We start from the raw sequence: 144,179 nt of genomic DNA, 5'->3' as shown, positions 1-144,179 counted from the left end.
CTTGCTGCCAACTTCTGGTTGGAACTGCCGCCGCCTCCCTGCGCTCCTGTTCCGGCTGCCCCGCCTTGGCCGCCCATCTACTGGCCACCACGTGTGGCACTTCCTCCACCACTTCTCCCGGTTGCCACTCAACAAGCCAATCCCAAGGAACTCCACATCACCGCCGTATACCTTCGCTCAAGGCTCGAGAGGAATCACGTTTGGACGCTTCCCTCTCCTGCCCGCCTTTGGTACCGGTCATAGCCTCTACCCCCCGCCGCAATGCTTTCCATCAGACACTAGGCCCAGGCTGCTCGGCGTTTCCCTCTTGCAAGGCTTCCGACGCACCTCTCATGCCTGCTCTGGCCTCGAGCGGCGCCTCACGTGGCTTCGACAGCATCCGCCAGTCTTTCTGCACCCTTTCATGGGCGCCGATCCTGTCCTTGACAGACATCGTAGTCCGGCAGATTATATGAATGCCACGACCGTTATATTGAACACGGAGGCCTCCGAATCCTGCAGCGACTTTTCAACGCCCGCAACGATCTTCACTGCCCGCCGCGCCCCACATTCAAGTGCTCTTGCACCTGCCGCCTCTTGAGTTGTCAGTGCGCCATGGCGAGGAAGGTGCTGCATTTCCCCGGCGGCGAACCAATTTTCCCACGCCGACTCCTTCGCCAACGAAGATTTCGCTTTCCACCCGGCTTTACCTTCAAGTCCGGCCCCCAAGCTGTCCCACACGTGGCACCGTAGTACGTACTCCAGCGACTGTTCCGTTGAGACGGCGTGCTCTGTAGCCGGTGGTATCCAAGCGAGAATCTGGGGCTCTGCGCCACTGCTCACCCGCCCACATGGTGGCTAACTTGCCAAGGTGTAGTCGGTGGGCAGGTGAGCAAGGGCGCAGTGGCACAAGGCAGGTGTTCTCGCAGGTGCTGCTATCTCCTCCTTTCACTTTTGCATGAAAGAACGCACACACCAGCAACCGCCTTAAGCTAGCAGAGCAGCGCAGCACCGAAACACATCTTGCCAGCGCACTTCTCAGCATTTGGCCTAATTACCCAAATCAACTGACATTTTTTTTTCAATCTGCCCGCCTTATATCCTTTAACTTTCCGGAGCACCGAAGACAATGCAGCCACCGTATATCCGATCTTTTTGTGCGATAGCGTTAAAACAGCAAAACCTCACGTTCTCCATGCCTCCTTGCTATCTCTGTGGTAGATGGCTTTCTCCTTATCGCGCAAATTTGCCTTTTGGAATAAGAAAAAGGGAAAAGGTACAAGCCGGTTTCAGTAATGAATGTTACCAGGGCTCGATGCTCTGGCCCATGTGTCAGCGTGTGAATATTTGGTGGGCGGCTTCTGAGCCTAACAGGTATATTTCGAGCGCGAGCAGTTTTGTGCATTTTTGTCACTGTAATGGCAGGTCTTATTACCACATGACTTTCCGGCGATGCGGTGATTTTTGGTCTATGAGGGGGATCATGTGATTCCGTCTTCATTCCCCACACCATTTGCATAGAAATTGCAGGGGCAATACCGAAAGCTGTTCAGAGCCCCAACTGCGGTCAGAAAAGAAACGGTAAGCAATTGCATTGAGCCAAGTATGAAATGAGAAGACAGCAAGAGAGGGTTGATGTACGAAGAAGGGGAAAATGTGAGCTACTTCGGGCCAACCCGAACACTAAGCCGGAATTGCAGAAAAAAAATGCCGCACTGGATGTTTATTTCCCTCTTCCAGCTGCCACGCAGCAATAAAAACGATACGGACAATAGCAAGAAATACGCACCAATATATCAAACCCCACCCACCACCACTTTCCACGAAATGCACCACCTCCCCAGGTACATACATGTCGGGAACTTAACACGAGAACATATTCACATATCAACACGCCTAACTCTGTAGCGCTTGAAGCCACACGCCACACTTAACTATAGAATGAACATTATTGTTTTACTTGAGTATTATTTTGCAGTTACAGTGTTATTACTTTTATTTTTAATTGCTTTTATTTTATAGTTACAGTATTATTTCTTTTTATTTTACACTAGTTCTTTTTTTTCTACTTAGAGCATTACTATATGCTGTTACTTGTATTTTATAGCACTATTATTGAATGCTCTACTTCCGCAGTGGAGTTCTACGGAAAGTGTCCCTTTACGTGTACCCGTTTAGTACACGGGCGTTTTCGTACCCATTCTCCAACCTGGGTATCAGCCTCCGAGGCCGGGTATCTAACCCGTGCATCCTGCCAACACAGTCGCGGAACGCCATAGCCACTGCGCTACCTCGAAGGGTAAGTACCATGTGCTGAAGGGTGCCTTATATATTTGCAATGTCCAGCGATAACCGCTCTGATGCTCGTCGTATGTCGATGGGAAGCATGGAGCCAAAAAAGAGGATGAGAGGGGAGGTGCGGCATGAGTGGACCCCTCCCCCTCCCCTTCATAAAATAGTCTCTGGGTCCTTTAGCGAGTTCTCTACTTTTGGGGATTAGGTTTCTCTTTACGAGCAACCTCTCGCTACCAGTCTTTAATCACCACCTGCCACGGTTGGCAGGTTATGGTGACGTCACCAGGTCAGGTGACCAACACGGCCCCCTAGGTTGCTTCTCTGGGGATTTTTCACCTACGACGACGCGTGGTTATCCGCTCGACCGGACCTTAACGCTATGGCTTTAAAAAAAAAGGAAAAACCGCGACGCACTCAAAGTTTAGTTCCTGCTTCTCGCCACCACGTAACAATGAAAATCTAGTGCAATGTAACAAACAATGCACACTAACACCGGGTGATTTTTATTAACCTTCACAGATTTTCATGTTCGAAAACTGAGAAATACGTCTCTGCAAGTGCACTATACAGCAAGGCGGTCGTTACGTGCAGTCTTTGTGAAAAATATGCAGTCCAAGGGGATTTTAATCCAAGACGTCTTAAGCACATTTGACAGTCCTAAGCTTGGGAGGGTTGAAGACTTGAGTTCCCCCGGCCTTCGTGAGATTAGGGCCCCTGAGTATGCAAGGGGAGCCGCACTGCGGGGCTCAGAAGCAGACATTTTACAAAGACTGTACATGATGCAGCTCAACTAAAAGAGGATGAATTAAGTACAAATTAAGTAGTAGACTTTTATTTCGCTTCAGGGGGGAAGATTTACTTCCGAAATTAAAGGCCCTCAACATCGAAGGTTAGCCCAGTTTCTAAATTTTCTTTTATAGGCTATGCGGCTTGTTCAGTTTGCTTTCCCATGTTACCTATTTATAGATTGGTGTCCCTAGCATTTCTAATGCAACAAATACGGAGGATATTCTCGTGTTCATGACGCAGAACCAGTTGCCGCGATTTCGTCTACAGTGCTATGCGTAGCAACACCACTTTTTAATATGCAATGCGGAAAAGCCAATTCAAACAACCTTCAAACCTGTAATTTTGGTAAATTGGTAAATTCGTTTTTCAGAAAAGAAAATGGCGCACTATCTGTCTCACATATCTCGGTGGACACCTGAACCGCGAAGTCAGGGAATGGAGGAAGGTGGGAGTGAAAGAAGACAGAGAGAAAGAGGTGCCGTAGTGGAGGTTGGTTGGTAACAACTTTATTTATAGTCCTGCAGAGCTTTCGCCGACGGGGCCTTAGGTCTCCCACGTGGGGAAGTCGAGGCGCTGCCTCGCCGTCGCCTCGCGGGTCTGCTGGACGGCCCATAGTTGGGCCCCGAGGCTGGGGCTGCGCAAGGCAGCGGCCAACCGCGGCGGGAGGGTTCCGGAATTAGCACCGTGAATGTTTTTGTTACAGTCCCAGAGCATGTGAGTTAAAGAGGCTGCACTAGCGTAGCAGACCTTGCATATATTTGTCGGGTATGTACCGGGGTAAAGCCTGTGGTATAGTTACGGGTTGGGGTAGGAGGTCTCTGGAATAATTTCGACCACCTGGGGATCTTTAACGTGCACTGTCATCGCACAGCACACGGGCGTCTTTTTGCGTTCCGCCTCCAACGAAACGCGGCCGCCGCGGTCGGATTCGAGCCCGGGTACCCCACCTCGGTAGACGAGCGCCTTAACAACTAAGCCACCGCGGTAATTTTGACGTTCGATATTTCGAACCACATGGCCGCGAAGGAAAATATAAAAACTCGACTCACCTACTATGTTGACAGCCTTCCAGATCGAAATATAATTTTGTCTCGTAAAATAAGAAAAAAATCTTGATTAGTTCATTTTATTTCTTTAATCATTTGATTACATAGTTCTATACACCTATATACACCTTTCAGTGCAACCCAGCTGCAAAGACCGCACCGAGGTATTCCTTGCAGTAGTAATGTTTAACGTGAAAAGTACACATTTTGAGCTCGTAAAGCTGGCTTCCCGTAGTGCACATTTTTTTTTAAAAATCGCGTCGCTAGGCGTACTTTACATTTTTTTTTTTTTGCAAGAGGAGCAGCAATCCGGTTAACTTCTTATGCGCCATAAAACAGACAGACGGCTTTCGTATTGGCTGTATTACAAGTGCGAGCGACGTCATTTTAAAGATATGCATTGGGGGAAGCCCACATTACGAGCTAGAAAACGCGTTTTTTTGAGGTTGAATATTTTGAACTGGATTGCAGATGAAGAAAAGTTAAAAATTGGACTCAGCTTTCTTTATTGACAGCCTTCGAATTCTCGATATTTTCCCCTAAAAAAAGTAGAAAGTTGATTAGTTATTTTTAGTTGATTAATCGTTTAATCACTAAGCTGTATCACGTACAAACTGTCCGCCTTGCTGTACAACCCACCTGCACAGAACGCACCGGCGAATATATTGCAGCGTTTAAAATAACGATCTGTAAACTGTTAGAAAGACACCTGGTATATAATTATAATGAAAACTTTACAAGAGAACTTATTCATATAGTAGAGGTCGTCTGACGGGGCGCTCTTTCGAAATCTTCTGCCGGAACGGCTAGTATCAGCAGAGTTCCCAAAAGCAACCACGAGCGCCGGAGCCTTATGCTAGTTCTCGAATTCTTCTTTGAGCGCCAGCCGCTGGAGGTTCCGGGGCCGAAGATCTGTCTTGCAAAAACCCCCGGGTGCAAGGCGCCGTCCTGGCGGCCTATGGGTACGTGATGAAGGCGAAGTCGCTGTAAGGTTTGAAGCGGTCGGGGTCGACAGTTTCAAGGCATCGGCGACGGTGATCAATGGACGGCGGAAGGTGTTCGATGAGGCAATTTTCAGGGTATGTTTGCTTTATAATGCGCTAGGGGCCCTGGAGTGGCGTGCGCGGAAATATTTATCAGGGGGCGCTATACGTCGCCGGTTAAAAAAAAACTAAGAAAGAACCTGTGCCCAAACAATGTCTCAGTAGTTTTTCTGCTGTAATAAAGCCGACGGGTTACCTGTTTCGTTCAGTGTAAGATCTACATGAAAATACGAGCGCACGCAGGACTCCGAGGATTTGATTCGTGAAGAACATTTCCTCACGCACAGAAAAAAAACACTCGTACGAAAAATCCCGGCCATTAACAATATTTTCGCATAATATACAACACAAAAGCTTCTGCTCTACAAGAAAGTTAGCAACTGCGAACGAATGGCATCTGTCAAAACTTCTATCGCTTTTAAAAAAAGCCGTTTTTTATTTTGGCTATAGTATATGCTCATTTGAGGACAATGCAAAGGATGAAAAGGTCGGCTGACGTGAAAAAGCGTGTTTAATTGAGTGCGCTGTGCCTACAATTAAAGGGAGCGACACACTTCGTGCACTGGCGAAGAAGAGTGACTGTTTTCTTCAGTAACTGGCGCTTCCTATTATACAGCCGCGACAACGTACATCGAATGATTTCGGGAATAAACAAATACTCTTCTTATTTTTGTGCTGACATTATAACGTATCGATGCCGCGTGCAAATAGCAGGGGAGAAAAAATTACCGACGATTACGTTACTTCCTAATGCGAAATTTGAGCGCAGCAAATAAGCTGTTTCACCTTTTCGATAGTGAGTCAACCCCAGCTGCGGAGTTGGTTTCAGGGACAACGCCGCCGATGCCGACACAAACAATATGATACCCTCGCTTCCGCAGCGCTAAGAACCAGGTCTAGCCGTGGGAAGGTGGTCACGTATTCGTCGACGTGCCGGGGCCTACGTGAAATAACCGGCGCGTCGGCAACTGAAGAGCACCCTATCCGCCACACAAGAACAGGGGGGGGGGGGACCCTTTCCTCCTCTTTCTGCATGGCGGCGACGGTGTTCTATGCAGTCACGTTATCTTGACTCTCTAGCGGCGTCAGCGGCATCCAGCGGTATCAGTCGGTCGCTGCTAGCACTGGGGGGATGAAAGGGGGGCGGAGCTGGTTACGAGGCCGACGCCGACGACGACGCGAAACCCAGGAACGGACGCCAAAGAGCTGCGCTCTAAAAAGAAAAGTTCGAAAGGAGGGGCGAGGGGAATGCAGCGCTCAGAAAATTTTGGGGGGTGTTCCCACACCGAACCCTCCCGCCCACACCCCTCCACCCCCCTCCTGGCTACGCCCCGCTAAGTACGCCATTTGCCGTCATTGAAAAGATAGCCTCTCAAAATGCATGCGCATGAAAGGGCGCCCTGTCAACTGTGTTTCACCTGCATTTATTCCGCGCACTGTCTGTGCGTGCGTGCATGCGTGCATGCGTGCGCGCGCGTGCGTGCGCGTGTGTGTGCGTGCGCGCATGTATAATATCATCGTCAGCGAAATCGGCGCGTCCTTTAAAGCTATTCACAAGCTGAGGTCGTCATTAAAATCTCTTTTTTAAACATACGCACTTCATAAGTGACTAATGCACAATATCGCGGCACGTACGGTCTATTCAATTCGCGTTTGCTTTAGTATTCTTTTTACTCTTCTATTCATATTGGCTTCTCCAGCAAAGCCACTCTAAACCGCTCCAGCTTTGTAAACGTGCTGTCGAAACAGCGTTAGCCACGTGTGCAACCGAGCCGAGCCGAGCCAAAAAGTACAGCGCCGCACGTGGCGTCCTTGGGCGCCAGCTGTGATCGTAGGCCTAGCCAAAGACAAAAACCAGAGTGCCGCTCCTTGCGAAGCCGGCCTAAAGCGAACAGCTGACGCCCCAAGCAAACGCGCAGCGAAAAAAACGACCGAGTTTCAAAGGCAAAAGCAGACTCCTCGACGCCCTGCACCGACCGTCCTTGATCGAAGTGCTCCAGTTTGATATCCACCGCTTTTTACGTTTTTGCTTTGAATGTGTACCCTTCTATAAGCAGTTTCTTTCTCCAATAAGCGTCGGAGTGAATCGAATTCGTTACGCTCCAGCGCGTTTCAGGCTAAAAATTTTGTAGAGTAACCAGACCGCCACTTCATCTGCGATTCTTTTGTTCTTGGGGTATTGGTTTATACGTTTTTTTTTCCTTCTTGTACTGATCATTTGGATTTTGCTTTGGTTTCTTGCTGTGATCGCACTTCCACTGTCCTTATGTTGCTATCTGCTCAGGCCAGAAAACTGAGCTGCAGTAAGTATAAACAAACAAAAAATCAAGAAATAAGAGCAGTCTCCAGGACAGAAAAAAACGCGCAGCTTCCAATGGGGTTCATTTCCACCGCTCACATAACTGCGCCCTCCTCTGCTTATTTTCTGCACGTCGACCCACCGCTCTTCTAAAGTCCTGTGTGATGCCGCGTCACATGCATTAGCGCAAAGTTGAACTTCGCCTCACCTCAAATGTTTTGTCTGCCTAACTTCCGCACAATGTTTATATATGTATATATTTATATATATATATTGAAAGGGGGTTCGTGCACTAGTGAACTCGGCGATAGAGTTCACGAAACAGCTGAGCGGCCGGCAGCAGAATGGCAGTTAGCCTAGACAGCCAGAGAGCTGGAGCCACGCGCCGGCACTTCGTCTTCAACTTCTTCACCTGCCATGCAGGCAACATATAATATTGTTACGCGGCGGCCAGCCGAAGAATGAGACGTGGTGAACGATGGCTATGAGATGATTTAATGGCCGCTGGCCTAGCGCGGGCGCTCCGTCCCGCGCCACTGCCAGCTTCGTCTTTGTCACACTACCCGGGGCCTCCGAGCGATCGTCCCGATCGGTGACGAACAGACGGCGAAATGACGATGGTCTTGAGTGAAGGATCGAACAATATGTAGAAGATGGTGCAGTGCTGGCCGCCACGATGAGAAAGATGAGAGAATGAGTCCCGGTCCACGAAGCATCCGCGCCGTAGGGTGCCAGGAGCTGACGGCCGAGGTCTCTGGACGCACCGAACGGTGGGGGCAGGGGGGCGGTGTCTTCAAGTTTGGGTCTTGGGTCAGTGGGGTCTTTGGTCGGTGGGGTCTTGGGTCCGTCGGGTCTTGGGTCGTCGTGTCGTGTGGTCCGGGCGGGGAACGGGGCTGGGGTGAGCGGCGAGGTCGGTTCAGGTCGGGCGGGCTGGGGCGCGGCCGTGCGGCGCTGACCAGGTACTCACGGCCGACGTCCACGGCAGGCCCAGGACGCCGAAGCTCCGTGACCAGGCTGGCGATGAAGGGACCCCCGCACCTCCACCAAATGTTACGCGGCGGCCAGCCGAAGAATGAGACGTGGTGAACCATGGCTATGAGATGATTTAATGGCCGCTGGCCTAGCGCGGGCGCTCCGTCCCGCGCCACTGCCAGCTTCGTCTTTGTCACAATATAATAAATAAACATATAATAAACACAACGCCGCAAACGCTGCTATCCCACCATACGGCAGCCTCCTAAGAAAGACGCCACGCGTGGGCCGCGCAAAGCGTGCGATACGGGAAGACGAAGAAGCCCGTGGTAACAGAGACGATACGGCCGTCACCGTCTGTATATGGCATCAAGCTGTCTCCCCCGGCACGACCGCATTTTGGTGTCTCGGAACCTTCCGCCCATTCGGGCTCGAGCGATCTCGGACGCTCCTAACCGCACGAGACACATCAAGTGACAAAGATGATGAGCGAGGATGCCTCAAAGTTTTTCCCGCTCGCTACTATTAAAAAGGGGCATCCCACGCAAACGGCTCGGGGTACTTTGAGAATCATCTAATCCTATAAAACCTCGCTTAATGGGAGTATGTTTTTGCAGGCTAGTTGGTGCCTAAGCATTCTGGGTTTTTTGCGCTGTTGTTGTTAGTAAGCGCTTGTGCTGTCTACCTCGTTTCTTTTGTGTCGCGTCTTTTGCGCAAAAAACCCAGAATGCTCGCTTAATGGGCGATACGTGAAGCAATAGTAATAATAAGAGACCAGCCACTGAATAGGAGCATAAATTAGATACATAAACTGCAAAGGAGGGGGGGAGAAAGCGAGGGCACACATTTATTAACAAAACAGCGGCGATGGAAGCGACAACGACAGAGACAGAAGGCAGTTTTCGGGGCCCCATACTCCCGCGGTTAACTTTCAATTGCCGCTACGCGCTCCGTGCAGTATGCGCCCAAGCGACGTTAGAGAAAGGACCTTAAAGCATTCAGGAACTGCGTTGCCACTTTCATTGCAGGTGGCGCAATGTACTCCCTCCGTGTAACTTGCTTGTCGGTTGCCTCATCCCGTGTGTGCAGTAATTTCATGCCCGCATGCAGTTGATTATGCGAGGGGGGTCTCATGACACTAATGGTATTAAAATGCCGAGACGCCATAGCAGTTTTCCTCGGCAGCAGCCACAGTGATAGGAATGCACCTCTGAATGTATAACGAGCAGAGTGCGTTCCAGGAAAACTGACATCATTTACGGTTGTTGCGTAACTAGCGAACTGAGCGATAGCCTAAACTTTGTCATTTTTCTTTTAAATCCCTATCCGTGTCGCCCTATGCTTAATCGCTTCCGCCACGCTGCGATCCTATAGCCTCCATACCCCTGCAACACGGGCGAAGTCAATGCTCAGTGAGTGAATGCCAATCGAAATTTTCGATGGCCATCCAGATGCGCCGTTCCATCACAGCGGATTTCGATCGGCCGCGGTGGATCAGTGATTATGGCGCCCGGCTCCTGACCCGAAGCACATGGGTTCGATCTCGGCCGCGGCGGTCGAATTGTTTTGGACGCGAAATTCTAGAGGCCCGTGTACTGTGCGATGTCAGTGCAAGTTAAAGAACCCAGGCGGCCGAAATTTCCGGAGCCCTTCACTATGGCATCCCTCATAGCCTGAGTCGCTTTAGGACCTTAAACCCCCGTAAACCATAAACCAACCGAATTTCAACGACATTGGGTAGTGGCCATGCGATCCGACAGATGCCACAAGAAATAGCAATGCTGAATGAAAGCGCGCAGGGAAGCATTAATACACCGGTCTGTTTTGGTTTATAGGGTTTAACGTCCAAAAGCGACTCAGGCTATGAGGGACGCCGTAGTGAAGAGCTCGGGAAATTTCGACCGCCTGGGGTTCTTTAACTTGCACTGACACCGCACAGCACACGGGCCTCTATGGCACTTCGCCTCAGTCGAAGTGTGACCACCGCGGCAGTGATCGAACCCGCGTCTTTCGGGTCAGTAGCCATGAACCAAAAGAACTGAGCCACCGCTGCGGCCTGTAATCAAACGAGCTAAATATTAAAGTAGGGCTGTCTGTAATTGTAAAGTTTGTTCGAAAAAAGTTATTCAAATACTTCACTGCTTGGCAGAATCCTCAGACAGTGATGGTGTGGTGACGAGCAGCCTTAGTGTTAAATATAGAGCTGAGGAATCCGTCAAATTCGAAAATACGCGTGTTGTACGTGGGTGCCTGATAGTTTCCCAAAATATAATTTCTTTTTTTTTATTATTCCCTTCCTAGAAGCGACGTAAACCCCGATTAAAAATGTGTTGTCGCATCGCATCACGCCGCGCGCGAAGCCAGCGAAGCGTGCAAGCGGCTGAAAGCAACGAGCAGGAGCCGGTTAGGTGACATTATCACTGGGGTCAACCACTTCCGTTCTTTTCCATGGTTCTACCAGCAGCCACGCTCGCTTCTGTGCTTCTGCCGTTAAACCGAGCCCGTAATCGACTGCGATCGTCTGTTTGGCCTGCACGATGCCCACGCTGTTCTGAACTACTCCTGGAATTATAGCATTGGCGGCACTGCACAGAAATTTGCACCGCACAGGGAAGCTGTCTGTGCGTGCGGACAGCGTTAAGCGTGTTTAAACTGAGTATAGTGAGTCCGCCAAACTCACTTCGCCTTGAATACGTTCTGCAGCGAATATCATTGAAGTTCTTAGTGTGACGCTGCACGAATGACACTAAATGCCCGTGTGACTCGTGGAAAGCGACAGTAAGTTTTGCCGCTTTTACAAGGATTACAATACCACTAGGTTCCGCTCACAAAACTCGCTCGTAGCCGCCTCTTTTAGTCACTTTCGTTAAAGAAGTGCATGAAAGAGAGTAGAACACGCGGGCTCAATTAAAGGGCGTTTTACATTTCGCCTCCCTGAAAATGCCGTCGCGCGGCTGGTGTAGAGCCCATACTCATCAAGCTGGATTCACACGACGGATGCGTGCACAGACGAATCAGTGACGCCACGTAAAGCCCGGGGCCATCCACGTGCTCAGAGCATTCACATGACGGATGAAAAGAGCAGGGGTCGTATTCCGTAAGCTGTCCATTTTGCGTTGTCCATTCTGCATCAATTTGGTCCTCCGTCATTGGTCACTCAGATGTACCCGCGGCTTTCTAGCGTCTGTGGGAAGCAATCCGACCATTGGATGGTTGGCGTTTGGACCTCACCGCTTCTCTGCGATATCATAGAGTTAACATAACCAACTCTAGAGGGAAAGCTGCCCACTGAGCCCTTAGTAGAACGTTAAGTTGGGCTCGTTGGTAACGGTTCATGGTTGAAAAGCAGCGCACAAAAGACTAGAGACAAGAGTAAAGGCGACGACAGGACAAGCGCTGAACTCACAACTAAGGCTCTATTGCGAAATGGGTATATAAGGAAGGCATAATACATGAAAACAAAATTGAATAAACCTATGACAATGATAAAACCAGCGTGGCCGTTGCTTGAACAAGCGTTTGCAAGAACACAACAACAATTTAGATAAAAGCAATGACCAATCTTATTTTGTTACTCATTGTAAGGGGTGCGCCGTGATGAAAAACAAGAAGAAAAAGTGCGCTGCTTTGTTAAGTCAAGCAAAGGTGTTGTATTCTCACAGAGATCAAACCACGCGGGAAGTAGCAGAAGCATACTTCATCGCAACGGAGCAACGGGGCTGCGTTAACAAACCTTCGGTTGCTTTAAGTGATAACGAGATCATGCTTCTTGGCAGATTTTGGGCTTCGGGCGCACGCTAGTTTTATCATTGTCATAGGTTTGTTTGTTCAATTTTGTTTTCATGTATTATGCCTTCCTTATGCCTTCGGAATAAAGCCTTAGTTGTGAGTTCAGCGCTTGTCCTGTCGTCGCCTTTACTCTTGTCTCTAGTCTTTTGTGCGCTGTTTTTCAACCATGAGCCACTGAGCCCGTACGTACCAGTGGGCAACGCATGAAGGCCGCCAAGATCCAACGGTTTGTGTGTTGCCAATTGTTTAGACACTTGCTAAATACGGACAAAGACGGGAGTTGTAACCTGGCAACGTAGACCGTGGGAAGATGGCTATATGCAGAGTAGGTCTCGACTGCGGTGAACATGCTGTAAACAACGTGAAAAGCGTCGCGTTTGGAGAATTTCTGATGATATGCAACGTCGCATACGGACTATTACATCATATGGGAGCCTTGTTTCTTCTGATTTGTTGTTTGAAGGCAAATACCGCGGTTTTGACGCGCTTGGAGTGTAGTTCGTCCGTAGAGTGCGCGGGATTTTGTCTGTCCTTTGTTGCCGAGCACAAATGAATGTGGGAAATTTGCTTTCTCCCTAAAAAGACGAACACAGTTCCCAAAGAAAACGAATGCCCAAGGTAAATGGAGCTGGAACAACTGCTCTGCCTGGTTTATTTTGAATGGTGAGCGTTTTGTTGCAGTAAATGTGGAAGGCTTGTTAACTCCGGAGGAAAACAGCGCAAAAAAAAACGTGGACAAAATAAAGACAAACACGAGAGGACCAGCGCCAGTGTTTGTCTCTTTTTTCCACGTTTTTTTGCGCCATTTTCCTCCTGAATCATGAACCAACTAGCCAAAACTAGAGTTCTGTTTGCTAACTACCGCGGGCCTCCGGCATTTTCTAATATCTTTCCTTCAACGAGGAATCCCGTTCCGTGTCTTTTCTGGCACGGGAGAAGCTCACAATGGAATTTTTCGCGCGCAGAAACGCTCAGAGCCTCATCACGAACGATTGAAACAAGGTGGAGGCAGAAATGCACGAAACAGCATGTACCGCTCACTTTCATCTCTAGCAATCTGCGCACTAAATGTGGGTGCTTGATTGTTTGTTGTGGTGGGTTTTCTGTTCTTATTTGTTGTTTTTTTTTACGCTTCTGACTGCTTTCGATTCGAATGTATGACACTGCTTTTTCTATGAATGTTTGACAGTGCTCTTGCTAAGAATTTCTATATTCCTCTATTTAGTTTCAAAAACCATTTATCAGAAGCTAGCACCGCTAGTACTTATACGCACGGAATGGAAAGTGTTCTGCGATTACGCATTAGTACGCCTTATAGAAAATTCACCTTACAGGACTCATTCCGCCCCGCTTTTCAAGAAGAACAATGTGGTAACAATCGAAAACCTGGGAAACAGAAAAACTGCAATCGCCATATTCCGCGCAGTCAAACGTAATGAAACTGCATTTTTCCCAAAATATCTGCTGAAGGAACACAACTACAACACAACGTGCACAGCTTACAACATATGTAAAATACGCACAAATTATGGCAAGCAAAAGCAATCCTTTGTTATACCAAATTTGTTAAATCGTCACCCAGCCATCATAACAATTGTAAATCAATCATCGTCCATAAGGGTTTTCAAAAAAAAAGTTGAATGCCTACTTAATGTTATAGTGGAAAGGACTTGACTTGGTAGATTTCTTGCTTTTTGAGTGCCAGTATCTCACCTTTGCATCACGTTTTGTATCGCTGCATGTTTTTCGTTTTTTTACCTATCCTTCAATGCCTGCAACCGTTTTCATGTCCACATTTTACTTTTTTTTCTTCACCGTATGCTGAGGTGTTGTGTGTATTGAGAGGCTGACACTCGTCAGGCATCCGTGCCTTTTTTTTCAGCCTCTTAGACAGACATGTACATTTGTATCTCGTCTGCCTGAAATAAACTTCAACTTCAACATATATGCTGTCTTGTTGTCAAGCCTATTTCGTGTCACTGGCAGTGTTCGGAGCGATAATGCGTTGTGTCACATGCTTGAGCTGAGGATTATAAGCGTGCCTGTTTTCCGTCTAACAAACAGCTGGTTGTGTGCACATGTGTGGTTTTTTTCTTGTACCGTTGTCGTTGCGCGGCCGTTAATTTCAACAGCGTCACCTTTACTTACCACATGCATTAATGCTGCAGAACATGATGAGAACACCCGCAAGAACATCAATGTGTACTCTGTCAAGCAGATTGAGTCAATGGCGTTGAGAAAGCCGAATACCGTGAAAAAGTAAACGGCAGCAAGGTTGATCTGCTTGGTCTCATCCGCCTTTAAAGAGAGTTCCGAGAGTGGGAGATTTTCGTTTACACGCTTTGCAGTACGTAGTTGTCGCCAAATATGTAGATGTATCACTTCCCGCGTTTACTCAGAGATGATGCGACATGCCCGATCCTTTTGGAGCTTTTGCCTTGCATACAGCCCACGAAGGTGGCTTCACGGCGCATGACAGCGCGAGTGACTCCGTCGTATGCAGCTCCTTGCATTAAGTTCCTTGATGCCATAGCTTAATCCCCTTAAGCAACCTGAAATCAGGTTCGAAAACAGAAGTTTCAAACCGAAAATCCCAGTGCGTTTACCCAGTTTACTCGTTAACATCGTTTACAATCGTCCGATATTAAAAGAAAGGACTACAATCAGCATTCTACACATTACAAAGTGTGTTTAAAATACTATAAATATGCTTAAGGGCACCATACAATAATTTTCTCTGGCACAGTTTTCGGGATTCGAGTTCAAATTTTAACCATCCTTGATTTAGCGAGAAAAAACTGTGCTGGTCACATTAATGTATTTTAAGATAGCGTCCAAGATGACATCTCACTGTCGTGGACCGCTCTGCTAGCTCAGCTGTATCCCCTTTTTAGAATACGGCTGAGATCCCGAAACGAAAAAGCGTCCTCTCCGCAGACAGTACTTCGTCGGCCTGACTCAGTGACGTCAAGACACGTTATGCGCGGTTCGTCCTCGGGATCTTCGATTCGGTCCTTCGCGTGCATCCATGATCAGCAGAACGCTGTGGCCCCTGATCAACGGCGACGGGTCATGTATTCCACGTAATATGGCCTTAAATATTACATTTCCGTCTCCAAAACGTCAAAGGATAAAAAATAATTGGAAAGACGAGTGGAATGCGGCCACAATCGCTTCCCTCCTGCCGAAAGGTGAAACACATTCTGGCCCAATAATTTACGTCCATAAGTTTTTTTTTCTTTTCAGGCAGGCTTTTTTCCAGCCCTTAATCCTGCACGAAAGCTATCAAAGCGCGCACACGTGCTGACGTCCTACTAACGCGAAAAGTATTTCACGAGCTTTTCGTTTCGGCGGTGTGCATGTGTCCACTGCCGCTGACAGCATCTATAGCTGCCCCTGGAATGCTGAGGGCCCAAGAGCATACGGTACATTCTTAGCGCCTCGGCGAATCGGAAGCTCTCCTTAAGCACAGAGTTTGTTGTCAGGATGACACGACTGCAACGCAGCAGAGCGGGTGCCGTCTGCTAGTCGCAGCAGCGCCGGAGCATACCCCTGTGACGTCACAGCTGTCGTGACCAATCGCAGGCGACAGCCGGAGCGGCTGTGCGGCGGGGCTGCGGCCGCTCATTTTTTGGGATTTAAAGGTTCTTGGGCGTATTTTTTTTTGCCTATTTGCGCATGATATTCGTGTTGTAGGACAAAAATGCATCGAATGACAGTTTTAACTCTTTTTTTAAGACCACTTCAGCAGCCCTGTCTTACGGTAGGCAGAGAGCATGAGTGGCATTCATTTACCGCCTACCTGTTTGCCAGACATCAATTATTGACTCTTACGAGTTTACAGCTACTATCTTTGCAGCACTTCTGGAGTACTTATTTGCTTCTGTTATGGCAAAGCACGCGAAGGGGCCAGAATGAGCTAAAGTGAACCAAATTCGGCAAAATGAGAAGAACAACTGTTTGTTTACGTATGACCGGAGAGTTTCTCAACATTACCTGTACATCTGACGCGGCTGATCGAAGGAAGCGGCCGTGCATCTGACCACTGGACAGTGTGCGAAGCGCTCACTTTGAGCACTGAATAAAAATTAGTTAATTAACTGGTTAATGCAGTTTCAAAGTTCCTCATCCCATTAATCGTTGAGTCGATCCCCATTGAGTTCAGTTGGTAACGGGAAACCACCGTCCGGCACCGGCCGATCCACACTGAGTCCGATGACCATTCACTCATCTGCCATTCAAATGCGACCGTGGTGCAGGACTGCTGCTACACTACTAGCACACCTTGTAACGTGATAGCGTTAGAGCGGACCCGGGAGTCACAACGAAATCCCTCATGGGTCGACGACGTTGTGATGTCACCACCACATGACCTAGCGCGGGTACTCAAAAGGCACCACAACGATCACAAAGCACAGCAGTGATGACAACACTACCAATTCCTCGTTGGTCTACATGCTGGTTGGTCACCATTTCATCACTTAGTGCTTCTCAAGAAAGAAAAGCAACTGCGCTGAAAAGAAACATGGTTGAGGCGGGACTCGAACCGCTGTTACTTGGGTCGTGAGGCGGGCGCACCACTGAGAAATGCTCGTTTAGTGCGAAAGTTTCAGGGCTTTATGCGACCACCTCACACCGCATTAGACTCTTAAGACTACTTAAGCGTCCGCAAAAATTTTTCTTGTAACCACTTCTGACCCCTACGCAAACGCGAGCTTTCTTTAGCTTCAGCAAAGCAAAGACGCTCTTCTCTCGAGCTGTGCTACGAGTGACGCGTGATACAGTATACCAATGCCAACCATTCAGGGTAATAACAACAGCAGTCACTAAGAAAAAAGAACTAGTTACCTGTTTTTAATTAAACGTTCTTGACGTACTCGGCCCACTTTTAGGTGAGAAACTGCTCAAGACTTTACAAGTTGCTCTCAGCGTTATGGCGTCAGAATGATAGTCGTACAATTTCGTGAGAACCACCCCACTTAAGCTTTCGCAATAATTATATTTAGACTTCTGCGAGACAATAGGAAGGCCAGAATATTTTGAAAAAGAAATGACTAAGCCCACGCCCAGCGCACCCTCACACTCCGCGATTACACTGCTCTCAACCTTTATCTAAAAAAAAACGACTGTTCGTAGTGCTCTGCAGATTCCCATTAAATGGCTTCGCATTCGCATTGGTTCCTACATAAGGGGAAGCTTTGTGGTGACGACGCGCGACCTGGTCGATTCTCTATGCAGCTGCTGGTGTCCCTCTCTCCCCTCTCGAAGCGGAGGCTGTTTGTCGAATCCTCCTTGAAGGAGCTACAGTAGCGGTACTCAAAAGTCCGATCTCACGAAGAACCCCTTGGAAGCCTGCCTCATACTTGTCATCAAAGGCGAAAAACTTTGTAGCCTCCCGACGTCGACGACCTAGACCTCACTATCCAAAATGAAGTCGAGTTCAGGTCGGCGAATGGTTGAGACCACGAAAGTGGGGTCAACAATTTCCATCTCGACCTCATTCCTCCAGTTCCAGTGAAGTTGGAACAGCGGCGAGGTCGAGTAGTTAGGTCAAAGCTCTTCGTAACACCCTGACCTCCATCTGCGCACATGTCGTGGCTTCAAGTATCGTTTTGAGCTTACACTTATATTCACTGACCACCAATATTGCATGAACCGTCTTTTTTTTACATCCACGCGAACGGTTTAAGATAAAAATGGCTGCATAGATACGTAAACAGGCCCACTGGCTGCCAAATTCCGCATATGTCTATTTGAGTGATTCCATCCTACCAGGCGTTTTCAGTTCAACCTATCTTTGCGACGTTCATCGGCACCCGAGCGAAAACATGCCGATCGCGAATAGAGACAAATTACTTCCGGTTCGGGTAGGAGAAGGTGATAGTCGGCGCCTTGCTTTCGCCTGAGCAGGTTAAACAGCTTCTCTGTGAATCGCATATCTTTCTTGACCATTGCGCGCATCTGGACGGTAGGTTCGCCGCAGAAAAACCAAAAACGAACTTTTTTCTTTTGCATAATTTTTTGCGCGTATAATCTCATTGCATACATGGTCTCATTAATCGAATTCTCGCGCCTATGGGCGCAAGTGATAGCTTGCTGGGGCGGAATAAACTAACAGGCAATAAAAATGAAATAATGCAGTGTTTGCCAAAGGTAAGGAGCCCGTGGGGTTAGCCTAAGGTGTCCAGCAGGTCTCCTGTGGCATCTGTGAAAGTATTAACTTTCGGACGGGTGAGGACGAGGGTTTTTCTCACCTTCAGGAGACTTTGAACGCTGACGATACAAACCAAGCCCCATGGCGTAAATGTCAGAGATATAGCCATTATTTGTTGATGTTGATAACTTGCATAGCTCTGTGTATTACTTCCCTTCACGCTGGCATGCCTCGTGTAAAACATTCCTTTAGCTACTCTGTTCTATTGCAAAATTTTCTTAGGTGCCTGAAGTGTGAAGCTGGTGTGAAACACCATTTTTTAAGCATTTTCTCTGAACGCCTTTCCTATAAACGAAAAAAGGAGCCGTTAAAACTAACGTCATATTTTCTTAGGAGTTTGTAAAACGCCATTACAACAAAGAATCCATATAGTTACACGCCTATTATATTCGTGATATGGCATGTACTTCCCTGATTTATAAGACCATATCTTATACCTTACGTAAGAGCGCAGCCGATTCTTTATTAGCAATAGCAGCGATTAGCGATTAGCAGCTTATTAGCGATGTTAGCGATTAGCAACTTATTATTAGCGATGACTGCGCCATTTATCGCACAATTACTGACCACACTGACTCTATTAAGCTTCAAGAAGATTTTACAAAGAATCTAACTGGAGCGATAAATAGTTCATGCAACTAAATGCTAGCAAATGTAAAACAAATCATGTATCGCGTCGCACTAACATCAATGACAACATGCGCACTTACTTTCTTCGCGACACTTCCCTTGAATACGTCAAGTCATACAGATACCTAGGTGTTCATATTTCACGTAACCTATTATGGCATATTCACGTCGAGCACGTCACTAATAACGCTAACCGGGTTATTGGATACCTACGTCAAAATTTCTCTGCTGCGCCTCTGTCAATAAAACTAACACTTTACAAAACATTAGTGCGGCCAAAGCTAGAATATGCTTGCGCAATATGGGATCCCTGTCAGGTCACATTAATAAACTCACTTGAATCCATTCAAAATCGCGCAGCATGTTTCATCTTATCTAACCATTCCCGTCACGCCAGCATTTCTTCTATGAAAAACACCCTTATCGTGCCAGACCTCTCTTCACGCCGTAAATGTTTTCGACTCTGTCTTTTCCACAGAATGTATCATCACCACCCTGTATTAAAGGATCATCTTTTTGCTCGCCCATCATACATATCATCCCGTTCTGATTACATGTTTAAAGTTGCTGTTCCATTTTACAGAACCAAAGTGTTTCATAATTCATTTATTCCCAAAACCAGCGCAGACTGGAAGGACCATCCTCCCTCCATCGCTGCCATCTCGGACATCTACAATTTGAAGACTACTGTATCTTCTGCCGTTTTGTAAATAATATTGCTTAACATGCACTGTTTAATTTATGTACCTTACCACTCCTTTCTGTAATGCCTTCCAGCCTGAAAAGTATCCGAAATAAATAAATAAACTTCTGTTTTCTTAATAGGCACCGGCCCCCATAGATTACTGAGAAGTCGGCGAACTAACAACCTCATCGGGACCAGGGAAGTTGAAGGTCAGGCTGAAATAAGATCAATTGCGGCCGCTGAAGACTAAGAAAAGGTCGGGTGAAGAAGCATCCACCTCAAGTTCAGGTTAACCTTGAGGGAGGTCACCGAAATGATATGGAGTTCAGCTGGGACTTATCTTCCCGAGGGCATACCCCCTAGGCCTAATTGTTGAAGGAAAGCGATCACTCCGAAGCTGTTAATCGTAAGCAAACAAAAATGCATCACATCCCGATTGCTATATGAAATTTCCATAATGGGAAAGGCGCTAAGCTTCTATTCGCTGTAGGAAAATATTCCACGTCGTTCCCAATTAAGAGCTACACAATGAATAAACGCTACGTTTTTAAACGTGTAGGACATCAGTTCGAACTCCTTTACTAGAAGTGCAACTTTTTGTCGTCTTTCTATTTAAATACCAAGAATTAACAGCACACAAGTCATCTATCCTTCACCATGGGCATGTGCCGGTTTTTAGGTTCAACTCTCAGATTATTTGGGGCCAAATTTCCGATTTATACTCCCGTTCGAAATCAGTATTGTTTCTATCTTTTGTAATCCAACCATTACGAGCAAGTATATGATCTAAGGTTTCTTCTGAGTGTGTGCTACCTTTTATGTAGCGCTCTGTGAAAATCTGCAGCAAAAAAAAAATGCCACATGATCGCACATCGGGCGCCGTCTGCTCCCGCCTGCGCGGTTCATGATCTGGAAATAAGTGGCCACCATAGAGATCGCTTAGTAGAGAGGCGAATAAGGGTTGCACATCACATTACAGGATGAAGTACACGACAACATGGAGACAGCACAAGCGCTGACTCTAAACGTTCATTTCGCATGCAGAAGCCGAGCGTCATAACTTCCGAGCCTCCATGGCAATCACTAAGATAAACTTAAAAGCCTCAAAATTGAAACTTAAAAACTTGAGCTTAAAAGCTCAACTCACCTATGTTTGTTAGTCCTCGCTTCTATAGAGCACAGGTCCTGGCAAACAGTTTCAGTATCATGATGTTGCAGCGACAATTCATGTGTTCTCTGTCTTCACATAATTAAAATGAGCTAGGATGCAGTGTGGACAGTGCTATGGAAACTACTGATAACTAGAGACCGGATTTTAGGCAAATGCCTATTTTTTTCAACGCTTCGTAGGCGCACCATTTTTACATATGAGCACGAAATAGGTGTTGACAATATGTTTAACACTCTTTTTATAGTGTCTATAAATGCCTATTTTGGGTGTCAGTGCCTATAAATGCCTATTTTCGACGTCGGTGCCTAAAAATGCCTTATTTTACAGAAAAGGGGCCTGAAATACGCTGTGGTTCTGCTTTCAGATTCTGTTTGTTTTCGAATCCATTTCGGTTTTGAGTAGAACACACACGTGGCAACATTAGATGACCTCGTCAGTTGGCTGTGGTGAACACGGCACCTACGTCGGCTGTGTACACAATACCAACCACGTCAGCCGAAAATATCGAAGCAACCTTTTTCCTAATTTCTACCATTTTATCGTGGCAGCTTGTTGGTGACTTTGGCTGTTAAAGTGGTAGTTTACCAGATGGCACCACATTTCAGAAAGTATACGGAGTAAGTTATAGGTTCGTCCGAATAATTCCCAGTTGGTTCCAATTGAAACCAACTGTAAAATGTTTCATAAACCTTCTGGAAACAGTTTAACTGAATAAAATTTCCACCTGAGTAACCTGCCTTATTTTTTGCAGTCAGTCTTGTACAAAAACGAGAGGTTCTCAGTCCTCAAGCAAATTACAGTATTTAGCGGTGAACATTCTATGACACCGAACAGTGTAAAGCCATCAAATGTTGTACAAGCACGCTCCTGTAACATCCGTTGATGTTTCATTTCATTTCATTTATTTCACGTTCTGAAAGGACATGCGTTCCTTTCCAGCATACAAGCTTGTTCTTACTGATACGAGGCATAAATTTGAGTCTATCAACCTGGAGATGGTGCTTGTCTGCTACTGCTTCCATAGCTTTAACGGTGATTTCTACAACATGAACTGATGGGCGAGTTGGTCTGACATATTTTCTAGTGAAGCAGCGCAACGGCACAAGGCCAACGGAAGAAGAGGACAAACACAGCGCTGAACTGACAACAAATGTTTATTCCGGATGCAATCAGCATATATATACTTCAGCACCTTCGAAAAAACAACAAAAGAAAGAGATAGGAGCGGAAGGTTTCATCCCAGTAACTATGCGCATGCAGCTGTATCGCGTGTACATCGGTCATATGACATCAGATAGTTGTGCTCTTTCAACGAAATGGCTACGGAAGGTGTGCTGATGCAATTCTCACCCAGCTTCATGATTTCAGATGCCTCGATTATCTCTCTAGTAAGTTTATCTTTGTGTTTGGTAACTACATGGCTGTTTTTGAATTTCGGAAAACAGGAACAATCCCGACAGTGAACACCTATGTGGCGGGCCGCATTCTTAACGTTGTTTCCACGCTCTCTAAATCTTTCATTTAGACAACGGCCCGTTTGGCCGATGTATGAAGCACCACACGTCAACGGGACTGAATACACCACGTTATCTTGGCATGGCACGTACTTCGTCCTGTGGTTTTTCTTGCAGTCAAGACCAGAGTCTGATCTTTTATCCTGGCCGTTCACCCTCGCACACAAGCCACTGAGTCTCACAGGCGCTGAAAAAACAACATCAACTCCAGCCTTTTTACCTATTCTTTTGAGATTGTGGGACAAGACATGGACATAGGGTATAATTGCCAGATTTCTTTGTTTAGAAAGAGGAGCAGCGTTGCCCCCCTTTAGCTTTTTCAAAATCCCTTCTGCTACTGACGCCAGAATATGAAGGGGGTATTTTGCATCGGTTATTCTTTCAACCTGATTGAAGAAACTATGTTTTATCTTGTGTGGACAGGATTTTTTCATGGCATTTTGAAAGCATGACACCACAATGCCTCTTTTCACGAGCTTCGAATGGGCTGAGCTATAAGGAAGTAAGGGCTTTTTGCTTCTAGGTTCAAAAGCCCAGCATACATGGAAATCATTGAAATATAAGGTCAAATCAAGGAACTTAATGCGATCGTTCACAGCCACTTCATGTGTAATTTCCAGCGGAGAAAGCACTTCCGAGAACATCGCGCACAGGTCATTCACTTCCGAAGCGAACCTAGCCGGGTCACAATCTAGCAAAATAAGGTAATCATCTACATATCTGAACACTCTGGAAACTGTAGAGTTCATCAGCGATTGTTCGAGTGCCCTGTCAAGCTTAGCTAGAAAGATGTCACTAAGCAAAGGAGCGATACAAGATCCTATGCAGATCCCATTCTTTTGAATAAAAACAGTGCCTTCCCATTCTGCATAGGTTGACTGAAGGTACACTTGCAGCAGGTCTAAAAAGCTTTCTGCAGAAATGCCACAGGCATTCTGAAATGCTACCGCTCCGTAGTCGTCAATTGCTTCATTAACGCACTTTAACAGCTTGTCATGAGGGATGGAATAATACAGGTCTTTTACGTCAATGGAAAATGCGCGTAATGACTTGGTCTGGTTAGTTTTTAAAAATTCAATCACTTCGTCCGACTTCTTTACCTGATAAGGGTCGTCAATAGTTAGGTGAGCTAGGTTACTTTGTAAAAACTTGCCCAGGCTCTTCTGCCACGTGTCCTTCTCAGAAACTATCACCCGTAAAGGCACGTCTACTTTGTGCGTTTTCGCGCTAAAAAACATGTCGAGGCTCCATCTTTTACATTTGTCAATAGAGGTTAAAAGCGCCTCTAAATTTAACTGTTTGCACAACTGTTTTGCCTTTAATTTGGCTTTTGCCAGGCAAGATCTTCTGCATTCTTTGAAGAGTGAGCGGACCGCATCACCGGCTTTTTGCTGGAAGCTATGCTTGGAAAATACAGCAAAACCCCCTTCCTTGTCTGCAATCAACAAAACTAGAGAGTTTTCACGCAAGTACCGGGCGGTCTTATCTACTGGAAAATCTATTCCACGTACTCTCGGGCGCAGCACAACATCAACTCCATCCGAAATGCACCTGCTGGCATCTGGTTCATCAGCTCGTCGGGACACGCGCCTTACCATTGCCAGTAGTTCCGGTGGCCTCAACTTAGGCTCAACAGCAAACTTTGGGCCAAGGCGTAGAACTCGTTGAACATCCTCCGGAATGTAAACTCCATCCACATTGTGCAGTTGGTTCGCCTTCCCTCCAGGTTTTCTTGGGTTTTCTTTTAACCTCTATTGACCAATGTAAAAGATGGAGCCTCGACATGTTTTTTAGCGCGAAAACGCACAAAGTAGACGTGCCTTTACGGGTGATCGTTTCTGAGAAGGACACGTGGCAGAAGAGCCTGGGCAAGTTTTTACAAAGTAACCTAGCTCACCTAACTATTGACGACCCTTATCAGGTAAAGAAGTCGGACGAAGTGATTGAATTTTTAAAAACTAACCAGACCAAGTCATTACGCGCATTTTCCATTGACGTAAAAGACCTGTATTATTCCATCCCTCATGACAAGCTGTTAAAGTGCGTTAATGAAGCAATTGACGACTACGGAGCGGTAGCATTTCAGAATGCCTGTGGCATTTCTGCAGAAAGCTTTTTAGACCTGCTGCAAGTGTACCTTCAGTCAACCTATGCAGAATGGGAAGGCACTGTTTTTATTCAAAAGAATGGGATCTGCATAGGATCTTGTATCGCTCCTTTGCTTAGTGACATCTTTCTAGCTAAGCTTGACAGGGCACTCGAACAATCGCTGATGAACTCTACAGTTTCCAGAGTGTTCAGATATGTAGATGATTACCTTATTTTGCTAGATTGTGACCCGGCTAGGTTCGCTTCGGAAGTGAATGACCTGTGCGCGATGTTCTCGGAAGTGCTTTCTCCGCTGGAAATTACACATGAAGTGGCTGTGAACGATCGCATTAAGTTCCTTGATTTGACCTTATATTTCAATGATTTCCATGTATGCTGGGCTTTTGAACCTAGAAGCAAAAAGCCCTTACTTCCTTATAGCTCAGCCCATTCGAAGCTCGTGAAAAGAGGCATTGTGGTGTCATGCTTTCAAAATGCCATGTAAAAATCCTGTCCACACAAGATAAAACATAGTTTCTTCAATCAGGTTGAAAGACTAACCGATGCAAAATACCCCCTTCATATTCTGGCCTCAGTAGCAGAAGGGATTTTGAAAAAGCTAAAGGGGGGCAACGCTGCCCCTCTTTCTAAACAAAGAAATCTGGCAATTATACCCTATGTCCATGTCTTGTCCCACAATCTCAAAAGAATAGGTAAAAAGGCTGGAGTTGATGTTGTTTTTTCAGCGCCTGTGAGACTCAGTGGCTTGTGTGCGAGGGTGAACGGCCAGGATAAAAGATCAGACTCTGGTCGTGACTGCAAGAAAAACCACAGGACGAAGTACGTGCCATGCCAAGATAACGTGGTGTATTCAGTCCCGTTGACGTGTGGTGCTTCATACATCGGCCAAACGGGCCGTTGTCTAAATGAAAGATTTAGAGAGCATGGAAACAACGTTAAGAATGCGGCCCGCCACATAGGTGTTCACTGTCGGGATTGTTCCTGTTTTCCGAAATTCAAAAACAGCCATGTAGTTACCAAACACAAAGATAAACTTACTAGAGAGATAATCGAGGCATCTGAAATCAGGAAGCTGGGTGAGAATTGCATCAGCACACCTTCCGTAGCCATTTCGTTGAAAGAGCACAACTATCTGATGTCATGTGACCGATTTACACGCGATACAGCTGCATGCGCATAGTGACTGGGATGAAACCTTCCGCTCCTATCTCTTTCTTTTGTTGTTTTTTCGAAGGTGCTGAAGTATATATATGCTGATTGCATCCGGAATAAACATTTGTTGTCAGTTCAGCGCTGTGTTTGTCCTCTTCTTCCGTTGGCCTTGTGCCGTTGCGCTGCTTCACTAGAAAAAAAGTGATTTCTAGATGGATGATGTTTATTTTACCATGGATCCTCGTGGACGTACGTAGGTCCGTGCAGAACTATGATCTTTTCGGCATATTCCGCATCAAGCAGCACTGTGTGCAACATTTTCTAGCATCTCGTATTTATGGTTTCCAGACCCTTCTAATGGCAAGCACCATTTGATAGCCGCGTGGCTCCAGAAACGTGAAGCCACAAACTATAAAACACTGTTTACACAAATGGCAACATATTTATTAATGTTGAAGCATTGTGCATGCCTGCAATAAATAAGTTCAATTCCTGTGTGAGCGAAGACTGAATTCATTTGTCAGATGCTTTGAATTGACAATGTTTCTATCAATTTCTAAATACATGGCTTCCTGTTAAGGTGTTCATTTTTACACTTTTGTACACAACAAGCGAATTGTTTGTTTCGAGGTATACCAAAGTGCTTTAAAAGTGTTGGTAACCGTCCCTTTTGCTCTGCTGAGGCATGTGTATTGTACGAAAAGTTGCGCGACAGTCTTAAAAAAAACGGCTTCTTATGTTCGTACCTTGCTTAAGGACCCAAATCATTCCTGCTGTGTTTTTGTTTTATTTTACGGCAGATATTGCGCACTGAAGTTCGGAACTCAGTGCATTTTTGATAAAGTTTATAGTGCCTATATTTCTCCGTTAGGTGCCTAAAATGCAATTTTTAGCCGCCTATTTATGGCGCCTAAAACATGCTTTTTAATGCCTAAAAATCCGGCCTCTACTGATAGCTAACGTACCTGCCATTCAACTTTCGAATACAGAACATTTTTTTTTTTTGTCGAAACAAATACTGCCCCTCGTCCCATAGTGTCTAACCTTTTGGTGGCCCGCAGAATGTAAATCGTGGATCCTAACTGAGCTTACACCGTCGCACAAAGAATGCGAAAATACTTTTATTATGATGTAAAAAATGGATTTGGATGACGAGCTTTATTATACACTTTGGTTCGGAAGGAACCACTGGCAAGAAACATTCGTTCTCAAAAAATAAAAACACCTTAATACTTGAACAGATCATGCTTGTCAAAAATGGTCCGGTCGACGACGCCGAAAATAAAATCTGAAAGAGACGGAGCCAAAATATGAATGCGGAGAAACGAGTCACCGAGTATTCAGCTACGCATGGTTTACTGCATCCCTTTCGCAATACCCGTGGAAGACAGCTACGGCATCGCATAGCGAAACCCGCGTGACAGATGAAGCGAAGCGCAGTGTATCGAAAACATGCTAAGCGTTTTGCAATACTCTTTTTCATGAGACAGGTGCAAGGCGTGTGAACACCCGCATTGCCGTCGCAGGCCCGAACAAGAAGGGCTTCTATAGGACTGCCCACGTTGCGTTACGTTATAAAGGAAACGCATACGCTAGGTTCACTTTTATTCGCCAAGAACCAACGCGGTTTTGTGGCTTATGGGTTGGCTGCTCGCTTCGCACTCTGCAGGTCCTTTATTCAATTCCCCGCACATTTGGAATAGGTTTTATTTTTTTCTGGTGACGTCACGATGAGCTTGGTTTGGTTTAGTTTACTGGGGTTTAACGTCCCAATGTCACTCAGGCTATGAGGGACGCCGTAGTGAAGGGCTCCGGAAATTTCGACCGTGTGGGGATCTTTAACGTGCACTGACATCGCACAGTACACGGGCCTCTAGAATTTCGCCTTCATTGAAATTCGACCCCCACGGCCGGGATCGAACCCGCGCCTTTCGGGTCAGCAGCCGAGCGCCGTAACCACTTAGCCACCACGGCGGGGCACGAGGTCACTTGGGTTTTGGTACAACATCATCTGGACAAACGCCGGGCTCCGTTGCTGATGAGCCATATAGGGCTTCCGCCTTAAAACCAGCGCACATCAGTGACGGTTTTGTCGCAACGGCAGAAAGATCCTTAAGCCAGTCCACGGCTGACCCCAACAATATTTGAGATAGCAGTGGGTTGCTTTGGGACCTTAAACCCCAATAAACCAATAAAAAAGCGCACCTATTACTGAAACTTGAGGGACACCTGACTTAACGAGGGTTGGGCTAGAAATATAATAAATGAGTTCAAGCAACTGAAAACTATTGGCTAGAAATACTTCAAATCATCATGTTGTTTCATTATCTAGTTCAAGATTATGAATTTTCAGCGTTATCGTTTGTGAGATACACGGCCAAAGGCTTTCCAAAAATCTATAAAAACGCCATGCACATAATCAGACAAATGCAGGGAAGTATGAAGGTCTGTTACCAACTCGTAAAACAGCGTTTGGCATGAAAACTTGGGACGCAGACCATGCTGGATGTTTACAAGTAAATCATTTTAATCCATATAGGCTATAATGTGGGCGTATAAAATGCACTCAGGTAGTTTACACTTAACTGACGTCAGCGAAATAGGCCTGCAGTTTCTGAAGACCGTGTTATCACCAGGTTTAAGTACTGGCAGAATATAAGTTGCTTTTCAGTCTTCTGTTACACATTCAGATTCAAGTAACTGTTGGAATATTAAAGAAATTATAACTGCTGAGAAATTACTATTAGTTTTAAAACTTTAGCAAGGCCACCATCGATTCCTGGGCCGGTCTTGAATGGCAAGCGGTAAACAGCACGTCAATATGGAATATTCGCATTAATATACAATATTAACTGGAGAGCGGAGACAAAAGCACGGTATACCGTATTTACTCGCATACTGGTTCATTTATCCTGCAGGCCGGCCTGCAAATACGTTAAAAACAAAAAAAATCTAAGAATGGCGTACTGGTCGACCAATGGAGGCTGCGAGCCAATAAAATCGGCAGTGATTTAGCTCTTAAACCTGGAGGATTTCGAAAACCAGGAAAGAGAGAGAAAGGCGATGGAGAACGTGCGGTAGTGGCGGCAGCGGCGGCACGCTAGCTATGCGCCGCTACTGCGCATGCGCAACTGGCGAGCGCGGCGGCCGCACCTCTGAAGCCTGGCCCGCATGGAGCGTTTTTTACCCGCGAAATCGCGTCGCGCGCCCAACGCCCGCGCCGGCGTCGACGAATTTACTCCCGCATGGTCAGCAGCCGAGCGGCGCGCGCTACGGGCGACGTTGACAAGATGGCTGCGCCCTGCTCGCCCACTTCGGAATAAATACATGTCACCGCTAGATTCTTCGACGTGATAGCTCGCTCAGATGGTAGCGGTTCGCTTTTACTTCGCACAGCTCGCCCACGCGTAGAGGTATAAGCGATAACTAGCCTTTGTTTTTCAGATAATTTCGCGATTTTCAAGCTCTTAGGCCTAACTGTGTTTACCTCGCAAGAACGACACCTGGTGAAGCAGTTGTCTAGCTTTTAGTCACTTGCTACATTTTCATCTATTAGCAGTTTTTCTACTTGGAACGAAAAAAGGCTCGCAATGCACCCATCGTAGTTATCAGCAATTACGGATAAAAAAATTCTTCAACACAGCGTTTATGTGCTTTGGCGTCTTGTCACTAGATGGCGCTACCGTTTACGCGTGCCCCTGATGGACGGCGCGGCCAGCTAAAAGCGACTCCTCCGAGAGACAACACGCTGCTCGGCCGTTTCGGCCGAGAAACCCGAAGCCCAAGCCTCGGTATTATAGTGAACTAGAACTCGGTACCCTCGGTGTGTCAAATGCCCGTGTTTCCGGATAATAACTATGCTTTCCGGGAAGCACGACGCAGTTTTGGTGGTCAAGCTACAGTGCCAGAGAGAGCTCGCAAGCGCGTCTCTCTCGACCGGCGTGGCTCCGCCCAGAGTCACGTGACGCCCGTTCCGGCTCTCATTGGCCCTCTGTCGCTGCCCTCTCCCGGCGTCGGCGCGGCGTCGACGTTTTTATCTGTTTCGACAGAACCCGACGATTTGGCAAAAACGTCCTCTCCGGCGGCAAAAAAACGCTCCGGTGCCGTCGACGCCGACGAATCGCCCGGAAAAACGCTCCATGCGGGCCACGCTTGAGTCACCCGCGCAGCGACGGCGGCGGGGCGCCAGCTGTGCGCCGTGTGACGTCACTGCTCCACGCGTATGCGCAGTATGGCCTTTTGTCAGCTCCACGAAATGGCTGGGCGACTCGCGTTGTGTTGCTTTCGCAACAAAATACCGATCCGCACAGACCGTAGAAGCGGGCGCGCTATGAAACTCCTCGCCGGAGACGGCGCATTCGGGTAACCAGCGCGGATTCGAGGCATCGTCCCAAGGGAAATGCGATAGAACACGCGTGACTCGGCATAGTAAAGGACTTGTTTCGTTCGCTGAAAGTTCGCCAGACTCGCTCAAAGTTTACAGCGCCGCCGATGCCGCGCTCTATATGGTAGTAATCCGCTTCGGGTGCACGTAAGCTTGGCGTTGTTGTTTCACGCGAATAGGCGCTCTCGCGACACCTTCCTAACGTGTTGCTGTCTGACGCGCTGTCTGACGCACTTTTCGGCCACGTCGAACCCGCGCAGTTATTCCACGGCTCCGCGCAAGACGACGACTCATTCAAATGCCTCCGAGAACGGCCACCGACCTTCGGGATGCAATGACTCGTCCTCCGGTTGAGCGACTGGGACAAGTTTCATTAATATATCGAGGCACGTCGAGGCGGTGATGGCGCAGCGCGACTCCACGCTTATCGGTCTTATCTGATAAGCTTTTGCGTGGCTCTCTTAAAAAATTCGAGGGGGCACTTTGGTGATCTGAAGTCCGATGAGCCGAAAGCCTTTCCCGCAACGCTCTCCAGCGTCCTTACGCTGGGCAAGGAGAACTGCATGTCGTAACATAACGGTTGGCACGCTCGGCTATGGAACGGAAGGATGGTCGTCCGGTTCTCACCGTGCCCAAGATTTTTGGATTTTTTGCTTATGGAGTGACCCATCAGCGCACAGATGCGGCGCGCAGATCCCGCGCACACATTTTCGCTCCATGGGCAAAGAAAGGCTATCACCTTTCTGGTTAATGACTAGTTAGTCATGACTTGTGACTAGTTATGACTTTCACTTCAAATGTAACAGACGGAGTCATGGCCGTGAGCATGAGCCATTAAAGGCTTTCGCCTTAAAAGGACTCGTGAAAGCCATTTCTTGAGGTGTCTTTGTTCGTAAATTGGTTTTTGGGGAAAGGAAATGGCGCAGTATCTGTCTCGCATATCTCGGCGGACACCTGAACCGCGCTGTAAGGGAAGGTGGGAGTGAAATAAGAAAAAGATGCCGTAGTGGAGGTCTCCGGAATAATTTCGGCCACCTGAGGATCTTTAACGTGCACCGACATCGCACAGCAAACGGGCGCCTTTTTGCGTTCCGCCTCCATCGAAACGCCGCCGTCGCGGTCGGGTTCGAACCCGGGTACTCTGGCTCGGTAGGCGAGCGCCTTAACCACTGAGGAACCGCGGCAGGCCGTTAACTTTTACTCTTTCCGTATACGGCGGCATCATCAATCGAGGTACATTCCTTTCTTTTTTTCTTTTACGCGCCCACAAATTAGGCTTTCATGATACAATCATGTTTTTATTTCGTTCGGCGCCCGCAAAGTCGACCCGCACTTACAATCCTTGTCGCGTTACATTCGGGTAAACACGGCATAGATCAAATCACATTTCATTGCGCTTTTATAATTTTAATGACTTTTGGTGCACACAATAAGTAGCAACTGGTGTTTCTGTCCCATGGGCTACTCGAGTATACGACATAAGAACGGACAGTACGTTTCATTGTTTAAAGTGGCAGCCTAAATATAATTTGTAATAGATGAGAAATCAGAAATTAATCTCCGTACTGTGCATGTGCTCTATTAGCCGAAGATTGTATAGGTGCCGCCATTTGGAACACAGGTTCCGGTTTTTCAGAAACTGTTCCAGTGCACCGTAAACTCTGCGTGTTCCACGGCATAATCCAAATAAAACTCGTGCCACTGATGAAGCAACGCTGCTGAAGGGACACTGACGTCGGGCGTGTCACCTTATAACGTTGAACAGGCCTGGAGTAACTGTCACTCCGGAGCAGACCAGGCAGCCGTAGGGTTACGCAGCGACTTACCCGCTGTTCACCTTTTATGCAGGTACAGTCGCGGGTAAAAAAGATTAGCACACACGACGGAACACCGGAGCGCCGGAATGACAACGCGTGGCGCTGCGGGTGGCGAAGAGGCTGATAACGAGAGTGCCGGACCGTTCCCATTCTACAGTATTAGGGGGGTTCAGCGGACTGCCACGGACAGCAAAATTACTGGCTAAAAGCAGCGCTATCATCTATTGTTCCCGCGAGTTCCTTTTGACAAACCATCGCGGACATAAAAAAAAAGGTAATAAAAAAAGGCCATCTTTGCTTATGATAACCGAGCCAAAATAAATGCCTCAAGCACAGTCACGTAGGGTCGGCACTTCAACGCTCGGGCGGTGCACGCTTTATAAAGCTTACTTCATGCCGTACCCCCCTACGCTGCAAACATGGAAACGGCCCGTTAGGCAGGCCTGCGTACCGCAGCGCCGCGTGGTGAGATATACAAATTCTGATCCCCAATGATCTGTGCTAATATTTTTTGCTCGCGACTGTACGTTGTGTTTTAGCTACCGAATTTCTAGCTCCTGGTCTGCTCCAAGTACATTCGGTTTTCAGTGTGTTTTGTGTGTTTCGTGCGTACTTTGCTAACAAAATGGGCGAAAAACCACCTTCCACCATAGCAGAGTTGGCAAAGGCTTTTGCGCACTTTCAGGCTTGCTTTGATGACAAAGAAGAAAGGCAGAAACAAAAACGATTGATTGGTTTATAGTTTATGGAGGTTTAACGTTCCAAAGCGACTAAAGCTATGAGGGACGCCGTAGTGGAGGACTCCGGAAATTTCGACCATCTGGGGTTCCTTAACGTGCACTGACATCGCAGAGCACACGGGCCTCTAGAAATTCGCCTCCATCGAAATTCGCCCGCCGAGCCCGGGATTGAACCCACGTCTTTCGGGTCGGCAGCCGAGCACCATAACCACATGTGCCACCGCAGCGGCACACAAGAACGATTGAGAAAGAGTTGGAAAGTGTGATGAAAGAGTGTATGGAACTCGTGAACAAAAAGTATGGAGAATTCAAGACTGGGATGTTTACGTTTATAAAAGACCTTGCTTCTGCGAAAGATGAAAACCACAACCTTAAACAGGAAACCAACCGCCTTGTAAAAGAACTGAACGAAGTAAGGAGCAAGGTCATCGACCTCCTACAGTACCGTCGGAAGACAAACTTGGAAAGCAACTCAGGCTATGCGGAACGCCGTAGGGGAGGGAGGGGATTCCGGGGGGATGGTGGGGGGGGGGGGGGGGGGGGGGATGTCGACCACCTGGAGTTCTTCGTGCACTGACATCCCACAGCACACGAGTCTGGCATTTCACCGCTATCGAAATGCGACTGTCGCGGCCGGGATCAAATCCGCTTCTTTCGGGACAGCAGCCGAATTCTTAGCACACGAACGTTGACCTATCATCAGACGACTCCAGTTACTATTTTCTTCTGTCATTCAGTCTAAAAAATGTAAACTCTCCAACCCTGATATTTAGTCAATCTGCATCTCTCATGGACCATTTTTTGTGTAAACTTGACATAAATTAGCGAGCCGGTGTGTGCAACGTTGTCGTTGCCGATTATTGTGCAACGGTTTGTCCTTGCCACGAGTCTTTATCTCATTATCTAGACAAGATTGCCACAGTGATCTTCTTGTATTGGTTTCGTGGGAGTTGGGTATTACTTGAGTGCATGAAATTCGATACAATACATAGTAGGAACATAAGCATTTAATTGGAAAATAATTTTTTGTACATTTTAAATGCAGCTGCCCAGTCATCACGTAAATACCTCAAACAATAATGAAGATCCTCTATGTCCCAGGATACATCAAGATATGCTTGTACTTCTGAAGAGAAAGAATTTATATTGCAATAAATGAAGAAACAAATAAATGAGGATTACCCCAAGCAGTTTAAGTGTTACAGGAAGTCAGTAGCAATTATTAGAAAACCGAGAAAATTCTATTATACATAACTGGTTGCACAAAACAAAAGGGACACAAAGCGACTATGCAAGTTAGAAATGTAACTGGATCAAATTGACAAAATTCAGTCACATTCAATAGTATCTCCCCACAGTTGAGTTTCTCATGATATCAAGAATTACTTCATTAATGTTGGTCCTAGCCGTGCTAGTTTCCATTGCCGTCCTCTAGCTCATCTGTACCTAAACCTGTGAGAAGTAACTTCTACTTTCATGATTTCACCACTGATAACATAATGTATGTTGTTAGTCAAATGACAGTAAGCAAGGCAGTTGGTATTGTTGTCATTCAGACAAAGGTAGTCAAGATAACTACTATATCATCTGTCCTTACCTATGCCACTAGTTCAATAACTCCCTAGATAATAACTTACATATAGATGCAATAGAAGTTGCCAGAGTAGTTCCCATTAATAAAGCACGAGATACAAACCAACTAGGCAGTTACAGGACAATGTATGCACCGAGTGTGCTCAACACATTCTTCAAAAACCTCATCGTGCAACTGGCTAAAAAATTTCTTGAAGAGAACAATATCATCACACCTCCACAACAAGGCTTTCTTGCAAATAAAGTAACTTCTATAGCTGTATTCACTTCATCACAAGCTGTTAACTCCGCCATGCATCAAGATAGCATAGCTGTCGTTTTCTTAGATATTTAATAAATATTTGATATTAAAAGGCATTTGACACTGTTTTTCATACTATCTCATTGCAAAAATTAGAAAGTTACGCTCTCGCTGAGAGTACACTTAAATCCTTTCATAGTTATTTATCCCGTAGGAAGCAAACAGTACTTGTCAATGATTTCTTATCAAATGTCAAAAATATAACCCCTGGTGAAGCACGAGGTTCTGTTATGGGCCCCAAATAGTTTTCACTTTATGTACATAAACGATCTTCCCATAGGTACTTTACTCTTCTCAAGTACTACTATACGCAGACAACGCCTCTGATATAGTTACTGGTTAATCTTTTGCGCTAATTTTAACCACAAAAATGAGTGAACTGAAAAATTCTGTCTTCCTGGTTCTTAGAAAAAAACAACGCTGAACGTAGCCAAAATTAAACATTTACGCCATTTTTTACTTAGCCACAAGATAATTAACAATTTAATTAGTCACTTATTTGTAGCTCACTCATACACCAGTTTCTTCATTTAAATACTTAGGGAATATATTTTATTCCCATTTACATTAAAAACAACCAATTACCACCGTATGCAGTTATTAGTTTTCGGATTCCACCCGCTCCTTAGGGCGAGTTGTTACTTTAATTTCGATGTATTACGCGGTGTTAGATGTATTAAGCTGGCGTTAGATTCGACACAGACTGTTTGTTTGAACGAACTCCTTGTGACCACAGCGGAAAAAAAAAGTGACTCGGGAGCGGCGATAACTACGCGCATACTTAAGGTAGCCGCCGTCGCAATGGCGGAGACTGTCCGTATAGCGCTGCGTTTACCATGACTTAGAACATCATACCGAACAAACAGTGCCTAACACAGCGTGACAGCGATACTTCACGAACGACCACGCAGTGCCCGAGGAGGACACACACGACAACTGGGCACAGCGTTATGAACCAAAACGATAATATCGCACGCTGGACGCTTGAACAAACACTGACAGAAAATGTAAAGCTTTTTTGGGAAAACAGCATCGCTTTGCAGTCGAGCTGCGACAGTGTGTAACCTCGGCGCCTCTTAGATGCACTAAGCTGGCAAAAAAAAACGCAGTCATTAAAAACCTACGAAAAAGGAATGAAACCAGTTAAGTGTGCCCTTAAGACCTTTCGCCTCACTAACCCTAATTCTGGGCTCTCATTGTAGGTTAGAGGCCGACAACATGTTCTGTCGGTTACCCTTTTATTCATTTTCAAACTATTTCGTTTGTGATATGTAGCTGCGAAGCGATAAATATCACGCTGTGGCAGAGGCGCGGCACGACACTTGAAGAAAAAGCCATGAAGACACGCCACCAGGTAAAGCCGAATGGCAGAAAACTGCAAGACTCAACCGCACTTCTTTCAGATTTTTCTTTTGTTGTGCGTTGCTTTCTCTTCGATTCCCAATGCGACGCTAATCATTGTTTCAAAGCCGGCTATGCCAGACAGAACCTGCGACTGCAATGTCGAGCGAAAGGCGGCGGCAAACTCATCAATCATATAAGCCATCTCCACCCAAGAGTCGATGGTAGCTCATTTAGCGGTCTCTGAATGACAGCACAGTAATAAGGCTTTCAAAATTAACACCGCAGGAACAAAGAGGCTGGCAGAAATTTACGGAGCGGCGCTAAAATGTTGCAGAGTCATTGAAGACACAAAGCTGGCACCATCAGATCTCAAGACGAATCTTCAAAGCTAGCCGGACAGGACACCGGTTCCGGAATGGCTCGGGCAACCGATATTGGCAACAGTCGACATGATTTAGCAATGCTTAGCAAAAACAAAACAAAAAGTTATGTACACACAGTTACAGGTGGCCTTTTTTCACGCAAGCATTGCGATCATGAGAGTACGAAGTATAAGAGTGAGCTGACAATCAGGGAGTTTTTTAACTTCACTTTTTTTTTGTTCATCTTGAGGACTGTTCAAGTTCACAAACGCCGCAAGAACTAGTGGATTCCCGATTTGCTGGTGCCACCTGTATGCCTTCTTCATCGTTTCCAGATTTTAATGAGGAATTGTGTACATAGTTGTTTGCTGCACTCACCTCGTAATCAAAAATATACATAAAATGCGTCAGTCCAAGCGGCCTCAGGTGTCGGTGAGGCTTCCTGATCCCGAAAGGAAAAAACAATCACCTTAGATGCCTGATCCACAATATCTCGTGCTGCTATAGCTCTCGCGTTGGCACTGCGGCCATGTAACGTTAGGCATTTTCCCTCGCTACATGCTGGTGTTTTGACATATCCCTCTCAAATGGCTCTTCTATGTCCCCGGAGGATGCGCACGAAACACGTGCGCTCGAACGACTTTGGTGAGCATTAAAAAAAATAGCTTTAAACGAGAATTAAAGGGGTGGTAGCTTTCTTTTATGCGAAGCCATGGAAGTGGGTGTCTAAGCAGGATGGCTGGCGCATCAAAAGAACCGGCCAAGGCTGGGACATATAGCTGTAAGACTGTGTGACGGCATGAACACGCTCTCTGCGGCTCCCATTAAAAGACCGACATGCCCTCTACATCTGCATGCTTATAGTTGTTGAAAACCTCTATCCTGTATACAGAGGTTTCGGTGCATATTCCAAGAAACATTTGTGGTTGAAATTGTTCTCCACTACGGCTTGTGAAGGTAACAGTCAGTGAAACTGAGAAAACCATACCGGAACGTCCTTTTTCCAATCGGAGTGTTGATCACAATAGGAAAGTAAGTGTGCATCATACTAGGTATTCAACATGATTGCACATTTCCTCATCCTGATCCCCAATCCCTAAGAAGTATGCTCTGGCTCCAATGTTTTTCTTGGTTTCAGTGACTGTAGGCTTTAGGGGCTTATATCAACGAGCCTCTAATTCCCTTACCTTCGTCTCTGCACTGACATGCCATAGGTAGCACAAGAGGGCTCTCACAGCTGCCACAGTTTTCATTAATCGCTTTCTACGTGGCTTTAATACACGAAATAAAGCTCTCTGAATCATTGTTTATCTTGCGTGTGCCCCTTTCCGTTGTTTTGCGTTTCGTTGAAATGCGCTGACAAAATGCATTCAGTCTACAGCGACCAACTAGTCGGTCCGTTTACGTTCTTTCTTTCTACAGGACGTTCCATGTCGGCCGCTATGGTTGCCGGATGGTGCTGGTTAACTATCTTAAGGTTAGGCTGCACGTAACGTAAGAGCACTCGAAAGTAGAAGGTCAGAGAGCCGGTGTGGTGGTGTGTGGCGTGGTATGTGGCATAGTATAACTTGAGACAACTCAGTTGAAAGCTATATTGGACAGCGGAATCGCAAGCGTAGAAGAAGGAGGTTTACTACCGTAATAAGCTTTTCCTCACCTACTTTTAGGACCTATGCTGCCATCTGGCGAGCATGGCCGAAGTCACAATCTTTCACTCCTGTTCTCAGGTTTTCAAAAAGGTGGAAGTTGATCTGCCAGCAAACCACTTGGCACACACAGGACAGCTTAGCAAGACGTAATCAAGTGCTAAGGAGGACATCGTAAGAGGTTCGGCGATGTGGAGAGGGCACTGACCTGCGACGCAGGCGCTCAGGATGCTGGCGGAGCATCCGGCCAGGAGGGCGCGGAAGGCCACCTCGGAGGCGTCGGCCAGCCGCCGGGGGCAGAGGGCGGCCAGGCTGCCCAGCATCACGCCCACCGAGCACAGGTTGCCGAAGCCCGACAGCGCGTACGTCGCCAGCATCGTCGAACGGGCCTGGAGGGGGGGGGGGGGGGGGGGGGGGGGGGGGATTGAACACGCGATCTGGCCGCGCACCCACACTCATGGCTCTCAACGTATGCACACAGAGTGGAAGCTACAAGCGCTAGGTGACGCCTTCCACTAGCATGCCACTCCAACGGACTTGCGAGCCAACGACGCACGTTCGGGAAGCTGCCGCCTCGTTTCGTACCACCGCAAGTTGAGAGTAGTATACAAGCCCTGTCTGAACTTGTTCGCGGAAAATGCAAGCGCGAGCCAACTCCATTCTTATGCGGCAGTTTTCACTTTGTGCTGCTGCTTCCACATGTGTTTCGTAGATAACGACACAGATCTAGGAGCAGTTCATTTGTCCTTGTAGTTGCCGTTTAGCTGTCATGGTACAAGAGATATTGCCGCGAAGCTTTGCCCTGTTTGTACTGTACATGCTTCAAGCTGCCGGCAAGCAGCGCTATAACTTGTTTGTGCTTCGAAAGGCTACTTTTTTATCTGGCAGAATTGTAGCCGCGTGACACTGTTTCCACTAAGTTCGATATTGCAGTAGGTGGTTTCGCGACTTATATCGAAACTACTTCATAGCCGTTAAATTGCGTTAATCTGCTGCTTTCGTCACCGTCGCGTTGTTCAGTTCTTTGTGGGTGCAAATCAGCCCCATGAATAGTTCATTCACCCCCCCCCCCCCCCACGACAATCATGTTCAATGTACCGTTGTGTAGTCAGCCGATTTCACCTTGTAGACAACGACAACCTTTATTCGCGTACAACTACGACAACCCTCGTCCCGACAGCCTTCGTTATAAAAAATGTGTGACCTGCATGCCCCAAGCAAGGGTTCTAAAGAACTGCTTTACGACGGACTTGCAGCGCACTGGGAAGCGAAGGATGAGGAAGGCGCAGGGAAATAAACGTTTTGTTCAGTCGCCTTCCTCGTGTTTATCGCCGTTTCCTGCTGCAGCCAGTAGTTTACGATGTTCCTTCAGCTCGCCTTCAAGCACTCTTTAGTGCACGATTTTCTTTAATAAATCATAGCCCGAGTTTGAACACTGCGTACTTACAAGGGTACAAACATGCTGCACTCGTAATGCACTCCTAATTTATTTCCTGTCATATATTGTCACGGCTTGACGTACAGGCCGGCGGCGAGAACGGGTGAAGACAGAGAGCACAGAACAAAAACAGGCAGGTCCACCAGCAGCAACGTCGTCGTCGGCGCGCCGCAATCGCTGCTCGTCTTTTTCTTCCACTCGCGACACTACCTCCCCCTATAAAGAAGCATCGTCCCGATGCTAGCACGGAAGCAAGAGCACAGGAAGGAAAACCACACACGCGCCCAGCAACTCCTGCTGGCCAGTGTAAAAGGGAGTGGTAAAATCAGTTCGGGTCCAGGCGATCATCGCGCGTAATACGGTTTAAGCCGCACTACGTGCACTATTTCAGGGCGGGGTGAACGACGTGATGACGGTCGGGTTCCTTCGGGCAGCACCTCGTAATTAAGTTCACCGAGGCGGCGAACAACTGTATACGGGCCGAAGTAGCGCTTCATGAGTTTTTCGGAGAGACCTCGACGGCGCACCGGTGTCCACACCCAGACCTTGTCTCCAGGGTAATAATGGACGTCGCGTCGACGGAGATTGTACCGACGAGCGTCGGCATGTTGTTGATGTAGGGTACGGAGTCTGGCGAGTTGCCGAGCTTCTTCTGCGCGCTCGCAGACTAGTCGGGCATCATCGGCGACGTCGACAGGTGGCTCGTGCGGTAGCATAGCGTCAAGCATCGTGGTGACCTGTCTTCCATGTACCAGCTGGAAAGGGGACATACCTGTCGTCTCCTGGACAGCGGTATTATAAGCGAATGTAACGTAGGGCAGTACCGCGTCCCAACTGCGGTGGGCGACATCCACGTACATGGCGATCATGTCGGCCATGGTCTTGTTCAGCCGCTCCGTCAGCCCATTCGTTTGCGGATGGTACGCAGTAGTTCGGCGGTGGCTGGTGCAGCTGAGACGGAGGATCTCCTGTGTGAGCTTGGCCAGAAACGCGGCACCCCGGTCAGTGATCAAAACGGCAGGGGCACCGTGACGGAGCACAATGCACTCAATAAAAAATTGGGCTGCCTCAACAGCTGTCGCCGACGGAAGTGCTCGGGACTCCGCGTATCGTGTTAGGTAGTCCGTCGCTATGATAACGTACTTGTTGCCCGACCGCGACGTTGGAAATGGACCAAGAAAATCCATTCCGACAGTGTGGAACGGAACAGGCGGTGGTTCGAGTGGTTGGAGAAGGCCAGCCGGTCGTATGGGCGGTGTTTTGCGCCTTTGACACTCTCGACAAGTTCTTATGTAGTGACGGACGTACTTAGGAAGTGTCGGCCAGTAGTACCGTTCTCGAATACGTGAAAGTGTTCGGCTGTAGCCAAGGTGACCAGCTGTAGGATCGTCATGGCAAGCTTGGGCGACCTCGGCGCGCAGGTCTTCCGGCACAACAAGGAGCCACGACCTCGGGCTGCTGTCGAAGTTCTGCTTGTACAATACACCATGCATTATCTTGAATGTCGGCAGTATGCGCTGGAAAATGCGAGGCACCGCAGCTTCGTGGCCTTCCAAGTGCGCCATCAGCTGATCAAGCTGAGGATCACTGCGTTGCCGAGCAGCCATATCTGCCATGTCCAATGCCCCAAGGAAGCCGTCCTCTTCGTCATTTTCGCCTCCCGGTGCCGGCTCCACGGGGGCTCGAGACAAGCAGTCAGCATCATGGTGTTTGCGGCCGGACTTGTAGGTGATGGTGACGTCGTACTCCTGTAGCCGAAGGCTCCACCGAGCAAGGCGGCCTGCTGGATCCTTAATATTGGCGAGCCAGCACAGCGAATGGTGATCGGTGACGACACGAAAAGGACGACCGTACAGATAGGGCCGGAATTTGGTGATGGCCCAGATGACAGCGAGGCACTCTTTCTCAGTTGTCGAGTAATTGCCCTCCGCCTGCGAAAGAGCTCGGCTGGCATACGCAATAACCCTCTCAGCGCCGTCCTGGAATTGCACCAGCACTGCTCCTAGTCCTTTGTTGCTGGCGTCCGTGTGGAGTTCAGTGTCGGCGTCTTGATCAAAATGGCCTAGTATGGGGGATGTTGCAAGGGCGTGTTTTAATTGGCGGAATGCTGATTGTTGCTCCTCGGTCCACTCAAAGACAACGTTATCCTTCGTCAGGCGGTAAAGTGGCGCCGCGATCTGGGCAAAGTTCCGTACGAAACGTCGGAAGTATGCGCAGAGACCAAGAAAGCTTCTGACGGTCTTCTTGTCCGACGGTGGAGGGAAGGATGCGACGGCGGCCGTTTTCTCGGGGTCTGGCTTCACACCCACTTGGCTGACGATGTGACCAAGGAACTTTAGTTCACTGTATGCGAACCGGCACTTCGAAGGCTTGAGCGTGAGTCCGGCGTTCAGAAGAGCTTGAAGAACCGCTTCAAGACGCACCAGATGGTCTGCGAAAGTGCTTGAGAAGATGACAACGTCATCCAGATACACGAGACATGTCTGCCACTTTAGACCGGCGAGCACAGTATCCATGACTCGTTGAAATGTCGCGGGCGCTGTACACAGGCCAAACGGCATCACCTTAAACTCGTAGAGGCCATCCGGGGTTATAAATGCAGTCTTTTCGCGGTCGCGCTCATCCACTTCAATTTGCCAGTATCCACTCTTCAAGTCGATGGACGAAAAATAGCGGGCATGACGAAGACGGTCTAGGGTGTCGTCGATGCGTGGTAGTGGATACACGTCCTTCTTGTTCACCTTGTTGAGTCGCCGGTAGTCGACGCAAAATCGTAGGGTCCCGTCTTTTTTCTTCACTAGTACTACAGGTGCGGACCACGGACTGTTGGATGATTGGATGACGTCGTCCTTTATCATTTCGCGCACTTGCTCCTGTATGGTTTCCCTTTCCTTCAAGGAAACGCGGTACGGCGGCTGACGAATCGGGTGCGTTGCGGTGTCGACAATAATTCGATGCTTGGCGACGGGTGTCTGGCGAACTCGGGATGTCGTCGCGAAACAGTTATTGTACCGATGCAAAAGATAGAGCAGTTCACGTGTTTGGGAAGGCTCAAGTTTGGGGTCGATATCCAGGGGCAACGTTGCAGGGTCTCGAGACTCGGGCGGGGCCGCCTCTGTAGGCAGCGCAACAGCTTCACGAACGCCGCTAAGTTCTTCCATTTGGGCTATAACTGACCCTTTTGTCAGGTGCTGCGGCTCGTTCCTGAAGTTGGTCACGAAGATGTTGGCACACCCTCGTCGAACATTTGCGACCCCTCGCGCAACACCAATGCCACGCGTAAGTAACAGCTGGACACTGCCTTCCAGAACGCCTTCTCCACATGCTGTTGTATCGGCTCGGACCGGCAGGAAAACTGTCGACAACGGCGGCAAGTGGACATGGTCGGCATCAACTTTCATCGCAAAGCCTGTGGCCCGAGGCGGTACTGGCGATGAAGAACGTGCGCGGAGGGTCAACCTGTTCTGCCCTATGTCGATTACGGCGCCATATTCACGGAGAAAATCCATGCCCAGAATAACATCTTTAGAGCAATTCTCCAATATCACGAATGTGGCGGGGCACGTCTCACCGTGGATCTCGACGCGGGCAGTGCACTTGCCAACAGGGTTTACGATGTGGCCTCCCGCGGTACGTATGGGCGGTCCGTCCCACTGGGTGGTAACCTTGCGAAGACGCCGAGAGAAACTTCCGCTGAAGACCGAGTAATCGGCGCCGGTGTCCACAAGCGCCGTTACGTCGCGTCCGTCGATCAGAATGTGCACATTGCTAGAGGTTACAAAACGATTCGCGCTTCCAAGGATGCCATCGGTCGAGCTGGGACATTCCAACGTAGGCGGAGGTTCTTTACTTCGTGCGACTCCGGCAACGCCACCTCCAGGCGTCGCCGTACTCAGTTTTCCCGAAGTGGCGAAAGGCTCTCACGGCGAGACCCGCGAGAAGGGGATGGTGGGCGGCGAGGTGGCGGCGACCGGGAGGTGCGAGGAGAAGCTATAACCGGTGATGGAGAACGTCGAAGGTAGTCTTGTATGTCGCGGGGCTGTTCACCGTAGCGGGGGCACGGATCAGCCCGGTTAAAACCCCTTAGGCCAAGCTCGCGGTATGGACAGGAGCGATACATGTGGTCAGGCTCACCGCAGTGAAAACACAATGGTCGCCGGTCCGCAGTCCTCCAGATGTCGGTCTTCCTGCGTCTCGGCGGTCCCAGGCGGGCATCAGACGGGTGCAGGAACTCGCGACGTTGAAGGCCAGAATCGGGAGCGCTCTGGACTTGGCGATGGGCGGGAGGCGGACGACGAACTGCGGCGGCGTAGCTCAGAGTTGGTGGGTCGGCTGCAGCTACAATTGGGACGTCTTCTGGCGCCAGCGTGTGTCGCAGTTCCTCGCGAACGGCCGACGCGATGGAGACAGAGGCGGGCTGCTCAGGAGAAGGGAAGAGCTTTTTCAGCTCCTCGCGGATGACGTCGCGAATTATTTCTCGAGCATCGGCTAGACCAACTCCGCCCAGGCCAGACGAGGCAAGACTTGAGACGGCAGGAAGGGCGCTCAGTCTCTGAAAGTGACTGGTTCTTGTCGCCAATGCGTGCTCGATATTTGTAGCTTCGGCGACAAATCCGGCTACTGTGGTCGGAGGATTGCGTATGAGGCCTCCAAAGATGTCATTCCGGACACCCCTCATCAACGCCCGTACCTTTTTCTCCTCAGTAGCCCGCGGGTCGGCGCGGGCACTCAGACGCAGCACGTCTTCGACGAAGCTCCTGACGCTTTCGGTGGGTCCCTGGATGCGAGCGTGGAGCAGATCTGCTTGCTGTCGCCGGTGTTGGTTCGCGAACGTGCGCACCAGTTCGCTCTTGCATGTCTCCCATGATGTTAAAGAAGCCTCATGGTTCTCAAACCAATACTTTGCTGTGGCTTCCAGGGAGAAGTACAGATTCTGCAGGCATTGGTCGGGAGTCCACCCGTTATGTCGAGCTACTCTTTCATAGTGCTGGACCCAGTCTTCAACATCGTCGAGGCCATCGCCACGGAACGGGACGACAGATCTTGGAGTGACAGGCACGTAGACGATCCTCGACGCAATCGCGGGGTCGGTTTGTTGTGACTGGGACGCCATGGTGACGTTGGCTGTCCTAGATGTCCGCGATCCCTCGGGCAAGAGTCCGAATTCCGGCGCTTGGCCTTGCTGACGTCGGCTAGCGCGAGTCTCAGTTTCTGCCGAGGGCTCCTCCAAGAAAACTCGACGGCCAGGACTTAGGACGGGGCTCGAACTACGAGGCGGGGTGCGCTGCATGAGATGCGTTACCCCGCACCTCCACCAAATGTCACGGCTTGACGTACAGGCCGGCGGCGAGAACGGGTGAAGACAGAGAGCACAGAACAAAAACAGGCAGGTCCACCAGCAGCAACGTCGTCGTCGGCGCGCCGCAATCGCTACTCGTCTTTTTCTTCCACTCGCGACAATATAAATCATGCGACCAAAGGCGTAGCCCGAAACATAAATAAAAGTTCGTACTGGGTCTTTTTTTAGGTACAATTTTTTTAAAACACCATCGCTGAGGTAAGGCGAAGCTTTTTGTGGCATAGTAATTCCAGTTTAACGGCCGTCAATTAAGAGGCGAATCATGTTAACTAGTAAAGTGTTGAACTAAATTCAGATAGTCGACTTTTTAACTATTACCGATAGGACCCGGTTCCAATTATATATTTCTAGCCGGTCGTTATCAGCAGCAATACCAGTTCTTAGAATTTCGAAAACGCGGTTACCCTCGGCGCTGTGACAAAATTTGGCTATTTAGACTAGTTACGTGCATTGGAGGGGTTTATTTCCCTGCCTGGTTTCCGAAAGTCCATCTATTTTGGCACGATGTAGACGAAATTAGTTGAGCCAGAGCGGCGAAGGTAATATCGTTTTCGAAATTTTAATAACTTATATGGCTATTACTAACGGCCGGCTACCAATCTCTAATTGCAATCAGATAGCTACTAATAATGCTTAAAAAGTTAACTTTTGAATTTAATACTGCCAGCCTTCCAGGAAGGCAGTAAGTAGGCAGGTGGCTTTCTCCGGTGTTAAGTTCAACTCCTTATTTGCATTGCCATTTTCTTTTTTTTCTTTTGCCTGCGTTTCTGCCGTACCATCATTTTCAGCATTGCACAGCGTGCCGACGCCCCTAGCCTATCATAAACTTTTCTGCACGTCTCTTGTTGCTACTTGAGCTGTTAAGCTTGTTTTGTGTAGTTTGTTATGGACATGTGACCCTTCCCGCTAGTGAGTGCCCTCAGCCGCCGGCAGGGCGCGTTACCAGATCAATGCTACGTCCTCATCATGACAGCAGACAAACGGATAGTTCGAAAGAAATTTCGAAACAGTAAGAAATAAGCTCAACATGAGCGACACACCTTCATTCACCTCTTATCTGCTTGGTTTTTGGTTTTATGGGGTTTAACGTCCCAAAGCGACTAAGGCTATGAGAGACGCCGTAGTGAAGGGCTCCGGAAATTTCGACCACCTGGGGTTCTTTAACGTGCACTGACATCGCACAGTACACGGGCCTCTAGAATTTCTCCTCCAAAGAAATTCCAGCCGCCGCGGCCGGGATCGAACCCGCGTCTTTCGGGTCAGCAGCCGAGCACCATAACCGCTGAGCCACCGCGGCGGCCACCTCTTATCTGCGCTCTAGAAATCGTTCTATTGTATTTTGTTTTATTCTACCCATGAATGAACACCAGACTGGTCACGAACAAATGAGATTAACATGGCAACAACAACAACAAGCATGTCTACTTGCACGAGTAAACCAAACCATCGGAAGCTCGCTCTAGTCGCCCATATTCATTAAAAGGTTTACTTCCACAAATCCTACTTTGTTTAGAAAGTTATTTAACCAGTCTCTTTTAGCAAGAGCTTGGCATCCTTTGTTGCATGCTCGAATACGAAACACGAAGTCTGACCGCACACTAGTGACGTCGCACTACAGGATGGAGAGGGTACTAAATGTGTGCTTACAGTTTTTTGCAAAAAGCATACATCTCAAGGGGTCTACTTCTGAGCCCTACAGCGTGGCTGCTCTTGCATACTTAGGGACCCTAATATCACGATGGCGGGAGGAACTCAAGTCCTCAACCCTCCCAAGCTTAGGACTGTCAAATCTGCTTAAGAGTCCGCAACACGGCTTGGAAGGAAACCCCTTGGGCTGTATATCTTTGAGAAAGAAATAATGTACATATTCTTATGTGTAGAATTACGCAATTCATAGGGCTGGTCATTAAGTTCACTGACCAGAGGGCCCGTTGTTGAGCCCCGTAGAAGGACATTAACGAAACCCTGGGAGGTCAATTTCTAAAGGGTAAAAGGAATACTGACCCGTGATGACTTTAGTAGTTTCATAGGCGCCGTAACTATGTGCATATACAGCGCGAAGTATGTGCGTGAAGCGTGAAGGGCATGTGCATATATATGCCCTGTGTCATGGAGACTCTTCAGCAACCCTGTACCTAACTGTGCACTATGCTACGTTCCGTTACGTGTGCTACATAGATGCATAGCGATGCAGCCTGATTTACGAAACAAAAAATACATGATGTGGTTTGCTAGCATCACTCATGAAAATCTACATAAGCCCCATGCACGTTCATATCTGAACGAGAAAATTTCTGGCGTAAAATACGTCGCGACAAATTTCGGCTTTCTTTTGGCTACGCGAAAAAAGCTTTTCAGGGCATGCCTTAGGCATAGTCTCGGGAACGAAAAAGAACCGCAACAGAGGTGGCTGACTTTCGCAATTGCCATAAACCATGAAGAGATCAGCTTTCAAAGTCTGTAGTTCTACAGCCACGAGTGACAGATCGAGCTCGAACTGAAGGCAGTGCAGGCGTAGCGCCAAAAACTCCATACAATGTGCAGAGCCAGTAAATGAGCAACGTTTGCAGTACACAACGCATAATTAATGGCTGACTGGAGGGCACATTTCGCAGCTTTTTATAGCTTTTTAGCATTACGGTCCCGTACAGCTATATAGTACAGTTAAAATCTCGCTCTGTACGTGAACCAGCGCATGTGAAACCAGATCTTACAGAAATCTCTCTCTATCTTACACGTGTCAACTGAATGAGCACCAAACTTTCACGTACGTTTCCTACGGAAAGTGCAATGCATCTTTTTACTAATGCCTCGGCTGTCAAGGCATCCTCCTGCGAGCTTTCAGCAATTTTTTATTTCAGCTTTCCAATCCTCTCTAGTGACGGAGAACGCACTGAGACAAGACATTCCCCTGAGAGCTGATATGTGCCTTGCGTCAGAGTGGAGTCGCCAACGGATGCTCTGCGTCTAACGTCGCTGCATAAAGCCTCTTTGAATCTAGAATGAGGACCTCTCAACGTCGAACGTATTTGCATAATATACTCGGAAGACATTTTATGGAGAGCTCCGCCACGTTTCATCTTATTATTTTACATAAATATCGCTTTTGAGACAGTTTTAAACATAGTAGTGGACATAGCCAGGTGAGTTTACACAGTCAACCCTGCCCGTTCCCGTTATCCGTCCCACCCTGTATAAGGAAAGTCTAATAAAACAAAACTCGATCACGCGCTATATATAGAGTGTTTCACCAAAGCCTTTGCACAATTTTTAAAAATGTTTTTCTTTTTAGTTTGAAGAGTGCTTTTTGCGACACAGCATTGTCAGCTAGTACAGGTGCACCAAAAGTAAAACGGAGCCCTCGAGCGGCGGCCAAACTGGTCAAAACTGCATGCCAGTGCGCTCTATCAGCAGGTGCCCAGCTGAGAGCGGAAAGGCGTCGGCACATCCGGCTGACCCATCTCGATGATCTGATACTCGCCTTATCGCCGGCACCATCGTTGCCACGCTGCTGCCATCGCTGCTCGCCAGAAGCGCTTGTAGTGCTTCAAGCAAGGGTTTAATGTTTGCCCGCATCGTGCAGGAAAGCTGAACTTCGGCTGCGTGCGATTTCTTCCCCGTCAGGAACGGCATCATTTTCAGTCTGCGTGACCGCCGTGGTTTGCGCTTCACTTGATGACGAGCTTGTTGAGCTATGGAGTATAAAAGCTAGTGCATCAGTTTGGCAGGTTCGGTCCAAAATTTGCTTCCAACTAGGGAACAAATGAAAAACAGAATAGTATGCATGTATTTGCTGTGTTCTCTTTATGATATATATAGATGCTCAAAATACCCAAATACTCAAAATATTCAAAATACTCAAAGTGGGCAAGGGACCAACCAAAGTATGCAGACGCGGCTAACCTGGATCGTCTTTTTTGCGCAGGTTCTTGCTGCGTGCAATGAGCCGGTGACATTTCAAGAATTCCACATTGGCAATCCATCACCAATCTTCAAGCTTCATCAAGTACAAGTTGTCTCGCTCGACGGCAGTGATAGCTTGCGGGCTGGAAGAAGTGCCTCGAGTTTCGGACATTTTCCTGTTCTGCAAAGGTACATCGGAGCAACATCGTCATCACCCGAGCCGTCCGGCACCGCCCCTCAAGCTTTTTTCACCAGTGGGCAAGGAACCAACCAAAGAATACAGACGCTGCTAACCTGGGTCGTCTTTTTTGCGCAGGTTAGTAGAAAATCAAGTAGTCACGACTTTAAGAGCGATTCCTTGTGTCTGGTTGTAGTCCCTTGCCCAAGGGTGTTGTGTGAATGTGTCGCGAGTTGTTTTGACTCTTTGTGCTTTATTGTTCTTCTGTTAAGTGGGGATGTAGAAATGAACGCTGGCCCTGGCCCTGCGGTTTCTGAACAGCTGGCAGCTATTCTTGCCAATCAACAGGAGGCCTCAAATGAGCTTAAGACTATACGGGAAAGCTTGGAAAGTCATGTTGCTGAAACTAACAGAAGGCTCGCTTCTATTGAGCAGAAGCTGCTGTCGTTTTCAGAGACCGTAGAAAGGGTGGAAGAATGTGAGCGTCGGGTTTCGAAGTTCAGTGAGCAGACTGAATTTCTACTAAAAAAAATCGATGATCTTGAGAACAGAAATCGGCGCAATAACTTAATCGTTTACGGAATCGCTGAATCTGCATCCGAAACTGTGGTATCGCTCAGGGATGTTGTTTTGACAGAAATATTTGAAACGAAACTGGGAATAAAAGTAAACAGTCTTGAGCGCATACACAGATTGGGAAGAAGGGGGCCAGACAAAACGCGCCCAGTGATAATGCGGTTTTTTGATTTCAATGAAAAAATGGAGCTCCTGAGAAATGCAAAGAAACTAAAGGGCACTGATTATTCGTTGTCGGAGGATTATTCATTCAGAATCCAAAAAATAAGAAAGCAGCTATGGTCGTCCGTTAAAGACACTCTCACGCCTGAAGATAAAGCGTATCTGAAGTACGATAAGCTAGTTCTCAACAAGGTGACGTACGTGTGGGATGAGGAAAAAAAACGGAAGACAGGAGCTTGTTGGGGCCCGGTGCAGATTCAGACGACCGCATTGCACAAGATAACGAAAACCAGGCTTTGCGTCAAAATAATCGAGTGAGAACCCGGCGAATGGCCGCAAACGGGGCACCCAAATGACCAGGAAATAACACTTGTCAACTAAGGTTACTTTCTTTAAATGTGCAGAGTATCGTGAATAAAAGCGTCGGATTTGAAGCGCTGCTCTATGACCTTGACCCGCATGTCACGCTGCTGACGGAGACCTGGTTGCACGCCGGTGTGCTCGATAATGAAATCATCCCCCCATCGTATAAAATATTTAGATGTGACAGACAATCCCGAGGGGGTGGAGTTGCTATTGTAGTTAAGGAAAACATTAATGTGACAATTTTGCCAGCTATTCCTAAACATGAAAGCATCTTTTGTAAAATTAATTTTTACGGTAACTCTATAGCTCTCGGTGTTGTATACCGCCCTCCTACGGCAGAGCTTGCATTTCTCGAGCAACTCTACGATTATGTACAGCGTTTCCGGGGTGAGCACGTAAAGTTTTTCTTAGCTCGGGATTTCAATTTGCGAACTTCGATTGGTCAACCATGAATACCATGGGCATGAATGTTAGGCACTCAGAGATTCTTTTGAACACTGCATTTTCTTGTGGTCTAGCTCAAATTGTTACTGACCCTACCAGAATAACTGCAACCACTAGGCATATTCTTGATTTATTGTTTATAAGTTCCGCTGTCAAATGTGACACTGTTGATGTCATGAACGGGCTCTCTGATCACAACTTAGTATTTGGCACCTTTTCCTTTGAAAGGTTTTGTGGCAAAAGCAAGCCTGTGATTGTTGTGAAAGATTTCAACAGGGCAGACGATGAGAGCATCCTGGACTGTTTAGAAATGAATTTGGACGGTTTTAATGTTGACGTAGATGTGAATGTTTTGTGGTGTAAATTCAAGCAAATTTGTCTTCATTGTATTGCCATGTTTGTTCTTGACAGGATTAAGAAAAAGAAACAAAACCCCTGGGTTACGAGACAGACCATACACATGAAAAGAAAGCTTAAGAGAATGAGACGATCAGGTCGGTCTCGAGACCCTGCTATTAACACTCTAAGCGCAGCGCTGAAAACTGAGGTCATAAAGGCTAAGGACACTTTCTTAACTACAACTTCAGGCAATTTCATGAATGAAGCACCAGGGAAATTTTGGAGGTATATAGGTGGCACCAAATCCAATAGTATTTCGTTGATGGTTGACGGCTGCCCAGTCTCAGAGGCAAAACCAGTTGCCGATGAATTTAACAGGTACTTTCAATCCGTATACGCCCAGAAGGATAGTCATCTTGTTACCGAGCCTGCTGGGTATTTTTCTTCTATGCCTGATGTCATTGTGAGTCGGGAAGGTATTTTAAACTTGCTCCTTAACCTTGACGCTAAAATATCGGGTGGCCCCGATAACATTCCTACAGTTTTCCTGCACCGTTACGCGGAATGGATTTCGCATTACTTGTTCCTCATTTTTAAGGCGTCACTAGCACAGTGTTCTCTTCAGGCAGACTAGAGGGGTGCTCGTATCATTCCCATATTCAGTCAACTGATCGCCTGAGTGTATCCAATTACCGTCCAATTTCCTTGACCTCAACTAGTTGCAAAATATTGGAACATATAATCTGCCGACACTTGACCGTATTTCTCGAAGAAAACAAACTGTTATCAGACGCACAGCACGGGTTTCGGCGTGGTTTGTCGACTGTAACGCAGCTCCTTAGTGCATGCCATGATTTTTCACTCGCGATTAATAACAAAGAACATATTGATGCTATATTTTTAGACTATGCGAAAGCATTTGATAAAGTGCCACATAATAAATTATTACAGAAACTTTACGACATGGGAATAAATATCAAACTTATCGAGTTCATTAGGGCTTACCTAGAAAACAGGTATCAGTACGTCCAAGTTGACAAGTACAGATACGCGAAAGAGTGCGTGTGGTGTGGGGGCTACGCCACAACGTACCACGCCACCTGGGGCTGCGAAAAAAGCCCTTTACTACCAAAGGTAAATAGCCCTAGTCTAGAGCAGTGGGAGGCCCTCCTGGCTGACTCCGACCCGAGCACACAGCTTATGCTGGTGACGAGGGCCAAGGCAGCGGCGGAGGCCAACGGGATCCTGGACTAGGGAAGACCGACCACTGAAGCTCCACATCTATCTATCCCCATCCCCCTACTCCCTAACTCTTCCTTTTGAAAAAAAAAATAATAAATGTTTTCACTACTACTACTACTGCTCGGAGGCACTGCAGGTGACATCAGGGGTACCACAAGGCTCGGTTCTGGGACCGATTTTATTCCTTATTTATGTTAATGATATCGTAAAAGTCATACACAGAGAAGCTTTTCGCAGATGACTGCGTTCTTTACACCTCTGTTAAATGTGCAACTGACCAAATTAAACTTCACAAAGCCCTTGCTGACGTTTCAGGTTGGTGCGCAAATTGGAACATGTTTTTACATGCTGATAAGTGCTTAGTCCTCCGCATATCCAGGAACAAAACCGTTTTACAACATTCTTATTCTGTAAATGGCACTGCACTTAAGGAAACGCCGTCTGTTAAATACCTCGGAGTTACTATTACACACAATCTGAGTTGGGATTTTCATATTAATACAGTCTGCACCAAAGCCTTTAAATCTCTCTGGTTTATTAGACGCAAGCTTTCAAAAGCCCCCATGCACGTGAAACTAGCAGCCTATAAAGCGTTGGTTCGGCCATATCTGGAGTATGCCTCGTGTCTATGGGACCCTTATACAAAGAAAAATATTTCCAAATTAGAAAGGGTTCAAAGAACCGCGGCTAGATTCATTTGCAATAAATATAAACGCACTGACAGCGTGACAGAAATGATTGATTATCTTGGTCTCGAGACACTACGAGAGAGGCGTTCCGAATGCAGATTAAAATACTTGTATTTAATATATAACAATATAATAGACATCAACAATCATAATTTCATTACCCCTCACACACTACGCACAAGCTCGCGTTTTGATAACGGGAAAATGATTCGTGAATATAGCCCCCTAAACGATACCTTTAAGTATTCATTTTTTCCGAGAACCATACGCGCTTGGAATAAATTACCTAGGAATATTGTTGACAGTCCCAGTGCGCAAGAGTTCGTTAAAAACCTGAAAATGCTGGGGTGAAGTTGTACTTGTATTCTTGTATTGTTTCTTGTATTCTTGTATTCGTGTATTCTTGTATTCTTGTACGCGTGTATTCTTGTATTCTTGATTCTTGTATTTGTTTTTTTTTGTGTCCACTCCCGCTTGGAGTCAGCCGACTCTGCAGTATTCCCAAATAAAATAATAACCGATCGAGGATGAATGAAGCAGAGACAACATTATTTTCGAAGAAAATTTGTTTAACTGCTTTCTCCAGTGTAAAAGAGAGAATTTCTGTTGAAGCATGTCGTCTTGTATTGCCTCGTTTGCTATGGCGTTGATCATATATTTGAAGCATAAAGACAACGGGGCCAGTATATGCATGCTATTCTTTTCTTCATGCGTTCCCTTTAGGCAACAATTTTTAGCGCACTCGTGAAACCGATGCAGAAGCGTCTATGCTCCATATCCAACAAACTCGCTGCCAAGTGAAGCGCGCACCACGGCGGGCACGCTGATTGAAAATGGTGCCATTCCTGACAAAGCTCTGAAAGCGCCCCTGGCGAGCAGAGACGGTACCGGAGCGGCTTCGTTCGACCCGACGATGAGGCGGGCATGAGATCGTCGAGGTGGGTCAGCCGGATGTGCCGACGCACCCTCGCTCTTTGCTGGGCATCTGCGGATAGGGCGCACTGGCATGCATTTTTGGCAAGTTTGGCCACCGATCGCGTGCTCCGCTTTACTTTTGGTGCACCTGTACATAAGAATACAGCTAAGATGTGCTAACTGGCAGGCTGGTGAACTAATATCGAATAGTCAGCTTATTGACTTATTACCTTTAGGCTCGTCAATTATTGAGAGGCTTGTAGCGCACAGTAAGAAATATCCATATCAGTTTAGAATTTTGAAAACGCGGTTACGCTCGGCGCTGTGGCCCAACAAATTTCGGCTATTTTGACAACTTGCATTCACTGGAGAGGTTGCTTTGCCTGCAAACTTCTCGAAAGCGCATGTATTTTGGCGCGATGTAGCCAAAATTTGTTGGGCTGCAGCGCCGAGGCTAGCCGCGTTTTCGATATTTTAAAAACTGATAGGGATATTACTTACGGTGGGCTACACGCCTCTCATAATTAACAAGCCTAAAAGTAATAGCTAAAAGCTAACTATCCGATATTGGTTAACCGGCCTGCTAGTTAACATGCCTTGACTTTATTCTGTTGTACTACACCGCCGTCAATGCTATGCCGAAAAAGCGCTCTTTTAACTCGAAAAGCCCATTTTTAAAAATTGTATAGTCTTTGGTGAAACACCCTGTATGACCACTCGCGAGCGCACACACACACACGCACGCACACGCACACACGTACACACGCACGCACACACGTACACACACACGTGCACTGCCCCGTTTATTCACAGATTATAGTTCTCTTCTTTGTATGTTTGTGCAAGTGCACTCAAAGGCCGAAGCAGTGTGCACAGAAACGTGTGCTCTAGTATACGCCCGTGCGTACACCAGCGAGAACAGCATGCACACTGCTCAAACACCTGCCGCACCACAATATAAGCCGAAGTGAGAAGTGGGACTGTTTGGTCATTCCCTGAGGCTCCCAACAATAATCGGCAGTTTTCTGGCCATTTCCCGTATAACACCTCAAGTGCCTGTTGGGCGTTAATAAAAACGAGGCAGTGCTGCAAGGCATTGAACGTTGAAGTCCTACTGGAGGCAATGCGCAAGCCCACATCGGTGTCTTGCCTCTGTCTCGGTATCTTTCCAGCATGCAGTGAAGAATGTGCACCAAAAATGAACACATATATGGAAGTCTTATATATTACTTTTATCGGCAGAGCCAACTTCCAGAACTGCAATGTTGTTCTCTTAGATCTTAAGGAAAGCATTTGGATGTCGTAGACAGCCATTAACGGGGAGAAAGGAAGGGGGCCGTTGCAGGTGGGGGAGAGAAATACTAGAGGAGGGAGAGTGAGTTTGTTGGCAGTAGTTATTCCGGAAGCACAGCGCGACTGATGCGTGGCCACTGAAGCGAAAGGAAACGAAAGCAAGCGTGAACAGTTAACACTGCGATGCACAAAGGCAGAACAGAATAAGCAGATTCCTTCGCACACGCATTGCAAACGTCCTGTCTGCGGAGGAATCGGCTCACTATGCGCTGCCTTTGTTCATCTCAAGCTCGGCGCAAACGCTTTCTCTCAGCGCCCTGTCTTTCTTTTTAGACCCACGAAGCGGTGTATTTTGCTAAGAGATGCCGATACAACGCTATGGACGCCTCGACGGGGAAATCGTGTACGACACGTTGGCATGTACCACAAAGTGTTCGAGCGCGACAACGCCAGGCCATATTAAGAGGGCGGCGGGGAGAGCAGAAAATGTTGTACGTGAAGTGCAATCTGCGTCATCCTTGTGTAGAGCGCATGGGCGACCAACTTCGCTGCAAGCAATGGCACATACCATCGCAGCTACTGGGTTACAGAGGCCACACACTGGCGATGAATTAGAGCTGCGCATACTTGCAAGCAAGCTATGCTCGAGCACTTTTCCAAGGAGCTCTAATGTCACCTTTTCTTGGCCGGTGCGCTGTGCTGGATCACTCTACACAAGGGTGGCGCTGTACTCTCTCAATGGACACTTGATTTTCTGCGTACACCTTAGATATTCTCCGAGGTAGTGGGTTTGACCCCTCTTTCCCCCCACGCGCGACACATGGCACTCACGTCGAGCTTCTTGGCGAGGAGCGAGTGGTAGGCGATGAACTCGTTGGCCACCACCTTGATGCCGATGACCTCGCCCACGTCCGCACAGTCCTGCCACGGCACGCCCATGCTCAGCGCCAGCGGGGTGAACGCCTTGCCCAGAAGGCTCTGCGTGCACGCGCCATTTGCACACTCTTCCCACTTGCGGTGCGGGAGTTTGTATGGCCTTTGTTGTATGTTACTGTGAGCACCGATTGCCAAGACATTTTATTCACTCATTGGATACAGGCACCATGCTTGCAATTCAGTTCTCAGCAAAACTAAGTGGCATCCGACATGCGATGTTTAGGCATGAACGTGACCTAATCTGGTAACAAGGCAGAGTGGTAGACGTCTAGAACGTTATTTCTTTAATATGTGCACACTTATTCAGGTATGGACCCTAAGAGAGATGATTCCTCGCATTTTTTTATCCTCAAAAAATTCTCCTCTGTCCTCAAAAGTGTTAGTGTCCCTAGTGCAGCATGCGCAGTACTGTCCATATTAGCAAACAACGGGCTCCCTTCAGAAAGGATCCATGCTTTTCGCAGCTTCGGAGAAGAGCAAGTGATATTCAGCTGCATTGCTTCAAGCGATGTAGCTGTCTGCGTTCTACTCTCAACAAGGTTGTAAAATACCCCAGTCGGCCAGTTTCACTGGGACTAGTAAATCGACTGAGAGTACAATTTCCATATACTTAACAAAAATTGAAGGAGACACTTGAGCTCCGCCTTAAGAGTATGACGCCATAGTGTAAAGAGTTAAATCTCATACATGCAGGTCATTCGCTACTTTACAATCATTCACAAGACCCCTGGGAGTCCTTTTTAACGCTGCTGGCGCAGTGGTGCAGTGGTTAAGCGATGCGCCACTGCCCTGCGATGGCAGGTGCTTCCAGCGGTGGGCCTTGTGCGGCCCAGGTTGCTCTTCCTAAGTGACCAATCAATTTAACTGCCACCTGCCACCGTGGGCAGTTTGCTCACTATCCGGTGGACACGTTGTAATGACGCCGCAAGGTCACATGACATGGTCGCTCAGAGCACCGAAGCCGACAACGCCGACACCGGCCTTAAGGAGTACAGAAAACTCATTCATTCATTCATTATTTAATTAATTAATTAATTCATTCATTTATTCATTCATTCATTCATTCATTCATTCATTTATACTGTCAGCCCTGATCACGGTCTATAAAAGGAGTGGATAATGAGGTATAAAAAATAGCAATGACGCAAACAAAACTGGGCGGTTTGGTGTGGATTCATGCTAAAGCTGCGCGAGAAACAGGTCTGCGCTCGTGTTGTCACCGGATTTTCCTTGTGAACGGGGCCTTTAACGCCACCGCGTTAAAATGCGACCTTGCATAACCCTTAATCTGCCACTCCCGAGATAACTCGGGCTACCAGATATACACACCCCCTGCCTCTCCCGAGTTAACTCGTTTTGGCTTTTTAACTCACCCCCTGCCGCTCCCGATAATACTCGTGTAAAAATAAACGATGCAAACATGTAGCGTCATCTATGGAGAAACGCTATAAACTCATAGATCTTGTAGGGCAAATTTTACACAACAGATAGCGCGCATGTTTCGACATCCGTCGCATCCCAGTCGCTTCGTTTTGGTTTCCGCACAGGAGCCGTGTGAGGCAATGTGCCCCACTCGTCCGCACTTCGACGGACGAAGAACTTCAAAATTGCTTGTGAATTCGGAGTCCAATGGTAATGAGAACGAGGAACGAGCCCACCTAAGTGCCTTGTCGAGTGATGACAGCGATGAAGTCCCGCTGCCACCGAAAAATCCGCGTAAGAAGAGGAAATCCGACAGGCCAGATTGGTGCTGTAAGATTTCATTCATTACAACTAATATCTATAAGATTATCCTGAATAAACATGTCTACATGTCCTGCAGAGCATTTTAGTGCGTTACTAGCAAAAAATTTCCAGGAAACTAACATGCGAAAAAAACCCGGCAGGGTGTGTGCAGGTGTGAGTAAAAAAACCTGGCAGTGAAAGGGATAACAGCTGCCATCAAGAATGCTACGTGTTTAGAATAAATACGCGAAAAGGCCGACACCCAGCCCAGTTCAGATCTGCCATCGGTCCCTAGTAGATCGTTTTCACAGCCATACCTCGAAGGTGACGTCCCGTTGTCCGAGTATGTCGGCGGCCCACCGGAACACGGCGTTGAGGAAGTGGATGAAGGCCATGAAGGCCACGATGTTGGCCACGATGCCCCCGACGAGCGCGAGGCACGCCATGGCCCCCTTGGCGCCGGCCTCCAGCACGCTCGTGTCCGTGCTGCGGTTGAGGGGGACAAGCAAAAGTGACTGCCCTGCTGCTACTTGGGCAACGTGAGGTCCTTCGAATGAGCACATGTACTTATTTAACCCGCAGTGAAAGGCGCTTCGCACCGCTGGCGCGTACCTCCAATCAAAGCAGAGGAAAGGGATAAGAGCACGAAATTGGGAACTACCTGCATTCAAGAAACATTAAGCACTGTCTGCAGCGTGTGTACTACGTGTATACGGGGACATGGTGTTTACGCAACGAGTTTGGACTCCAGTGCATTGCAGTGCGAGCTTTTTCGATAAGCAGGAGAGAGATGGATTCAAGCCCGCAAACTAAAATCCCTGCAAAATGATGATGAAAACGTTTATTAAAGCCTTAGTTGAAGGGAAGGCTGATCGGGTCCCTAGTCCGGGAAGCCGTTGGTGAAAGCCGCTGCCCGTGCTCTGGCGACGAGGGCTCGTTGTTCCTCGAGGTCCGAGCTAGACAGGGCCGCCTCCCAGCCCTCCCGCGTTGGCTGATTTATGATCTCAATGCTGTCATTTTTCTGACAAGCCCATACCATGTGGTACAAGTTTGCCTTCTGGCCACAAAATTTGCACTGTGCCGAAAAGCATTCGGGCTCAATGGCGTGAAGCGTAGCTGGGTTATTGAAAGACATAGTTTGTAGCCTGCGAAGGTGACATTCCTCTGATTTACTGAGACCCTTAGCGGGCCTCGGGAGTGTCTGCCTTTCAAGGCGCAAATGTTGCAATATTTCTGAATATGTCGTTAGCGGAGAGTGGGAGCCAGAATCAGGAAGGGAGGACGTAGAAGGATGCCGGGGAAGAAAAGCTCGGGCCGAAGCGTGTGCGCGCTCGTTTCCTTCAACTCCCTGGTGACCTGGCACCCATATTAATTCCTTCCGTTCAGCTGAAGTCCTACATTGACTAAGAATTTTGCAGGCTAGCGGCGTGATTCTGCCACGCATATAGTTTCTATAAGCCGCCTGGGAATCTGTAACTATGTATTTAGATTCGGAGTGCGTTGCGGCTAGGGCTATCGCTACTTCCTCCATAGCCTGTGTATCCCCGTTACGAACTGAAAGCCCGTCCACGACTTGCACTTGGTGCACCACTGAGATTGTTGATATTCCTTGTACAGGACCCGCAGCGTCCACGAAGAAGGCTCCTTCTTTTGTTGAATAGCACTCGTTCATCTTCTTGCTCCTCGCCACTCGTCTAGCATGATGATGCTCCGGGTGCATGTTTTTGGGAAGCGGAAGCGTAAGGAATTTGCTCTTCCACTCTTAAGGTATATCTTGTCTCCCAGCCACTTGCTGCGGAAAGCTAATGTTTAAATCTTCTAAGACCCTGCGGCCGGTCGTAGTTGTGGCCAGTCGCACTACCTGGCTTGTAAGATGGGCGCTAATCAATTCATCAGCCGTGTTGTGTACCCCTAGTTTTAGTAGACGCTCCGTAGATGCTTTCATGGGTAGGCCGAGTGCCTTCTTATAAGCCGTTCGAATGATAACGTCCAGGTGGTTTAGATCGGTCTTCCTCAAACGAAGGTACGGGGCCACGTACACTATCCTGCAGATGACAAAGGCCTGTATTAGTCTAAGGGTATCCTGTTCTTGCATGCCGTTTTTCTTGCTTGTGATGCGAGATATCATACGGATGACTTGTTCGCACACCGTTCGGAGCTTGGTGATCGCTGCTGCGTTCACACCCTTGTTGTTAATGAGCAGCCCCAAAATCCGTATTGTTTCCACCTCGGGAATAGGTGTATCATGGACCGAGATTTCCAGCGATGCAGTATCCCCCTTCCCTCGCAGGACGAGGAGCTCCGACTTATCCGGGGAACAGCGCAGTCCGCATTCTTCAGCATACTTTTCAACCGTACTGGCAGCCTCTTGGAAAGCCTCCTCCATCTGTCCCATGTTTCCCTCCGTTGTCCATATGGTTATGTCATCCGCGTATAAATCCCTGCAAAGAAAAGGTTCTCCTTTCCGCTGTCTCAAAGCCGGGCGAAGCCGTGACGTGACAGTGAGAAGAATTTTATTAAAGTTTTGCGTGGTATATGCATCGTTTGTGGCCCCTGCAGCACACTGATATATGGATGAATTACGGAAAGCTCTACGCAAGCACTCAGAGGAACGAAGTAATTAAGAAAACAACACAGTACAGCAGTAATGGAACAACCTGTCACTAGGAAACAGTATATACGAAGCGCCGAGTTCATCGTGAACAGGCACAGTGGTACTGGACCTGACCCTCGTGTACGCTTCTATTCGCTTGATTTGTGTTGTGTTGGGTTTTATGGCACATAGGCAGCAAAGGCCATCATGCGCCAAACACAAGTTTTAATATGTCTGTTTGGTGTGAGGAAGTTTAAAGGTTATTTTGTAACCCTGCAAGAGGCTTAGGACGTTTGCATCTTTTAGGAACGAAACAAGAGACGAGGTTTTTACTAGTGAATTTTATCCTGGGTGTAAGCAAGGGTGTAATGGGATGTGCTCTTCATAAAATTGACGGAAATGGTTTCTTCTAAGTTGATCAAGTTTTGCACAGGATATTAATATGTGATTTGTAGTGACAATCTCTCCGCACTGTGCGCATGTAGGTTTGTGTTTTTTTGCAAGAATTAAATGTGTTGGTGGTGGTGGTGGTGAAAAACATTTATAATGCAATAAATATTTACAGAGAGGTGATTGGGGTAGGCCCTATTGGCCCTTTCCCCTAACAATACTAGGTGGAGCCCCTATTCCGGGGCCCCATTGGCAAGCAACGCCGCCCGCGTCCGGTGAACCAAGGCCTTTTGGGTCTTTAGGTCCTGACAGCCGAGCAGGGCCGCCTCCCAGTCCTCTCTGGTGGGGTTGGGGTTGGGGGGGATAGATGGGTTTGACTGACACGCCCAAACCATGTGGAAGGTGTCAGCCACCTCCCCACAGAACTGGCACGCGCCATCAAAGGATGGATTGAAATGTTTAAGCACCGCCGGGCACAGTACAGTGTTGGTAAGAATTTTGATGAGGAGGCGCTCGTCAGCGCGATCCAGACCCTTACAAGGGGCCGGGTAGCGCCGGTGCTCCTCCTTGTAGTAATCGGTGATTTGTTTGAATGTAATGGCCAGATTGTCTGATTGGGAGTACCCTTCCAAGGACAGGGAGATAGCCCGGGGAGAGAGTGCGCGGGCGGCCTGATCGGCCTGTTCGTTTCCCTGGAGTCCCTGGTGACCGGGGGCCCAAATCAGGTTGCGTGGAGTTGGATCTTCAGATCGACAGCTATATTCCAGTATGCGCCAGGCAAGCGGGGGAGCCCAGCCCAACTCGTAGTTCCGACAGGCCCCTCGCGAGTCGGTGATGATGTGTTTCGACCTGGGAGTAGTGAGAGCAAGAGCAATGGCAATCTCCTCCGCGTGTGTTGCGCTGTAGGCTTTGAAAGTGAGCCCGTTGACTGTGTTTGTGTTGTGTACGACTGCGGCCGTGTACCACACCCCGTGGTGTGGGCCGGCAACGTCCACGTAATACACATGTTGTTGGTTACCATAGTATCGCGCCAACGCTTCCGCGCGCGCCTGGCGACGACCGCTATGGTCTTCTCTGGACATGTTGCGGGGAAGGGGTCGGACCCGGAGGGCGCGTCTCCAGGGTGCTGGCACTCTCTCCCTTTCCTCAATATGGTAGTCATGTTTGATGTGTAGCCGGTCCAAGAGGCGGCGACCGGACGTGGTCTGTGCAAGACGCGTGTATTGGTTGACTAAGTGGGCCTCTCGAAGCTCCCGAAATGTGTTCACCACGCCCAAGGCCAGAAGTCGCTGGTTGGACGTGGTGACCGGGAGGTCGAGAGCCCGCTTGATGACTTTCCGGTGGATGACCTCCAGTTGGTCATCATCATGTTTGCGCAGGTGCAAGTAGGGGGTTGAGTAGAGGATTCTACTCGTTACGAAAGCATGGGCAAGCCGCAGTGCATCCTTGCTTCGTAATCCGCCCCGCTTGTTGGAGACCCGGCGGACCATGCGGCCCACCTGGTCTCCCACCGTGCGAAGTTTGGCTAGGGTGGTGTCGACTCTGCGTTGGTGGTGTATGAAGAGACCAAGGACGCGGATCTCCTTGGACTCCCGGATCGGTCCCGAGGGGAGACTGATGCAAAGCGGAGTTGTGTCCCGAGGGGAGGGACGTATGTGCACAAATTCTGATTTAGACGGGGCGCACTGGAGTCCGCAGTAGGCCGCGTAGTCGTCGACTAGGGTCGCCGCTGCTTGCAGGCAGGATTCCATGTGGCCCAGGTTACCTTGCGTGGCCCAGATTGTAATGTCATCCGCATAAAGAGCGTGATGTATCCCGGGCAAAGAGGACAATTTGGAGGGAAGATGAAGCATTGCCAAATTGAAGAGGAGGGGAGACAGGACCGCGCCTTGAGGTGTTCCCCTCGAGCCGATGGTGTATGGCCCGTGTTCCGCATCTTGTATGCGTATGTAGGCTTGACGGTCTGTAAGAAATTGTTTTATGTAGTTGAATGTTTTGTGGCCACAGTTGGTGTTACTGAGGTGGTCCAGGATTACTTCGTGTTTGACGTTGTCGAATGCGCCTTTAAGATCCAAGGCCAGGACCACCTTGTCGTTGTGGGGACATTCGACAGGATCTAAGATGTCGTGGTGAAGCTGCAGAAGTATATCCTGTGCAGACTTGTGAGGGCGAAAACCGAACATGGTGTCCGCGAAAGTGTGCTGTGTTTCGAGAAAATCGGAGAGTCTGTCGCGCACCATCGTCTCCATCAGCTTGCCGACACAAGACGTGAGGGAGATGGGGCGAAGGTTCTCCACATCAATAGGTTTGCCGGCTTTCGGAATAAAGGTCACGAGAGCCGATTTCCAATCGAGAGGGAGAGGAGTCTCTCCGTCCCAAATGCTATTGATGTATTTGAGGAGCGCGGCGTAGGCTGCGTCGGGAAGGTTGGCCAAGAGCTTGACCGTAACCTTGTCGCGCCCGGGTGCAGTGCCCCGCTTCATTTTGCTCAAGGCCGCCCGGAGGTCGTGGAGCTGGAACGGCTTGTCCAGCTCCGTGTTCTCTTCGCCTGCATACGAGTACGCCGCCTGCCGGGGGTCCTTAGTGGTGCACAGGTAGCGATCCCTGAGCGTGTGCGCTAGTTGTTTTGTCGTTCCTGTAAAGTTGTGCAAGGCCCTATGTAATTGGCGTTGGGTTTCTGTGCGTGTTTGTATTGGATCGATGAGAGCGCGGAACAGGCGCCACGTGTTGCGGCCAGACATCTGGCGAGCAGCCGCGTTGCACCGGTCCACCCAGTTAGTGTCGGCTAGCTGAGTAGCATATTCCGCTGCCTGTTGTGTGAGTTCGAGGATGCGGTTCTTTAGGCGTCTGTTATGTTTCTGTTTCTTCCATCGCTTCGTGAGGCTGCGACGGGCCTCCCAAAGGTGGAGAAGGTGGTTGTCCACGTCTGTTTGTGTTTCTGTAAGCTGTATCTGCTGTTCGTGTTGTGTGAGTGTAGAAGTGAGCGATCTGGACCAGGCGTCGTATCCCGACTGGAGGGGGTCTACAATAGGTAGAGAGGTGCGGAAAGTCGTCCAGTCAGGGATACGAGCTTGTTTTAGTGGGCGTTTCAGGGGACGCATGTAAATGGTTGTGTTGATTATACGGTGATCACTACCTAGAGTGTCCTCTGTATTCAGCCAGTCGGCATGTCGTATGTTGCGTGTAAATGTGAGGTCCGGGCAAGTATCTCGTTGAATGGAATTGCCGACACGTGTTGGGTTGGCGGGGTCAGTGTGCAGGGTGAGTCCAAGTGTGGAAAGAAGTTCCGCAAGCTTCCTCCCACGCCTGTCCTCCCGGGGGTATCCCCATAGCCTGCTCGGGGCGTTGAAATCGCCGACGATTAGGAGGGGATCCCTACCCGCCACCTGCATAGCTTGAGTGAAAATTTCATTGAACGTGACGTTGTTAAGTTTCGGTGGGCAGTAAATATTTAGAATGTGTACAGGTGGGTCAGACCGCTTTAGGGGCAGCACTGAAACCATCGTGTATGGGAAAGACGGTGTTGTGGGAAGTGTGACCTCCTGCGCAGTGTATCGCTTGTGAACAAGTATACATGTCTGCGGGTTGTGTTGAAATGTAGTGTAGTTTGTTAGTTTGGCACCGGCGCCGGGTTCCTGAAGGGCAACCACGGCGACGAGGAACTCAAGGTTCTCAAGATAGAGGCGGAGATGAGTCCGCTTCTTGTGGTCCTTGAGACCTCGGCAATTCCACTGCGTTAGTGTAAGCGGCTGAGTTGTTCTAAATGTGTTAAGTTCGTGTGCCCAATACGAAGGCGACATACAATTACTCCAATGAAACGCTCTTGATGACTGCATTTTTTCCATTCTTCTATAACTAGTTTTACTAGGTGTAACTTGCTATGTACTTCATTATCACATGCTCCCTGCCATTTTTTTCTTATTTTTCTTTGTACAAATTTTAGAGTATCGTTATGCGGCACTTTCACTTTCTGTATTTTAGCATTACAGGCGGCTGCGGCACACACATCGGCTCTCTCGTTACCGTAGACTCCTACGTGACTTGGTACACAAGCGAATTTAATTTCAAGGCCTTGTATTTCGCAGCTACTACACTGCGGATGATGTCTCCTATTAAAGGCTTTGTTGCATTTGTGGGATGTAGTGAAGTAATCACGCTGAGGGAGTCTGTATACACAATACTGTTTTTAATGTTGTTCTTCAGTATTTTTTCTACCGCTAAGGATACGGCGTAAAATTCGGCGGTGAAAACTGACGCACACAGAGGCAACCTTACTATTTTTAAACATGAAATGCTTTTAGCTCCCGTTGTCGGCAGTGTGGTGACTTCACGCCGAGACCGAGAGCCCACATCCTGACGCTGATTTCCCCTCATCCAGGCACTGAATTCCACACATCCGGGAGCTGAAACGAGATCATCCGGGTGGTGGTGGTGAAAAACATTTATAGTGCGATAAATATTTACAGACAGGTGGTTGGGGTAGGCCCTATTGGCCCTTTCCCCTAACAATACTAGGTGGAGCCCCTATTCCGGGGCCCCATTGGCAAGCAACGCCGCCATACGAGATTTAACGAGACTCTCTAAGCCCTCCTACAGGACCGGCATACAAGCGCCGGTAGCTTTGCGTCGAACGGGTGGTGGCGTTCCTCCCTTCCTGTACGGTGCGGTTCGGGTGTCCACCGAGATGACAGAGAATTACTGCGCCATTTCCTTTCCTCAGAAAGCGTTGCGTTCAAAGCGCAAGGCATCGCGCCGAACTGGTGGTGGCGTTCCTCCCTTCCTGTACGGTGCGGTTCGGGTGTCCACGGAGATGACAGAGAATTAGTGTGTAATTTCCTTTCCTCAAAAAGCGTCGCGTTCAAAGGGCAAGGCATCGCGCCAAACGGGTGGTGGCGTTCCGTGGACTGCCTGGCAGCGCTACAACACGCTGTCACGTTCGACTCCTAAAGGCGAAGCTTAAGCGTCATTAATTAGCAGTTAATTCGTAATTAGTCAACTGATTAGCAATTTGTCATTGCTTTATCATCAATTATGTGTGACGTAATTCAGTGGTGACGTCACCAGTGTCACATAGGCAAAGTGGTGCGGAAAAGGCTTTCGCCTCTACGCACTTTAGACAGTTTCGAACGCGCTGCATATACATTCTTGCCAGGCCTGCGTGTCGTCATAGTCCTTCAATGCTTTGAAGGACTATGGTGTCGTCTTGTCCGCGTACGCTTCTGCATCGTCCTGCATTTCAATGCCGCCACCGTCACAACTGCTTAAGCCGAGCAATGGTGCCTGATGAAAGGAGAGGTAGGAAGCGTCTTGCGGAAAGCGATCGCTTTGCGAGTGATACGCCACAGCAGAAGACTGCTGGCCCCTGCCGACAACGCCATGATTATGCGGCCGCTCTCGAAAGCGACGAGGCCGCCACGGTTCGCGGCTGCCTAAGTCCGCACTATTGCAGGCGATCGTTTCGACGCAACAAGAAGAGTGTGGTGTGGTGTGGTGAACACTAGACCCATTCAAAGATTTTTACTAGTACCATCTACAACCAATGTGTTATCCCCCTAAACATTTGATGCTTCCTCTACTCTCGGTTACGGGAAAAGTTGCGATCTCGACAGCTGGACTGCTAGTTGGGTCGGTAAGTCACCGGTGCAGTACTAGTAGAAGTAGCTGGCACCGCATGTAGGGAATAATCAATGGTTGCATAAAACAATTGTACCATGCGAACCGTTTGTCGCAGAATGTTCCGGATAGAGTCACACGATTCAGCGTTTTGTATAGCATAAACTCACTAGTTAAGTTAGACCTAGCTCGCGGCAGGAATTCGAACCGACGACCTATATTCGGGGGGCTGCATAAAAAAAATTGTATCATGTGTGGTTCGGGTGTCCACCACGAGAGCCTATCACTGCGTCATTTCCTTCGCACAAAAATGCAATTTTCTATTAAAGCGAAAGCCTTTAATGCCTCATACTGTCGTGAACAAGACGTGCTAGCAAATGTGTCCGCGTTTCGGATGCATGCCTTATATGGGCATATGCCATTCAATAGTCCATTGATACTTAATCGGGTACTGTCGAAATACATCGGAAAATGATATAAAGGGATTTCATGATTATATCATTGTACTTGATGACTAAATGACTAATTGGTAGTTAGTAGTAGTTAAGTGGCATGTGGGACTGTGCACTGCGCCTGTACCTTAACCCTAATTAATCAGTGTACCAGTTAAGGTCACTATCACTATGCGCTGTCTAAAGTGCGCAGAGACGAAAGCGTTTTCCGCACTACTTTGACTGCTTCTGTGCCACTGGTAACATCACCACTGGATGACGTCACACATGATTAATGACTAATAAATAATTACAAATTACTAATTAATGGCGAATTACTGATTAATGCCTTAATACTAATTAACTGCTAATTAATGACGCTTAAGCTTTGCCTTTAGGGGTGGAACGCGACAGCGTGTTGTAGCGCTGCCAGGGAGCCCACGGAACGCCACCACCCGTTCGGCGCGATGCCTTGCCCTTTGAACGCAACGCTTTTTATGCGAAGCATATTACAATAGGTAATCCAAGCCCTTCGTGACGGTTACACGCCGTGCACACCACGTGACACAATGACGTCACGACAGATGAGAGACGGGGCTCCAACTCGTGCCTTCGCTGCGGTTGCACGCCGTGCAGACCACGTGGTATGGTGACGTCACACCACGTGACACAATGACGTCACGACAGATGAGAGACGGGGCTCCAACTTGTGCCGTCGCTGCGGTTGCACGCCGTGCAGACCACGTGGTATGGTGACGTCACACCACGTGACACAATGACGTCACGACAGATGACAGCCGGGGCTCCAACTTGTGCCGTCGCTGCGGTTGCACGCCGTGTGAATCACGTGGTATGGTGACGCCACACTCCCGCGCATTTCGAACGCGCGTTCACACTCGGTGTAGGTGAAACGCTCGCTCCACCAGGCAGGCGGGCGCGGCTTCCGTGGCAATCCAGACGTTCACCCAACGCGCGTCTCGGGGTTAGTCGGCGTTCCGCTGTAGCCATGCCGTTGTCTTCCCCCACGACGAAGGCTTCTAGTGGTTGTATTAAAATGACCAAGTATTCAACCAAGGAAAGCCATGTATTACCAAGCCTAGCCACCAATATGCTTCGCATCTGACTAGGCTTAACCTTAGCTAAGCCTCAGCAATTTCTTTTTTCTCGTTTGTCTTGAACTACAGCACAGCCAAATAAAGTGTTGTTTTGGAACCATCTGTATAAAATGCTGTATGATCACTGTATTTCTCATTAAGTGCTAAGAACTCCTGTATAATGTTTTCATGAGGAGTATGTGTTTTACGAATGTGTGTTAGTGTGAGGACACATACAGCAGGGAAGTTGTACCAAGGTGGACATGGGTCAGGTCTCTGAGCAATATCAGGGATTGCATTTAGTATGTTAATTTCCTGGCACTGCTCTTCAAAACGGAGTATGAATGGTCTGTAGACCTGGGGTTTGTTGTTAAACAGTATTCGAAAGGGACATTTCGTAACTATCGGTTAACATATGTGTTTCCGTAACGAACGGATTTTCAGAATGTATCAACAAGTAAGCGTCGTTCTTCTGTCTGTTAGTGATGGTTCATTTGTTTCTACATAGTCTAGTCAGAGGTGACGTCCTGTATACCCCAGTCGAAAGGCGCAAACCTAGCTTATGTACAGGATCCAGTCTTTTCAGGTATGATGATCTCACTGAACCATACACCACACACCCGTAATCAAGACAGGAGCGCGCTACTGCACGATAGATATAGAGAAGACATGTCCTACCAGAGCCCCAGTGTCTTAGTGAGAGCACTTTAAGTATGTTTAGAGCTCGAGAGGCTTTTACTTTCAAATTATTTATGTGCGGGAGGAATGTGAGCTTTTTGTCGAATGTTACACCTACAAATTTGTGTTCTTGTTTTATTGGCAGAACGGTTTCATTTAAATGCAGGGCGGGATCGGGATGCAGGCCTCTCCGGGGAGAGAAAAGAAAGGCAACTGTTTTTTGTGGGGAGAACAAAAAATCAATTTTCGTCTGCCCAGTTACCAAGTCTGTTTAATGTCAGTTGTACCTGTCTTTCACAGGTTGATAAGCTGGACGATGTGCATGAAATTTGGAGGTCATCGACGTAAACTGAGTGCATAATTGAGTTCGGGATTACTTTGGCTATGGAATTAATTTTTACGATGAAAAGTGTAGTGCTTAAAATGCATCCCTGAGGTACACCGTTCTCCTGAGTGAAGTTCCTCGAGAGGGTTGAAGCGAGACGGACTTGAAATGTGCGGTTCGACAAGAAATATTTCAGGCAATTTAACATTCTACCGTGGATGCCCATATCTCCTAAGCCGCGGAGAATCCCAATTCTCCAGGTGGTATCATAGGCTTTTTCCATATCGAACAAAACTGCCAGACAGTGTTGTGCATGTATGAATACTTCTCGAACAGTGTTTTCGAGTCGGACAAGATGATCCAATGTCGAACAAGCTTTTCTGAAACCGCACTGGTGGAGGTCAAGCAGTTCACAAGATTCGAGAATAAACATTAACCTAATATTTACTACGCTTTCGGAGGATTTGGCAAGGCAGTTTGTTAGGGCTATTGGCCTGTAACTAGTAGGAGAGGTAGGGTTTCCCTGGTTTCAGGAATGGTACTGTTACTGCCTTTTTCCAAGCCTCAGACATTTTCCCCAACACACAGATTTGTTGAAAAATTTCAAGATCTGGTCAGGCCCTAGTGCAGTCTGTTTGCCGCTAATTAGTACTCTGTGAAGTTCATGAACTGCAATCAAGCTGTTGTAGGGTTCGTTAGTGTAGCTACTAGTTGGAAGTCTTTGTTTCTCTGCTGTGTTTTTGTACTTTAAGAGAGAGTCAGTGTAGTGTAATGAACTGGAAACATGGGAGAAGTGCTTCCCAAGTATGTCGGCCTGTTCGTGAATACTTGTTTGTGCATCGGGGGGGGGGGGGGGAGGGGGGGTTCAGGAAAGGGACTGCAAAAGGGGAGAAGTTTTCATCAAGTTTGCGAACTTGCTGCCACATATTTTATGATGTAGTGGAACTATTTATAGAAGATACATAACCTTTCCATGAAGTTTTCTCAGCATTGCGCCAGCTATATCGAGCTTTGGCCCTCGCCTTTTTAAAATTTTTTGGGTTTTCCTGTGTGGGGTATCGACGGAAAATTCCCCAGGCTTTGTTTTGCCTCTTCTTTGCTTCCCTGCATTCCCGTGTATACCAGACCTTTCGGTTCTTTCGCACCGCTTCGGAAGTCTGGGGAATGGCTAGGTGAGCAGCGGTAATGATACATGTTGTGAACATTGCATTTATGTCATCAACATCAAGGCCGTCTAAAAGAATTCCTCCAAAACGGCATTTTCTTGGAAGAACGCCTAGTCAGCCATTGCCAACTTCCAACGCCGTGGCTTGGTTAATGTGATTGATGGTGAGGCTGTTAGACTGATAACGACGGGAAGATGATCGCTCCCATACGGGTTGTCAAGAACATCCCATTCAAAATCTGTAAAAACACTTCGTGAACAAAAAGATAAACCTAGGCAGCTCATTTTCCCACTGCTTGGAGAGCAGTAAATGTGTTTGCCCGTGTTTAGGAGGCAGACATTGTTGCTGAGAATAAAGTCTTCTGTAATCCGGCCTCCGACGTCGATTTGTTCCCTTCCCCAAAAAGAGGAGTGAGCATTAAAATCCCCAACTAAAAGACATGGCTCCGGTAGTTGTGCTAAAAGTGCTTCCAACTCGTGAAGTCTGACGGTTAGATGTGGTTTAATGTATATGGAACTGATTGTTATGGTTTTAAAATTAGGGACGGTGACCCCAACTGCCTCATATGAGGATTTTAGGTTAGTTTTCCGAGTTGCAACACCACCCTGGACCACAATAGCAGCGCCTCCAGAGAGCCTGCTTGATTTCTGTCGGTCGCAGCGGAAGACTTGATATTTTTTAAGAATATATTTTTTTGTGGTCCCAGGTTAGTCTCCTGGAGACAGAGTGCTACCGGGGAGAATTAATTTAAAATATCTGTTATGTCAGTGTCGTTTTTCAAAAGTCCACGACAGTTCCAGTGAACTAGAAATGCCATCGTTAGAGACTAGTTGGTGATAGGTAAGGTGGGTGGGTCTTTTGGGCCAGTTATTGGGACTTTATCCCTTTTTTGCGCTCGATAGAGCTTTTCCGCCGCTGCGGCGGGGGCGAGGGAGGAGTTGTGTCCATCGCCTGCTCCGAGGCGCTGGAGGATCGTGCAGAATGCACGGGTAACTGTGGTTCAGACCTCACCGTGTGAGGCGAGGCCTTGGGGCCCGCTGACCTGGAGGTCCGCGCAGCCTGCTTCATGGGTGGTGGCGCGGTGCTAGCTGCTGCCACCTGGTGCACGGGCGGCCCTGCTCCAGGCTCACTGTGTGTGGCATGAGCAGAAGCCGGAAGCTGCTGTGGTGCCGTGCCCTGTTGCACCACATCGGCGAAAGTAGGGTGTTGAGCCATTGAGAAACGCTTTCGCGCTTCTCTGAAAGTGATGTTTTCTTTAACTTTGAGTGTGATTATTTCCTCCTCTTGTTTCCAAGTTGGACCAGCACGCGAGTAGGCAGGATGACTGCCCTCACAAGTTACACAAAGGTGTGGTTCGACTTTACAGTTATCTGTGGGATGATCATGTGAGGCACCTTTTGCACATGTGACTTGGCCCCGGCAGCTCTGGGAGCCGTGGCCGTACCTTTGGCATTTGAAGCAACGTCTTTGGTTTTGGATGTACGGTCGAAGTTTGATTTTAGAGTACCCTACCTCCACAGAATCAGGGAGAGTGCTTGAAGCGAAGGTCAGGACCAAATGTTTTGTTTCTATTTCTTTCTCATCTCGCCTTATTTTTATTCTGTATACATTTGTCACACGTTGGTCTTTGAGTCCAACTAATAATTCTTCTTCCGTCATGTACTTCATGTCATCATCAGGGAGGACGCCACGAACAGTGTTCAGTGATCGGTGAGGGCGTAGTACTGTTCGAATGTTACCGAAGGCTGTGGCTTCTGCTAGTTTCTCGTACTGATGCTTGTACGCTATTTCTAGAAGTAGGCCTCCATTTGCAAGCTTCTTTATTTTATAACCTTGGCCTATGGTGTCGATTAAAGTCCTTGTAACAATGAAAGGACAGATGTGCGTTTTTTTCCGAGTGTTCACTGTGAATCACGTGGAACCTCGGGAAATTAGTCTTGTTCTTTGAAAAGAACTCGGCAGTCACATCGGTGCGCCCCCGTTTCGGAGGGCGATCAGTTGACAGGCAAGAGCTAGCCATAAAAGATATGTGTTTTTCGGCCACAGTGGCAGCCGCTAACCACGGAGCCCAATCAGGGGACGGGACAGGAACTTGTCCTGCCCACGCCAGCTGTACACCCTCACTATAACTAAATATGACGAAAACCAGGATAGTTCGCCACACAAGGTTAGCCCTAGCCGCCAGGAGAAAAGGAAAAACCAAGAAGGAAGGAGGAGACAGGAGAGTTGTAAGAAAGAGATAGGAAAGTGAAAGATGGAAGGGAGGACAGGAGAAGGCGACTGCCGCTTTCCCCCTGTCGGGTCAGGCCGGAGGTGCCGTCTACAGGAAGCTGGGGCTAAAGTGGTGTGTTGCCTCCGCCGAGGGGCCTTAAGGGCCCAAACTCTCGGCATCGGCTCAACAACCAGGATCCCCTTTTCCCCGGACACGGCGATGCCACGCACGGCAAAGCGCGGATGCTCGGGTCCGTGGTGACGCACTGCTCACCATCCCTGCGGGGATGTCCCTGCGGATGCTCGGGATACCCTGTGATGTTGCAATTCACCAATGTCTGCATGAATCAGATGCCCCTGCGGGGATCTATTCGCTTGAGATCTGGCACAAATTTTGTGCAAGAATTACAGAGATGATTCTGGGCAAGCTAGTTTGGTCATGCGTGGTGGCACGACTAATGATGAAAGTGAGTGGCAGTGTACTCTGTGATCGCTGCGTAAAGCATGGGAGGCGCATCCAAACTTGCGAATGACGCGGGCGGTTGACCCAAATGGAAACGCCGGGTGGCAAAGTTTTGCGGTACACAACGCAGTTCTGCTAATACTTCAAGGAGAATAAGAAACCTCTGGCTCGCGGGTAAGTGCAGATTAAAAGAAGAACGGCAAAAGAAAATAGAACTTTTTAGGCAGGAAATAGACTAAGCAACTGCTTCTTGGAGACTAAGTTACAAATAAAATTTTATATTGCCGCCAAATGTGAAATCAAAAAATTTTCTGCAACCCAGATTTCCCCCACAGCGGCCTTGTACCCTTTCTCTCAAAATACAGAAATTTTTATAGATTTTTTTATATTTTCTATAGACAATATAGAAATATAGAAATAGAATCAATCAATCTCATGAAGGATGGTTTACTTTCCGAGTCTGGAGTCATATGTAGGGACAAAATGTGACCAGTATAAACTTGCCGCCACAAGATATTAGCTGTTTGCCAGACAAGCGAGGAATTAGGACTGCGATATTCCTCATGTAGCCCCATCACAATACCCTCATTGTTGTCCGCACGGGCTTGGGCAGCACATTTTGCAATTTAACTTAATGTTTGTGGACCCCAAAAACAAAATCTAATTACTGCCGTGACAAGCGTCGCAATACCATTCAAAATTTTTCTCACCTCTGAGCAAATGCCGTTTCTAAGTTTTTTCTTTAGCAACAGCGGCCATCATGCATGGTAGAGTGCCTAGAATGTACCAGTGCGCCAGCATATATTCGGTACTCAAATTATGGTACAGGTAACAATCTAAAAAGAATGATGTTGCCATATCAGTTCACCCTGTATTTCTTCTCATCAGAGATCTAGGCTGTCAAGAGGCGTTATTAATGGCTGCCACCACGGTAGGCAAACATGCGGTGGACTTGCATGGAAGAGCTGTGACTCTCACTGGGTTCAGTACGTTATCTCCACAGGCATGGCAGCACCATGAGCCGGCACACAACGTGTTCCATTCTTCAGCCCCCCCCCCCCCCCCCCCCCCCGTCGTGTGGCCTTCCTTTAGTGTGCGTGCATGCCCACCTGCTGTGCGTGTAGATGCGCACGGTGAGTACGCGCAGCTCCTCCGTCTCGGGGAACAGCAGCTTGGAGAAGAGCAGCGACGACGGCGCCGCCAGCACCGCCGCAGTCACCAGGTGCTGGGTCTCCACCTGCGCCAGAAAGAGCATAAGCACCACAGACGTAGCCCATATGCGCCACGAGACAGCAACGCTCGCGACATAGTAACCGAAGATCGAAACAGCCGAGAACTTCGAGTTTGTTCAAGTGTGCAAGAACGGCCTATTCCTTGGTCCCTCCTCCTCCGAGGCGGGGCCACGTACCCCGAGCGCGATGTAGGATCCCATCATGACGGCCGACATGCTGGCGAAGCCGGACGTCATGAAGCAGTGCAGCTCGGCTTTGGTGGCGTGCGGAAGGTACGGGTACAGCATCAGCGCCGACTGCTCCTGCCAGCCAGAAAAGAAAACAAAAGAATGTACCAAAGATACAGCGTGGATCTGATGCCACCCCCGGTAACGAACTACTCACTAACAGACTTTTAGAACACGGTGACCATATCGGTTGAGGGCATAAGGAAATAGCGGGGCGCCAGCGCGCCGGTGCAGGACAACAGCGGCCCTCCGGTTGTCCTGCGCATGCGCACTAGCACCCCGATATTTCCCTTCGTCCCTAATCGATAGTTTCACCCTGCTCTAAATTTTCCTAATGTTGAAAATATGCGGACGTACGATAAAGCACGCCCAAGTGTTCCAAAGTAAGTGCTCTTCTGTTTCACCTCCATCGTAATGCGGCTGCCCCGGGCAGGCTAACCCTTATCTCCATCAAACCTCTACGCGAGGCAGACCCGAGTCGTCCCTACAGGTTGCTCGAGCCCGAAGTGTTTACGAGGACACGAACCTCGTTTTGGGGAATGTGCGAGAAATTCGGTTCATCATCACGTTACCTTGTTGCCCCGAGTATACCAGCTGCTTGTACAATTCTGTTTATTCGACGCACGCACTTCATAGGTTCCATAGCGCTACTAGCTGAAAGGTAGCGCCGTAATGCTAAAGTTAATATCTTCAGGAGATTTACATCCACTGCTCCTCCCATTAGTCTAAAATTAGCACGCTCCTCAGCTAGCTGCCCAAAGAATATATCTCAGCTGATTTCTTAGACTTGTGCTCTGCGCATCTCGCTACCAGCCCGTAGATAAATTTTGCGTATACCCTTTTATGCGAAGCATATTACTAGAGCTACACTGCAGCCCGTCGAGCGCGGCGGTGGAGCTACCATTGACCTTTAGCGTGACCACGTGACACCACGTGACAACATGACGTCACAGCAGAGGAGAGATGGGCTGCCGGCTCGCGCGGTCGGCCACGGCGGTGGAGGCTCCACGTCAGAGGCGCGGCGGCTGACCACGTGACAACATGACGTCACAGCACAGGAGAGATGGGCTGCCGACTCGCGCGGTCGGCCGCGGCGGTGGAGGCTCCACATCAGAGGCGCTGCAGCTGACCACGTGACGCTACAGCAGCGGTATAAAGCTGAGCTTGCCTCGGGGCGGATGAGCGCGGCTTCGGCCACGAGGAGTATCTGTTCTCGCTTCGGCGAGCGCGGCTTCGGCCGCTTTTTTTTTAGCAGCGTCCGCTCCGGCGGACGCAGTTGTTGCTGCGACGCGCGTCTTTCCTTTCCTCTCTCCCCTTCCTCTGATCTTTTAACTCTCCTCTATCTGCACGTGGCAGCGGTGGTGGCTTGGCTCGAGCCAGTAGCAGGCCCGTGCAATTTCCTCTTCATCCTTCTCTCAGTCACAACAACAACAACAACTCTCCGGGCACTTACGAGGCAGCCAGGTGTTGGGATGCCGCCTAGAAGCAGGGCTGATTTGAACAAGAAGCGAAAGCTTCAGCGTGCCACAGAGACCGATGAAGAGCGGGATGAATCAACCAAGGAAAGCCATGTATTACCAAGCCTAGCCATCAATATGCTTCGCATCTGACTAGGCTTAACCTTAGCTAAGCCTCAGCCATTTTTTTTACATTGTTCCCGGTTACCTGGGTATATATGTCTCTACACATTATATTTCTTGCAATTACTTACACCGCACTTGGCAGCTCAGTACTAAAGTTTACCACTACGGCTGCATCTGCTCGCGCCTCTCATGCGACCTATGCGTCCGTTACCTTTTGCTCCACGTGGTTCACGCTCGTAAACATAAATTAATGTACGTCATCGTTTGCCCTTGCAGCTTGTATAATGGATGACACAGCCCGACCAAGCGTGCGGACTGAGCCAATACGGAGACACCGATAGTATTTTGGTGTAAAGGCGCACGCATGTGAAAGTGACATAAGAAGCCACAACAATAATATTACAATGGTATGTGGAGCTTAACGTCAAATGTTGCACGCGGATTATGAGATGCAAAGTAGTGGAGAGAGGTCTAGACTTTTCCTGCGCAATGGGACATGCACTTTCCCACTGCGCAGCTAAGACAGTGAGTGCACACGTACCAGGCCGAAGAGCATGTTTCCCGCGGCACACATGGACTCGCAGGCGGTGGAGCCGACCACGTGGTTGAGGAAACCGCCCAGCCGGGAGACGATCGCTTGCATGACGCCCCAGTAGTAGAGCACGTTGACGCAGAAGCCCACGTAGAAGATCACCGGCATCGCCTGCGTACAGAATCCCCCACCTCATTAGGCTTGTACTACTCTATGTTCTCCTGAACAAGCGCTGCTGTAATTCACAACTGAAGAGTTCTCGAGCAACGTGGTGGTTTGTTTCCAGTGATCCTGGCAGGGCAACCAAAAAATCGAACTCAATTGTCGCACATTCACGAACTCTCTGAACGCCGCACCGAGCCGACACGTGTCCAGATTTTTGGAGAGAATCGGGCGACGACGGCCCGACGAAAACCATTCTCCAGTTTAACAGGGGCTAACGTTTAATTCTCTTCCACTAAGCAAGCGTTAACGTCCATTCATGGCTTCGAACACTCTTCTTCCATGCGTGCGCCGCGCTCAGTGCCTGTAACGTGCATTCTAAACATCGAAATTACGTCTCTTCTGCATGTCAGCGGAACTGCAAGCAAGACATAACCGTCATCAGCCCACTCCCGTGTACTGCGAGAGAAAAGACCTTTCCCATTGGTTTCTAATTAAGACTCTCCTGTGCCAGCTGCGCCCACCTTGTCCCCGGAAACTTGCTAACTTCATCTACCCTCTCTGCTGCCCACTTCTACCTTTAACTCTTCTTAGAAAGGTTATCTTCCCTTCGCATTGCATGCCCTGCCACTGGTCATTTCGTTTTCTTGATTTCAGCTAGAATGTCATTAACTCGCGTCTGTTCCCTAATCTAATTGCCGTGTTTCCCGCCTGTTAACGTTAAACCAATCACTTTTCTTGGCCTAACGCGCTCCGCTATCTTAAAATTCAATTTCAAGCTTTTCGTCAGCCTGAGTTGGTGCCCCTTAACTAAGTACGAGCAATATACAACTACATATAATACTTCCCTCTCGAGGGAGATTCGCAGCGTACAATTACGGCCGGAGAATACCTGCCAAGCGCGCTGCATCCAATATTTATTTTCGTACCTACTCCTATAGCGAGCGAGACATGGAGGTCATAGAACCCCGTGTTTGATGGCACATTATGAGAAACAATGGCTCCCGCCAGCCCAAACGCAGACTAATAAAACGTCAATTCCTGAGGAGGAGTCCAGTCTGTGGAATGTATTCGGGTCTCTGACACCGTGAACTTCTCGAGGTGTCTGAGGCAACACAGTCTACCTTTCGCTCCGTGTTCTGTCTCGTGTAGGCGGTCTTTTCAGTTCATGATGGCCAGGAGGAAAAAGGAATAAAGTACGGCACTCTTGCAGCAGCAGTACTGCAGCCTCTTGCAATAGTGGTGCCCCTAACGGCAATTTTTTTTTTACTTCTTCAAGCACAGTGACACGTCTGCGGCCATCTCTTTCGTAAGGCAGTGATGGGCCGCTTTATTTGCCTGTGCGTGTGAATCTGAGCAACCAATGGCCTCGCGAACTTGCCACGTGTCTATGGGAACTAAAAGAAGTGGTAGGGTTTTAACCTAAAAACCGTAGCGCAAAGAGACGAGGACACAGAAAGAACGACAACACACTGTGTCGTTCTTTCTGTGTCCTCGTCTCTTTGCTCTACGGTTTTTACGTTTCAAATATGAAACAGCAAGCCCAAGCATATACCCTTCTGAGGGTTTTAACGTATAGTTAAACCGAGTATGCGAGCGAAAGCATGTATTTACCCTGATTGGCTCACGGTATCGATTCGCTGGGTCATCGGCACGTCTGGCGGCGATGTTCGTTTGAAAGTAGTATTAGTTAATGAAGATGACTATGTGGAATGCACAGCGCGAGAGTGTGTTGCAGCTTAACGCCAGGCGTGACCGGCTTCGGCGATGGCATGGGGCTGCCGTGCAGTGGCCGGAGAAGCTGATCTGCTCGCATCCCAGTGTTTGAATCCCATTCGCGGAAGCATTTATTTATTTATTTATTTATTTATTTATTTATTTACTTATTTATTTATTTATTTACTTATTTACTTATTTACTTATTTATTTATTTATTTATTTATTTATTTATTTATTTATTTATTTATTTATTTATTTATTTATTTATTTATTATTTGCCCAAGGTCACCCTCAACGTCAAGCTTCACACAAACTCGGATCACCTGAGTCGGTAAGACCTGGTGAAGCAGTGCATTTGCATTGAAAGTGACATCTGCTTTTAATTTGCGCCTTGCGCGCTTTTCGTACGCTACCCTAGTGAACTGTTGCACGTTTTTTTCCTCATAAGTACCACTCGATGTTTTCCTTAACCCTTCCGATGCATACCGAGTAACCGCTGTGTTCTTGTATCCTATTACATTATAGTTAGTATTGTTAGAACAACGTGGACAGTTGTCTCTCCGCAGTCTTACGTTGCCGGCCTCGTAGACTTCATAACTGTATGTTGGTTATAGACAGTGTTAAAATGGTGTTCCTATTCAGCGCGTTCCGCAAGGGCGCGCAACCTTGCCTTACTTCGCGCCTTCGTTTTAATCAAATTTATGACGACTTTATTGCTTTCTTCATCTTTTGTAAAACAATGGCATGCTTCATTTCTTACTTCATTTTATATATTGCTCTAAACTCACTTTTTTGAAGCTGGGACTCTGCAGTGTTCACTAGTGTGCGGTAAGGCTCAGTTCCCAGTCGAATTCGTCCCGCAAAGCGCTGTCTCTGCCCTTATCCTGAACACTGGATGCCCGAGTTCAGCCTTTTTACCATTGTGAACGGTATCGCGGACTGTAGCGAGTCAGGTGTCCACTTTTGAACGGTTTTCATACGCAAAAGTAGTTCGCGAACTGGAAAAAGACGAGAGCCAACACCACGGCACTATACTAACAAGAGCCGCCGCGGTGGCTCAGTAATTATGGTGTCCAGCTGCTGACCCGAAAGACGCGGGTTTGATCCCGGCCGCGGCGGTCGAATTTTTTTATGGGGGAGAAATGCTAGAGGACCGTGCGCTTGTGCGATGTCAGTGCACGTTAAAAAGCTCGTGGTCGAAATTATCGGGAGCCCTCCAGAACGGAGTCCCCTACAGCCTTAGTCGCTTCGAGACGTTAAACCGCATCAACCATAAACCTATAGGCCTACTAATAATAATATAAGCAGCAATACAATATATTGCAGTGCTACGCTTAATTTATATAACTGCACTTGCATAGCCCTATACGCGCAGCTTGTTATATCACGTTCTGGAAGAACGTCGTGTGCTAATTTTTGAGCAGAAAGCTGGGTTGGTCGTTAACGGTTCAAGGCATGCTAATTGCACTTGATCGTTATCATTGCTCCGGTGCGCATATGTCACCCTTGTCATTTTACCGCGGCGAAAAACTTTTTCTCGATTACACGGAACTCTACTATGCGGTGCATGATGATTTTGAGTCCGAATGATAATGTACTCCGGAACATCAGGCCTGACCGCTAGTCCGGGCTAATTCCATCTATGTTTGTACACTATTCGTACAAACCTTCTAGATACGTAAGCTGCGATATGCGCGGAGAAACTATGCGCTTTGCATTTCATGTTCGCCCTTTCGAAATATGCGAAATTATACGGAATTTGGCGCATAAAATAGTGAAATAATCTCTACATGTCCTTGAATGGCCAGTTTCAGTTTCGGTACACTTTCAAAGATGCGAAAATCAGAATATCGATGCACCGAGATGCGCTCGAAAGTTTTGGGCTGCAGAAGATCAGACATCATTGCTATTAATGTGGCATTACGCCATTGCGACCATGCTATCATTTATACCTTCCTTGGTTTTATATTGTCCCCCTTATGTAATGCCCTACGGGCCTTTAAGACTATATTAAATGACTATGATGATGACTTGAAAAAATTCGGGGGGCACTTTGACGATCTAAAGTGCGCGAGGCGAAAGCCTTTCCACTCAACTTTGGCTGCTACTGTGACTTGGATTGGCTAGTCATGACTAATTACTCAAGACCCATGACTAACTAGTCATGATTGGTTAATGACTAGCTAGGCAACTGTTTAATGGCTAGTTAGTAATAACTAACCCATCATGATTAGTTATGACTAGTTAGGACTAACTAGTCATGGTTAATGACTAGTCAATGACGGGTTATTACTAGTTAGTCATCACTAACCAGTCGAGACTACCTATTCATAACTAACCAGTCCTAGTCATGACTGGTTAATGACTAGTTAGTCATGACTTCAGGCTAGTAATGACTAGATACGACTTTCACTTCAGATGTAACGGACGAACGGACAGAGTATGAGTATGAGCCGCGAGAATGAGCGCTTAAAGGCTTTCGCCTTAATAAGAACTTGGTTTTATAGCAGCGCTTCGCTGAATGGTTATGTTTAAAGTACTGCCACGTCCCGTCAGGGAGAGGCGAAACCGTGGCCGGTCATGATACCAGTTTGGAATACGCTACTCTTTCCCTGTTGCATTGTGAACGCTGGCTCAAATCCAGCCCAAACAACTGCTCATCAGGCGTGTTACCTATCGAGTTACGCACCTGCTTCTTAACCTGTTACGGCCGCTGTTCACAATGCGGGAAGTTACGAAACATGCACGAGCCCTTTTTTGTCGCGTTTTCGTTTTCGAGCGTTAGCTCTACCGGTCGCGTTTCGAGCCTCCGAGTTATGCTGATTCCCCGCATAGAATCCAAGATGACGGTCCCCATAGCAACAGCATTGTGTCCCAGTGATTGCCATGGTAACCGAGCTGGTTGCATAATGGAATGAAATAATACCAGGCGGTATCGTGGTGCCCGAGCACCGCAACTGGGAACTATATTATGCCGATCCGATATATATATTCCTGTTTGGTAGGCGTCAAAGTCGGGCCAATCAATTGCCGCAAAATGTTCCGGATGGTGTCACGCGATTCAGCGTTTCGCGCAGCATAAACTTACTAGCTAAGTTACAGCCTAACTCAAGGCAGGGATTCGAACCGGCGACTTATGTACCCCCAATTCCACGTCTTTACGAATCTTAATATGAATATTGCGGTTGAACCGTTTGCCGCAGAGTGTTCGGGATGGTTGCATACGATTTCGCGTTTCGTGCAGCACAAACTTTCTAGTTAAGTTAGGGTCTAGCTTGCTGCAGGGATTTGAACCGACGACCTACGTTAGTTGTGTTAATGCTGGATATTGGATGGCTGCGTCAGCGTCGGCTCATTTCTATAAGACAGTTATCCGGTGTTTCTGCGTAACCAGCCACCAGAGAAAGGCACGCCTAGTGGGTGGAAACGGGACGAGGCCTCTCACGCTGAAGGCCAGGATGGGCGATAGCGTGGCGGATCCGTTCAGCGTGGCGCCACCGGCGAAGGACAGGTTGGCTCCCGTGGCCAGGTATCCGAACAGGAAGCGGCTGCCCTCGGACGCGTGCTCGAAGAAGCGCGCGATGTGCTGCGACAGGCACACGACCAGCCGACGGCCCGCCGGCCAGCGGAGCATCAGCGCCGCCGCCGCGTACTGGAGGGTCAGCGCCCGCGCCAGCACCAGCCACGGGACCTGTGTGGGCATGCCTCTGAAATGAAGCACATCTCACCCCTATGCACATGCGCCGGAGGCTGAGAATCCTCGCGTCAGCGACGGCGACACCCGGCCCGTTTGAAACGCTGTGGTTGGAATAGTCTACCCAATGCGCCTTTCGCACTCGGAGGGTGGAAGAAAAGTGCGAGGACAGCACGAGCCTACATCGCGCGTTTGGTTTGGAAGAGATAACATGTCTCTTGTTAGGAGCGATATTTGGAAGGAAAATGTCATGGTTGACCGCAGAGTTTGACATAAAAACGTTTAGATATCCGTTTTGCAATCGAGAAATTCGTCATCGACGAGCTCAAATTTCATGCGCCCACGTTCACGACACCTATGCCGCTGCATTTGCAAGCAGATGGGAGTTACGCGCGGAGAGGAAGTTGTTTTAACCCTCTTCGGCGCAATCTTGGTATACTGCCAAGAATGTTTGCACAACAGGAGAGCCAAAAAAAAAAAAAAGACTTACTGCTTAAACCAATCACTTGAAACCTATTTAAAAGGAATACTTCCTGAGCACCCTCATATCATAAACACTGCAAAAATGCTGCCTGTTGCAACGATCATGACATCGGTTGGGATCAAGTCATCTAAGAGATAATTGTTGCCAGATTAGTGCGCCCTGTATTATCTCCCCACAGAGACATCATATTACCAAGAAGGGTCGTCATAATCAGAGCTCTTTGATATTACCAGTTGCGAAGCTTGCCATAGGGTCTATGTAACAAAAAATGACGGTCGTATTGGTACATTTCGGGTGTTTACGGATTGCCACGACGCCCGTCATCAGCAACTTTAACTTTCTTCAAGTTGGAAACTTAGAGCTTCTTTATAAGCGCACAACCACCCGGCTACACTGTCGGTGAAACAGATGCACTAACTAAAGCTCACAGGAACAACAGTCCGAGATATAAATTATGCAAAAAAAAGAACCACAAAAAAAATAACCGCTTCTCAGAAGATAACAGAAACTTATGGCGACCGCTTTCATTGACCGCTTCCAGATAGTGCCGCTATCCGTAAGAATTTGAGTGAATTTGAGGTAGTTAGCAAAACGCGTTTTGAAAATTGGTGGTTCAAAAGGAGGGCACTGAAGTAAGGTTACAAGTTCAGGATTAAAAACTATAGTTAAAGGAAATTGCGAAGTTATAGATAACGCCATTAGGCTTGAGGTTTGCTTAAAGAAATCTGAAGAAAAAAGCTGAGCATGGTGGAAACTGACACCACCCTGTTTCAAAGGGGACACTCCTATCTTCTATTCATTCGGCCACACGGAAAATGGCTCCTGGGACTGTAGTCTGATAGAAGCCAAGAAAGCACAGCTCAAAGAATGCCATCCAGCCAAAGGCGTCGACCGGTTCCCATAACGCCGGGAAAAATCCCCTAGGGTGAAATCGCAGGTGACCGGCCAGCGCCTTGATGAAACAGGATTAACGGTGACATCATATGACAGTCAGTGAATGACACTAGCTTTCTTTAAGCGGAGTTTACCAGGCTGGTATGATCTAAGAGCAATGTTCGTAATGCCTACTACTATGGTTAGCAACGTGCGTTAAAAAATCTGAAGAGGAATCTTTTAGTGACCATTTTGACACCGAATTGCAAAAAAATTGACTGGCACTTACACAAAGTGGCCCCAATATTTCTGCTTGATCCGGCATTTCTGACAACACGACTGACGCTCCGCCTCTTTCTCATATAGTTTTTGAAAATTCAAGGGGACACTTAACCTCCCGTGTATGCGGAGTTGATCGATCTCAACGTTAGATTAATATGTCACTGGGAGTCCGGTTCGATCCTGGCCACGGTGGGCGAATTTCGATGGAGGCGAAATGCTAGAGGCCTGTGCACTGTGCGATGTCAGGGCAGGTTAAAGAACTCCAAATGATGCAAATTTCCGGAGCCCTACAGCGTCCCTCAAAGCCTGAGTCGCTTCGGGACGTTAACAAACAAGCAAACGAACAAACGAAAAGCGCCTATACACAACAAAAACTCGTAGACCCGAAACGAGAAAAAAATGGGGCTAAATGTAATTTTTTGCAACGGTTTACGAGGTAGCGTATTCATGCAGATAAAAAAAGGACGCGTAAACTGCTATGACACGGTGAGTAGACATAATTTCTTCAGCAAGCTTCGTTACAAACGAATATGCATTACATTGAGGTGCTCCCTGATTGCCTGGATACCGCTGTCACACGCGCATTTCGAAGGCCCTCGAACCGATAGTCTATCGACTCAATGCTCAAAGGCGATCGAGCGCTGCTACACGGCCAGTTTGAATGGCCATCGACTCAATAGTCTATCGAGTCAACGGAGCAGCCCGGAACTCTATCGAGATTTCGAGGGCCTTCGAGCGTTGTCCAGTGTTGCTAGCATTGCTTCGAACGACAAACATGGCGGCGCCCTTCAAAGCCGGGCCCCTCGCTTCGGACTGGATTCTCGTTGTTGCTGCCTTTTTCAGTCTGTTCACTGGTCATAAATGGGGCACCGGTCTTTCGCTACTTCTCATCTTGCCTATCAGAAAACGTATAAGTGATAAATTTGCTTTATTTTTTATTTAGAGCGACGATTCTGCCGCTGCTAGGCCTAAAAAGAGACGGTTTGTTGACAGCAATGGTTCCCGTCTTGACAACCAGATGGCGCCACTATAGGCTAAGTTTATTTTTGTCTCTCTGCTAGCATACGCTGAACTAAAAGTGGGAATGCGCCTGCCTTTAGCGTACGTAAGCGTGCATACGGTCGTGGTACGTAGACAGCATAAATTTGTTCTTTTCTCACTGTGTCTATGTACGCCGGGAGCGGCGACGTGGTGTGCAAAAGCGAGAAACAGCAGCGCGCGGCAGTTCCACTTCGCCCGGGCGTCAACAGATGAGGACAGGTCCTAGTTTTTGCGGCGGGCGAATCTGCTTCATTCGCCGGATTTTTGGACAAGAGTTAAATATTTTTGTTATCTGCGCGAAACCGAACGTAGCGATTGTGGCGCCACACGAGCTTGGCGTAAGACGCGAGAACCATTTCAATGGCCATTGAGATTTGCCGTGTAGCAGGACCACAACTCCCTCGAGTTCGATGGCGATCGAAAATCTCGAAGGCCCTCGACTCGATGGCCTGTTTTGCGGTACCAAGTCTTCGACCAAAGCCAAGTCCGTGTAAAAACGTTGGCGATAGACGAAAACTATATCTACTGTTCCGCTTTGTGCAGCCTCAAGTCTACCGAATATAGCATCAATGAGCAAGCATGACAAATCTGCTTATCCTATTCTCAGCAGTACTCTAAGGAAATCCAACGTAGCATGGCTCTCGTCATAGCTCTCCATTCTTTCTCTTTTTCGCTTTCTCGGTCGATGCAACCAGCCCAAGGGCGCTGCTATGGAGCCGCGCCGTGACATCGAGATGGGCTGGGTACCCTACTTCCCCGCACGCAACGCCTTCGCGGAACGGCGGCCGGTCCTTCAACGGCGGACGAGGTGAATATTTGCACGCAAGCTTCATCGCAACGTGACAGCTCACAGTGTGTCCCCACATTGCGTTCGAATGTTTTACTGTACTTTTTTGTTTTCTTTTTTGCATTTTTACATCATTGTGCGCTTTTGTCTGCATTGGCTTCCTTGGGGGCGGTACAGCCCCGTCTCCGTTACCCTAAAGTGCCTTTTCTGCTTTGTATATATTTCGTATCACAACGTGCCCTGTCGCGTAGACGCCATCCAGTGCCTGCGATTGCTCGCGTAAGGACTCTTCAGCGAGCGCTCATCCCTTTCTACCTCCATAGCTGTGATATACGGTGGCACACTAACCATGTCTAGGGATGAACGCAGCACGGATTGTACCCAACGACCCGGCTTCCACTGGAATATATTCACGTGTGCAATCGTGTTTTGTGCAGAAGGTTGTGCTGATTCTTCATTGCTTTCTTCCCACTACGCTCTAAACACGAATTAGCCTATATGGTAGTAAAAAGGGAGTATAAGCTGTCCTCTAGCGCACTACGTTTTAGGGGCAGGCTTTGCTGTCATAGTTCCGGGGTAGATTTCCATCACTAAACATACGGAATGCTTACTCTTGGCAACGCAGGAGCACTCCCACCGCGAAGCATTGTAACTTGATGCAGTTAGCAACGGAAAGACGAGGCACCGGAGGTCTTCAGGTTAGTAAAGAGTAGGTTGCAGCCTCCGTAAAAATCTTCTCAACTGCTAGAAGTTGGCATGTTTTGAGGAGGTCATTTGTTTCGGTTACCGACCTTAAGTGCTCCGTATTTCTGGCGACGCAAATCTACCTCGGGGCTTGCCCCTAAACATGCCCTAAAAAGAAGGGGGCTGAAGGACACCATGGTTCCTTTTTGTTCCTCATATAGGCTGATTCGTGTTATAAGCGTACTATCGCTTTCCGTTTTCCTGCAAGGCACGCCTCTTCCTCTTGACGATGGCTCCCCCTTTATGTTGCGTCTTTCTTTAGCTGTCCAACTTTATCAGGAATTACCAGTTAGTCAAAAATCACACTGCTAATCGGACGAGTAGCTTAACTAACAGGCCACAGTCCTCGCGGTGTATTTTTGTAAAGGCCTGCAACATGTTTGATGCAATCTCTCTTGACCTTCGTCTCTTTAACCTAGTGTTATAATGCGCGACCGCAAGAGTACAAAGGCGGCCGGGCAACGCAATGCACACGGGTGCCAATGGCGCGTGCACAAGTGTCGGACGCACGCTCTTCCGGCTGCTGGAGAGCACGTAGTCGATGGCCAGCAGCACCAGGATGCCCCCGAGCGAGGCCAGCCGGGACAGGTGGTCGCGCGCATCGTACACCAGCAGGCAGAGGCCGCCCACGAACACGCCCATCCACACGGCGGGGACCCTGAGGGGCGCATGCGCGCGGGCCTTAGTCTTTCAACGGCGCCAGTGATCGACATGGGCCACTATGCAGACCACTAGGTCGGAAAGGTACAGACATGATTTCTCTCCGGCAAAAAGGCGCCTCGCAGCACAGAAGACAAGAGTACATAAAAAGTTTATCGAAAGGCCCTGGACACAGCGTCTGTTTATTGAGCCTCGTACTCAGGCTTTTACTACTCTTAGGAAGCTCAGAATCTCCGCATAAAGAGATATAGGCTGAGGAGGGGGCTCATCCTTACCCCTCGAGACAATGGTAACATCGTAGGTGCCATAATTGCGCTCGATCAGACTCCTCAAGGGAAGAACCTCTGGCCTAGGGACATTTAACAAACCCTGTGCATGGCAGCCCAGATTGTTCGCCGTTTGTGTGCTCTCTTGATTAGTAGCACCATGTATTTATGCACGGCATGCGCGAAATAAGGAAAGAAAGCGTGCGAAGAGTTTGGGCAGCAGACATGCAAAGGCAGATGATCAGATCAAACAACAAATTAGTTCTCTCGCAAAGCCATATGTCGAACCTGCACGCCATCGTTTGGAAAGCGTCTGTTGAAATTATCTACCGTAAGCAGCGATCAGCTTGGTAGGAATCACACACGCGATGTGTGTGCGATGCCCTTGACGCGCACGCGCAATTTGCCGATATCGAACGTTCATTCTTTCCAACTCCTTCGCTTAATTCGTGACCAGATACTTGAGCTAAACCTTCGCCAAACGGCGGCATTTTTGTTCGTTTTCTTTTATCTAACAGCAAGTACGAAATACACTGCCGTCGCTGAATGTCACAAGTGAAGGATAATTTTGCCGGGTACGCGGAGAAAACAGACGAGCATGTAGCGACACGCTTGCTCTATTCACAGATACAGAGCGGCGTTCACTATTGATGTTTCATGAAAAGAGTTTCGCACCAAACTGTGCGACGGGACCAAGCAGCAACCCTCCAACCCCTGCGCGTATACTCAACAGCAGCTCCAGTGGTGTCATCGCAATGAAGGCACTGATTTCAATCCTATTCATCTAAGCTTCGTGAATTATAAGGACGGTGAGGGCAAATCGCAGTTGCCCTAGAGCGACGGTTTACCCCTTTTTAACAAGAGGTAGTTTCGAAAAACAAAAACGAAGCTATTATACGGTAATAACAAAAATAAAGCTGTTACCATCACAACCCGTTTCCACAATTACTGTGCGGTGAGTTAACGTCATTCTCTTTGTTGAACAGAACAGTAAACGACGAGTTACGCATATAGGCATAAGGGTAACTTTCGCATTTTCTACTCCTAGTGCCATTAAACAAGAGGGGAAGACGGAGCCACAAGCTGACGCGGAAAATTAAACGAAACAAACCCACGACGCAAGACGCCATCACCCATATGTCACGGGTTTAATCGGTGTGCTAATTGCTCCAACTCTAAAGCTCAATTTCAAACCAACGAAAGAGTATTTTGGTGCCGAAAAAATATCAGGGGTGTCACGACTGGCTCAGCTGACGGGAAAACCCAATGCAGTTTCCCTCACTCATTTAAGCTGTATGCTCTTATACCCATTCCTTTTGGTAATTAAAGGGACTCTGAAAGGAGCTTTAATAATGTGGCAGCATGCTTGAGATGTTAAAGCACACAGCTTTACAAATATTGTCCAGCAAAAATTTTTTGATGCCCTTTGTAGAAGCTATGTTATCTGTGACCAAAATTTGAATTTAAGCGTTTTCGCGCCTTTCCCTCTCCTCTCGTCACTATTTGCATGCAGGAAAGTCGGCGCTCCTCCGTCGGCCCCACCTCCGGGGGCGGAGCTTCCTGACCCGCCGGAGCTACGCGGCTTATTGGCCACGGCCATGGTAGTTGCTTGTCGTCTGAAAGAATCCAACCAATAGCCATCTCTCAACTTGTATGCGCAGCTGCGAGCGACGGAGGAGGGTGCGAGCATCAAAAAGTAGCCGGTAAGGGCTCGCCAACATTCGCGCGTGATTGCGGGCCCACTGCTACGCGTAGAAGTGTATTATTTAGCTCAGGCTTTTATGACAACACATTTCAGTGATTCAGCAAGCTGATGCGCTCTCCTCGCAAGTTGTTTCGGAGCCACTTTCAAGACTTCTGCCGCTACGAGCATTAGCATAACCTAAGTCAAGTTTGATAGTTTCGAGGAACCTCTTTGAACAAAGTGCGCGATAAGCGGGCTTGGTTGACATGTCAGCTTTATCCCCGTACTTCGCGAGGAACCTTGAAAGCGAAGCTTCGAAACAAGTTGTTTTTACTCCCGCATGATTTTTCTTCGTTGTGATCTATCCTAAGGCATGACAAGATTCCGTTCCATCAATTTTGTGCCAGAAAAAGGTGCGCCAAATTAGTGTCGCTGCTTCTGCAAAAAAAAGAAAGAGAACAAAAGGTATACGAGTGCATCGGCGTCTCCCATCCTTCCAGCTGCTCCACTGCTGCATATTTCAGGCCCTTCGATACTTTTACTTCCTTAAGCACCCTGATCTGTATGCTGTGCTAATGCGAGTTTGATCATGTCTCTCCTTGGTCGCCCACATTGTCTTCTGTCTTCATTTACGGGGCGCTCAGAATTAGCCGGTGCCTGTATTACAAGTCTATTCGAACCTTTTCTTTCACTCTCAATCATAGGAAACAAAAAAAAAGACAGCAGAACAAGTTGTAGGATAAGACCTCTCTCAAAATAAGGAGGCGATTAAATATACGTTAGTGTTGTGCCGTCTCTTAAGACTCCGGCGTTTGTGGCAACTCCATGGATTTCACTCGAACTTTCAGGGTAAGTTCATCGGTGCTTTTTGGTCACATGTGCCAAATTTCGCGGCCCGGCAGCGTCTTGTGGCGGTGCAAATTTTAATATTTTACATTTCGTGCCCTCAACCGGAGCGATTTCTACAGGAAACCTTGCGTGTGTGACGTCACACGTTGGCACGTTCATTGATATTCGCTCTGAGTTAGCTGAAGGACAAAATTTCTGCGCTTGTTCTTGGTTCCTTTAGGCAAATAACGACCAAAGCTGTAGCTTATAGTCGTCAGGTTAGCCAATCAAAGCGCACACGATAAGTTTGGGGACAGCATCCGAGACTTCACAGGTTGGTTAGCCATGACGTCACAGCTGAGCTGAAACCCAATTTCGGTTTCTGGATTTCTGTTGTTTTTTTAGATACTTTTACTCGCTATTTTGAAAAACTGTTTTTTTTTTCTTTCGTGCCGGAGAGGGGACTCTAAAGCTTGTAATGTGATTATAAACTCAAAATGTTCGAAAAACCCACATAGTTGCCCTTTAAGGGGACACTGACTATCAGTAGAAGTTGACCTATGCCGATAGAATGCCACGCTTTAATCACAATGAGACCACTGTCTCGAAAAACAGATTTTATAAGCCAGAAGCGACCAAACAATACTATACAGGTGTCGCCATCCCCGGCAGATTGCGCAAGTAAAAATGTGTGTGTCGGCGCCAATTTGCTGACTCTGATCTCAGAGGCTACGCTGCGCTGCCATTGACTTCAAAGCAGCGGCAGCCTGTCGTTTTCCGTTAAGAACGTCATTCGAACCGACTGGCGAGAATATTTCTACATCCCATTTTCTCGCCCACAAACGAATATATTGCTACCGGATAAACCTGAATATAGTCAGAAAAAAACCAGGAACCCAATTTTCTCAGTATTTGGATGCATTTGTGCTCAGAGGCCTTTTACCGCGTTTTTATTACTTGTAGTGCTGCTTTTGGCGCACCTCGAACAGCGAAGCTTGAAGATAGTACACGCATGTAGATTCCTGACCAGTACTTTCTTTGGTGGTGTACCCATACGAGAAGCCGCAGTCATACGAGGACACAAACGCTGTTTTGTGGTTTCTTTCTCCACAAATTAATGCCTTATATCGGTAGAAACGATGTTGGGGCAACAATAGGAGGCAGGTAAATTTTTTGCATCTTCAGAGAGAAGCTGTTTATCGCTAAGGTAAACTTATCTTTAATACCGTGGTAGCGTAGCGGTTTCAGCTAGTTATAGTGAAACATATTAAGGGTTATGCCGCGTGAAACGATTTAAACACAAGAGGGACAGGGTACGAGTGTATTGTCTTTCTGCACTCTGTGACCCCCAATTTGTCATACCTCCCTTATTTGGGAGCATTCCTCTTTGGCGTCGACCAAAACATGCGTCGTGTAACTGCATTCACACTTCGATTTCGCATTACTGCAGGGACGGAACCTGTAGCCTTCATAACATGTAGCTTTAAAGCCCCTTCCTTACGTAGCGTATCCGTGACTCTTACAGTACTGCAATAAATAGCATACGTTTATAATTTCTGCAAAAGCAATGCGACAATCGATTCTTAATCCTTGCTCCCAGTGAGTTACGCGGCGCGAGGGGACCAAGACACAAGTGAGAGAAGTTCTCCCGCGCTGTGTAACCCACACTATGCTTCACCGCTAATGAGCCAAATCCGCTGCCACGGTGAATTTTATTACATGGTCCCCATGTTCCAACAGACGGCGCCCGTGCAGCTCCCGCGTGGCGCACCTTTCGTTGTAGCCCAGGGCGTCCACCGATGCGATGATGCTGTGCGCGAAGCGCGCCATCAGCGTTCGGCCGATCACCATGACGTGCACTCCGGCCGTGGCCAGCGCCAGCAGCCACACGGGCCGGCACATGTCGGGCCCGTGCGCCCAGTCCCGCCACAGGGCGAACAGCAGGTAGACGTGGTAGAGCGCCGCGCCCGCCACGGCCGCGTAGAGCCGGCCGCGGGGCCCGCCCAGCGTAGTGTTGGCCGTAGGATGCGGCGCTGCCGACGACGCGAAGGCGTCCTCGGCCGCCGCGCTGTCCATCCCGGCGACGCTGGCACCGCCGGCACGCTGCGCGGATGAGAGACGCGGCGCAAACTCTTAAGCTGGGCCGCGATCATCGCCATAAACCGGCGAAGAAGCCCACCACAAAACAGAAGCGCGTCTCCTAAACGGCGACCTATGTTCCAGCACACTTCCCAGCACCGTCACTCCGCTGGTGTCCCTTCGATACCACCTTCAGCAGCGATGGTACCCTTCCCTTGGGTCGGGATTTTAAGATATAGGTTGGATCGAGATCGGGCCCACATGCCACCAGCGATTGCTCCGCATGTTCACTGTATTGTGCTTGTGCTTCAGGGCACAGCTCTTCGGCGCCCTTTCCTGCGTTTCGCGGTGTAGCCGTTGTCCCTTGTAACCTCCTCCGCAGCCGGCGCAGCGCGCTGCTCTAGCTTGGCGCGCTCCTGGCGCCATTTCTCACGCACGCCCAGACAGAAACGCGCAGAGGTTGAGAGATGCGCTACTGCACTGGCAGGTAGCTGTTTCTATCACAGCCACCGGTAGGGAACGTGCGGCCCATATGTTCCTCTTCCCGAGGTACTTCTCACGACCAATCATTAATTTAGCTGCCACCTGCCTTCCATTCGTTGCATCTTGCGTGACGCTCCTCCCAACTAACCCGAGCATACCGGAGTAACTCGTGTAAGTTCGCAGCACAGGAAGAGGCCAGATTCTTACTCGAGGTTGGACAAGACAGTGCACAAGACAAGATTCTTGCTCAGGGTCGCTACGTCTGCTGTAGTGCTTTCGTAATAAAACGCCCGGCCATTAGCGCGGGCGCACTCACAGCGGTGTCTCCCTCGCTGCGCTCGTGCCAGCCGATGTTCGGCGAGGTGGGCCTGCGTGGGACTCCCGCGCCGGGGGTCACGGCCGTCAGCGCCCCGGGCGGACCGTTGCGCGGGCTCAGGCACACCGACGCGCTGGGGCCGGACGTCCGCTGGTGGTTCTGGCCGACGGCCTCCGCCTGCGGGTACGCCCGGTGTTCGTACATGGCTGCTGTTCCTCGCGACTGCCTGCCGTCCTTCTTCTCCATCTTCTTCTTCTGCTTCTTGTCGGCGTCTCGCGCGTGGCTGGCGGTGGCAGTGGCGTTTAAGGGGCAAACGGGATGAGCCTTACATTTAACACTTAGAAAAATTCTCCGCCGCCTCTGTCCCAAAGCTTAAAAAAAAAATTGGAAAGGACACTTAAGCTCCCATGCATGCGGAATTGGTCATCCTCAACTTTACATTTATATGTCTCTGGGAGTCCTCATACCACTCCTTGTGCGATGGTGCAGCGGGTAAGGGATGCACCACTGCCGTGTAAGATGGCAGGTGCTACCACGGTGGTTCTTATGCGGCCCAATTCGCTCTTGCCGAGCAACCTCTCGCGATCAGTAATTAATTTAACTGTCACCTGCCAGGGTGATTAGTTCGCTCACAACCCGGTGGGCAGGTTGTGATGACGCCGAAAGGTCACGTGACCTAGGTGACCCACGTAGGTCGCTGGCGGCCACCTACACAACCACAAAGGACAAACAGTAGATCAAACGGCTTGCTTTTTTTTATGCGAAGCAGAAGGACCTCACCAGACACCGGAAACTGGAAGCCCGAAACGTATTTCGGTTTAAACGACCACAAATATTGACGAATTTAAAGCCTAATGGTGTAAAAATGATGTGACTTCAAGATGCCCAGTTTAGTAATTCAGAAGACACTTAAGCTCCGCGTTAAGAGAATTACGCGATAGCTTTAATAGGTCCCTTCAGCGGTCAGGGGTCCACTTTACATATCACTTCTCTGACACGGGCTCTGTTCTTTATTAATGGGATATCATTTAGGTTGTCGTCTTGCAAAGCCCATCGGGTTTCTCTGCATAAGGAAATTCCCTTATTGGTCGAGAGTGTGGCGACGTCATCAGCACCACCAAATTTGAAAATTTGATGACAACAATGTTCTAGTACCTTCCCTTGGATTATCATATGGGGTTATAATAACGCCGCCTACTATTCCACCTTAATCCACCCACTTATCTATTTCGATTCATTTTCTGGCGTGGGCCTACCTTTAAAACTCGGGGGTCCTTCGGAATATTTGGGGGCGGGCCAGCTTCCAAATGCTTTAACATTTTCTTTAAGAATGTGGTTAAGAAGGCAGCAAGTTTTGTTTTATTTGCTTCCCTTTTTATTTATTTTTATTTAACACAAAACACACAAAACTTGCCTATTAACCAAGTCGAACGAACGTTTATCACTGGTAGAGGCTGTAAGCAGGATGTCGGTAAGAGACTCTGATGTAGATGCGTGGTCTGTCCACGATCACTGCAAAGAAAACGTGTTTAAACTGCGTGCTGTGCACGAGGAGCTAACGTTTTGATGGAGCACTTGTGTTCCTCTGGGTTTCTGCTGTGAGCGAAACGCATGTCCGCTCCGGATTTGGTGACTGGAGTGCCGATCATAATCTGTTTATGGCCTGTTGTTGTAAACTGTCGAAACAGACAATCAAAAAAAAAGTTCCTCAGTGGCCGAGGGTAGCGCTCCCGGCTCACAACCCAAGAAGCAGAAGCTCGAGTCCCTGCTCGACAATTATTCTTTTCTGCATAAATGTTTTTCTTGCTTCAGAGGCGCTATGTAATCGCGGTGAAATGACGTCACGGCCCCGCAGACGAATGAGGAATTGCGTAGTGGCGTCACTGCTGTCGTTCAATCCCACAGCGACGGGGTGTGAGGCCTCAGGATCCCTTCCCAAGCGATCCACTCTAGGAAACCGAGCGCCAGGACGGAGGATTGCTTGTATAGGACGATACCCATTCGACCAATCCGGTCAGCAACTAGCAGCAACGGGCGCCGAACCCGTAACCTCTTGATGCCGAGTTCGGGGTGCTCTACACCCTCCCAAAAAGGGGGAAAGTATGCTCGTCCCACCCATATTAAGGGTTGGATCGTTACAGTTGCACGCTCTTTTCCGACTACCCTATAGGGTGCAAAGTGTGGCTTGTCGCACCTATAGTCAGAGTATGATCGTTAGAGTTGCAACCTTTTTCCGACTGCTTTACAGTTTCCTAGCCTTTGGTTGCTCTAAAAGGAGCTGATCACTTTTTTTTTCGGGTGCACTCTTCAAGGGAAGCTATATAATTCCTACGAAGAGCTGCCGACGGCCTGTAACTTTGCACTACAGTTACAGCATCTCCAACTATAATTACAATACACAGATATGTCTCTCGCGGTGTTTCTCAACCTCCCTGCTGTGGAGACACATTTGTGATGTCTGCATGATGTTCACGGATTATTTTGCTGAACATCTTAAAAAAGAGAGAGAGAGAGGAAAAGGGCTTTCTAAAGGAGGCCAACTTTGAGCAAACCCGCTCGCACAGTAACACGATGCTGTAATGTGCCCCATATTTTTGCCAATCGAACATCAACAGGTATGAGCTTAACTGGAATGAGTCGTACAAGGCTACTGAGGGGACAGAGTTCAACACAGAAGACCCCAGTGCTGCGCGCAACACTTGTCATAACGCCCATACTCTCTCATAGTTTATATACGCCATTTCAGTGAGCCCCTATTTGGAGCCAGTGATGCTTAGCACTTGAGCTGAAACAATTCGGTCAATTATGACATTTATGGGGACGCAAATCGCAATCATGCTGCTCGCATCAAGGCCGCAGCTGTCATTTAATGGAAAGCTCGAATAGCTCCCATGGTTCTAAAAACATCTTTGCGCTACTGGAATATTGTTCGACAAGTCTAAGAACACCCGTACACCCTTTCGCACCCATGCTCCTGAAGAAGCTACAACACCCTTGCACCTGTGCATCTTCTAAGGGTGCATGGGGGCACCCTTCTTAAAAAGAAAAAAGAAGGGTGTGCAAAGGGTGCAGTCATGAGCGCTACACCTTTAAGGGTGCATTTTTTTTTACTGTGTACGTTAGTCCACGGCTGCGGTGTATCGTGATCGTTGTCGGGCGTTTAAACTGGGAGAGGTTTTCATCACTTAATGTTACTACCACCGTTCTCTGCGCATGCGCAGCATTGCTATAGCGACGGAGGCGCGCTAGGCGCGTTGTCTCCTTCCCATAGCATCACAGCCTCAAAGCCGTCGTAGCGTGCGCTGCAATCCCGTGCGTAAGCATTCTACTTTAGAAGCGCCGGGGTAGCAGGCTGTGAGAGTGAAGCCCTCTGCTTCCAAGATGGCGTTCAGTGAATATCGTAACTTTGCCAAGCCGACTTCACCAAGCGAAGCGCTCTGTTGACCGCCCTGCTGAAAAGAATGCCACGTTGAGTTGGACACCGGCCCAACAGGTCGCGTTCCTTGACGTCAAGCATGCCCTCCTCAAGGCTGCTACGTTGTCCCATTACGATTAATCGGCCCCAACCATCCTACAGGCGGATCCCAGCTAAGACGTGGTCGGTACCGTCCCCCTGCAGGAAGACGAGTCTGGCGACAAGAGGGTCCTAGCTGATGCCCGCCGCCAGCTCTTCGGCTTTGAGCGCAGCCGCCACTCATCGGAACTCGAATGTCTAGCGTTGTCTGGGCCATCGTGAAGTTCCGTGCCTATCTCTACGGCCTTCACTTTACCATTGTCACGGACAATCGCGCTATCATTTGGCTGCAGTCCGCCAAACATTTGAATGCAAAGATTGCACGCTGGGCCCTCTATCTTCAAGAGTATGATTTTACCATAGTGCATCGGCGTGCCTCTGCCCATCAAGATGCCGATTTCCTTTCTCGGCACCATTTTTCTGTGACGGCTTTGGCGGAAGTGATGTTCGCGGTGCTGTACATTGTTTGCCGCATCCGGTTTGCGTTAGTGGAATGCCCACTACGTTCTTTCTCTTGTGCCCTCCGCACAGAATACCGGCCAACGACCCAATCCTCCTCGCCATCCTACGACCCCTTCACCGGGAGCTCCTCATCAGGCCGCTCCCGAGGAGTGTGCACCCGTCCCGTCATGAGCAGCGCCGCAGAGCCCGTGCGAAGGCACTCCATCGAGCGTACGGCTCTGAGCCGGACGCCGTATGGGTGAACGCTGCCTGCACGGGTGATGAAGCGACAGCAGCTGTGGTGGACTCCTCTTTATCCACCCTACTCACACTACCTCTCCCTCGAGACACCTCCCCAGAGGCTGCTGAGGAAGCCGCCATTGCACTTGCTATCATCCAGCACGGAAGCCTGGTACATTTTAAGTGACTCTAAAACGGCGATTCTAAATTTTGCTCTAGGCCGACTCCATGTCCTTCCTTTTGGCATACTGGACTCGCCCGATGCACCTCCACCCCGCCAAGCGCAGCTGATATGGGTGCCCGCGCACTCCGGGAATCCCGGAAACGAGGCCGCCAACCTTTTAGGCCGAGGTTCTTTAAACCGTTCTCAGGTGGCCTCGGATCGGGGATTCGTGAAGGAGCGCATGCACTCATTCAGCGAGCTGACGCAGGCCTACAGAGCCTCACGCCAGCTCTACCCCCCGCCGCACCCCTCCCTAGATAAGAAACAAGCAACACTCTGGCTCAGACTACAGATACACTCTCTCCCCTCACCCCTTACCCTAGCACACTATCATTCCTCCTTCCCCAATCCGGCATGCGCTCTATGCCCAAAACCCTTCGCCTCTTCCCTCCACATCCTTTCCCTCTGAACGGCGTACCCTCCCCCGCGGGACCTAGAGAACCTCAAGACCTGGGAGGACTGGGAGCCCCTGCTGCGCTCGGAGGACCCGGCCGTGCAGACCATCGCCACCGGCCGGGCTGCCAGCGTTATGGACCTTACTAACAAACACTTGAGTGCGGGGGAGTCGTGCGGGGACCCTGGGGCGTGCACCGAATTCCTTTACCATAAAGTTTTTCTCTCTCTCTCTCCGCAGAGCTGCAGAGAAGGGGGTGAGTCATACTAAACCCAGCGGTATAAGGGAGGGGGGGGGGGGGGGGGGGCGGGCGCCAGATAGCGGAGGATAACGGGAAAGGTCAAACTCCTTCAGGGACGGACTCATTAGGTCGCATGCTGTGTGCACGTGCTTGCGGCGAGGCGGATCCGCGTCAAAGTGCGCGGCTTTTGTCCCATGTATGCAGCCGCGCGCGTTGACAGCTTGAAGCGCGGTCAACAGGATACTGCCACGCTAGCTGCAGGCAAGAGGAGAGACGATGCTGAGCAGATGGGTTGAGGTGACTTTCCTTGAACTTGGGTCAACCGGATGTCGAAGTAATCTGCATCATGGGAAAGTGAGAGTGTTCGTGAAGCTCGCAGCAGGAAAGCATAATTCTCCAAAATCGTGATGGTATAAAGTGTACATATATGTACAGTGTTTGTCGCGATGAGTTACCTTCTTTCCCTAATCAATGATTGGTTGGGTTGTCCTTTCCGAATTGTTGATTGGTGATGTTTTCCTATCCCAATAATTTATTGGGTGGTTGTTTGTGCAGTTACCTGATTGGTTAATCTCCCCACCGAAGGCGGGGACATAGGGTTTAAAACCAGCTGTTTCGGCAGGACCGAGGGCTGGTTTCGTCACGTATAACTACGAGTCAGTCAAGTGTAAATATGTTTTCTCCTTGCTTGTATCTTCCTTTGTGTTATTAATTGTTATTAAAAGTTAGCTTCTCCAGAAGTGTTCTCTGGCAATGTGACTAAGCAATTCGAATCTGCAAGACGTCAAGCATCCTTCAACAATCATCATCAACACAATTTCCCTTTACAAGATATAGCGGGGACTATCAACTGGCGCAGTCGAGACAGGATTTGCTACGTCTTTCTGCTCGAGTTATCTGACGGAAGGGCGGAAGATCAAGTCGGTGGACAAGCTACAGAGCGGTACGTCCTAAAGGAGGAACGTGAGGCAGCGTCATAGAGTGACGTTAGAAGCTTCGGAGACTGCTGGTCAAAGTGAACGGGACGTAGGAGGCTCAAGTCAGCGAGGAGCTGAAGGAGCCAGGCGACCGACGTGTCGTGGAGGTGCCAAGTCCGTGAGCTGCGGAAGGAACCAGGCATCCACGTTGAGGTTCAAGACAAGAACCAGGCGACCAGCTAGTCAAACGAGGCAGACGTGAGCAAGCTGCTGAATGAACCGGGCTGTCGCATCGAGAAACTGCAAGCTGCAAGGCGGCATCATCAGGGAGGTTCAAGTCAACGAGCTGCCGTGAGAGCCGGGGCTCAACTCATCCGCATCGAGGAGCCCACTGTCGTCACTCAGGGCGACGAGATTACCGTGGCAGATGAAAGTAACCAGCGAGGTAGACCTTTCTGCTTTCTCTGAATTCACCTTGTCGGATAGTGTTTTCGTTCTATAAATGATAGCACGGAAAATGGAAAAGGCTGCCGCGCGGTATAAATGGGAGGGCATTATGCGACGTGGGGAGGTTGATTAGAAGGCAGAGCAGCTGCTTGAAATCGAGAACTTGAAACGTGTAATTGAGCTAGAAAAGGCGAAGCTTCCACAGATGCAATTGAAATTAAATCAGGGAGCGAAAGCTAATAGCGAGATCCAATTTGCGGCAGTTCAATGTTTTGTCTGCATAAAATTTGGGCATTTAATGATTGACTGTCCGAACTCGAAGCAAGAATAATATTGTCACGAAGACGCAGTGGCGCGGGACGGAGCGCTCGCGCTAGGCCAGCCGCCATTAAATCATCTCTTGTCCATCGTTCACCACGCCTCATTCTTCGGCTGGCCGCCACGTTACATTTGGTGGAGGTGCTGGGTTCCCTTCATCGCCATCCTGGTCACGGAGCTTCGGCGTCCTGCGCCTACCGTGGACGTCGGCCGTGAGTACCTGGTCCGCCCCGCACGGCCGGGCCCATCCCGCCCGACCTGAACCGACCTCGCCACTCACCCCAGCCCCGTCCCCCGCCCGGACCACAAGACACGACGAGCCAAGACCCAACCGACCCAAGACCCGACCGACCCAAGACCCTGCCCACACATGAGGACACCGCTACCCTGCCCCTGCCGTTCGGTGCGTCCAAGGACCTCGGCCGTCAGCTCCTAGCACCCTACGGCCTGGATGCTTCGTGGACCGGGACCGGGACACACGCTCAGCAGCAGTGGCACCGGACGCTCTCCCGACTTGGCGCCTGAAAACTGCATTTTACCTTTTGCAGCCTGCGGCATCTACCGAAGATACGACAACCACTGGATCTACTCTGACAAGGATCCCAGCTGACAAGGATTCATACGTCATCACAAGCGTCAGCGCCGTCATCGCCTGTACGCTACAAAAAGAAGCCATCGCAAGGGCCAGCTGGACACACGCTCAGCAGCAGTGGCACCGGACGCTCTCCCGACTTGGCGCCTGAAAACTGCATTTTACCTTTTGCAGGTTGGTGGAATATATTCTTTGGTATCTTTTGTTAAAGTTACGGTTGCCACTGCTGCTGAAAGCCTACAATGGTTCATACTTGTCTTGCCTGCCATGAATCCATTGATGAAGATGAACCATACCTGTCATGCTCAGAGTGCACATACCAGTATCATGTAGGATCGTGCTCAGGTGTAACTGAAAATGCGCACAAAAAGAAAAATGAGGCCGCTAGAAGCTCTTGGAAATATGCAACATGCAAAACTGCGAAAGCACGAAGCAAACCAATCAACACAAAAGAAAATGCCGAAGTTGAAATAAATATTTCAGAAGAAATTTCAGAAATCCATCAAAAGCTACGAGAGCTGCTAACAATAAAGACTCAAGTTGATGCTCTTCAGAGTATCGTTGCCACTGTGGATGGCATCGAAAAATTTATACAGGAAATGTCCAATAAGTATGACGAAGTGCTAACAGAAATGAAGCAGCAAAAAGATGATATATCTAGCCTAAAGAAGAAGGTGGAAAAGCTTGAGCTGGAAGCCAAGGAACAGGAAATCGATAAACTCAAGCAGCATGTCAATGATATCGATCAGTACAGCAGACGACTTAATCTAGAAATACATGGATTGCCTCAGCATACCAACGAAAACCTGCTAGCTAAACTGAACCGACTGGCTGATGATCTTGAGCTTCCTCAGCTTTCTGAATCAGATATTGAAGCCGCCCACCGGCTACCCTCTGGGAAAAGCACGGACACAACTGATAAGCCCGCTCCTGTTTTAGTACGTTTCATCTCCCGCCTAACTCGTGACAGATGGCTTGAAAAAAAAAAAAGCAGTTTGAGGGATAGTAACTCAAAGGTGTATTTGAACGAAAACTTGACTGCGCAGAACAAAGAACTGTTTTGGCACGTGAGGACGAAAGCCAGTGAGATGGAATACAAGTTTGCTTGGTGCAAAAACGGAAAATTTTACGTTCGGCGTACCCCGCGTAGCCGAACCATCAGAATCAGCACGATGGACGACCTACAGGAAATACGATGAACTCACTAAACCGTTTGTACTTCGCTAACATGCATTATAGGCTCATGTCGTCATGCGTTGATATGAACAGCTACCATGATTCTGTTTCCTTTAGACATGTAAGAACTTCTCTTGATAAAGGGCAATTGTCCTTATTTCATTTAAACGCACGCAGTCTCAGAAACAAAGAAGAATCTGTGACTACCTTTCTTGAATCTCTAGGACATAAATTCGACATTCTATGTTTCACTGAAACCTGGTTCTCTGAAGATTCCCCGAATGTTCACTTCACCGGGTACAAATGTGCCTCAGTATCGCGAAAATGCAAGAGAGGAGGAGGTGTGGCGTTCTATGTGAAAAATCACCTTGACTTCGAAGTCATATCGGAATACTCAATGCTAAACGCCAACTATGAGTGTTTAATGATAAAATGCGCAAATACTTTGCTTTTAGTTTTGTACAGACCACCCTCTGGTATTGCTTCCACTTTTTTTGTGTTCCTTGAAACCCTTTTAGAATATTGCCTGCATCTTGCACTTCCGGTTATCATTTCCGGTTATTTTAATATTGACTTATTATCAACTGACCCAAACAAACAAAAGCTTTTAGACATCTTCTTTTCGTATGGCTACCGAAATGTTATCCATGTTTCGACACGAGTGACAAACCTATCAGAAACTCTTCTTGATCTATGCTTTACAAACCAAGAAACCAGTGATTCTGATGCGGGCGTTATTATGACAGGACTAAGTGATCATATGCCGACTTTTATTTTCTTTCAACCGAAAACAAAAAAACGACACGTTTCTGCATCAGAATCACCCATTATGTATAGAAGAATATATCCTGAAAATATAGATTATTTTCAACGCTTGGTTGAAAATACGAACTGGCATCCAGTTCTGACCACGTCTGATGCCAACGCATCATATAACATGTTTGCAGAAACGATGAAAGAAATGTATGATGAAGCGTTTCCATTGGTGGAACTTAAGAGACATAAAAAGTCCAGAAAACCGTGGATAGATGTATCTCTCCTGAAGAGAATAAAACAGCGGGATAAGTTGTTCGCCCTTTTCATAAAAACGAAAAACTTAGCTTATATTTCCGAATTTAAAAAAGTACGAAATAAACTGGGCTCTGATATCAAGAGAGCACGCTCTCTTTACTATCAGAAAAAATTCGCTGATACACGTGGCAACTCAAGTAAGCTTTGGAAAATGGTGCATGATCTAGCTTCGGGAAAGGAGCAGTCGAGTATTGGAAACTTTATCATCGAAGGAGTACCTTTTTCCGGTGAATCGCTGGCAAACAAATTCAATGAGCATTTCTTAAATTCCGGGACCACAGAGTCGTCTGTAGTACATGATCTTGACGCAACATCATATATAACCTCCAAAGTAGAAGCCTCTATTTTTATGTCTCCCACTACAGAAACAGAAATAAATAGCTTAATCCAGAATTTAAACAACAGCAGTGCTTGTGGCATAGATGAACTAAAACCCGAACCTATTAAAGCAGTATCTCATTTCATCAGTGAACCACTGCCTCACATATGCAACGTCATTATAAGTTCTGGCACATTTCCTCAGAAACTTAAAATCGCAAAGGTATCTGCTGTTTTTAAAGGTGGTAATCGAGCAGACCTTAAAGGGACACTGAGGAGAGCACTATTAATATATTTTTTATAGCAAAATCCGATAGTTCGGCATGTCATGGCTTTGTTGCCACTTGGCCGGCAGCGAAAAATTCATTTATTTCTAAGAAATTTGGATTCGAAGTTGAAAAGGTTTTTCCCGCCGCTGTGATTCAAACTTGGGATTCGGCTATGACGACAGAGGACTAAGTGACGTGAAACATGACGTGACATGACGTGATGCAGACTCCGTGATTTCTGGCCGCCAGCAGTGCGGCCTAGCAGCAGCCGAAAAGAAAGCTACCGCCGGCCGCACGTTGAAGGCATCTATCGGCTATTGCGGCCGTCGCTACAGTCGCTTCGATTACGTTTGCACCGGCGTTTTGCGAGCGTTACGATGGATCTCGTTCTCGAGGTCGTCAACGAAGTTCTCGCAAATAGACACCTTTAGCATACCGTGTACCTTGATACCGCTAGCGGAATACCGGGAGCCCGCCTAACGCCGGCGAGCAGGCGCTGATTGGTCCCGATGCTTCAGGCGAGCGCGTAGCTGCCCGGCACGTGGCGCCATCTGGCGACGTCGAGGAGATTTGCGCATGCATTGGCTGCGCCTCAGTGATTTGTGCTTCTCGTGTCCTAGCGTTGCTAGAACCATTGGTTCTAGCAACACTGTTTTGTTATATGACGTCATGACGCTTGTACTTGCGAGTTTGGCCTGTGGCGGCGATACCTGTATTTTGGTTCTTGCTCTTTTCTACGTTACAAGAGCTTTGTTGTCAGTATGAGTGGCGTTTTTGTAATCAGGAGCTGGTATTCTGTCGATACAAGCCAACTTCAATTTCTCCTCAGTGTCCCTTTAATAATTACAGGCCAATTTCTGTTCTCCCTATTTTTTCTAAAGTTGTCGAAGAAGCTCTAAACGTACGACTGTGGAATTTTTTCAAAAAGCACAATGTTATTATCAAGGAACAGTACGGCTTTCAGAAGCAGAAGTCCACGGAAATAGCACTGCTCAACGTGAAAGACAAAATACTTGAGAACTTCGAACGCAAATTAATTACAATAGGTGTTTTTATCGATTTCAGGAAAGCTTTTGATTCTGTTAAGCATCACATTCTACTGCAAAAACTTTACTACTATGGAATTAGAGGAGCGCCGTGGGACCTAATAAAGAGCTACCTGCAAAACCGCCTTCAGTACACCATCGTTAACAATAGCAGATCGAACACATCTCATGTCATACACGGTGTTCCACAAGGCTCCATACTTGGCCCGCTTCTTTTTTTGATCTACATCAATGACATCACAAGCATTCCACATACACCAGATATGTGGAATGTACGCTGACGACACGAATCTATTCTTTTCGGGAACTGAACTACACCATCTTCAGCATCGCGTGAAAGAATGGTTAGGTAACTTATCTCACTGGCTGACAGCAAACAAATTAGAATTAAATACAAATAAAACAAAGTACATTATATTTAGGCCTCGCAACAAGCTAATTATAGGTGAAACACCTATTCACTTCGACGGACAAGTCATTGATCGAGTTCTATCGCATAAATTTCTCGGAGTTTATTTCCACGAAAATTTTGATTGGTCTGTTCATACAAACCATGTGCGCACTAAAATATCGCGTTCTATTGGCTTACTTTGCAAGTTAAGGCCACTAATTCCAATCTGGCTTTTAATACAACTTTACTACTCATTAATTCAATCACATATTCATTACTGCCTGCTCGTATGGGGAACTACAACCAAAACCAACTTGGACAGCATCCATGTGCTACAGAAAAGGGCTTTAAGGCTCATAGAGCGAACATCCGGGCTCTGTCATTCAGCACCGCTATTCAGGAAACATAAGCTCCTAACCGTTCGAAATATACTGCATCAAAAACTAGCCCCCACAATACATAGTAGCATGAAGACCAACCCTGCCACCTTCTCCAAGCAATACCTCGAGAAAAATCACTCCCACAACTTACGAAATAATGTGTGCAGAAAAACAAAGCTGCGAACAAATTACGGTACCCAAATACTATCTTATTGTATACCAGAGTTCTTAAACAAACATCCTTTTATCAGACAAATGTTAGACGAGAATACTGCAACCATTGCTTTTAAGAACACTCTCCTTGATTATTTACTGTCACTGCAAACTTAGACTGATAGCGTTTTTTTTTTGTTTTTTTGGGGATGAAAACTCTGTTTGTGCATATTTGCTTGCCTTTTAAGTTTTTAGACTTGTGCTTTATGCCGTTTTAAGAAACATGTTAAAGAAGTTTTCCTTTTTTTTTCAGAATGCCTTTTCACATGTATAATGTGCTCTTTAAATAAGATGTTATAGTTCTCTTTGAATCTTCCTCTGTGTGCTGTGCCGGTGCTCGCACTGCATTGTCTGAACAAGTGTCAACTTCTGGGAGGGGGGGGGGATGGGGGGGATGGCGCTTTGTCAGGCATCTCACTGCCTTTTCGCCATTCTCCCAGACACTTGTACCTGTCTGAATAAACTTCTTATCTTATCTTATCTTATCTTATCTTATTCTCTCATCTTTCTCATCGTGGCGGCCAGCACTGCACCATCTTCAACATACTGTTCAACCCTCCACTCAAGACCATCGCCATTTCGCGCGTCCGCTCGTCACCGATCGGGACGATCGCTCGGTGGCCCCGGGTAGTGTGACGAAGACGAAGCTGGCAGTGGCGCGGGACGGAGCGCTCGCGCTAGGCCAGCCGCCATTAAATCATATCTTGTCCATCGTTCACCACGCCTCATTCTTAGGCTGGCCGCCACGTTACAATATGTTCCTGTGGTGAGGAGAGACGAGTGGAAACGAGTAGCTCATGTGGAGATGCTGGTGCCTGATAAGCGACGCTCTCAATAGGAGGTGGTTGTTAAGGCTGGTCAATTCAGATAAGGCAGAGGACCAGGCATGCGGCGACTTGCATACCGAAGGTCATAATTCTGAAGCCCGGATAGATTCAGGAACTGAAGTAACGCTAAGAGGAGGAACGATTCAGCCACTTTCTAGGGGTAAGTCCTCCGATGAAACAAAGCAGGAAGGTGGCGTTCTCCAGGTAGCACACGATGGTCTAACGCGCGAGCCGATATCTACAGCTGTGGAAGCTGCAATGGTTAGTAAGCAGGTGCCAATACTGTGTGCCGTGCCAGAAGAGATGGCTGACGGCATAGGGACGTCAGGCACGTCTGTGACGCACTTGCTGTCAGAGCACGCGAATATAGAGCAGGCCCAGGAGGCACCTGCTGGCGAACAAGAGTTCAGCATCGTGCCAGAGCAGGTCGGCGCTCACGCAGAGGCAGCAGTAACGCTCCAGAAAAGGGAAAACCAAAATCTGATAGCGGGAGCACTCTTTGCAGGCGAAAGTAAGCTACCTGCCAATGACGACGTGGTCGGCCAGCCGGTGCTGACACTGTATGCAGTGGCAGCAGATCAAGCTGAAGGTGCAGGGAGGTGTGTAGCACTTGAGGCGCCCTCTCTGATAGAACAGCCAAAAAGGGAGCAGCGACCTGAAACTCGATGTAAAACTCCACGCGAGGTAGCTGATGACAGGCGTAACCCTAATGTGAATTCCAAAGGGGCGATCGCAAACGCGACGGCAGCAGTTTTCGTAGAGAGCATGGAGCAGGTGGCCTCGGTCATTCTTGAGGAAAGGGACAAGGTAGACCGAATAGCGGAGGCAGCCTTTGCAACCGGCGCTGTGCTGTTTAATCCGGAATTTTCGTCCAGTCTTCTGGACAAAGCCCAAAAGAAACATGTTTTGTTTCGAGATGGAGGAGGCTAGAAGTTATTTCTGCCAGTTTGATACACCGATCTGACATGGTGGATTCTGGAATGTGCAGATTGGTTTCCGGCCTCGTTTGTGCGGATTGAACTAACCGCTATGTGCGCGTATGTGTGCGTGTTGGTGGACTGACTGGACAGCCAGCGTACGTGAAGGATCGAGGACCTATCGGTGGCTCCTGCGCCTGCGCCAACTGCTGACCCGCCACCTGGATCACCGTTAAATAGCTGCAGCACGTCGTACGGCACCCTAGTTTGGCAGCAGTGCACATCTTGACACAGTCACTAACGTTTCCTGCACTTTGCAGCTACAAATCCGGCATTTCATCGACCCAAGTTCCCGGGATCAGCTGTTCGCCGTAACCGGACACGCGCCAGATCTGAGTCACCGCCCTGAAGGATCGAGGACCTATCGGTGGCTCCTGCGCCTGCGCCAACTGCTGACCCGCCACCTGGATCACCGTTAAATAGCTGCAGCACGTCGTACGGCACCCTAGTTTGGCAGCAGTGCACATCTTGACACAGTCACTAACGTTTCCTGCACTTTGCAGGTAAGCTGAATCTTTCTAGGCACTCTGTCCGTGGTTTTTGTATGTTTGCACTGCTGCCAAATAGTTTCATGCTCTGCACGTATTTCTTTGTACAATCGTAAACCCTCTTTGCGCGAGAGTAGTGTATTTTTCATTGGTGCTTCCAAGTGTGCATCGTTTCTTTTTTCTTTTTTTTTTCGTCATCTGCTGTGAACCATGCCTAGCGAACTTGAGAAATTACGGGATGAATTACGAAAAGAACTTGCGAAAGACATTGCGGCATTGCGAAGCGTTCTTGAACGTGACTTGAGGAAGGAGCTGCGAGAAGTTTCACAGAGTATAGATTACTGTAGCAAGAAATACGATGACATGGTCACTGAGTGTGCTGCGCTGAAGGCAGAAAACAAATCCTTAAGGGCTGAAAATGCCGCGTTGACCTCTGACCGTGATGCGCTACAAAGACAAGTGTCGGACTATGAACTAAGGCTCAACATCTTGGAACAATATTCCAGGAACCGAAACGTAGAGATCACTGGCCTGCCGGTAACCGAGAAGGAAAACCTTCCTGAGGTTATTGAGAGGATCGGGGAAGTTTTGAATGTACCCGTGACATCCGACGACATTGAAGTGTGCCACCGTGTGCCTACTAAAAACTCTTCGTGCCAGAACATAGTGCTACAGTTTCAGAAACGCTCAAAACGCGACGCCTTCCTTGAAAAAGCCAGAAAACAAAGAATTACCGCAAGCGATCTTGGGCACCCTGATGGAGATGCAAATCCTGTCTATATAAATGAGCACCTGTGCCCTTCACTCAAGAAGCTGATGGGACTCACTGTTGCTCGTAAGAAAGATAAGCAATGGAAGTTTGCGTGGACGAGAAATGGCCGCATCTTTGCTAAGAAGGATGTAGCTTTGTCAGTGGTCCGGATCGATTGCGTCAATGACCTGGAAAAGATAGCCTGAAGATTTCGTGCGCCTACTGAGATTTCCCTTTTGATTAGGCATGGCTTCCCAGTTCTTTCTACCTGCAGATATCAATAGCCTTTTTGCAAAAAACAAAAAAGTAACGTCATTCTTTCATCTTAACGCACAATCTCTGCGCAGTAAAGAAGATGAAATAATCGCATTTCTTGGCTTGTTTGATTTCGAGTTTGACATAATATTTTTCACTGAGACCTGGTACCGAACTGATCATGAAGCCCTTATCATGCCGCATTATAACTCATACGTGCTAAACCGCCCAAATAAAAAAGGCGGTGGAGTAATGATAGCTGCAAAGGAATCCGTTCGGTGTTCAGTTCTTCCTGACTTTACTAAATCCTGTGAAGATTTTGAAATACTTTCTCTAAAGGCTGGGCAGAACATTTTTTCTGTTTTGTACAGACCTCCATGTGGTAGCATCCCAAACTTTCTTTCATTTCTTGACACTTTTTTAACATGGATAACAGAAAACAGATTTTACTTAGTCCTTGGCGGCGACATCAACATAGACTTTTCTACACCCTCAACTCAGCAGCGTCAAATAAATAACCTGTTAGACTGTAACGGTTTCATTAATGCCATCATTGATCCAACGCGCCTGTCCACATCGACCGCAACTTCGATAGATGCTTTCATTACAAATTTGCATGACAAGTCAATCGTGTCTGGCGTTATCTCTGGCCAAGTTAGTGATCACCTACCAATTTTTTACTTCATAGATAGTCGTATAACAAAGTCCAATAAAACTACTCAACAACAGCGACAGTTAGTGAATAATGATACCTTGACACACTTTCGGTCTAGACTTGAGCAAATAGACTGGAGTCCAGTTTATGAGGTTACAGATCCTGACAAAGCATATGATATATTTATAAGCATCATAAAACCGGTATATATTGAATGCTTCCCATATCGAAGCACCAGAAAACCAAAGAGTGCTCGCAAGCCATGGATAAACAAAGAATGTTTAAAGATGATAAAACACAAAAACTACCTTTATAATTGTTTCATTAAGAATAGAAGCACTGATGACTTTCTTATATTTAAGGCGTACAGAAACAAGGTGACATCATTTCTGCGTCAGGTAAAGAAAGAGTACTTCCATAGTCTATTCAACAAGGATGTTCTGAAGCGAAGTGATAAAGTATGGAAACAACTTAATACCATTATTAACCCATCCAAGAGCATTAATGAACTGGAAGTCATGATAGATGATGAGACGTTATCAGGAAAAAAGCTGGCTGATTCTTTTAACGATTTCTTTGTGTCTGTTGCGCATACTATTCATGACCCTACTTGCATGAGATATCTTGGTCAATCGAACTCGTTTACCGCTTTCCTCGCTCCAACAGACCAAAACGAGATTATGCGATGCTTTAATAGCCTCAAAAATAGCAAGTCGAAGGACGTGGATGGGTTCCAGATCCAACCGTTCAAACATGTAATTGATGTCCTTTGTCCTATGTTAGACCATGTCTTTAACTGCTGTTTCGCCCAGGGCACCTTTCCTAGTAGAATGCAAACTGCGAGGGTCATCGTAATTCATAAAGGAGGGGATACTAACAATTTATCCAATTACCGTCCGATATCTATACTCCCGTTATTTTCCAAATGTTTAGAAAAGCTGTTACATAGCAGGATTCTAGGTTTTTGCGAAAAGCATAAGTTGATCACACCCAGTCAGCATGGATTTAGGAAATTACACTCCACTGAGACCGCTCTTCTTACACAGAAGGAGCTGATTTTAGAATCTTTCGAACACAAAGAACTAACACTAGGCATTTTTATAGATTTTTCTAAGGCATTCGATCGCGTTAATCACGAAACCTTATTACTAAAACTAGACAGATATGGCTTCCGAGGTTGTTTTTATAGTATCATTAAATCATATTTAGAGGCCCGATTTCAGCAGGTTGTGATTGATAACACACTATCTGACCCCAAGCATATTGCTGCCGGCGTACCCCAGGGTAGCATACTCGGACCGCTACTTTTTAATCTCTACATTAATGATATTGTAAACATTGACCCTAACACAACTTTTGTTATCTACGCTGATGACACCAGCCTATTTTTCAGGGCACCATGTGTATAGAGTCTGGAAGTAAATGCTACGAGGTGCCTACGTTCGCTACACCACTGGTCACTTTCCAATTCGCTGAATATCAATATAAGCAAAACAAAAGCTGTGCTTTTTAGACCCCGTAATAAGTCTGTTTCTGAGTTAACGTTATCACTCGGTTCATCAAAAATACACGTCTCCTCTTCCGTTAAAAGCCTTGGTGTCACATTCCACGAGAACTTATCTTGGGATGTTCATGTTGATAATACAGCTGCCAAAATTTCAAGAGTAGTAGGTATCCTCTCCAAGTTTCGGTACTACTTTCCACAATGCATAAAAAAACTTTTGTACGACTCTTTGTTCACCAGTGTTATAACTTATTGTTTCTTAGTCTGGGGTACAACCACTGTCTCCAATATTACAAAACTCCATGTACTACAGAAAAAAGCAGTTCGTGCAATTAACAACATTCCAAATGATGCACACACCAAACCTGCCTTTGAGGCATTACACATTGTACCTATTGTGCAATTGTACTCTGTCCTGCTGCGCAAAAAGTACACATCAAATATTAATCAAGGAACTGCATTCCTCGCTGATTTGTCTAGACTAACATGCAGAGAACGCCCCTACAATACGCGCATCGGAGACAACTGGTATTTACCGCGAACGCGAACTAACTACGGCAGACAAATGCTGTCCTACAATATCCCGTCCATTTTAAACAATTTGTGAAAAACTGTCATTAGTGAAGAGTAACAGCATATAGTTTCTTTCTTTAGTGTACTAACTCAGCCTGCTTTTATGCCTTCCCTCTTTACGTGATATGTTTGATGGTTATGTGTTTTTTGATGCCCTGAACGTGTTCATTTTCGATACAATGTGCTTATGTTTTAAATATGTCACAGGCATAACATATAATGTACCGTTGTGTGATTGTGAGTTTTTGTGCACAATGTAGTTGCTGTAGGGGGCGGGGACCTCCGTCAAGCCTCTATAGGCTTTTTGTCCCCGCTCCCCACATCCTTGATGTGAAAATAAACCTGATTGATTGATTGATTGATTGATTGATTGATTGATTGATTGATTGATTGATTGATTGATTGATTGATTGATTGATTGATTGATTGATTGATTGATTGATTGATTGATTGATTGATTGATTGATTGATTGATTGATTGATTGATTGATAGTTTTGTTGTCGGACACCGTGGCTGAACTTTAATGTCCCACTGACAACAAGTGCCCGTGTTACATTCTTGGTTAGGAGGAGTGAAGTTCGCGGTGCGGTACATTGCCGCATACGGTTCGCGTTAGTGGAATGCCCATTACGTTCTTTCTCTTGTGCCCTCCGCACAACTGCAGAGAAGGAGGTGAGTCATACTCAACCCAGCAAGATAAGGGCGGTCGCCGGATAGAGGTAATTATTACAGGAAAGGTCAAACTCCCTTCAGGGACGGATTCATTAGGTCGCATCCTCTGTGCACGTGCATGCGGCGAGGCGGATCCGCGTCAAAGTGCGTGGCTTTCGTCCCATGCCTGCAGCGGCGCGCGTTGACAGCTTGAAGCGTGGTGAACAGGATATTGCCACGCTAGCTACAGGCATGAGGAGCGACGATGCTGAACAGATGGGTTGGAGTGACTTTCCTTGAACTTGGGTCAACCGGACGTTGAAGTAATCTGCATCATGGGAAAGTGACAGTGTTCGCGAAGCTCACAGCAGGAAAGCAAAATTCTCCAAAATCGCGATGGTGGAAAGTGTACATATGTGTACAGTGTTGGTCGCGATGAGTTACCTTCTTTCCCCAACCATTGATTGGCTGTGTTTGTGTCCTTTCCGAATTGTTGATTGGTGATGTTTTCCTTTCCCCAATAATATATGGGGTGGATGTTTGTACAGTTCCCTGATTGGTTATTCTGCGAACCGAGGGCAGGACATATGGTTTAAAACCAGCGGTTCCGGCAGGACCGAGGGCTGGTTTCGTCACGTAGAACTACGAGTCAGTCAAGTGTAAATATGTTTTCTCCTTGCTTGTATCTTCCTTTGTGTTATTAATTGTTATTAAAAGTTAACCTCTTCAGAAGTGTTCTCTAACAATGTGATTGAGCAAGTCGAATCTGCAAGATGCGATGCTTCCTGCAACAATCATCACCAACCCAATTCCCCTCTACAAGATCTAGAGGGGACATCAACTACGGGCCTGAAGACTGCGCAAATGCAAGATCCCGACACTGCTGCCGTAATCCGCTCACTTAGCACCGATGCCGGCACACGCGACCACAAACTACGCCGGGCTTATCGGGTGGAGAATAACCTCTTGTGTCATGTGAAGCGGCTCCGTGGTCGACCTCCCGTGTGGTTGCTAGTGATGCCAGAAACGCTGAGGTCGCAGGTCTTGCGCGGCTGGCACGACGCTCCCATGGCTGGTCACCTTGGTTGCGGCAAGACCTACGCACGAGTGTCGGACCGCTTGTGGTGGCCTAATATGTTTCGGCACTTCAAGGAACACGTGGCATCCCGCCAGACGTGCCAATGCAGGAAGGTTCTACAGGAGTACACAAGCCAGCCCTACAGGCTTTTTCGCCACCGAGATTTTTAACATTGCCCTTGCGCCACTGGCAAAGGCCCTTGCTGCTATCCCGGGGCTCCACACAGCCATATACGCAGATGATATAACCATCTGAACAACGGGAGGATCCGGTCAAATGTTTAGGGGAATCCCCCAAGGTGGAATAGATTTGTAATAAGGGAGTAATTACTCATTGGCATCCACCCGAGCGCAGCCATACGGCTACAAAGGAAAGCTATACAGCTTTCTCAGAAACTTCGTAGTTAAAGAAAAATTCGTCCTGGTCCGGGGTTCGAACCCAGGACCACCGCTACACCGGAGCAGTCGCTCTACCAATTGAGCTAACCAGGACGGCAAGCTTATGGTAGGGCTACTCCACCTTGGGGGATTCCCCTAAACATTTGACCAACACTGTTCCCACTTCGAGTTATTGATCAATTCGATCTCGCCCTACCATAAGCTTGCCGTCCTGGTTAGCTCAATTGGTAGAGCGACTGCTCCGGTGTAGCGGTGGTCCTGGGTTCGAACCCCGGACCAGGACGAATTTTTCTTTAACTACGAAGTTTCTGAGAAAGCTGTATAGCTTTCCTTTGTAGCCGTATGGCTGCGCTCGGGTGGATGCCAATGAGTAATTACTCCCTTATTACAACGGGAGGATCCCTTGGAACAGCCCAGGATATCCTGCAGTCTGTCACAGACATCACCACTACCCATAAACTCAGCCGCATGACACTGCCACCTCCCTAAGTACCTTCTCGCCCTTATCCAGCGCCACATGGCGACAATTACAGACAGTGTAAAGGGTCGGTAGTGTACGCGGGGTCATTGGAACGCGGCTGGGGGCGCTCAAAGCGGAGCGTCTCCTATCTCGGAACGCGGCCGCTTGCGAACGCGCCGGGAAATTCGGGTGTCCCCCCGCCCCGCGGTACCGATTCGCGCACGTGCTGGCACGAATGTATATTTGTGTTTGTTTTATTTTTATTTTGTGGTGGAGGGAATGTTCTCTGCACGTACTGGCACGACCGTGCGTTTGTGTTTGTGAAAAGGGCGTTTTGCCCTACAGAAGCTGGAGGGCTGGCCAGGCTCTTGATAAACCAATCATGTGAACATTGTAACATGATTGGAAGTTACCAAATGTGGGCTGGGCCTTTAGGGCTTTAAAACCGGGCCCCGGAGCTGGAAGCGGGGTTCTGCGCTAAGGTGAGATGCTACGCATCTTCGGCCACGCCGAGTAGGGGCCTCCCCTAGTATTAGCCAGTTCCACCTTTTTGTTGTGTTGTATCTTTGTGCCGTTAATTTGTCTCTAGTGCCTGAACTTGTATCTATTGTAAATTGCTGTACATAAACTGTACATAGGTATTCCCTTTTTCATCCCTGCGTGTCAACTCATCACGATACCGTCTCTGGCGGTGCACCCCTGGTGCAAGGAGAGTAGAAGAACCTGATCTTTACTCACAGGCTGCTTTATTTCACCCCACCGTCTCTCATGCTTTCACCCCACCTTTTCTCCTGATTGTAACACCTGTGGCGTGCCCAGGTCTACACTTTTCCACTACCTTTGGGAATGTCCTTCCCCAAAGGCAGTACCCCCATCCCCAATCCCACTCATTCTGCCTGGGAGGCTGCTTTACGGCCCGCTCTGCCCGCCGGCCAGAAATGGCTGGTGGATCGGGCTTTACGTCAAGCACAATCCCGTGGACTCCTGGACCAGTATGGGGAACACTGTAAGATTTTTTTGTGCGTAATAAAGTTCCTTCCATCCATTCATCCACCTTTCATGCTGGCTGGACTTGACCCACTGTGTAAGAATGCACGTGACTCGACCATTTCGGTCCGTTTCCGAAGACGCGCGCCGGCAACCGGTATGTTCTGGTTACGATGGACCACTTCAAGTGGGTCGAAGCACTGCCCGTTCCTGACACGTCGTCCGCTCATGTCGTCTTGTTTGTGGAACGGCATATCGTGCTACGGCATGGTGTACCCCGACGCCTCATCACGGACCGTGGTAGCTGCTTCATGCCACATGGATCTGAGCGAGGCCTCCACTCTTTCGGCATCGCGCATTCCATTACGTCCGTCAACCATGCGCAGTGCAATGGCCTCGTGGAGCGCGTCAACCGTACCCTGACGGATATACTAGCGTCCTACGTCGCTCCGTCCCACACAAAGTGCGATAGTTTTGTTCCTGCTGCAGCTTTCGCTGTCAAGAATCAACACTGCCGCGCAGAAGCAACGCATGTGACGCCGTTCTCGGTCACCTATATGGCAGATCCCCCCCCCCATCCTTCTCGACACGCATTTGGGCCTGCCCCATCCTACTTCGTCCCAACAAGACTCCGCCCAACGGCTTCGGCGCGACCGCCTAGACGCCCAGCGCAACCTTCTCACGTCTCATGCGTGAGTGCAAGCGGCCTGTCAGGCAGCTCCACCACTTCCTTCCTTCCGAGAGAGAGAGAGAGAGAGAAACAACTTTATTGCCATAGATTGGCGGGATTAAGGGCAGATGGGCTTGGTGTGGCCCCCAGGTGGGGGCGACTTCCTGGGCCCTCGAAATGAGTGCCAGTTGGATGCCCTTGTCTGGCCTTTTGAGGAGTTGGTTCCATCCTTCTTCGGAGGGAGCTGGCAGTAAGGTTCGAGGGGGCGGATTTCCCGCGCAATCCCAGAGGATGTGAGCCTGGGTGGCGATTTCTCCCTGGTAAGAATTTTGGCAGACGGGGTCGTATTCCCCGTCTGTGATGAGTGAAAGTCTAGAATGGCTAAGGATAGAGTGTGTCTGCAACCTGCGGAGCAAGGTGGCTTGCGCTCGATTCAAGTCGGGGTGTGGAGGCGGGAACTGGCGTCTCATCTCTCTGTAGAGGTTGGTAATTTCGGCAAAGGTCTGGGGAGCCTCGGCAAGAGCGTCTGGGTCCGTGGGGCCGGCCGCCCGTTTGGTTAATCCTCGGGCTAGTCGGTCGACCCTTTCGTTTCCAGAGTTTCCCGCGTGGGCGGGTACCCAGACCAGGTTGATCTTATGGTCGAGAGTGCAGCCGCGAAGGATGCGTGCAGTGGGGTGGCAGATAAAACCGGCCGAGTAATTTTGTATCGCTCTTTTGGAGTCGCTTAGGACTGTGCGCGTACGTGGGTCAGCGATGGCCAGCGCGATGGCGGTTTCTTCTGCCGCTGCCGGAGAGTGAGCTACTACTGTGGCGGCGGTGACGAGAGTAGATTGTGGCGTGGTTGCACAAGCCACGTATGTGTTTGCACTTTGCCGTGCAGCATCTACGTATATTGCGTGTTCGTTGGCAAGGTATGTGGCATCTAGTGCTTGGGCTTTCAGCTGGCGGCGCGTATCATGGCGGCCAGGTAGCATGTTTTTGGGGATTGGTTTTATAACTAGGCGGCTATAGACCCCTATCGGAATGGGCGTCGTGGGGTGGACGTCGCCTATGGGGTTGATGTTGAGACGGTCAAGTATGAGCCGCCCGTGTTTAGTCCGGGAGAGGCGGTGGATTTGGGCGGTCTTGTGTGCCTCTATGAGTTCTGTGAGCGTGTTGTAGATGCCGAGTTCCGACCCGGCCACTTGGTCCTCGTTCGCCGCGCCATCCGCGCTTCTGGCCGTGCCGCGAAGCTTTTGCCCCGATACCTCGGCCCTTCCTAAGTCGTTGCCCGGCTCGGCCCCGTGACGTATCGTCCCGAAGACCTGACCGAGCGTCGCCCACGCGGTGTGCGCCGCATTTCTCCAGAGCATGTTTCGAACATGAAGTGGTTTCGGTGCCCGCAGTGACCCCGATTTAGCTACCGGATCGCGCTTATCGATTCCAATGTCTTCCGCACTGCCGACGCCGCCAGCTGGCCATAGAGAAACATGTTTCTCTAAGACATGTTTCTCGTATGTTTCTCTATGAGCCGGCTCCATGCTTTCCTACGGAATATCACCCCGTGAAGGGAGCGGCGCGCAATGTACCCGGACCACTGAAGTTCCACGTCACTGTGGATCATCATCGACTCACATCGAAATTCGTCTGCAGAGACGCCAGTGCGGCGTCTCTAGAGCGCAATCGAGCAAATCTCGGCAGTGTTCGGCAGACGCAATCGGGAGCCCATGGGGCCTTTGGTGCATTGTGCTTGTTGGCTCGCTGTGCGGTCTGGCCGCAGAGCCCATGTAAAGGCCTGAAAAAGACGGATGAGCGGCTCCTTCTCCGCCTTCTCACCAATACATTGCTGTGCCCGGCAGCGCTAAAACATTTTGACCCCTCCTTTAGCGGCAGCTGCCCACACTGTAGTGCAGTGTCTTCTGACACTTATCACATGGTGTGGGCCTGCCCCTCCAACCCCGCTATTCCCCCCATCCCCAACCCAACCCGGGAGGACTGGGAGGCGACCCTGCTCGGCTGCCACGACTTACAGGCCCAACAAGCCTTAGTCGGGCGCGCCCGGGCGGCGGCAACCGCCACTGGGGTCCCATACTAGGGACCTCCACCTAGTGCTTGTAAGGATCGGTCCCTTACGGGCTGATCCAAACATACCTCCTGCTCATTCGTAATAAATGTTTTCACCACCCATGCCCTTGGTCAGCTCCGCTACCGGTATGTGACGTGCGGCTCACTGACCAAGCTGTTGAACCGGCGCAGGGACGTGCGACTGCACTCGCCCTTATCTCAACCTACGGAAACAAGAGGAGGACGCCCTTGAGGTCATCCTTCGCAAAATTGTTAAACGTGCCCTTGACCTCCCCATCACTACTTCAAACAGCCGGCTTATGGCTCTTGGGGTGGTGAATACTTTCCGGGAGCTCAGGGAGGCGCACCTTACAAACCAGTACACGCGCTTGTCGCTAACGGAGTTGGGTCGCCGCCCTCTTGCTCGACTCCATATCCAACACACCCCTCCAATGGAAGACAGGTTTCGCATCCCGGAACTGTGGAGACGTGCCCTCCACGTGCGGCCTCTTCCAGCAAACATGTCACATGAAGACCATAATGGTCGGCGCCTGGCACGAGCGGAAGCGCTAGCCCGATATTATGGCAACAAACCAGGTGTATACTACGTGGACGCCTCCGGCCCTCACCACGGGGGATGGAACACGGCGCGGTAGTTCACAACAGGAACACAGTTAGCGGCATAACTTTCAGAGCCCGCAGTGCAACACAAGCAGAAGAGGTCGCGATTGCTCTCGCGGCCTCACATTCCAATTCAAAATACATAATCACCGACTCGCGAGGGGCCTGTCGGAACGTCGAACAAGGCTGCACTCCCTTCCTAGCCTATCGAATATACCAAAATTGCACACGGGATACGGACCCCGCACACCGTTACCTCATATGGGCCCCTGCTCATCAGGGGTTGGCAGGAAACGACGCAGCAGACGCAGCCGCCCGCGCGCTCTCTCACCGGGCTGTTTTCTCCTCCCCATCCGATCAGGAACCCGATTTGAATCCGATCTATACATTCAAAGATATTACAACATATTATCAAAATTGTCATCGCCTTTACCCTAGCCCATGTAAAGGCCTGAAGAAGGCGGATGAGCGGCTCCTTCTCCGCGTTCTCACCAATACATTGCTGTGCCCGGCAGCGCTAAAACATTTTGACCCCTCCTTTAGCGGCAGCTGCCCATACTGTAGTGCAGTGTCTTCTGACACTTATCACATGGTGTGGGCCTGCCCCTCCAACCCCGCTATTCCCCCCATCCCCAACCCAACCCGGGAGGACTGGGAGGCGACCCTGCTCGGCTGCCACGACTTACAGGCCCAACAAGCCTTAGTCGGGCGCGCCCGGGCGGCGGCAACCGCCACTGGGGTCCCATACTAGGGACTTCCATCTAGTGTTTGTAAGGATCGGTCCCTTACGGGCTGATCCAAACATACCTCCTGTTCATTCGTAATAAATGTTTTCACCACCACCACCACCACTCGCACGGGGACCGCTGATCGGAGGGCAGCGGCCAGCAGTTGCCGACGGGCACGCAGAATCAGAACGACCTCAACAGCCACTGGGTGGTCAAACGTCAGACAGAAACAAGGTGTTTGCGGAGTGGTGGTGGTGGTGAAAAACTTTAATTTGCAAACAGAGTTTGAGGGTCAAGAAACCCTGCTACATGGTCGGTATCCTTAGTCTGGGACACCGCACGACGAGGCCCCGTCTCGCGCCCGCTTGACCAGAGCCCTTTGAGACTCCAGCGTGGAGCAGTTGAGGAGGGCAGTCTCCCATGCCTCTCGGGTGGGGGTGGGGGAAGGGGCAAGGTGAGGATTCCGAGTACATGCCCACACCATGTGAAAGATATCGCAGATCTCTCCACAGTGCGGGCAGCGCCCATCTGTGTTCGGATCGAGGTGTTTTGCTATGGCAGGACAGAGAAGAGTTCCTGTCTGCAGGCGCCGCAGAGTTCGCTCCTCCGCCTTACTCAGCCCCTTGGCAGGTACTGGGTAGAGACCTCCTCAAATGCGGCGACATCGTGCGCCTGGGGCATATGCCACTGAAGAAAAACCTACACTGCCACCACTTCCCGCCGCCCTTGACCAACGATTTCAAGAGCGCCCACAGTAGCAGGTCGCAACGGTCCCACTGGACCGCCTCCCGCCTCCCGTGGGACAGCATTACTTGAGACTTCACCCTTTTGAGGTGTCCACCGAGATGTGAGACAGCTACTGCGTCTTTCCCTCGCTCAAGAACCAGTTCCTACACATATCAACCTCATTTTTATGCGATATTCCAACTATATTTGTCAGCTTTCGAGCTCAGGATATTATAGTATGTGAACTTAACTTGAAGACTAACGCAAAGCTTGTGAAGTGACTTTATTTATGCATATATGCTCAAGCGCTAGAAAGTTGAGACAAAAAACTCCTCGAGACTTATTCAAAGCATCAGCATGCCACTTCGCGTTCCGCGAAGGGGAATGTACCTTGTAGTTGGTGTCTTTCGGCAACTCCGTGTGTAGTGTCTGATGTTGAAGACACTTTTTCTATACATTCCGTAGAACTATGGAGTTCTGTCTGCTTATATAGTTTTTATGCTGACTTCAAATATAGTTTTATTGCAAGTTCCATATTTTGTTGCGAAAGCAACACTACGCTAGTGCCCGAGCCATTTCGCGGAGCTCTGGAAAAGCCAGGCTGCGCATGCACGAGGAGTGGGTAACGTCACACGGCGCATAGCTGGCGCGCCGGGGCCGCCGCCGTCGCGCGCTCTCCATCGCCTCGCCGACAGTCTCTCTCTTTCTCTCTAATGCGCAGTAGCGATCGCGCATCATCGCCATCTGCGTGGTTTGGGGTGTATATAAAAATGCCTGTGGCTCTGCTATGCTATGAACCAGAGGGAAGGTGCATAACTGCTCTCTTGGAGCAAAGGACACCTCAACCATGGCTAAGCGGCGGTAGTGACAGGCGGTAGTGACAGATGTGACGAGGCTGCTAACCTTTTAGCCCGAGGTTCTTTAAACCGGGCTCAGGTGGCCTCGGATCGGGGATTCACGAAGGAGCGCATGCAAACATTCAGTGAGCTAGCTGACCCAGGCATACAGAGCCTCACGCCAGCTCTACCCCCCGCCCCACCCCTCCCTAGATAACAAACACGCAACACTCTGGCGCAGACTACAGACACACACTCTCCCCTCACCCCTTAACCTAGCCCACTATCATCCATCCTTCCCCAATCCGACATGCACCCTATGCTCAGAACCCTTCGCCTCTTCCCTCCACATCCTTTCCCTCTGCCCGGCGGACCCTCCACCGCGGGACCTAGAGAACCTCAAGACCTGGGAGGACTGGGAGACCCTGCTGCGCTCGGAGGACCCGGCCGTGCAGACCATCACCACCAGCCGTGCTGCCAGTGTTATGGACCTCAGGAACATAAACACTTGAGTGCAGTGGGGTAGTGCAGGGACCCTGGGGCGTGCCCCGAATTCCTGTGTAAATAAAGTTTTTTTCTCTCTCTCTCTCTCTGACAGATGTGTGCTGCTTGCGTTGGCATTGACAACATTGTGCCATAAACGCGCCGCTGAAGCCACAGGCCGTCGGCGTTGGTTGTGTTCATTGGCGTTGACCACGTTTTACACTCCGATCATTTTAAGGAAAGGAAGTGCGTATAATGGCTCCCTGGGTCAGTGGACGCCTTAATCGTGCTTATGGGTACGTGGGGTGATGAGAGAGAGATGTGAGCTGCAGGAATTAAAATTGCGCCAGGAACGCAGCGCTGTAACCATAGGACATCGGCGTTCATTGTGTTCGTTGGCGTTGTAAATGTTTTACTCTCCGATCATTTTAAGGAAAGGAAGGCGTGCGCACGCGGCGGGGCACGCCAGGTGTGCGTAGTGACGTCACATGCTACTCGCGCATGCGCAGTATGGTCGTGCAAGAGCTCGCGAAACGGCGAGACATTGGGCAATGTAGCTCCCGCAACAATATATGGCTACGCGCAGATGCTGCTTTCTCAATCCTCTAGGTTTAACCAGATCTAAACCACAGCCAATTTTATTACGAAAGCAATACTACGCTAGGCTTTGAGCCTTCATCGTGGTCCCGGCGGTAGTCACGTTTGACCTTTAGACGGCCTCGAGTTTGATGACGCGTTGAGGCGCTCGCGTCTGTGACCTCACACCGAGGTGAAATTTGAGCTACCAAGTCGGTTCGGCGGCGCGGTCCCAGCGGTAGCCACGGAGCGCCGCAGATCCCAGGCAGTAAGAGAGGGGACTGCGTTCATTTCGAGGAAAGGAAAGGCGTCTTAGCAACTCTGTGGTTTAGGGACACCTCAATAGCACTATAAGGTAACTCCGGCGTTCATTCATGCGCACTGACATATACAGAGTTGTAGACTGCGCTGATTTGGAGGAAAGGAAAGGCGCCTTACCAACTCTGTGGTTTAGTGGACACCTCAATAGTACTTTAAGCTAATTCCGGCGTTCATTGATGCGCTCTGACATCGACAGCGTTGTAGACTGCGTTAATTTGGAGGAAAGGAAAGGCGCCTTACCAACTCTGTGGTTTAGTGGACACCTCAATAGCACTTTAACCTAATTCCGGTGTTCCGTGCAGCACTCAGGCTTTCGCCTTTCACTACTTTAGTCGCTGGTGGTGGTGGTGGAAAACATTTATTTACAGATAAACTTCGGGAGGTGAGGTATGAGCTGACCCAAAGGGGGCCAGCCCTCACAAGTACTAGGTGGAGGTCCCTAGTTCGGGACCCCAGTGGCGTCGGCCGCTGCCCGGGCTCGCGCGACCAAGGCCCGTTGGGCCTGCAGGTCAGAGCAGCCGAGCAGGGTCGCCTCCCAGTCCTCCCGGGTTGGGTTGGGGTGAGGGGGGATAGCAGGGTTGGAGGGGCAGGCCCACACCATGTGGTAGATGTCCGAAGACTTCTCCGCACAGTGCGGACAGCTGCCAGAGAAAGAAGGGTCAAAGTGTTTTAGAGCTGCCGGGCACAGCAAAGTATTTGTATATAGGCGAAGCAGAAGCCGCTCCTCCGCCTTTGAGAGACCTTTACACTGGCGGGGATAAAGACTATGGCCAGATTGATAAAGTAAAGAAATGTCTTTAAACGAGTAAGCTGGAGTGAATTCGAGTTCCTGATCGTCGGGGTCGGAGGGGAATGTCCGGTGAGAGAGCGCGCGGGCGGCGGCGTCAGCTGCCTCATTTCCCTCAAGGCCCATGTGAGCAGGAGCCCAAACGATACGCCGGTGAGCGGGGTCCCCGGTATAGACGCTGTTTTGGAGAATGCGGTAGGCTAGATACGGTACCCAGCCCTGCTCGACGTTCCGACATGCCCCTCGCGAGTCGGAAATAATTGTTTTTGAATTGGAATGAGATGCAGCCAAAGCAATGGCGACCTCCTCCGCGTGTGTTATGTCACGGGCTCGGAAAGTAAGGCCGTTCACTGTTTTGGATTCGTGGACGACTGCGGCTGTGAACCATCCCCCATGGTGGGGGCCGGACGCATCCACGTAGAATACGCCGGGTTTCGATCCATAGTGGCGGGCCAGGGCTTCCGCCCGCGCCAGGCGCCGGCCATTATGGTCCTCACGGTTCATGTTCGCGGGAAGAGGGCGCACGTGGAGGGCGCATCTCCACTGGGATGGAATACGTACGCGCTCTTCCATGAGAGTGGTGTGTTGGATGTGTAGTCGGGCAAGAAGGCGGCGACCCGACGATGTCTTCGAGAGACGTGTGTATTGGTTGGTCAAGTGAGCTTCCCGGAGCTCCCGAAATGTGTTCACCATGCCCAGCCCCAGGAGGCGCTTGTTGGAGGTGGTCACGGGGAGGTCCAGAGCCCGCTTAATAATTTTGCGGAGGATGACTTCGAGTGAATCCTCGTCTTGCTTCCGCAGGTGGAGGTATGGAGTCGAATATAGAATTCGACTGGTTACAAATGCATGCGCCAGCCGCAAGGCGTCCTTACATAGTAACCCCCCGCGCTTGTTAGAAACCCGGCGGACTAAGCGGCCCACCTGGTCCCCCACCTGACGGAGTTTGGCCAATGTTGTTTCTGACCGTCTGTCTTGATGTATAAAGAGCCCCAGTACCCGGACTTCGATTTTTTCAGGGATTGGACCTGTCTCAAGAGACAATGAAATTTTGGCTGTGCACTTTGGTGAGGGGCGTATGTGCACAAATTCAGACTTTTGGGTGGAGCATTGGAGGCCGCAGCGGCGAGCATAACGGTCCACTATGGTCGCCGCCTCCTGCAGGTTGGCCTCAATGTCTCCAAGGCAACCCTGTGTGGCCCACAGGGTGATGTCATCGGCGTTGTTGGGACTGGGGCATCCCACCGCTGCCACCACTGTTGGGACTGGGTGTCCGAGCCAGGAAACGGTCGAGGCGACGGTGAGTCAAATGAACTTTATGTACAGTATGTACAAGGGCTTTTACATGATACAAGGGCCAAGAGCACCACGGGCAAGCACACAGAAGAAGGGCGGCCCCGGCGGCGAGCGTAGCTCCGGCGTGATGGCTCTTCTGCTGCCCGTCTGCTGCTCGGGTTCAGCGCGGCTCCGCTTTTAAAGCCGCTGGAAACGGTTACGGCAGCCAGCCGTTCAAATCCTCCAATCACTGGCCACCATTCAAATTAGACCAATGGTTGAGAGCCGGCGAGTGCCGGAGGAGTTCGCACCGACGGAGAGGAGGAAAGGAGGAAGGGTCCGTGTCGGCGCCGCGCGGCGGGATGAGTCACGCTGCATGTCGCGACTTGTCCGAGAAAGTCTGGGCCTGCTTTGAGCGTCGGCGAGAGCGCGCAGCGCTTGTTTCCAGGGAGGCCAGCCAGCGAAATGGGAGCTCCGGCACTACAGCACCACCGCCGCCAGACAATGCGCCACGAAGACGAGCTACTTCCGCGTGGCTCGGATGCGGGGCGCGCTCGTACGCCAGGCTCCTCCAAGTTCTCGTCCGGTGTTCAGCCGCAGGTAGCTCCAGGCTCCTTCCCGAGAACGGGTCCCGCTCGTCAGGACAGGATCACTGTTCCGCATCTTTGTCGCCGAGGTGACTGGATCAGCTTCGCTCGGTCCGTCGGAAGAGCTTGCTTCTCAGCATCGGTCGTTGATCGTTCTGCAGGTTGCCAAGAACCGACCGACAACAGGCAACACCCAACACGAGCAAGTGCCCTCCGTCACCCGTCAATACACCAGACTTAAAGGTCACAAAACTCCGCTAGCAACAGTTCTGCCCCCTTTTTGCTCTCTCTTCAACAAGAGACACATGTGGGATACAAGAACTTAGAAGTAATTAACTCGAACAAAGTGTCAAACACATGAAACACTCGGAATGAAATGAATGCAAAATAAATTCGCTCTCTTGAGATCACTCGGCCTGAAGAGCACTCAACTGAGGCCACAAATGAGGACATAAATTTTTCCCCGATCTACGAGCGAATTTAACAGCTGTTCGCGAAGAGACAAAATGTAGGTCACGAGGAGGCGAAGCCAGCCTTGCTTAGAACACACGGCTTAGTGCGTCTACGTTCGGGTCTTCCTCGCTTCCAACGGACGGTAAACGACACCCGCTACAGCGGAAACTAGTGACTCGGCCTCTTTCGCTGTGCTGCACTTTTCTCTCTCTCTCTCTCTACTACCGCGGTAGCTAATGTCTCTGCCTCTTTCGCGGTATACGCGCTTTTCTTTCTCTCTGTACTTGTCTTTCCAGTTTCTACGGGAGCTACAGTACGAGAGCGATTCGCTTTCATAGACTGGCAACTTGTCCCTTTCTTTGCGCTTCGTGCGCCAGTCGCGACGTCCCATAGCGAGTGCGCAACGCTTCCGATGGGACCGTTCTTTCTTTCTCTCTGTTCGTGGGGGCAAGTCAGACCTTGCACGAGTCTTGACTTTCTCGCGCATCCGTTTGCCTTTCCGCTCGGTGTGTAGTTCGCCTCTACACGGCCTTTTGATTTTACGCCTACTAAGTGGCGTCATTTCGAATCGCGGCTTTCTATCGCGATAACTGTGCTTGGCTGAGCGCTTAGACGGTTTCTTCTTGGCAATTTTCTTGCCCCTGTCACTGCGGCCTCGTACAATCTTTCGCTCTTTGAGCCGTACACGCGCTTTCCTTCCGCGCGCGTGCCGCTTTCTATGGGAGCTCGGTTTCTCCCGTGAATGCAGCGGAAAGCGAGAGCTCGCATGAGAGCACGTGCCTTTGCGCGTCTCGCTCTCTCTGTGCTGGCGGCAAGATTCACACTTGTCCCGCTCCTTAATTTTTCGCCTCCCGGGCAGCGCTTTCTTGAATCTCGGTTTGGTGCCTTGGTGCACTTTTCCGCGCGAATGTTTGCACGATTTCTTTTTGCAGTTTATTCTACTGCCCAGACCTATGTGCCGCGACACACTTACGCGCTTCGCTTTGCGCGATAGTAATGCCTCGCACATTTCTTTAGCTCTGGTTCTGACGCTAGTTTCAGGGCTGACAACGTGACTGACTTTACTGAAGTCATTTTGCCGGCGACGCTGGCGCTTCCGATGGTGGAAACCCGTTTTCGCGCGTTTGCCCTTTCTCTCTTTTCGGCGGCGCCCGTCTTTCTTCTGCCTGCCTTTCATCTTTCGGCGGCACCACTCTTTCTTTTGCCTACCTTTCATCGTCTTTCGGTGACAGCTCTCTCTTGAGCTTGCCTTTACTGACCTTTCGGCGGCAGCACTGTTTGTCGGTCACCTTGTGGTGATAGCTCACTTTTCGGAACTGGCTGTTACTTTCCTTCTGGTTGCAGCTTTCTTTCTTGTGCTTTCCTATCATTTTCTCCTGAGGAAGCACATGCTGCTTTCGTCGCCTAGGTTCCTGTTCTCTGACAATGTCACTATGATTCTCAGCCGATTCACGTGCGCTACCTAGATCAGACCTGTCTTTGGCGCCTTCACTAAGTTCCTCAAAGCTGCGCTCTTCCTGCTCAGCGTCTTTGAGTGCGCATTCGTCCTCATCTTTTTCGGACGGGTTGACGTCTACCGCCCCTATGTCGTCTGGAACGTTCTGTTCTCCACTGTCGCCCAGCGCCTTAGCTTCTTCAGGCGCAGACGAACCAGTGTTTTCTCCTGACATTAGTGTTGACACGCAGCTCGCGTCGTGCTCCTGGCGCGTTTCAGCCAATTTCGGTTGAGGGTCGGCTGTGCACTCAGTCGCGGTGTTCCCGCTACTGCAGCTGCTTTCTGGAATGTCGCAAAGCTCAGAGCAGTGCGAAAGCACGGGACTCGTTTCGCATTGCTCGCTGCAAACACTAGCGTACAACTCAGCGTCCGCAAGCTCTACATGCACCCGCTTCCGTTGATCGTAAGTGTCGGGTTTCTGCATTTCTGCCGAACGCGCTGCACAACACGGTGTGTCGTCCTCATCTACTTCGCTTGCGTCGGCGCAAGTGTTTTCACTAATGTTCAGACGGACGTCCTCTCTGCCCTGTTCGGCAACTTCTCCTGCTTTCGACACGCTAGGAGATTCGCTTTCCGGTAACTCCGCCACAATCTCAATGGGTGAGACCTCTGTTAGTGCATCGTCCGATGCTGTGACTACCTTATCCGATGGTGTAGAGGTTTTCTCAGTTGGCGAATGCGAGGCAGTTCCCACTGTTACAGCAGCAGTTACATCTGCCACGTACGGACTACGTTCCTCTGTGCCGCACTGGCAGCTCTGCTCTACAGCTACGCACTCTACCTCTGTGTCACGATCATCCGACCCTTCAGCATTTTCGAGCCACTCTAAAATGTCGGCTTTAAACTGGTACGGAAAATCGTTAAACGATGGAGTGCTATTCTCTCGCAGGTACCTTTGGCGAAGGTCCAGCGGTGACACGTTATATCTCGCCAGTAAGAAGCTTTTCAGCTCATCGTAGTCTGCCAAGCCGTCGTCCAACAGGCGCTTGACAACGTCATACGCTTCGCTGGAAAGCAGGGCTACCAACTTCTGTGCCCAACCATTCCGCTCAACGCGCTTTCTCTCGCAGACGCGCTCGAACTCCGCAAGATATTTCGCCATATCTTCGGCGATCACGAAGGGCTGCGGCCTGTCTCTCAGCTGCTGACCGTTGGTCTCATGCAGAGCGAACAATGTTCTATCTCTCTCATAAAAGATCTCGTGTGCTTCAAGCTCCAGGTCCATCAGTTTCTAGCGCGGGCATGCCGTTTTATCTCAAGCTGCCTCCGTTTTTCTGCCTCTTCGCGCTCAAGCTGTTTCTGTCTTTCTGCCTCCTCGCGCTCACGGCGTTTTTCGGCCTCCTCGCGCTCACGGCGTCTTTCGGCCTCCTCGCGCTCACGGCGTTCTGTGATCTCTTCCCAGGCCTCATTGGCTTCCTCAGCCGTTACATTCTCCTTTCGCATGATCTCAAGAATCGCATGCTTTCGTTTTGCGGGGCCCAAATCAATGCCCAACTCTTCACAAATTTCGATGAGTTCCTTCACTTTGAAGTTCTCCATCGCTCACAATAGCCTCTTGTAGTTTGCCCTTTTCTTAGAATTCCCTTGCCGTTCACTACTATAGCGCTACTAGCATGACACGCGCAAGTAATTCTTTCCAAAACGCCTCGTTTACTCCATCTGCACCAGCTTTCGTTTCAAAGCGCTCCGACTTGGCTCGAAACAGCAAAGCTCTCCTACAGTGCTACACACACAGCCCTACTCTAGACTACAATCACGTGTGCTAGAGCAGTCTGGCGAATTGAGGGGAAAACATCAGGCACTCACCGCGCCGAGGTAGCTGACGCCGGTCGATCCCGCAGCTGCCATCCCTGTTGGGACTGGGGCATCCCACCGCTGCCACCACTGTTGGGACTGGGTGTCCGAGCCAGGAAACGGTCGAGGCGACGGTGAGTCAAATGAACTTTATGTACAGTATGTACAAGGGCTTTTACATGATACAAGGGCCAAGAGCACCACGGGCAGGCACACAGAAGAAGGGCGGCCCCGGCGGCGAGCGTAGCTCCGGCGTGATGGCTCTTCTGCTGCCCGTCTGCTGCTCGGGTTCAGCGCGGCTCCGCTTTTAAAGCCGCTGGAAACGGTTACGGCAGCCAGCCGTTCAAATCCTCCAATCACTGGCCACCATTCAAATTAGACCAATGGTTGAGAGCCGGCGAGCGCCGGAGGAGTTCGCACCGACGGAGAGGAGGAAAGGAGGAAGGGTCCGTGTCGGCGCCGCGTCGACGGGATGAGTCACGCTGCATGTCGCGACTTGTCCGAGAAAGTGTGGGCCTGCTTTGAGCGTCGGCGAGAGCGCGCAGCGCTTGTTTCCAGGGAGGCCAGCCAGCGAAATGGGAGCTCCGGCACTACAGCGTACAGCGCATGCTGTACACCGGTGACAGCGCCCAGCTGGGCCGGTAGGCGCATCATAGCCAGATTGAATAAAAGGGGAGAGAGCACCGCGCCCTGTGGTGTACCCCTGGTTCCTAAATGAAAAGGGCCATGTTCCTTATCCTGGATTCGAATGTAAGATTGTCTGTCTGTCAAAAATTGCCGAATGTATTGAAAGGCATTTCTGCCGCAGTTAGTTTGAGAGAGGTGGGTGAGAATGATCTCGTGGGTAACGTTGTCGAATGCTCCCTTCAAATCCAAGGTTGAAGTCGCTGAAGTTGCTCGTAATTTGCTTTCGCAACCATCCGGGCTTAACCAAGCTAAGCCTCTGCCAATTTTTTTTGTCTCAAATTTGGCAAAAAATTCATGGGGCACATTGACTGTCTAAAGAGCGTAGAGGCGAAAGTGTTTTCCGCAACACTTTGGCTGCTTCTGTGGCACTGGTGGCGTCACATGTAATTGAGTACTAATTACTAAGTGATTACAAATCACTAATTAATGGTTACTTACTTATTAATTCCTGAATACTAATTAAATGCTAATTAATGACGCTTAAGCTTCGCCTTGAGGAGTGGAACGCAACAGCGTGTTGTAGCGCTGCTAGGGAGACTACGGAACGCCACCACCCGTTCGGCGCGATGCCTTGCCGTTTGAACGCAACGCATTTTGAGGAAAGGAAATGGCGCAGTGATTCTGTGCCATCTCGGTGGACACCTGAACCGCACCGTAGAGGAAGTGGGGGTGAAAGAAGAAAGACAAAGATGGCCCGTAATGAAGAAAACGGAACCTACTCGCCATCGGAACGCTCCCGAAAAGCACCCGAGAAGCGGCGATCTTTGTCTGTGCCAGCCGCACATCAAGCACGGAGTCCTGCTGTTCCCTCTCCTCCCCGTTGGAGCTGCTTCTACCACGGACTGCCTCTGCGTCTTCTGGCCGTCTTCAAATTTTGGTGAGGCCGTTCCGCGAGTGGGGGATTTGGCCAGGTCTTTCCCCTTTGGATGTAGGTTCGAAGGATTTGTAGGTTTTCCGCCATGGCTATGTCTTCCCCGGGCTCAGGTCCGGTAACCTGGTTCGCCAGTTTACCGGCTGAAAATCTGCCGTTACCATCTTTTAGTCAAAACGGTGTAAAGCTAATCCCTGTGGCGCTGGTCCCTGTAGGAGATGGAGTAATTAAAATAAAAAACTCTCGATTGATCCAGGAGCAGCTGAAGGCAGCTACCAGCCACTATCTTGAGATTTCGGAGGTGCGACCATTTGGCAAGAGAGGAATTCTATGCAAATCGGCTCACTTGGATTGCGTTGCTGATTTGCTGCAGTGCACCTCTTTCGCCTCACTACCGGTGAAGGTATTCATTCCAGAGCAGCTAGCCTGCGTAAAAGGAATTATACGCGGTGTGGATCCTTCCGCTACACCAGGGGAAATTCTTGCAGACTTTCATGACGCCGGTGTTGGCATCCTTTCAGTTTACCGCTGCAGCAGAGAGGCTGGAGGCTCTCGAACACCAACGGAGTCGGTTATTGCAACATTCGCAGGGTACTCTTGTCCGTCCGAGATCAAAGTTTGGCCTATTGTGTACCGTGTAGACCCACTGCAGCCCCGTCCTTTACAATGTAAGAATTGCTGGCGGTTCGGTCACAGTGCCAAATCTTGCAAGTCCGCAACGCGCTGTCGCGTTTGTGGCGGTGATCATGCACACGATATTTGCACTTCTGAGTCGCTTAGCTGCTGTCTTTGCCACTCTGATCACACAGCTGACGACCCCACCTGCCCCAAGCGTGCCGATGAGCAGAACGTCTTGGACATTATTCAGCGTGACAGGTGCTCGCGCGCTGATGCATACGCCCGCCTTGACAGACGGCAGTGCTCATACGCAAGTATTGCCCGCACGTCCACTGCTGATGTGGAGGCAGCCTTAACTAAGTCCGTTGTTGCTGCGGTGGAGAAGGCTGTTGCTGGCGTACTTGACCGCATGATCAGTACGTTCAGCGACGCCTTGTCCCAGGTCATTTCCGCGCAGGCTGCTTCATCGGCTTTAAGTAACCTCAACTCGTCTACCTGTCCTTCCTCCTCTGCCACTGCTGCTATTCAGCCCACCACCCCTTCTACCTCCACGTCCGTGGATGTAAATGACTCTGACCAAGTCCCCCTCTCTAACGCTTGTGAGTCAGATGTTGAAATGACTACTCCATCTCAGAAGCGTCGTGCTTCCTCTTCTCCATCGAAATCTGACCATCATCATGGTAAGACTAAGAAAAGTTCGCCTGGAATTTCAAAGAAAACAGATGTGTTGAAAGAGGCTGTTGCGGCTACGTTTTTAAAGCAATAATCATGGCGGGAATATCTGTTCTACAGTGGAATTGTCGCTCTATATCATCTTCTTTCCCCGATTTACAGCAGCTTATACTAAAACATAGTCCAGACATTATTTTAATACAGGAGTCGTGGCTCAATCCTAATCGCCCATTTGCAATTAAAAATTTCTCCGTTTTTAGAAATGATCGCCCAAACGGCAGGGGTGGGGGCTTACTAACATTGATTTCAACGAAACTGTATCATCGTGCTAAAGTGTCTCACAAAATTATGAGACCTGATTGTGAGATACTTGCCGTTGAAATCATTATTCCGCAGTGCGCCCCTGTTACGGTGGCAAATATCTACTTCCCCGCAGGAGTCCGTAGGACGGATGAGCTCGATGCGTTACTGCGCATCAGCAGACGAGTAGTTCTAGCTGGGGACTTCAATTCTCATCATGTAATTTGGGGTTTCAGATCAGACTTTAGAGGGAAATTACTTTGGTCTTGGATGTCAGCAAACGGCGTGTGCTGTTACAATAGTCGCGCCATAACTTACATGAGGGCTAATTCTCGATCAGCAATTGATTTAACGCTAGCAGTTAATAGTACAGCGGTATCTTCGTGGTGTACAGTTGACTGCGGTACGTCCAGTGACCACTCCCCAATCACTTTCACTATTGCGTGCAGTCCAGTCAGGGCGACTGGTTCGCCACAAAAATTTATAAATACTACACTGTTCAAGAACCTCCTAGGTGAGGCCCTCTCGTCTGTTTCCCCCTCCGATAAATCTGACGGGGGCCCTCTGGTATTAAATTCAGTGTTGCCTCTCGGCGAGCAGTCTTTACAGTCCGGTCAGGCGTTGTAAATAAGACTCCTTCCAGTTGGTGGAATGACGACTGCGAAAAAGCCTATCGTCGAAGGAAAGCTGCATGGAAGAGTCTAACGCACAACCAGTGCCCAAAGAACTGGATAAATTACAAATTCTTTGCAGCCTCTTTTAAAAGAACAATATCTAAGGCTAAGGATGATTACAATGCCAGCCTGAACACCTATCTGTCTAATCCTGTCAACCGGAAGTCTCTTTATAGATTCATGGAACATACTCATGTGCTGCCCTCTTCTCACATCTCTCAGTCCACAGTATTGCCACCTCGGGACGAAAAAGATATACTAGAGTCCATAGCTCAAGGCCTTGCTGTGCGTTTTCAAGCTCGCACTACCTTTCCATCAACCCCGTTTCATTTGGGTGGAGACTTCACTAAGGTATCTGCCTCTGATTTAGCGTCCGTAGTTAATTGCCTGCAATCTGCTGCCCCTGGGATTGACGGAGTAACAGTTGGCATGCTTAAAATCCTAATGCAAGATTTTGCCCCGTACCTCTTGCAGATTGTGAACTGGTCTTTGGAAAAAGCCTGGATTCCACAAAATTGGAAAACAGCGAAAATTATTTTACTGCTGAAAGAGCAGGGGAAGGGTTTTGATCTCGACAATATTCGGCCGATTGCTCTCACATCAAATTTGGTTAAGCTTGTAGAGCGGGTAGTCTTCAGCCGCCTCACGAGTCATATTCTGAGTCTTCAAGGTTTTAGCGAGGCTCAGATTGGCTTTCGCCGGGGGTGTTCGATTTGGACCGCGCACATAGACTTGGAGAGCCGTATTAAGGTTGCTATGAGGCAAAATGAGGTATCAGCTCTGGTTACTTTAGATATTGCAAAGGCTTACGACAGCGTTGAACACAGCATTTTGCTTCATAAACTGGCTAATGTACAACCTCCTTTGTACCTATTTGCGTGGATAGGAGAGTTCTTGAAGAATAGAGCGTTCTTTTGTTCTAAGGGTACGTTAACTTCTACAACATACGCCCAGTCTAGAGGTGTCCCACAAGGCTCCGTTCTTTCACCGTTATTGTTTAACATACTAATGCGTGATATCCCTATTCACCCTGCCGTCAAAGTTTATGTGTATGCGGAAGATATTGCTTTTTTCGCTTCTGCCAAAGACATTCATATCCTGTACCAATTACTGCAAGAGTATTTAAATGCTCTGGAAGTTTGGCTAGACAGCATAAAGTTAACTTTAAATGTGAACAAGTGTGCCGTCCTTGTTTTCCCACAAGCAACCCCTCTTTACATCTCTCTGTCGTATCACTCTATCCTCATCCCGCAAGTTGATTCAACAAAATACTTGGGTATAATATATGACCCGCATTTAGACTGGCGGCCACACATTAGAAGCATTGCGCTTAAGGGTGAGCGTGCCCTCGGCCGGTTGGTGAGGATCAGCAACAAAAAATTCGGTATGCGACGAGACACTCTACTACTTCTTTATAAGACCTATGTACGGCCAATCCTTGAATTCGGCTCCGTTCTCTTTTCTGGGTGCCCAAAGTACAAGCGTGAACCCCTGTTTGCTATGGAGCGACGCGCTCTGCGCCTTTGCTTAGGTCTGCCTAAATCAGTAGCTAATGCTGTGCTGTACTTGGAGGCGCGGATACCTGATCTCAATTCCCGGTTTGAGCTAATCACTGTGCGGACATTTTTAATGTCTTTGGAGCCTGTTCCTGGATTGGCTAACCCTATATTTACAACGAACCCAACTCTCTTCTTTGGTACTCCCTGGCCTCGGTATAAGCTCCCTCAGGTGGTGTTCACTAACTCCCTGCTGTCAAATATTTCTGTATCAGTGAGATCTTTAGTACTGGTCAACCACAGGCGGGCTGACACGGCGGTCTTCTTTGACAACACCCTCCCAAGGAATGCTAAGAACCTGCCCGCCAATATGTTAAATGGGCTCATAGAGGAGTACCTAGACAATTTTCCTAACCATATTGCCGTCTATACAGATGCCTCCCAGCAAAATGAAAAGGCCGCTATTGGTATTTACTCAAGGGCTCTTGATTGGAGTTACTCATTTCGGGCCCCTGACTATACCCCTATTTTTGTAGCTGAGTTTCTGGCCATTGAGTTGGCCTTAATAAGGATTCCCTGCAGTGTCACTCGGGTTATTATACTCTCAGACAACCTTTCTGTTTTGGCAGCGCTCGAAACCTCGAGTGATACCCCTATGAGCCGTTCCCTTCAATTTTTTATTCCTCCACATGTTTCAGAAGTTCGCTTTCACTGGGTCCCTGGGCACTGTGGCATTGTTTCTAATGAGAGGGCTGATTTTTTAGCTAAGTCTGCCCTTGATGGTCCAATTGTCCCTTTCGTCCCAAATACTATTTACTTGACTCTAGCACGCTTTCAGCGATTCCAGCGTTTCCCCACCTTGAGCCATGAGCCTCTCCTCGCTGCAGCGGATTTTCAACACCTGGCATTTCCTTGGAGTGTGCGGATGTGCAGTTCGAGGCAATGTGAGGTGTCCATGACCCTTTTGCGCTGCAGGATACCGCGGCTAAATCTTTATTTATGCCGATCGGGGCTTTCGATATCCAACCTTTGTGAGTCTTGTGGCGAAATTGAGTCTATAGAACATTTTTTCCTCTCCTGCAGGCGGCTCGCTGCTCTCCGTAGAATTTGCTTGGAGATCCCCCTCGCTCGGCTTGGGCTTCCTCTATCTATTCCAATTCTCTTATCCTTCGGGGCAAGCGCCAAGGGATATGCCCTGAAACCAGTGTTCGATTCTATTCACAATTATATAATTTCATCTGGTAGATTCCTCTGCTAGAATGTGAATTCACAACTTTTCTTTCTCCGTATTTTTTGTATTGTACAAATTCTAGCCGTGTCCCAAATTTTAGATTTAATTATACTCCATTCCCTGTACTTGAGTGCGTTTGTATCCGCTATGCACCCTGGCCAATCCCCCGCCGTGGGTATGTGCCATTCAGCCCGAGGACATCATCATCATCATCAAAATGAAAATTGTATTTGAGGAAAGGAAATTACGCAGTAACTGTCTCACATATCTCAGTGGACACCCGTCAAAATTAAGGGGGGGGGGGGGGAATGGGTGAACTTTTTTGACCTAAAGTGTGGTCACTGATGTGTGGTTAACATGCTAAGCTTCGCCTCTAAGAGTGGAACGCGACAGCGTCTTGCAACGCTGCCAAGGAGTCCATAGAATGCCATCGCCCATTCGGTTCTGCGCCTCGCTCGTCGGTAAATTGGTTTTTCAGGAAAGGGAATCTATTTGTCTCTCATATCTCGGTGGACACCTAAACCTCGCCGGAAGAGAAAGGAGGAGGATGGCAGTGAGTGAAGACACCGTATTCACTGGACGCGCCTTTGTTCATTCCAAACCATCGAGCTGGCATGGCGGAGTGGATAGCATGCTCGTATCGCACTCCGAAGACCGGGGTTCGATTCCCGAGCTCGACCAATTTCCTTCTCGGTTTTAGTTATTTATATGGCCTGACTGGAAAAGTTAATTAGTGTAATTGGGTAATTCGGCAAATAACTAAGCTCAGTCCCACTTTCATGGAGCATCACTATATGATCCCTTCAATTGGTTGCATGGTTAGTAGCCAAAGTACAATTGGCCCCGTTTGAAATTGGCCCACTGTGACGTCACGACCGTTTCGACCAACTGAAAAGCGTGACATTTCTGTCGACAACTGCTGCTTACAACGATGAGACATTAAAGGCTTTCGCCTTAATAGGATTAACTTCACCTTTTAAGGCTAAAGCCTTTAATGTCTCATCGTTGTAAGCAGCAGTTGTCGACAGAAATGTCACGCTTTTCAATTGGTCGAAACGGTCGTGACACGTCACAGTGCGCGAATTTCAAAGGCGGCCAATTCTACTTTGGCTAGTAACCATGCAACCAATTGAAGGGATCGTATAGTTATGCTCCAAGTGGGACTGAGCTTAGTTAATTATCCAATTAGCCTAATTAGCGAGGATGCGCTTCTTTAGGCGTCTGTTATGTTTCTGTTTCTTCCATCGCTTCGTGAGGCTGCGACGGGCCTCCCAAAGGTGGAGAAGGTCCACGTCTGTTTGTGTTTCTGTGAGCTGTATCTGCTTTTCGTGTAGTGTGAGTGTAGACGTGAGCGATCTGGACCAGGCGTCGTATCCCGACTGGAGGGGGTCTACGATAGGTAGAGAGAGGATACGAGTCCAGTCAGGGATACGAGCTTGTTTTAGTGGGCGTTTCATGGGACGTATGTAAATGGTTGTGTTGATTATACAGTGATCACTACCTAGAGTGTCCTCTGTATTCAGCCAGTCGGCATGGCGTATGTTGCGTGTAAATGTGAGGTCCGGGCAAGTATCTCGTTGAATGGAATTGCCGACACGTGTTGGGTTGGCGGAGTCAGTGTGCAGGGTGAGTCCAAGTGTGAAAAGAAGTTCCGCAAGCTTCCTCCCACGCCTGTCCTCCCGCGGGTATCCCCATAGCCTGCTCGAGGCGTTGTAATCGGCGACGATTAGGAGGGGATCCCTTTAAGGCGCCTGCAGACAGGTACTCTACTCTGTCCTGCAATCTTAAAGCATTACGATCGTAACACGGATGGGCGATGCCCACACTGTGGGGAGACCTGTGATATCTTCCACGTGGTGTGGGCATGTACTCAAAATCCCCACCTCCCCCCTTCCCCTACCCCTTCCAGAGAGGCATGGGAGACTGCCCTTCTCAACTGCTCCTCGCTTGAGTCCCAAAGGGCTCTGGTGAAACGGGCTAGAGACGGGGCATTGTCATGCGGTGTCCCGGACTAGGGACGCCGACCATGTAGCGTGGCCACTCTGTGGCTCCCAAACTCTATTTCAGTAATTAAAAGTTTTCACCACCACCACCACCTACCCGCCACCTGCATAGCTTGAGTGAAAATTTCATTGAACGTGACGTTCTTAAGGGTCGGTGGGCAGTAAATATTTAGAATGTGTACAGGTGGGTCAGACCGCTTTAGGGGCAGCACTGAAACCATCGTGTACGGGAAAGGCGGTGTTGTGGGAAGTGTGACCTCCTGCGCAGTGTATCGCTTGTGAACAAGTATGGGCGGAGGAGGAACGAGGAAAGCGGGATACGAGGTTACGAAGAGAACAACAAGGAAGAAACTTTATACAGGGATATTTACATTGTTTACAAAAAGAGCAACTGAGAGTGACTCTCAGTGGAAGGGAGCTTCTTCGCTGACGGTAATCAACGGGAGTCTACAAAACAACTTCCCGTTAAATAGCGCTCGGATTCCCCAGATTCCTGACTGGGGAATAAAGCTCGAAGAACGATGTCCAATCGCGTGGGCAGATCTGGACGCCGGAGGTACCACCCATGGCAGGGGCGGTGCTGGGCTCCTCCGCTCCGGGTAGATGCTGAGAAATCAAACATTGCTGGAAATGATTCTCCCGCAGTCCACCAGCAGGTGAACGAACTTCTTCGTGCTTCCCTGTCGGATGTCCAAAACACGAGACCTCTTTCGAGGACGCAGCCGCCTCTCAATTAACAGCACATGTTGGACCTAGCGTAGCATCACTCCGTCGTCCGGCGACCCGAAGGGAGACTCGGCCACCTGACACAGCCAAGTCGCCGCTGCTTCCGCCACTGCTGCCGTCTTCGCCAGCCCTCGCCTCATTTTCGGCCTTCGCCGGTCAAGGAAGTCCCCTGACTTAATCCACTTAGGCAGGACGGGAGCCATCACAGGCGCTACAGCACCGTCCTCCTGCAGGAAGACCCGTCTGGAGACCAGAGAGTCGAAGCTTATGCCCGCCGCCAGCTCTTCGGCTTTGAGCGCCACCGCCGCCACTCTTCGCAACTCGAATGTCTCGCGTTGTCTGGGTCATCGAGAAGTTCCGACCCCTATCTGTACGGCCTTCACTTTACCATTGTCACGGACAAGAGCGCTCTCACTTGGCTGCAGTCCACTAAACATTTCAATGCAAAGATTACACGCTGGTCCCTCCATCTTCAAGAGAATGAGTTTACCATAGTGCATCGGCGTGCCTCTGCCCATCAAGACGACGATTTCCTTTCTCGGCACCCTTGTTCTGTGACGGCTTTGGCGGGCCTGAGTACTGCGAAACGCAAGATCCCGACACTGCTGCCATAATGCGCTCACTTAGCACCGGTGCCGGCACACGCCACCACAAACTGCGCCGGGCTTATCGGGTGGAGAATAACCTCTTGTGTCATGTGAAGCGGCTCCATGGTCGACCGACCTCCCGTGTGGTTGCTAGTGGTGCCAGAAACGTTGCGGTCGTAGGTCTTGCGCGGTTTGCACGACGCTCCCATGGCTGGTCACCTTGGTTGCGGCAAGATCTACGCAGGAGTGTCGGACCGCTTTTGGTGGCCTAATATGTTTCGACACTTCAAGGAACACGTGGCATCCCACCAGGCGTGCCAATGCAGGAAGCTTCTACACGAGTACCCAAGCCAGCCCTGCAGGCTTTTTCGCCACCGAGATTTTTAACATTGCCCTACCTAGTGCCACTGGCAATGGCCCTTCAGGCTATCCCAGGGCTCCACACAGCCGTATACGCAGTTGATATAATCCTCTGGACAACGGGAGGATCCCTTTGAACAGTCCACAATATCGTGCAATCCGCCATAGACATCGCCACTACCCATAAACTCACCGCATGACACAGCCACCACACCAAAGTACCTTGTCGCCCTTATCCAGCGCCACATGGCGACAATTACAGACAGGCTGCTTTATTTCACCCCACCGTCTCTCGTGCTTTCACCCCACCTTTCCTCCTGATTGTAACACCTGTGGCGTGCCCAGATGAACACTTTTCCACTACCTTTGGGAATGTCCTTCCCCAAAGGCAGTACCACCCATCCCCAATCCCACTCATTCTTCCTGGGAGGCTGCTTTACGGACCGCTCAACCTGCCAGCCAGAAATGGCTAGTGGATCAGGCTTTACGTGAAGCACAAGCCTTTGGACTCCTGGACCAGTAGGGGACCACCCTAGAAGATGTTTTCTGTGTGTAATAAAGTTGTTTCCATCCATCCACCTTTCATGCTGGTTGTACTCGACCCACTGCGTAATAATATACTTGACTCGACCATTTGGGTCCGTTTCCGAAGACGCGCGCCGGACACCGGTATGTTCTGGTTACGATCGACCACTTCAAGTGGGTCGAAGCACTTGCCGTTCCTGACACGTCGTCCGCTCATGCCGTCTTGTTTGTGGAACGGCGTATCATGCTTCGGCATAGTGTACCCCGACGCCTCATCACGGACCGTGGGAGCTGTTTCATGCCGCATGGATCTGAGCGAGGCCTCCGCTCTTTCGGCATTGCGCATTCCATTACGTCCGTCAACCATCCGCAGTACAGTGGCCTCGTGAAGCGCGTCAACCGTACCCTAACGGATATACTTGCGTCCTACATCGCTCCGTCCCACACAAAGTGGGATAGTTTTGTTCCTGCTGTAGCATTCGCTGTCAAGAATCAACACTGCAACCCAGAAGCAACGCATGTGACGCCGTTCTCGGTCGCCTATATGGCAGATCCCCCCCCCCCCAATCCTTCTCGACACGCTGTTGGGCCTGCCCCATCCTACTTCGTCGCAACAAGACTCCGCCCAACGACTTCGGCGCGACCGCCTAGACGCCCAGCGCAACCTTTTCACGTCTCATGCCTGAGTGCAAGCGGCCTGTCAGGCAGCTCCACCACTTCCCTCCTTCCGACCCGGCCACCAGGTCCTCGTTCGCCGCGCCATCCGCGCTTCTGGCCGTGCCGCGAAGCTTTTTCCCCGATACCTCGGCCCTTACTGTGGCGTTGCCTGGCTCGGCCCCGTGACATATCGTCCCGAAGACCTGCCCGAGCGTCGCCCACGTGGTGTGCGCCGCATTTCTCCGCAGCATGTTTCGAACATGAAGTGATTTCGGTGCCCGCAGTGACCCCGATTGAGCTACCGGATCGTGCTTATCGGTTCCAATGTCGTCCGCACTGCCGACGCCGCCAGCTGGCCAAAGAGAAACATGTTTCTCTAAGACACGTTTCTCATATGTTTCTCTATGAGCTGGCTCCATGCTTTCCTACGGAATATCACCCCGTAAAGGGAGCGGCGCGCAATGTACCCGGACCGCTGAAGTTCCACGTCCCTGTGGATCATCATCGACTCACATCGAAATTCGTCTGCAGAGACGCAAGTGCGGCGTCTCTCGAGCGCAATCGAGCAAATCTCGGAAGTGCTCGGTAGACGCAATGGGGAGCCCATAGGGCCGTTGGTGCATTGTGCTTGTTGGCTTGCTGTACGGTCTGGCCGCAGACGCCCTTAGTCAGCTCCACTACCGGTATGTGACGTGCGGCACACTGACCAAGCTGTTGAACCGGCGCTGGGACGTGCGACTGCACTCGCACGGGGTCCGCTGATCGGAGGGCAGCGGCCAGCAGTTGCCGACGGGCACGCAGAATCCGAACGACCTCAACAGCCACTGAGTGGTCAAACGCCAGAGAGAAACAAGGTGTTTGCGGGGAGAAGTCCTCATATGCGGCGACATCGTGCGCCTGGGGCATATGCCACTGCTTAAACATTTCAATACATCCTTTGATGGCGCGTGCCAGTTCTGTGGGGAGGTGGCTGACACCTTCCACATGGTTTGGGCGTGTCAGTCAAACCCATCTATCCCCCCCAACCTCAACCCCACCAGAGAGGACTGGGAGGCGGCCCTGCTCGGCTGTCAAGACCTAAAAAGCCAACAGGCTTTGGTTCAACGGACGCGGGCGGCGTTGCTTGCCAATGGGGCACCGGAATAGGGGCTCCACCCAGTATTGTAAGGGGAAAGGGCCAATAGGGTCCTACCCCAATCATCTTTCTGTAAAAAACTTAATTTCCCATAAATGTTTTTCACCACCACCACCACCAACGATTTCAAAAGCGCCCACAGTAGCAGGTCGCAACGGTCCCACTGGACCGCCTCCCGCCTTCCGTGGGACGGCATTACTTGAGACTTCACCCTTTTGAGGTGTCCACCGAGATGTGAGACAGCTACTGCGTCTTTCCTTCGCTCAAGAACCAGTTCCTACACACAACCTCATTTTTTATGCGATATTCCAACTATATTTGTCAGCTTTCGAGCTCAGGATATTGTAGTATATGAACCTAACTTGAAGACTAACGCAAAGCGTGTGATGTGACTTTTTTCATATATATGCTCAAGCGCTAGAAAGCTGAGACAAAAAACTCCTCGAGACTTATTCAAAGCAGCGGCATGCCACTTCGCGTTCCGCGAAGTGGCATGTACCTTGCAGTTGGTTCGTGTCTATCGGCAACTCCGTGTGTAGTGTCTGATATTGAAGACACTTTTGCTTCAATACATTCCGTAGAACTATGGAGTTCGGTCTGCTTATATAGTTTTTATGCTGACTTCAAATATAGTTTTATTGCAAGTTCCATATTTTGTTGCACCGAACAAAATATGAACTGCTCTGGTTGAGCTGCTCTTTGAACCAGACCACCATTGTAAACTGTATGGAAAGTCATGACAGTAGAAACTTGAATACACCGAATTAGTAGCACTTCACCCATATCAGCACTCCACGATAGCTGCAGTTTCCTTGATCAGGAAAAGGCGTTCGACTTAGAGCACGAGTACATTTACGGGTTGCTGGATGCTTTCGGCTTCCCACCTTCTTTCGTGCTTCTCATTAAAGAGATGCACAGAGATATTTCAAGCACTCTGTTCCTCGATGGCCGGGAAAGTACCGCATTTGATGTTCGCCGCGGCGTCCGTCAAGGTTGTCCGCTCTCCCCCCTTTTGTTTGTCTTAGCATTAGAGCCTTTCCTCTTGGCAGTCAATCGCCACTCCTTTATTAGAGGTCTGGCTTTGCCAGGCAGCGAAGCGGTACGCGTCACTGCTTATTCAGACATCACTCTGTACTTAGCTGATGAACGCAGCCTGCTTGAAACTTTAATGTTTTCCGTGAGTACGCCTCCTTGTCTTGGGCTGCTCTTAATTACTCGAAGAGTTGTTACTTTTTTGTGGGGTCTACCCAGACTCGTATTACATCTTCAATACCTTTGTAGTGGTGCGCTCAGATGCGCATTTTAGGTGTGACCTACGACTGTGCTGGAATATGGAATGGTGTGTGGTCTTCGGTCGTCGAAGACATTACAGCTCGTGTGCGAAGGGCGCAGACATTCGATTTGCCTCTGCTTGAGAGGCGCTACATGGTTCAGTCCGTCATGCTCGGTGTCTTCTGGTACCTCTGCTACACTGTTAAACCACCCCTCCGTGTCATAAGGCGAGTGCAGACTACAGTTTTTTCGTTCTTTTGGTCAGGCGGAACCGAGCTTGTGGCCCGTGCTGTTCTTGGACAACCACGGGAGAGAGGAGGGTTTGCCTTTCCAAATTTGTCCGTCACGTCCTCGCTGTTAGCGTTGAAGAGTATTTTGCGTATCCTGCTAGGAAACGCGTCTCCGGCGCGAATCCTGGCTCGGTACTTTTTGGGCCCTTCTTTACGCTTTTTGGATCCGGCGGCCCCTGTTAATCATGGACCCCAGTCAGAGCAACCTACCGCTTTCTACGCTTCATCAGTGGCCTTTCACAGGCATGTAAGAGCAGTAGCACCTGCTGTCAACATCGTTGCAGACCGTGTGGTGGACATTATGGGCACACTATTGTTACCTGTTGTGCCGGCGTCTCGCCGCTCACCTATGCGCCGCGTTCAGTGGGCGCGTTTAGCGTCGACACCTCTCCCAGATCATCTACGTGACTTTGTCTGGAAACTTGGCTGGGCAGTGCTCCCTACTTGTGATCGGTTAGAGCGATGGGGTGTGTTACGCTCCAGTACCTGTCCGAATTGCCCGCTCCCGGAATCTAATCGCCACGCTACAGTCACCTGTGTTGTAGCGCGTGTCTTTTGGCGCGCGGTTCATGCGGGATTTCGTGGGCAGGGCATTTCGTGCTTCGTCTCCCGCGGCCGCTTCCCCAGCGGCCGTTTTGCTCGCCTGTTAATAGTTGCAGGTCTTTTTAGTTTATGGCGCAGTCGATGCGCCGCGGTCGCTAGTGGCTTTCGACGCCGCGCTGTGTGGCCAATTCTCGGCCGTCTCCGACGGGAGCTGATGAGTTTTTTGTCCGAGGAACTCTTTTTCTTGGGTGAGGAAGAGTTTCTCCGACAATGGTCATGCCCATTTATTTCTGTTAATAACGGTCGTCTTGTCTTGGTTTTTAGGCCAAACTGGCGCTAAGGTCTGCTTTTCAATGTTTCAATGACTAATTATCGACTTCTCGCTCTTCTGTCAATCGGTATATGTGCATTCATTTACATTGCCCATTCCTGTTAGTTACTTAGAAATGTTTACGGTACCTGTTTAATTGGCTCACCTTACATGCTTAATGTCATGTGTTTTTGTTAATGTGAATGTATCGTGTAACCTTGGCATGTGTACATATGTAAATAAATTTTTTCTAAACACCAAGTGACAAGAGGTTTTTGGGCGTTCGGTGCCCAGCTTTCGCTGGTCGCAAGCCAGAGAATGGGTCGGAGCCAAAGGTTCACAAACAATAACAAAGTTTATACAGCAATTGAGACGATACAGAGGATTTCACAATCACTCGTACAAACACATACCAAGTGATTAACAAACAATGCAATTCGTGCAAAGTTAAACTCGAGAGGGAATGCAATACAGAGGTAATATTGCACCTAAAGTGCACTAACACAAGAGAGAGAGGTAAACAAGCAAAACACAATTTGTTCACCGGGCACTGCGGCAGTCCGACGACCAGAGTTCCACGACGATGCCGTCCCGCAGACTGGCGAACGTTGCCTCGTTGGTCCGTGGCTGGCCGAGTGGTGTTTTCCCCGGGAGTCGAACGGGCGCGCTTCTCCGAAGCTTAAACGGCGGTCCGGACTGACTGATAGCGGTCAACGTCCTTCTTTATAGGCTCGCTTTCCCGTCTGTTCGTTGTACGCGCCAAAGTAGGCGCGCACATACACGCAGCATTTGCAGTGCTGTCTCCCTTTCCTCTTCTCACCGGCCGCGCGTCCCCATTGGTCAGAGGTCGGGGGTCGCATCTCGAAGTTTCGAGCGTGTTCTTGAGCGGCGCCGACGCCGACGGGCGAGGGGGACGTGTCTTAGTGCACGCGAGGCTACGCCCTTTCCCCCCGTCAGCCGTAGAACCGACTCGCATGTTCGAGAATAATCGGCGGGGATGACTCATTTCCTCGGCGCACGCCGCGGCGGTGGAGAGGGAGGCACGCGCTCGGCGGGGGCTTTCCTTCTCCCCCGTCGGGCTCGCGCCGGCGAGACGCCGTGCGCGCGGCGGTTTTTCTTTGTTTGTTCCTAAAACGCGCCGAATTTTGTGACACATGGTAACTGCAAAGAAGCCCTTACTCTCCAGGTATGGAGAGAGGCGATCCCGAACCATCGTCTCCATAAGCTTGCCCGCACATGAGGTCAGTGATATGGGCCTCAGGTTGTCCGTATTCGGCGCTGCTCATTGTGGGAAGGGTGCATATTCCTCGGGAGCGGCCTGATGAGGAGCTCTCGGTGAAGAGATCGTGGGATGGCGAGGAGGGTTGGGTCGTTGGCCGGTATTTTGATTCCGAGGGTGTCCAGGATATACCGACCTGTGGAGGTTTGTGTGAGCCTGATGTATTGGGCCTGTCGGTGGGCCTCCACCAGTTCCCCGATCGTATTGTGGAGGCCCAGGCCTAGTAATCTGTCTGTGGGTGTGTTGAGGGGAAGGTGAAGTGCTACCTTGAATGCCTTGCGAATCAAAGCATCCAAAGCGTTTATGTCATGTTTGGATAGGTGTAAGTATGGGGTAGTGTACAGCACACGGCTGAGGACAAAGGCATGAATGAGGCGACATAGGTCGCGCTCCTTCATGCCTCTATGACGTCCCGAAACCCTGCGGATGAGGTGCGATATCGCGCCTACAACCTGCTTGAGTTTCTTGAGGGTGGTGGTGTTTTTGCCATCGTTCTGGATGTGCAGGCCCAATACACGGAGGGTTCCAACCTCAGGTACCGGGTCACCATTCAGTTCAATGGCAATGGGGGAGCGGGGGCAGCGGTGGTTCTTAGGCCGGATGAGGAAGAGTTCGGACTTCTCTGGGGAGCAAGACAGTCCGATGGTCTGTGCGTAATTTTGGGTGAGGGTGGCTG

General features: G+C 49.1%; 2 protein-coding genes across 2 annotated transcripts; one reads left to right on the top strand and one right to left on the bottom strand.

Annotated features, from left to right (window-relative positions):
• Positions 1 to 26,832: 26,832 nt before the first annotated feature.
• On the bottom strand, positions 26,833 to 92,283 carry LOC149370273 (uncharacterized). Its single transcript, XM_089582912.1, has 12 exons — positions 92,080 to 92,283; positions 90,973 to 91,304; positions 86,274 to 86,421; positions 81,304 to 81,549; positions 75,987 to 76,148; positions 73,812 to 73,937; positions 73,513 to 73,640; positions 57,757 to 57,925; positions 55,610 to 55,756; positions 38,083 to 38,263; positions 36,607 to 36,670; positions 26,833 to 26,975 (listed from the first exon to the last, which is right to left on the bottom strand). The coding sequence occupies exons 1-11, from the start codon at positions 92,281 to 92,283 to the stop codon at positions 36,651 to 36,653; spliced, it is 1,863 nt and encodes a 620-aa protein (XP_089439038.1). The 3' UTR covers positions 26,833 to 26,975; positions 36,607 to 36,650.
• A 7,365-nt stretch (positions 92,284 to 99,648) lies between these two features.
• On the top strand, positions 99,649 to 100,605 carry LOC149370272 (uncharacterized). The gene has a single exon (XM_089582903.1). It carries the CDS (start codon positions 99,649 to 99,651, stop codon positions 100,603 to 100,605), a length of 957 nt encoding a protein of 318 aa, XP_089439029.1.
• Positions 100,606 to 144,179: the final 43,574 nt, after the last annotated feature.

Source organism: Amblyomma mixtum, chromosome 1, assembly GCF_055824585.1.
Source record: "Amblyomma mixtum isolate Tamu chromosome 1, ASM5582458v1, whole genome shotgun sequence".
Classification (NCBI taxonomy): Eukaryota; Metazoa; Arthropoda; class Arachnida; order Ixodida; family Ixodidae; genus Amblyomma; species Amblyomma mixtum.
This window is presented reverse-complemented; position numbering and strand designations above follow the sequence as displayed.

Bases quoted from the DNA above. Each gene is read 5' to 3' on its own strand.
- LOC149370273 (XM_089582912.1), bottom strand. From the start codon at position 92,283: ATGTACGAACACCGGGCGTACCCGCAGGCGGAGGCCGTCGGCCAGAAC. The intron at 86,422-90,972 runs GTGCGCCACGCG...TGCGCCCCTCAG, and splicing joins GCCCTGGGCTACAACGAAAG to GGTCCCCGCCGTGTGGATGG. The intron at 57,926-73,512 runs GTGGGCATGCAC...CCTCAACCGCAG, and splicing joins CGCATCTACACGCACAGCAG to CACGGACACGAGCGTGCTGG.
- LOC149370272 (XM_089582903.1), top strand. From the start codon at position 99,649: ATGGTTCATACTTGTCTTGCCTGCCATGAATCCATTGATGAAGATGAA.